At 35.1% G+C, this 144,179-nt stretch overlaps 5 protein-coding genes and 7 non-coding genes across 14 annotated transcripts; 7 read left to right on the top strand and 5 right to left on the bottom strand.

The window, feature by feature from the left end:
• Window positions 1-4,504: 4,504 nt before the first annotated feature.
• Window positions 4,505-16,249, bottom strand: LOC138304737 (serine/threonine-protein kinase pim-3-like). Of its 2 annotated transcripts, none has more exons than XM_069244985.1 (5): window positions 16,128-16,249; window positions 8,213-8,319; window positions 7,617-8,028; window positions 6,391-6,567; window positions 4,505-6,217 (listed from the first exon to the last, which is right to left on the bottom strand). In XM_069244985.1, exons 1-5 carry the CDS (start codon window positions 16,171-16,173, stop codon window positions 6,036-6,038), a joined length of 924 nt encoding a protein of 307 aa, XP_069101086.1. In that variant the 5' UTR covers window positions 16,174-16,249; the 3' UTR covers window positions 4,505-6,035. The 2 variants fall into 2 exon arrangements, with proteins under 2 accessions (XP_069101086.1, XP_069101085.1); XM_069244984.1 differs by lacking the exon at window positions 16,128-16,249 and adding an exon at window positions 8,452-8,635.
• Window positions 16,250-30,881: 14,632 nt separating this feature from the next.
• LOC138304736 (inner nuclear membrane protein Man1-like) lies at window positions 30,882-60,018 on the top strand. Its single transcript, XM_069244983.1, has 14 exons — window positions 30,882-31,432; window positions 35,403-35,443; window positions 36,775-36,859; window positions 37,619-37,716; window positions 38,072-38,151; window positions 39,636-39,775; window positions 40,167-40,268; window positions 41,559-41,661; window positions 46,761-46,881; window positions 48,935-48,971; window positions 49,396-49,486; window positions 50,204-50,309; window positions 56,790-56,868; window positions 59,284-60,018. Exons 1-14 carry the CDS (start codon window positions 31,285-31,287, stop codon window positions 59,433-59,435), a joined length of 1,383 nt encoding a protein of 460 aa, XP_069101084.1. The 5' UTR covers window positions 30,882-31,284; the 3' UTR covers window positions 59,436-60,018.
• Window positions 60,019-65,377: 5,359 nt separating this feature from the next.
• On the bottom strand, window positions 65,378-76,551 carry LOC138304734 (pyruvate dehydrogenase E1 component subunit beta, mitochondrial-like). The gene is made up of 12 exons (XM_069244982.1): window positions 76,491-76,551; window positions 75,586-75,651; window positions 74,924-75,031; window positions 74,056-74,118; window positions 73,786-73,821; window positions 73,371-73,433; window positions 72,425-72,469; window positions 71,169-71,346; window positions 69,396-69,506; window positions 68,831-68,922; window positions 67,853-67,994; window positions 65,378-67,202 (listed from the first exon to the last, which is right to left on the bottom strand). The coding sequence occupies exons 1-12, from the start codon at window positions 76,524-76,526 to the stop codon at window positions 67,054-67,056; spliced, it is 1,089 nt and encodes a 362-aa protein (XP_069101083.1). The 5' UTR covers window positions 76,527-76,551; the 3' UTR covers window positions 65,378-67,053.
• Window positions 76,552-79,003: 2,452 nt separating this feature from the next.
• On the top strand, window positions 79,004-86,727 carry LOC138304733 (solute carrier family 25 member 3-like). Of its 2 annotated transcripts, none has more exons than XM_069244980.1 (7): window positions 79,004-79,080; window positions 79,221-79,298; window positions 80,276-80,577; window positions 80,873-81,054; window positions 81,763-81,935; window positions 84,677-84,787; window positions 85,894-86,727. In XM_069244980.1, exons 2-7 carry the CDS (start codon window positions 79,226-79,228, stop codon window positions 86,052-86,054), a joined length of 1,002 nt encoding a protein of 333 aa, XP_069101081.1. In that variant the 5' UTR covers window positions 79,004-79,080; window positions 79,221-79,225; the 3' UTR covers window positions 86,055-86,727. The 2 variants fall into 2 exon arrangements, with proteins under 2 accessions (XP_069101081.1, XP_069101082.1); XM_069244981.1 differs by lacking the exon at window positions 79,004-79,080 and adding an exon at window positions 79,101-79,125.
• On the top strand, window positions 81,220-81,448 carry LOC138305208 (small nucleolar RNA SNORA53). Its single transcript, XR_011205674.1, has one exon. It is a non-coding gene; the product is annotated as a small nucleolar RNA SNORA53 (small nucleolar RNA).
• LOC138305209 (small nucleolar RNA SNORA53) lies at window positions 85,293-85,525 on the top strand. Its single transcript, XR_011205675.1, has one exon. It is a non-coding gene; the product is annotated as a small nucleolar RNA SNORA53 (small nucleolar RNA).
• A 14,564-nt stretch (window positions 86,728-101,291) lies between the features above and the next one.
• Window positions 101,292-101,365, top strand: Trnan-guu (transfer RNA asparagine (anticodon GUU)). Its single transcript has one exon. It is a non-coding gene; the product is annotated as a tRNA-Asn (tRNA).
• Window positions 101,366-104,179: 2,814 nt separating this feature from the next.
• On the top strand, window positions 104,180-104,253 carry Trnan-guu (transfer RNA asparagine (anticodon GUU)). Its single transcript has one exon. It is a non-coding gene; the product is annotated as a tRNA-Asn (tRNA).
• Window positions 104,254-105,788: 1,535 nt separating this feature from the next.
• Trnan-guu (transfer RNA asparagine (anticodon GUU)) lies at window positions 105,789-105,862 on the bottom strand. Its single transcript has one exon. It is a non-coding gene; the product is annotated as a tRNA-Asn (tRNA).
• Window positions 105,863-107,464: 1,602 nt separating this feature from the next.
• Trnan-guu (transfer RNA asparagine (anticodon GUU)) lies at window positions 107,465-107,538 on the bottom strand. The gene has a single exon. It is a non-coding gene; the product is annotated as a tRNA-Asn (tRNA).
• Window positions 107,539-107,897: 359 nt separating this feature from the next.
• Trnan-guu (transfer RNA asparagine (anticodon GUU)) lies at window positions 107,898-107,971 on the top strand. The gene has a single exon. It is a non-coding gene; the product is annotated as a tRNA-Asn (tRNA).
• A 2,103-nt stretch (window positions 107,972-110,074) lies between these two features.
• LOC138304729 (uncharacterized) lies at window positions 110,075-129,441 on the bottom strand. Its single transcript, XM_069244975.1, has 20 exons — window positions 128,936-129,441; window positions 124,498-128,657; window positions 123,633-123,836; window positions 123,314-123,448; window positions 122,683-122,955; window positions 122,346-122,519; window positions 121,864-122,068; window positions 121,240-121,433; window positions 120,902-121,003; window positions 120,305-120,504; window positions 119,874-120,020; window positions 117,325-117,419; window positions 116,691-116,977; window positions 116,319-116,524; window positions 115,890-116,045; window positions 115,579-115,706; window positions 115,086-115,348; window positions 114,789-114,858; window positions 113,147-113,343; window positions 110,075-112,504 (listed from the first exon to the last, which is right to left on the bottom strand). The coding sequence occupies exons 1-20, from the start codon at window positions 129,364-129,366 to the stop codon at window positions 112,125-112,127; spliced, it is 8,007 nt and encodes a 2,668-aa protein (XP_069101076.1). The 5' UTR covers window positions 129,367-129,441; the 3' UTR covers window positions 110,075-112,124.
• Window positions 129,442-144,179: the final 14,738 nt, after the last annotated feature.

The following is a 144,179-nucleotide window of genomic DNA, read 5'->3' as shown; positions in this document are numbered from 1 at the left end:
GCAATTGAAGAAAAAGAACATTGTTCATGATGATAATTTATGAGACGAAGCCATATACTTTCCTAAAGCAGTATATTATCAATAGCAAATCATGCCATATAAGGTATGACATGTTCTATTTTAAACTCCTCGCGTATTCCGGAGTACCAGGACCGTATCAGATACTCCAATATTTCCCTTAAGTTTGGTGCAAGAATTTGGTATTAATTTTCATCATCATGGCAATAAAAATCAACACAAAAATAATATCACATCGACTGCATTCAGTGAAGGTGCAAACTGGCAATGAAGGTCAAGTGTAACCGTACACCGAGTACGTGTACATTAAGGGGACAGACAAACCACGTGTTTGGCTTCTTCAAATGAATAACAAACTGGTCTGGTGTCGTTTAGTAAACAAATTGTCTTATAAAATCACTAATTTTCCCAATTAATCGGCTTCCTCAATCATCAAAGTATTGGTGATCAATATTTAAGTCGTCTCTTGAAGAAATAGACGTTGTGATTATCCACTTAGCAACAACAGCTGTTGATTTACCAAGAACGTGTCTAGGCGCGGTTTCTTAAATTACAAATAACTACCTGCTATTGTAGATATAAATAGTGCCCTCATATCACTTAAAAGGAAAAATTAACCCAGATATTTCTGAAAATGAGTGAAGAACTGGCTACTGTTTTTCTTCTTGACCTAGTTTCGCGTTATCGCCGGTTTATCTCGGGCACGGTTTGTTTTCAAACAGGGCGTATTCCTTTCGTCTGGGTGAATTCACTCCCAACAGACTAAACCTAATACCCAGCCAAACAATGACTGGTTAGCTTGTGGTCATCGCCGTTCCTCCATAGACCATAACAATCACTTTTTATTTGTTAATACCATATGGCCCAGTTGCTGTCTAAATCCGGATAAAAATAATACGATGAGTTTAAGATGTCGAGTGTTGGTCTGTTTTACTATCTAGAAAGTGGACTAGTTTTCTATTAACCAGCAATAATCCAAAAACCTAGGTATTCATTACTGGCAGTATTACACGACCCCGTATTGTTCGGTAAATACTGAAAAGAAAGGCCGCGAGAAAAATCGTTCGTTTGAGTAGTAACGGAAACCAAGGTTTTGTATCCATTCATAATTATATACTTTTATACTCTAACTGTGGGGTGCGAGTACGAACATAACGGAATGCTTTCTAATTAGTATTTACATTGCAACTTATAGCTAAGACTCAATATTGAGATAAAATAGCGGTTGATTTCAAAACTGAATCATATTTCGTTTTCGTGCTATTTCATTACCTATAAAAGACAAATCATATGTTAGCCCTACATTTAGTCGTTGTGTCCTTGTCGAAACAGAAGCTGTGTCCGCTCTGGGAATCTGCATGTTCTCAATATAATTTGGAAATTGCACTGGACCAATTATAATCATTATCATATTAAGGCTTATTTTCTTGAACAGTATGTCAAGATGATAGTTTAATGACGTCACATAGCCAGTGGGTCTTGTATGTGTCCATTTTTAGGCCCTCTTATCCCTCTCTGCAAACAAATCTTCATACCCGACCTTTTGAAAAGGGAGATTAGGTTACACTAACAGAGAGATCCGGAGTCCGGGCTAATCGTTTTGGTCCTTAACTATCCCCGGTTAAAGCAAACAATACCATTGATATCTGTATAAATGGCACAGTAAATGCTCTTGTATAGATGGCACATAGATGAGTAAACATTACCACCCCTCGATCTCTTATCTCCGTCCATTCACAAAAATATTCTCGTCGGTTTTTCCTCTGGAGGGGCTTGTCGATTACCGCCACACTCCCACGCGCTATCGTTCTACATACCAACTTACTAAAAAGCCCGCGAAAGGGCTTAACTTTACGTAGAGTGTGAAAGTGACGGAGAAAAAAGGGAACAATTATGACAACCCCGGCGTCTTATCGTAGATTAAAGAATTCATTCAAAAGGTCTGTGTCGGAGAAAGGAACAAACGCCCTAAAACACTTCATTTGAAGCCGAAGATGAAACTTGTGGTGTATGTGTCAGCGTTGGCCAAGGTTCAAATAAAGATGTGCGGTCCGCACTATTTGTCTAGTCTTCCAAATTAGCCACCGCCTTTCCAGTCAAAAGTGCACGATCGTGTTGCTTTTGACTCCTTTCCAGGTATACGTGTAGTCTGGATAGGGGAAAAACGAAGTCACGGAATTGCATTTATGTAGCGATTTTTGCCCAATCAGTTGTTTCAATGTGTGGTTTTAATTTATTTAATCTACTGGCTACATAACTTTCACGCTTGTCCCACGATTGACGCACGTGGTCGACTAGGAAAATATCCAGCTGCTGTAGTTGAAATTGGGGTAAACTATGATGACACAATTAAACTTTTCAAATAATAACTTTACTATGTTGACGGGCACCTGCGTAGTAAAAACATTGGTTTCATTCCGATTCTGATAATACCGAATTCACTATTCTCCTCCAAATGCCACTTTGCTGTTTACGAAAACGGTTTTATAAATGTACAGAGGCGTAGTAATTGGACGCGGGAAAATATTCCCATGTAAATTGTTTTTTAACAAGCGCTGGTTTTCCCACGGCCCTTGTAATGGCAGTGCCGCTGCCCTACATCTATCTTCGGGACCCTTCGTCAGTCAGGCAAAGACTGAAAAGTATCTCCATCTTCCACAACTAAATACCGTCATTAGATTAGTTTATGTTGGACACTATCTGATTGCATATTGATTTAAGGTATATTAATTAACATAGTTACGATCACGATATCTGTGGAATTTCGCTGAAAGGTAAAGTTTTTACCGGCAGATTCTGTAGTCTAACTAGTGTTTACACAACACTGATCAAAATGTGTTTGAATAAGGCTTGAATTCTTATTTATTTATTTATTTTTATAAGATATACAAACAAATGTAAATCTATTAGCACGATGAAAAATATTATTGTTTTTATTCGGTGCTAATTTGTTGAACGTGCTACTTGTGTGAAATTATAAAATACTATGGTCCGTGAAAATCGACGTAACCTGCTTCTCACGTCGACCTTCCTATATGTATTAGTTTCGTTATTAAGTAACAGATAATATATACATTTAAAAGTGTTACAGCACCGGGTGTCAGATCCAACTATGTTGAGAATGTTCCGAGTCGTTCAGCCCACATTCAGGCGACCTTCACCTTGGATACACTATATAGTTACATGGTATGTGTATTAGTGCCTCTGTGTATATACTACGATCACGTGAACCGCTAGTGGCTTGGAAGGTGACTCCAGTTCGTACCGCGGACTGGTCATTCTATAAATACAAAGCGCTATATATATACTGCGTAGTTCACTTTTACTATATACTGAATCTAATACTTCGAGAGTCGTGAGTCGACGTTTTATAATTCAGTTATATAGAAAATTCTGTTACGGTATTCTATGTAGAGAGCTTCCCAGTGATTCAATCTGTATGTAATAAATTGTTATATAAGGTTTGTCTCCGATTCTACATACCAACTCAAGCCGTAGTACGATGAGCGTAGTAGCCTAGACGTAATAAATCGATAATATTTTTCTCGCCACTATAACAAATGCGTAGTGCACGCAACACGTTACTGACTTCAACTCCACGTGGCAGCCCGACTTATGTAAATCTCAAAACGATTTGCCATTGTAAGCCAAACAGATGAAAATCTTGAGTTTTAGGTTTTAAAATGAATACTGTAGCCTAAAATAAAGATTTTGATTTCTAAGCGTTTAATTAAATGATTTAACAATAAAATTGATTAAATACCAACGTGTCAATCAGTTACTTACCAACGTGTACATATTTAACGTAGTTTCAAATTACGAATGAAAATCAGTGGAATAGGTAAACGGGTGCTAATTACATATAGACAACGTTATACAATGTTATACGGAGTTATATAGTATACATTGTTTCTGTATCATTTCACTCGGGTCAGTCGGGTGCGAAACGTAAAACTAAATGATACCAGTTAGGTAGTTTGGGAATACTTTGTCTGCCGCTTATTTTTGTTATCGGCTAACCTAACGATAATAAAACAACGGTAAATTTACACGTACTGTAAATACTTTGGACGTTTAGTGTTTCATACTTCCCGGAAAACTAACCAGGATGTTTTGAACAAGACATTCCTGGGGATTATTTTTACATGTCGTTGGATCTCTCCCAATAATCATTTGTAATGTTCAGTTTACTGCGCAGTATTAAACCTTACTAGGCCATTTCTAAATTTTCTATACAGACAACAGATCAAGATGATGATCATAAAAGTTATTTTTTGAAGCAGAAACTTGTCACATCATCTGTTGACCACCTTAATGACTCTTTTATGATATGATAATTTTAAGCCTATTCTGTTCAGTGTCAGGTCAGGTCAGGTCACATCCGGTCATGTCCATTCAGGCTTATTTAATGTTGATCTTGTAATAATCCAGGCATTCTGATCATTTCCATGGTAATCCTCACTTAAATATGACAAAGATACAAATATAAATTTTATATATTTTATTCTGGGATTTTTGTGTTCTTTTGTTTCATATAAAAATAAGTTATTTACAAGCGTACTTGCACACACTCAAAGGAGAAAATTGCTTCTTCTCCTGAATAAATAAATTAATAAATACAATAAGCATTCATATAGGCATTTTTCCATTTATCAAACTCTCACTCTGTCTCAAGTCTTTGGATAGTTTTCCACACGGAAATATCTAACTCCAAAAACCTCCAAGCAACACATTTATATATTTAACATTTTCTCTGTTCACTTTCATTTCAACACATTTTTACTCACAATAAATGCTTGCATACATTTTCAAATTCTTTTCAATCAATATCTGTCGCATCCATTTTTTCAGGACCATTCACTCCAAAAGCACCCATTTTATGTATGCGCTATTCGTCTGTACAAGTATACACAAATAATTCCACACATCACACCATGCTTAATAAATAAATGAGGTTACATATGTACAAATGGCATATATGATGGAAATGAGTTTTTATGGCGGAGAGAAAGGGCAATACATGTATAATATTCAAACCTTTTTTAAAAGATTTAAAATAAAAAATTCACATTACACTGAAAACCATAGCTAATAATTTTGCTTTTTTAAACTTCTAAAATAATAAAAGAAGCAATTTTAAGCAAAACTATTGTCTGATGTGGTTACAAGATTTAGTGGGTTTAGTAGTACACTTGTGCTAGTAGAAACCTTTAAGCCCCTTATCAGTGATAAGAGCCGCGTTTTGAGGTGTCAAAGAGGAATAATAAAGGTCTAGAATTAGTACTCTTGAGTGGTGAATTATATTTATAGTTAGAAATACAGGAAAGGATCTAATTATGACTTCATGTAAAGTCATTTCGTTGTTTTAGGAGGATTTGACGTAAAAACCACAAAATAAATATGTGTATAAAAAAAATTAATAAAAAAAATGGCAATTACCAATTTCTATCAGCACCTTTGTCAAAATTACACCAAAAACAACTAGTCTACTTCTACTACATGTGAAATTACTGATACGGCTAGCTTTGTAGCTTAATAAATAGAAAAGGACATGAAATGAAGAAAAAATTCAACTTTTTGCATTGAAGTGGCAGTGATTATTGTGTTCAAATTCATGGCTGAATGAGAATCACAATATGTATGCAATAAAAAAAAATTTGAGCGTTTCTTCTCTCATACTATCACAATAAGTCCCATATTTGCCACCCTTGGAAAGTCCAACAAATATGGTGTAATCACAACAAGAATTTTAGAGTGGTCTTTGGCAAATGTTCACATCCCTAGCTTTCCTTCATTTGAATGAGCATGTGGGCACATAGAGAGGGGTTTGATCCACTTTCAAATATTTGTATGAAGTTTTTCATAATCCACAGTAGATATAATGTCAATGAATTCATTGCAGCTCCCTGAGTTGTGGAATGGTCTCACAGTTAATATTGCATTGCTGTGTTGCAGCTTATAGTCATTAATAAATATGAACACGTTTTATTAGAACAAATCCTAGCGAGATGCCTTCATCACATGCTTTCCTGACTGCTCATGGAAACCGCGTCCACGATTCCCTGACTGCCGGTGTGGTTGGGCGTTTTTACTGCTGGCTGTACCGTGGAGGCTAGCCATGGATGTGTTAGGATCTCTTCTAATGTTGGTCTGTCGGATGGACGAATAGCTAAGCATTTTTTCACCAAATCTTTCACTTCTGAAAAGGCAAAATTGAAGGAAATATTTAATTTTCATTTCAAAATATCAAAAGGCTTCAAAATACAAAATATCTATTATCTAATACGCAATTAAAATTTCTTTGTCGGATCAATTTACTCAATTTAGAATTAAATTAACAGTATCTTGATTTTTTCTTTAAATGAAACTTACCATGAGACACTCGTCCTCTGAAGGAAACTTCAGCCTTGATAATCTGATCGTCCTGCTCAAATGGAATATCTCCACAAACCAGGTCAAACAGCAGAATTCCCAGAGACCAAACAGCTGCAGAGCGACCATGATACCTGTGGAACTTTATCCATTCTGGGGGACTGTATACTCGTGTACCTGAAGAACATTAAAATTAAAAAATATGAAATTATGAAAATATTTTGAATTAGTTGTAGACATCTAGATTCTAAATCTATATATTCAAATTAATTTTACATTTCATATTTATTATTCATATGCATGGATAACATGTTTATTGAAACTAAAAATCATAAAATTTCAATTACTTTTGTTTTTTTAATTGCAATGACTAATAGTTGCCATTGGCCTGCCCTTGGCGTCCTCTCCTAGGCTACCATTAAATTTATGTACCTGTATCTATAAGGAGTCTCAAGGAATGTATAATTTTCCCATAGATAAAATACACCTAGGTCAATCTTTACGCATGACTACCCACAGGTAATGTAACGCCACAGCACCTGGATACCAACTGAACTTCTAAATTTGTCATATTTATGTTAACTAGATTCCAACAGCCGCATCAACCTTCCCAAATTCAACATCTGTTATTAACACCGTCACAACTAGAGTGAAGTTTTTTTGTATAAGTTTTATTCTAACTCTAAGTGCGCCACTTCTAAATGTGTATATCGCCTTAGACTGGATTACCCGCGCCCGCTATAGTGAATGCCTCGCATACCTCGCCTATTCAGGCAAGTACAGCTGAATTGACTTTAGTAAATGATCGTGACCTCGTTTGCTACCGCTAGGAGCACAGTTGATAGCAACCAGCCCAAACGACCTATCCCTGTACCCAAACACGAGCACCAAGAAATACCCCGTCTATTTCAATAAACTTTACCAAACAGAAATGAAATAAATAGTTTAACAAGAAAAAATATTTAAATCACAACTCCGAACTTTCGTAAGACTACATTAGCTCCCTAACTGACACAGTTCAAGTCGCAGCGCGAGACGACTGTTACGAGATGCTCCCCCAGACTCCCCACCCTTATTTGGCAGGCCTTTGGCAGCAACATAATCTTGTGTAAGCTAAGTATACAGTAGCAGCAAATAGCACACACACACACATGTAACAATTTACTGCTGTATGCTCGCTTTTAGATCCAATATGTTCACACTGATTTATAATCCTTGACACTCACCATCGAATGCGAGATACACTGTGTCTTTTAGGAAAGCACCAGATCCAAAGTCGATCAATTTAAGTTCACCAGTTTTTAAATCTACAAGAATATTTTCGTCTTTGATGTCTCGATGAACAACACCGTTTCTATGAATGTTAATAAGTGTGTCCACAATTTGTCTGAAAAAGTTTTTACTAGTTTCCTCGTCCAAAGCACCTTTTTCTGTTATGTAGTCGAATAAATCTTGCACATGTTCTTGCCTCTCCATCACAATTACATAGTTTGTGTTCAACTCGAACCAGTCCAACATTTTAATAACTCCAGCACAATTGTTCACACGTTTTAACAAACAAATTTCCATTGGCACAGTATGTCCATTTAGCTGTCCCCACTCTGTGACTTTTTCTTTGGTGATGATTTTTATGGCAACCTGAAAGAAAATAATAATACATAGTTATTGATATATTTAAATAATTAAGCCAAAATCAATTCAGTTCAAATTAAAAAAAGACAAAATTGTTTAGTTTGTTATTTCTTTTCTTCTCGTAGAAAAGCAAAAACACGTGGTAAATGACATTTCGCGGCAAACATAAGACAAACTTTTGTAAACTTACAGGAAAATTATCCCTTTTTCGTGTTCCGCTGTAAACTTTTCCAAAACCACCACTGCCTAAATGTTGACCAACTGTGTACATCCTCTGAAATGCATCTTTGTCCTTCACTGTAAAGAGAAAATGATATGACATGTTAAATATGGCTAACTCCACTAAAGGTAGATAGGCGTATCTAACATGAATTTATAAACATTACAGAACTTCAGAAGACATTTCTTTTGATATTTCCGATGAATTACCTTGCTTATCCTTTTCCATATTGGTATTATGGTTATAGGAAAACATTCCCAACTTTCGAGAAAGCATGTTGCTACTGTAAAATCCACATGGAGAATCGTTATACGTAAATAATCCTGAGCACTGAGCCACGTTGTTAGATCGACTGACTGTCGTGTTTTGATCCTGCATTCAAAGCTACGAGTGTATATAGTATGAACGTTGAACCCCCAGTGCGAGAACTGGGTCGCGATTACTCCGCCTATCCAACCCGCCTCTTGGCTCCGAGCCAGAATTTTTATTTTATCTATTTGATATTTTTTCATAAAATTCACATTTAATATACTGTTTTCAGCTTCAAAATGGTATAATATTATGTCAATATGTAAAATTATCGATTTCAAGTTGATGTAGACAGGGGACTATTTCTTTACGGTGAAGGATATCGTCTGGGCCGAATTCATTGAACTTGGCAGCCAGCCAGCTCGACTCATGGCGATAGCTTTTCGCGGTACTCAGTTACAGGCTCGTTGACCAATGAAAATCCTTCCCGCGTTCGGGAAAGGACAAGCCCCCGTAGCATACTCGTACCCAAACAAATACTACGATACCGCGTGGCAACTCGGTGCAAGCATACCATGCGATATGAAAGTACTCATTTGACTCTTGATTGATTTCATGAAAAATTATTAAAACTGTACTTATGAATCAAAATTAATTTATTTTGACGGTACCTAGATTTCTCTAAAAATTGAAAATAAAAATCTTAATCTACCGAAGCGAAACCAAAACAGTGGTATATTTTAAAGTTCCAGTTCTTATAGAAAACTATACTTTAAAATTAAAACAATGATATTTTTTCTGGTCCATTCCAATAGAGTTAATTTTAAATCTAACCTTTTTTTTGTTTATTCAATGAGTAAGCCTACAGCTTGAATTAGTACATCTCAGGAAACAATTTTCCCTAGTGAATGCATGGATTTGTCAGATATACATACAACTTAAGGCTCGACTTGTTTTCACAACTGCTTTTGTGTTTATAAAGAGATAGCAGTTATATGTCTAGAACAACAGTCGGCATTATGAGTGTTTCGATAGACGCCTACCAATTACGTATATTACAGGTGAGTAACTGTAAGGTAGTCGGTTCCCACGGGTACACGGGATGTGTATCGAACACGACAAAGTAAAAATAGATAAAATTCCTCGATATGACAAGACTTGCTCTACAGGTAAATCTACTTAGAAACGGGCCATACAATATTTACAATCGGATATTGTCAGAAACCGCTTTTGATAAATTGATTTTATGTGGTCGAACAAACGATGGGATGCCGACTTGTATATTAACTCATGTAGTGAGAGCTTTCCGTGCGATATTATGCCGCTCATTGATCGACACGTAACGCACTAGTCTACATTCCATTTCTAATACGTAGGCGTAAAATCATCCAACCGTGAATATCAAAACAATCCCGTTCGTAACTGGTCGTGTCGTTCCCATGGGCGTTTTGCACGGATTACGATTATTTATTTTACATCCGATATGGAAATGCTAATGTTTTTATTCCAATGTTTCAAACCATACAGAGATCCATACTACCTCGTCCAAATAAAGAATACGTTGCCCATTTGTGTGAATGTCCAGCTACATCATGAATAACTAATCATCAAAGTGTAATGGATTATCATATACATTGCTGGGATGTCTATCGCACATCACGGATTTAAGCATTAGTCGATCTGCTTTGTTGCGCTTTGACATAGTCAACAGTTCAGTGTTGCCTATGGTCGAAGGGCAGGTAACTCCATACACACACATATAGATGAGTTGAGTAGTCAACGTCTAACGTTATGTTCTGAAGTCTTGACATACACCATTTTTTTGAAAATTAAATATGTATAGCCGAATTAAAGTGGTAATTGACCAAAAAAAGTGCGTGCAAAAACCAGAAATAAGTTAATTTAAATGACTATAATAATAACAATGGATTATATACACTGCTAACAAAGCATTTGCCACTTACGAGTTCTTAGAATATTTAAATAAAAAAAATATAAAGTTGCATTCAAATTCTATTTTTTTTATATTGCATTCGGAAGTATCCGATTGTTAAAATGGAATACATTATCGAAATCAAGTTTTATAAGTGTATTGAAAATCGAATTATGTACTTTATAAATCCGGTAATTCGTCAAAGGTCGAAGAGCTGACATCCAAGTAAAATGATTTGTTAGATATTATTAACTTACGACAGCACTCCCTAAACTATACTTTCATTTTGTTTTAGATCTTTTTAACACGAGCAAATTACTGAGTAAAGATTGAAGTAACAATTCCATAATAGATTTTATATATAATGTATTCATAATTCATTATATATCTTTAAGTTAAAGTAATCTTACCTGTCTCCATTTCGAATAAAAGACTTCGCTATTAATATGTAATCCGGGTTGTTACAATATTGATATGTTTGAGAATAAGGAAGCTAGGCCGGTACCGCACACATATATAGTGATACTGTTTAATTCACACCTGTCCACTAGGGCAGGTATCATGTGTCCCCCGGGGGTCACATCACACCCAAAACATACTCTACCTAAACAGTAAACACGGCGGGCGTTATATATGTCCACACCAGACTGTTAAGATTGGCACATATAACCGATTTGTAGTAATTAATTAAATTACCAATAATTTGTCAATAAGCTCGTTAATATGTAGATTAAAATTAAACAGGCGGTTACGGTAAAATTAAATACCAAGTACAATCATTCCGTCGGACGGCCGTCATTTTACCAAATTTTGAAACATCTAATTACAGCGATGTCTGTCTAAAATTATTATTTATTATAAAAATATGTGTAGACTTACTGATTCTTTTACTGCGGACCATTTCCTCTGAATCGCTGTGAGATCGTTTTCTCTTCATTCTGACCAACTTTGTGCATTGATGACCCATGAGCTGTGGCCTTATAATGTTTTAACCCTATACACTAAAGAGGATCAAGCAGACGAGTTCCTCCGATTTACTCTACTACGACAATTTGAGTCCATATGTTAACTTCCCTCTTGTAAGGTCATTTTCAAATATTGTGTTTTCTTGACATAAAACCATTCTGCCAATGGTTTACTCAAATTTGAAGGTTTGGGTGAATCGCTAGTGTCATTGTAATCACTAATTAACGTTAGAACAACAGTGTTAGACCGTTACCGTTAAATGGCTAACCACATGGCTGACCGTTAGTCGGGATTAATGTTGTTTTAGAATCATAGTGAACATATGTCATGGCCAAAGTTCAAAGGGAATGTCGGTAATCTAGGGACGCTTAAATAAACATATAAAAGTTATGATTTTTCTTGTTATTATTGACAGATTCCAAATTCAACGTTTCAAAATACGGGCGAGTATCCTCATGAAATTGTATTATAACAAATCATTTATTATGAAATTTTATTTTAATATTTTAGAAACATTTAAGACAGTTACGATTATTCATTTCTGTCTGTTGAGCTTATATCAAAATGCATATGGTCAAAGGGAAGCAACTCAAAACTTTTATAGAAAGAACGGCCTATGGGAAGTAACTCACTTGTTCAAGTAATAAAAAATCCTTGTACAACGCACCGGTCGTCTGTCTAAGTGATAATTGGATGTTCTAATTAGTTAATTGGTAGTTAATAGATAGTCTAGACTAAATAATTAGAACAGTTGGTTTATTGAAGTGCTTGTTAATTGGACTAAGGCGGTGTCACAGTGTAAGCACCTCCTGTTGTGGCGATATCCGGCAAACACATTATGACACTTTTATAACTTACCTATAACGGACATATCCGCGTTTTCATCAAACAACTACAGCAACCAATGAAAAACGCCAAACTACATGCGGAGAGTTTGTAAATAAATATATTAGTGATTTATGCGTGTATGTGTTATGTCATTTGTCTTTCCAACTATCAACTACATGTACATTTGTATTACACATTTGTAGATTTTCACATATGAAAATGATGCTTTGATTTTTAACGTAATTTAATTTTATAAAAATAAAGTGATATACGATTAAGGAAAATTTATTACTTTTAAAGTAATTGCGTGTTGCTTATTTATTTATTTTTTTTTTTTAATTTTGGTGATGTTTGAATTACAAAACCTTGAGCGGTGATAAAGGTAGCCTATTGTGTTGTTCTAAGATCAATTACACTACACGTAATGTCAAAACACAATAAACGACTAAATTATGAAAGGCTCAGTAACTTCATTTTCTTAAACAATGTCTACGTTTTTATTACCGTTGAAAGGTCAATTATCCATTAAAAATTTCATACATCTGCATAAAAATGACGTTGTCACCCTAACCCAAACCGATACAGGATCGATATAACTTGAACAGGAACTATAATTGCGAATTTTAGAAAAAAATATCAGGCATTAGCTGATAACAGTAGAATACACAAATTATATTTATATGTTTCCATATCCGTAACAATGTGATTAAAATCAGCTGTTTGATACTCCGATTATTTCGTACTCCACGAAGTAAGCGGAGTATGAAACCGCTGATTTTAATCACATTGTATCCGTTATTACTGCATTTACCAATTTTACAACGTATTATATATTTATATGCCTTTATGTTTTTGAGTTCTACATTAGCTTTTCCGTTGTAAAATTGATTAATGCAGTTATTACGGATATCAAAATATATAAATATAATTAGTGTATTCTACTGTCATCAGCTAATGCCATTTAATTAATTTATTGTTATTTGCGTGTCATTATATAACTAGTCAATGTAAACATAGATAACAATAGGCCTGGACTTTTCATATCAACTAATGATGCCATAACCGCACACCTCTCCATCTTGTTATGGCAAACAGTCGCTGTGATGTTATTTTTTAAAAACCGATGAAAAGTTATTTCATCAAAGTCCAATTTCGTAAGGATGGGCATGTTGACGTACAATAAAATAGAGGCACGAGCGGTCTTACTTTAATTATTTTGACGTTACACAACATGTATTTTGTTTCGTTATCTATGAGTTTCATGGATGTCAAACGCCTTGGTACTGTGGAAGGCTATATTTGGTGGCTTATGTAATGACCCTCCCCAACTACTGTACATCACATGTAGAGCGCGTTACGGACGAAGGGCGATAACTCGAAGACGGATTGCTTCTGCCAATTTGAGATTTTATATTTCTGCCAACATAATACTGTCCAAGTGAAATGGTTATAAATATTCAAATATGAAACGCAAATTCAAATTAACGTTTTAAAATTTAGTTTTCTTTTGATAAAAGCGCTATACATATGTTTTGCAATTCACAGTCAACAAGTGCCATAAAAAAAGAAATAAAACCAATTTGACTAGGCGGAGTTGTCAATCCATGTTTTTTTTTCTGTATACCATTACTGCATCTCACTATCTATAACCTTAACAGTTAGGTTACATAGCTGTAACATTTATTTAGTCACTATGTTTATCTTTAACGGCATTCTATACTCATTTATCCCATCAACCACCACAAGAAACGGGAATCGGCTTCCAGAGGATAAATCAGACTCTACAGATACAAATATTCCGTTACAGACTTTTATACTTTATCAGGTTGGACACATGTAAATTTATTGCTATTATAGCGATATATAGCTATAATAGCTATATATAGCTATACAAAACTAGCGAAAAACAACATTTCTGGAGATAAAATGCTTGCGCTCAAACCGACTTCTGAAACTTGCAGGGAATGTGTATAAGGATAATTTGAACACTATGCAACCACTTTAAACCACCAGCTTAACTATACCTCATCAAAATTGCTTTCAATATATTTGAATGATCGTTATAAACAACCACTGCAAGTTTCAGGAGTCGGTTTTCGGAAGCATTTTTATCTTCAAAAATGTTTACCGTCAGTTTTGTATAGCTATAAATAGTTGCATGTACCCAACCTGTTCATAGTCGGTACATATACAGGACAGAGCTTGCGTGATTGCTTAATCAATTAACGTCACAATTTTTCAATAAAAAAATGAAAGATAGTCCTCTGGTCATTCTCTATTTCTTGCCGCAGTTGAGAAAATCCGAAGTATCCGGATACAAATCAACCACACTAGAGTATTATACCCAAACTGGAGTATGGATCTGTTACTAAAAATAGCCTAAATCGCTGAAATTTCAACTTCTTCAATACTTGATAAAGTACAATTTACACATTCAAATTTGTGCAGTAGAAGCGTTTGTTACTTAGGAACTTTATGCAACTTTTCTCAAAGTATTGCATTTATTTCCAATACTTTCCGACATGCAAGTAAATCTAATTTTTGCATTTGTCTTATGTTTCATAATTAAATAAATCCGATTTGTGAAAATATTTTGAAGATATCACTTTAAAAGTAACAAATCCATACACCAATTACGGTATAATACAGAGATGGTTTCGGCTTCCCGATGTATATGTAAAAAATATCTTATATACCTCTTGAATTATCGAGGAGATTATCGTCTGGAATAAAATTCCACAAATTAATAATTTCATAGGCTTTGCTGTATCTTTAAAAAAATTTGTTTCAGACTAAGCAACCTTTGAAGATTTTTATAATTGTACGCTTTTCGTAATTATTCTCGTGTGCATGTATTGATAATTTCGCGCGCTTTGTCGCATTTTTCGTGTTTTTTTTGTGTGTGTGTGTTTTTTTAAATAACTTTACAACTATTTTCTACGATTATAAAATCCATATCAGAAAATTTTACGCATTTTCCATAGATTTAGACAGGTTGGGCACAACACTGAATATGGGTAACAGTTACCCATTTGAGTAATAGTTACCTGTTTGAGTAATCAATAAGTTACCCAAACGAGGAATTTTGTGTAAGAAAAATGCATGAAGTTGTTTAAACTTTTTTATCAAAAAAGGGCGTAATAATTTTGACATGGCACCATTACTAACATTATTTAGTACATTATTGATCAAAAGGGGACAAACTTCATGGTCTCAAATTTGATAAAAGTCACAAACTAAAGCAGCTCCATTGCTTACTATGGTGCTAAAACTAGAACACAGGTAAAACTCATTCAACCATGACATTTGCACTGAATTTCCCTGATGGCTATACACTGAAGTCAATGGAGAGCACCTAAATTGTCATCTTACAAAAAAGTTAGACAACAGAATTTGATATTTCACCCACAGAAACATAGAGTCTAAGATCAGTTGTAAGGCATTCTAAAAATTATGGCGCCCTTTTTTGATAATGATTTTTAAAACAACATTATGTGTTTTCTTTTCACAGAATTACTCAATTGGGTAACTTATTAATTACCACAAACAGGTAACTGTTACTCAAATGGGTAACTGTTACCCATATGCAGGGTTGTGCCCAACCTGTTAGAGTCTAAATATCGACATATTAAAATTCGTGAAAATATAAACGTGAAATATTACTTTCGAGCAAATAGCACAAAATAACAATTTCAATAATTTTTGTCCGAAAAATAAAAATGATGTTTCTTCGGAAAAAAAAAAAATCCAAGAAAGGGCGCATAATCTATAGTGTCGCACTATTGGCGGGAAATTATCCAGAGTTTTAAATTGAAAATGTCCTCTCAATGTTAGGTCCTAGTCTTCCCAACTTGTGGAATCAGGAAAAAATGTATATCGAATCTTAAGTTCATATAAAATGATACATACCTTTCTGTTCTCGAAAAGACCCAATGTCGTCAAAATTAATATCCATTGTTAGAATGGGGTACTGTATGATGTTTTATAGTTGTCCTGCTCAACCGCCCCGCTCCATATGTCCACAAGCACTGACACAGGACTTCGAGTTCAAAAACGGTCAAATTCTGTATCAACGCCACCTTCCATTTTGTACTTGACCTTCATTCTTTCTCGAGTACGCATGCCCAGAAATTCGTTATTTGTGAGGCCACATTTCCTAAAAGGAAAGAAATAATTTCTTAAAATAAAAACAAAGAGACAATATATAAAGAATGTATGGCAAAGGGATAATTCTATTAGCGCCGTGGTTTGGAAACGTTTCATTTTTTTCTTTCCAAATTTGAATGCATCTGGGTTTTTTTTTATTCACAAAGCTGATTTTCTCTCCGATTTATGTACAGCTGACCCCAATTGGGTCCAAATACTAACAACATAAAAGTATTCACGTGACTTTTCACCTGTAAAATGTACTCATGAAACCTTATATGGAAATTGATCACGTGCCACACGGACTAGAAGAACAACATACAACATGCGTGATTTGTGAACGCGATTGACCATAACACGCACCGAGTGACCCAACCTAAAAAGTGCGAAACAGAAACTATCGTATTCAATATTTTTTGATATCTAGAAATTGCAGAAAAATACGAAAAAGTTTGCACTGAAATAAAACAGCAAACATTTCTTCCGACATCAAGGATTGGTGAATGGTGCCTGGTTAAAGGATTTTCCAAATCATCAATTTAAATTTATCTCTATTTTTTCACCTTGGTTGGAAGGTGGTTGTGGTATTATTTTGTGACATTTATTGCTATTGCTCTATATATACTATACTAAAACAACAAGTCATTTTTACCCAACTTGGACACTGGCATTTGGCTGTTATGATTAACTTTCTTGGTAAAAATTATCGACTATAGATACGGATATATGTTTTTATTGTTTGAAGATTTGAGCAATAATTTTGAAGACACGCACCATATATATTGAAACGCATCATGTATCTTTGCACCATCACCTACAATATGATCACTAGGTCATATCAACGGACTGGATAAGGAGGTTGTGACATTTATAATATAACTCCAGGTATACCGTACCACGTCAGCAGGTTTTCCTCAATGTAAATGATCATACTATATCCCATGCCACAGCCAATTTACTAACTTTATCCAAATCTGTATTATCACGAAACTATACATCATCCACCCGTGTAATCTGCCTACTACACCATCCACAAGATCCGGACACAGACTGTATTATCCACAATTATCTAGTCTACGGTCTACTATCAACATTGTAATACAAATGGGGATAATCCACAAAGCATGATATTCATGTTAACACACAAATTAACCTAATACACAGCATTTTTTTTTTCTATAACCGACGACATCCTTTATCCACAAATTCACAATTACGGTGCTTTATCCACACTTTTACATCTGAATATACAATTCATATAAAAAAAAATCACGTTTCACGACATACAGAATGATCCATAGAGTGTTTGATCCACATCTTATAGGAAGCCAAGACTTTTTATAAATCCACATCGTAATTATTTTACAAGGGAGTCCACAATCTTCGATTCAGATTACTTATATAATATCGAAATAAATAAATATGTAATTAACACCTTAATTAAACTGATTCTTTCAGGAACCGTCAATCTTAATCAAAGGAAATACATCTCTTTATCCTCACAGTCACATAATCCACCATTCCACCTATCTTTAGCCGTAAAATTCAGTATTCCAGTTATATTCCAGTTATCTATAGCCGTATAATCCACTATTCCAGTTATCTATAGCCGTATAATCCAGTATTCCAGTAAACTATAGCCGTATAATCCACTATTCTAGTAATTTATAGCCGTATAATCCAGTATTCCAGTTATCTATAGCCGTATAATCCACTATTCTAGTTATCTATAGCCGTGTAATTCACTATTCCAGTTATCTTTAGCCGTATCATCAAGTATTTCAGTTTTCTATAGCCGTATAATCCACTATTCTAGTTATCTATAGCCGTATAATCCAGTATTCCAGTTATCTATAGCCGTATAATCCACTTTTCCAGTTATTTACAGCCGTATATTCCAGTATTCCAGTTATCAATAGCCGTTTAATCCACTATTCCATTTATCTATATCTACAGCCGTATAATCCAGTACATGTATTCCAGTTATCTGTAGAAGTATAATTCAAATATTTCCAGTATATATAGCCGTATAATCTATTATTCAATTTATCTTAAGCCGTATAATCCACTATTCCAGTCATTTTTAGCCGTATAATCCACAATTCCAGTTATCCATAGCCGTATAATCCAGTATTTAGTAATCTATAGCTGTATAATCCACTATTCTAGTTATCTATAGCCGTATAATCCACAATTCCAGTTATCTATAGACGTATAATCCACTATTCCAGTTATCCATGGCCGTATAATCCACTATTCTAGTAATCTATAGCCGTATAATCCACTATTCTAGTTATCTATAGCCGTATAATCCACTATTCCAATTATCGATAGCCGTATAATCCACTATTCTAGTAATCTATAGCCGTATAATCCACTATTCTAGTTATCTATAGCCGTATAACCCACTATTCCAGTTATCTATAGCCGTATAATCCACTATTCTAGTAATCTATAGCCGTATAATCCACTATTCTAGTTATCTATAGCCGTATAATCCACTATTCTAGTTATCTATGGCCGTATAATCCACTATTCCAGTTATCTATAGCCGTATAATCCACTATTCTAGTAATCTATAGCCGTATAATCCACTATTCTAGTTATCTATAGCCGTATAATCCACTATTCTAGTTATCTATGCCGTATAATCCACTATTCTAGTTATCTATAGCCGTATAATAATTCACTTTTCCATTATTTGTTAATTTTCATTATATAGCCGTATATTCCAGTATTCCTTTGATCAAATGCTTTTTAATCCAGTATTCCGGTTATCTATAGCCGTATAATCCACTATTCTATTTATCTATAGCTGTATAATCCAGTATTCCAGTTATCTATAGCCGTATTATCAATTATTCCACTTATCTATAGCCGTTTAATCCACTATTCCATTTATCTATAGCTGTATAATCCAGTATTCCAGTTATCTATAGCCATATAATCCACTATTCCATTTATCTATAGCCGTATAATCCACTATTCCAGTTATCTATAGCCGTATAGTCCACTATTCCAGTTTTCTATAGCCGTATAATCCAGTATTCCAGTTATTAATAGCCGTATAATCCACTATTCCAGTTATTATAGCCGTATAATCCACTATTCCAGTTATCTTTAGCCGTATAATCCACTATTCCAGTTATCTTTAGCCGTATAATCCAGTATTCCGGTTATCTATAGCAGTATAATCCACTATTCCAGTTATCTTTAGCCGTATAATCCACTATAATAATTCCAGTTATCTTTAGCCGTATAATCAACTTTTCCAGTTATTTATAGCCGTATAATCAAGTATTCCATTAATCAAATGCCGTTTTATCCAGTATACCAGTTATCTATAGCCGTATAATCCACTATTCTAGTTATCTATAGCCGTTTAATCCAGTATTCTAGTTATCTATAGCCGAATAATCCAGTATTCAAGTTTTCTATAGCCGTATAATCCACTTTTCCAGTTATTTATAGCCGTATATTCCAGTATTCCATTTATCAAATGCCATTTTATCCATTATACCAGTTATCTATAGCCATTTTATCCATTATACCAGTTATCTATAGCCGTATGATCCACTATTCCAGTTATTCATAGCCGTGTAACCATGTATTCCATTTATCTATAGCCGTATAATCCAGTGTTCCAGTTATCTATAGCCGTATAATCCAGTTCTCCAGTTATATATAGGCGTATGATCCACTATTCCATTATCTTAGCCGTATAATCCACTAATTATAAGCCGTTTCAGTTTTATCTATAATCGATTATTCCTGTTATGTATATAAGAATAATCCAGTATTCCATTTATCTTTAGCCGTATAATCCATTATTTATCTATAGCTGTATAATCCACTATTCCAGTTATCTATAGCGGTACATTCCAGTATTCCAGTTATCTATAGCCGCATAATCCAGTACTCCAGTTATCTATAGCCGTATAATCGAGTTCTCCAGTTATTTATAGCCGTATGATCCACTATTCTATTTATCTTTAGCCGTATAATCCACTATTTATCTATAGCTGTATAATCCAATATTCCAGTTATCTATAGCGGTATATTCCAGTATTCCAGTTATCTATAGCCGTATAATCCACTGTTCCGGTTTTTTATAGCCGTATATTCCAGTATTACAGTTATTTATAGCCGTATAATCCAGTATTCCAGCAATCTATAGCCGTATAATCCAGTACTCCAGTTATCTATAGCCGTATAATCGAGTTCTCCAGTTATCTTTAGCCGTATGATCCACTATTCCATTTATATTTAGCCATATTATCCACTAATCCAGTTAAATATCGATTATTCCAGTTATCTATAGAAGAATAATCCACTATTCCTGTTATCTTTAGCCGTATAATCCACTATTCCAGTTATATATAGCGGTATAGTATCCAGTTATCTATAGCCGTATATCCACTGTTCCTGTTATCTATAGTATCGGTATATTCCGTATAATCCATACCCAGTTATCTATAGCCGTATGATCCACTGTTCCATTAATCTTTAGCCATATTTTTACCACTAATCCAGTTATCTATCGATTATTCCAGTTATCTATAGAAGAATAATATTCCTGTTATCTATAGCGTATATGTATCCAGTTATCTATAGCGTATATCCAGTATTTCTGTATACTAACAGTTATCCAGTATTCCTGTTATCTATAGCCGTATAATCCAGTATTCCAGTTATTTATAGCCGTATAATCCAGTATTCCATTTATCAAATGCCGTTTAATCAAATGCGTTTAATCCAGTATACCAATTATCTGTAGCCGTATAATCCAGTATTCCAGTTATTTATAGCCGTATATTCCAGTATTCCATTTATCAATGCCGTTTAATCCAGTGTTCCAGTTATCTATAGCCGTATAATCCAGTTCTCCAGTTATATATAGCCATATGATCCACTATTCCATTTATCTTTAGCCATATTATCCACTAATCCAGTTATCTATCGAATATTCCAGTTATATATAGAAGAATAATCCACTATTCCTGTTATCTGTATCCCTATAATCCACTATTCCCGTTATCTATAGCTGTATGATCCAGTATTCCAGGCATCTTTAGCCGTTTAATCCACTATTCCAGTTATCTTTAGCCGTTTAATCCACTATTCCAGTTATCCATCTAGTATTCCATTTATCTTTAGCCGTATAATCCACTGTTTTAGTTATCTATCGCAGTGTAACCAGTACTAAAGTTATCTCTAGCCACATAATCCGATTTAGCCATATACAGTAAAAACCTGTTAACGACCACCTCCTTTTAGAGACCACCTGCTGAATAAGTCCACTTGTCAGGGTCCCAAATGTCGAGTTTATATTCTAGCATTTACTTATCGATTAAAAGGCACGCTGCACAGAAAATGAATATTTTTTGTTTTCTTTTCTTACATTTTACAAACATGGCGATTAGCAAGAAAGTTAACGCTATTTTTTATACATTATAATCTGCCTTAGAGACTACATTTTGAATGACCACCTCCTTCATAAAAACTCTTTCTTCGGTTAAATACAGTTTGACCTTACTATAAAGACAGCTAACCATTTTAGGCGAAACGGCAGGAGTCCTTTTCAAAGATGATGCTGCCAGAAAGAGATACATGATCTGATAAAATCGGCTCGGTTCATCGCGAACGATCGCGCTTATTCCATCCGTGAAAGTGACTTTGATAAAAATTCGCGCAAAAGAGTAATGGCTTACCTATTATTCTATATTAATATTATTATCAATTTATACTAATTGAACTGTTCCCTTTGTTCTCTGTTTTTATGTCGATGTATATTGTATCTCCACATTGAGAATATAAAGTTGAGTGTACACACGAAAAACTAAAGCAATAGTTTGCAAATTAGTTTTCTGATATTAATATGAATGTTTGTAAAATTGACAAAACAAGTTTTTTTCGCGGGTTTTTTTTTTGCTCAGAACAGCTGGACTTTTTACCCCATTGAAATTTTGAAGATGAAAATACCTTGTTTTCTTACTATTTTTGACCGATTCAAATTCAACTTTTCTAAAATTGTGCTATTCAAAAGAAAAAGATGATGTTTCTAAAACCATCATAACATAGGGTGTCGGTATGTTTGATTTTTTTGTCCTGTTACAAAAGTTATTTTTCTGCATTTCTTGCTAAAAATCAAAATCACTTTTCTTCACTAAAATATAAAAACTAAAAACCAATAGGTTATAATTCATCACTTTAAAAATGCTTATCATTTTCATCTCAGTTAACCTAAAAAGGTTTACAAAAATTAACTATAACTAAACATGTTACACCGCTAATAAAACATATTGAAGTGAAAAAAGGTGAAATTTAACCTCTCTACAAAGTGTAACAAATACACTTTTTCAAAATGGCCGTCAAATTTGTCATTTCTTTTATATATATAGAACATTATACAAGCAATAGAAGCTTTTCTGACATATTTCTTATGTGGAAACTTGCTACAAATTGAGACAATTAGTTTCGGAAAGTCACGAAAACTCTTTTATTACTGTTGAAACGAGACTTCAACGAGACTGAAACCTCACCAGAGCAGATTTTATGTGGTCTATACAATAAGATTATGTGATTAATGCGGGTATATAGATATCAACATCTTCGATATTGTGTGATTGGTCAGTTTTTTTCTCCTGAACTGCCTCGTTTTACTATGGGACAGTCCTTTGGTTGATAAAGCGTCAGTGACAGTAGCCTCCGGAATATCGAGGAAGACGATCTAAATATAATCCATGATATAGTTGAAGCGGACTAACAATCTTATATATTTATTAATTTACTTATTTTTAATCTATGTGGATATCGTGTTATTATGTTTAAAATCTGGTTTAGATACAGCAGGAGTGTGTAATAATGATATGTAGTTTTAACTTTCTATTCCTCTTTACAATGAGTCGAATGACGGAGGCGGACTTTGCCGGATCCGTGTTTGATTCTGCGATTGGTTTTGTTGCACTCGATGACCCTTTGAGTTTTACATTGTTTTTCTCACTGGGACTATTTTTCTGTGACGTCACCAGTAAATATGACGTCGTTTGTTTATAGCAACGGGCGTGACGTCATCTACTACATGGCGTTAGAATGGGCACCTGTCGGTATCATATTGCGATCAAAAGATATGGTGACGTTTTCGTGGCCAAAGTTAGCACAAAGTAGGACAGATATTGAGGCACGTATAAAAGGCGAAGTTAAGGGTACTTCGAGTTAGGGCCCTTGCGGGTAGGTATCGATTGTAAAGCCGTTATTTTGTGAGCGTAAGATTCACGTCGTTTTCTCCGAAACGTATGATGATACGCTCGCAAACACATGACGTCAAAATCAAGTGCAGATAACTCTGTGATATGCAAATTCGGAATAGGCTGTTGGGTTATGTTTTTCGTTCTTATACGCTGTTTCTAATTATCCGTACTCCTTCGTACCAAGCTGAAGCTAATTTGTTTTTACATGTATGCTTTTGTAACTTGAAGATGATAATACATGTATATAAAATTAAATTCTATCACATAATGTTGTTTTTTCTGAGCAATTTTTGTATGTTTTATTTCAATAGTTTTCGTAGTTCATTTTAAGAAAATGTTAAGAAAATCTTTATCGGGAGAGACAACCTGGTGATGAAGCAATTATATCAAAGTTTATATTGTTGAATAAAATATCTTCTGCTGTATTCGGATTACACTTTTACTTTCCCCTTTGTATTCGATTCCATATTATAATCTTGTCGTCTAGAAATTTATCGAATTTTAAAATACATGTAGATACCAATATTTACTTAAAATATTATTTATCCCTGCAATGAAATACTTCACAAATTAAAACCGGCCTGAGATGAAACATGTTTTCGCTTGATAGACTCTTGACATGTGAAGTGCATTTTTATTTCGGTATACATGTATTGATTATGGTCCGTTAATATCTGTGGAAATGCTTGTGAGAATGCCTGTCACGGGAGGACACTAATCTAAATATGGTTTTCATATAAAAATATAGCAGAATTGAAAAATGAATAACACTTGTGTTTACCAAACTTTTCCATACATTAAACTAAAGTTTTTTTTTAACTTATGTATTGTTCCATACGTTTTATATTCTTTTAATATATTCTATTTTTTCATTATCGCGTAATATTGTATCATTATCTAACACTGAAAGGACTTGGTAAACTCGGATCATGCTTATAAAAAATAAAATATGTTTAAAAAAAATCTTAGTCTCAATTTTCTGACAATTTTGCTTTATTCTTTTATTCAGTTATTTTTTTTTTTAGGAAGCTGTTTGGCTACACATAAGTTTTGATATTTTATGAATTAAAACGCAGAAAGTTGCGTTACATGTTTACGCTATATTTCTAACCTAAAGATTGTTTCAATCTATCTAGATTAAAAGCTATTAAATCGCCGACCAGTGTCCTCTTAACATCGGAAAGAAATGTTGATTTGGTTTTGCTGCCAAAAATGATGATTATTTCAAAATAAGCAGCAAAGGATATAAATGACTGAGATACAGAGAGAGATCTTCAATACATAAATCACAGAATATGAATATCAAATATCCAATACGTGTTCGTGTATTTGTTTTAAACATAATGTTTTATACACTGTGCTACTTTTTCGATAGATTTTATGTCTATTTTTAATCTTTATCTCAAGTTTTGTTAATTTTGTCTACTTCTGGCTTTTCTTGTTTGGTATTGTACTTATTTGTTTTTACGGCAAATGATAAATAACGGTATTTGTTAAATAAAGATACTTTATGTAATAATTCTATCGGGACAATTTTAATTAGTTACAGCAAATGCTATACACAAATATATCTTATAAGTTACAAAGGAAATATCTAATTCCAATGTTGATAAAATAATGGAATATTCTGTAATATATGTTTTATGTATTGCAATATTTTTGTGAATCTCTTAAAACTATATATTCATACTAGCTTTATCAAGACGCAAAATAAAAAATACGGACAAATGAGAACACGGAAAATATCACGTTTATATTTGTCTTAATTTAAACTTCACATTCCGATATTTCTTTGAGACTCATGTAATTGTAATCAAATTTGATTAAAAAATACATTATTTTAAAGAATATACGTGCATGTCTTTCGAAATATAACTGATGAAACATGTGGATATATTTATGCATCCATATAAAATCGAATGATAATATCCCACCAAGAAAGGGATTATATAATCGCATAAAGCATTACAATTTCCAAAATAAATGCAAATTACATTTTCTCAGTTAATTGTAGTTTGTTTTTGTTTATTCTTTTTTGACCAGTCCAGTTTTTGAATGCTTACCTTTTGGATACATTACCAGTGGTCATTTTGGAAGCGGTCAGTGGTGGTTGATGAAGCCCAGCAATCAAGTGATTGTCCATTCTCCAATTGTATACTGAAGCTAGAAATACAAAAAGAACTATACTAAACGATTTCTTTTGTTATCTTTGATACAATAAAAACCGATATTGAATAAGCTATTAAACCATTATTATCATCTTATTAAAGTTGATAAATTTTAATATACATCATTACACAACTTCCACAGAAAAGTTTTCAGCCAATACCTTTATCAATTCGGTTGTTATCCATTCTGAGAAATTGACGCAGAAATTAATTTCTCGGTGATGTAATCTTTTTATATATAAAAAACCCTCCATGCCTTGTACCTATTGCTAAGTAAGTCCACGCTGACCTGTTTACATAATATATCTACTACTATTACCGGCCCCCATACTACGTAATGCCTTCTAGTTCCATTTCAGCGCAAAAAAAAGTTGCTTGGAATTTGGGTTGTTAGACACCGTTTCCAAACTAATCCATGATCATTTCCGCGTAGATCCACCTCGGATTCATTCTTGGACAACTTAATTCCTCAGAAACATGCACTGTCATCGAATCTATAATCCTTCGTTGATTGTCATCGAATATACAGCATCTCCGCTTGGTTACGTGGTACACTGTTTCTGTGGTATGACTCATGCCAGAGATAATTTCTATAATTTATTTGTAATTCCCAGGTTCCCGGAGTTTCTCCGGAGCACATAGCAGCATGTCTCCAGCGCGAGGGTTGAGGATGACTCATACCTCTTATTTGTAGGTTGTGTACGTTAGTCAAGAGTTAAACGTTACATAGCCATGTTACGTAGTGACAATACAGCCCTCCACGTCGGGCAAACAATAGTCGAGATATATTACTCATTATCGGACATAACGTGAAAGGGGCGCTTTTATAGTAAAGGTTACCAAAAAAGGAAAGCGCGCAATTATCTAAATCAATATCCTTCTATTGGCGCATTTTGTTTAATTAATGACTACGAAGACGAAAAAATTGACATATTCAAAACTTTTAGTAAATACGCTATAAATTAATTTCATTACAGGATGAAGTATTCTAGGTAAAAAAAACAAATATCTAGGAGCGTCATCGGTGTACAGACTGTCTTATGAATTAGTGATTTTCAATAGATTAAGAGCATCAAGTTGAAACTTTGAAAACAAAAATCAAAATAACGTCAATGAGAATTGAAATCAGTCGAAGTTTCTACGCCAAGTTCCTGTATTAGCAACTACAGCCATTTTGAATGATAATTATTTTGATGTTACATACGCTCATCATGATCAACATCATCATCATACATCATCATTATCATCCATATCATAATCATCATCATTATCATCATATCATACCATCATCATTATCATCATCATTCATATCATCATCATTATCATCATATCATATCATCATATCATACATCATCATCATCATCATATCAATCATACCATCATCATTATCATCATATCATACATCATCATTATCATCATATCATACCATCATCATTATCATCATATCATACCATCATCATTATCATCATATCATACCATCATCATTTCATCATCATATCATACCATCATCATTAATCAATCATACATCATCATTATCATCATCATTATCATCATTATCATCCATATCATACATCATATTATCATCATATCATACGATCATCATTATCATCATATCATACGATCATCATTATCATCATATCATACGATCATCATTATCATCATATCATACCATCATCATTATCATCATCATATCATACCATTATCATCATATCATCATATTACATATCATACGATCATCATTATCATCATATCATACCATCATCATTATCATCATATCATACGATCATCATATCATACATACATCATCATTATCATCATCATATCATCATATCATACATCATCATTATCATCATATCATACCATCATCATTATCATCATATCATACCATCATCATTATCATCCTATCATACTATCATCATTATCATCATATCATACCATCATCATTATCATCATAATCATACGATCATCATTATCATCATATCATACCATCATCATTATCATCATATCATCATATCATCATCATTATCATCATATCATACCATCATCATTATCATCATATCATACCTATCATCATTATCATCCTATCATCATACCATCATCATTATCATCATATCATACCATCATCATTATCATCATATCATACCATCATCATTATCATCATATCATACCATCATCATTATCATCATATCATACCATCATCATTATCATCATATCATACCATCATCATTATCATCATATCATAACCATCATCATTATCATCATATCATACGATCATCATTATCATCATATCATACCATCATCATTATCATCATATCATACCATCATCATTATCATCATATCATACCATCATCTATCATATCATCATCATTATCATCATATATCATATCATATCATCATCTCATTATCATCATATCATACCATCATCATTATCATCATATATCATACATCATCATTATCATCATATCATACCATCATCATTATCATCATCATCATACCATCATCATTATCATCATATCATACCATCATCATTATCATCATATCATACGATCATCATTATCATCATATCATACAGATCATCATTATCATCATATCATACCATCATCATTATCATCCTATCATACCATCATCATTATCATCATATCATACGATCATCATTATCATCATATCATACCATCATCATTATCATCCTATCATACCATCATCATCATTATCATCATATCATACGATCATCATTATCATCATATCATACCATCATCATTATCATCATATCATACCATCATCATTATCATCATATCATAACGATCATCATTATCATCATACCATCATCATACGATCATCATTATCATCATATCATACCATCATCATTATCATCATATCATACCATCATCATTATCATCATATCATACCATCATCATTATCATCATATCATACCATCATCATTATCATCATATCATACCATCATCATTATCATCATATCATACCATCATCATTATCATCATATCATACCATCATCATTATCATCATATCATACCATCATCATTATCATCATATCATACCATCATCATTATCATCATATCATACCATCATCATTATTATCATCATATCATACCATATCATCATTATCATCATATCATACCATCATCATTATCATCATATCATACCATCATCATTATCATCATATCATACCATCATCATTATCATCATATCATACCATCATCATTATCATCATATCATACCATCATCATTATCATCATATCATACCATCATCATTATCATCATATCATACATCATCATTATCATCATATCATACCATCATCATTATCATCATATCATACCATCATCATTATCATCATATCATACCATCATCATTATTAATCATATTTGAGATCATCAATAAATGGATTAGGGATCATGTAGAAAATGAATTGATTATTTGAAATAACGATTATTCATAATTGTGGCTTGTAAACCAAACATCATTTTTCGATTTGACTGCGTGTTTCGCCGTTGTGAACTTCTAAGTTGTATTTCATTTTTGATAACATTTACGATTCCACGTATAAAATGTTGCTCCATCGATGTGTGATCTCGTGAATAATTTTGACCAATAAATTATTTTATATCACTTATTGTGTTAATTAGACATACAATATATAAATATGTTAAACGCAAATTATTGTTCAAATGGTGAGTATAAATTTATGTTCTGTTGGCGACAGAGGAACACCTTTAAATACAGACTGACATTAACACGATACACATTAGAAAAAACAGCAAATAAATTGACAAAAATGCGTCCTTGACACTTGACCTTATGGGTTCATATTCCTTCCTCCATGTTTATGATTCCAATATCCTTGTCTAAACGCTAGTAAAAATTAGTTATAGACATTGATATTTTTTTTGTCTGTGATTTGTTTTTGTTTGTTTTTTATTTCCGTTGCACAACTTTATGCGTTACACTTAGATTTTTGAACCGTTTGACTCGTTGATCATGGACATTTTATGATATATTTTGGACCCCTCGTACAACACTCAGTCTACACGTTAAGAAAGAAATAAGGTCCGTAGCTTTTCAGAAATAGAAAATCAAGAGAGTTTAAAAACAACCAAAAATCTAGTGAAAGTGTCTTATTGATTGCCTCCACAATTGTTTAAATAATTCTATATAAGTAGAACCATGTTATAATCTCTTTGCTTTATTTATTAATAAAAACAGATAGACATAGGTATATACATGTTCTGGTAATATAGGGACTATTGGTCTTGCTAGACCTATTGATTCTGCTAAAAATTTTTATAACGCTAGGACGATACTTTTAAAAATTTAGATTAAACTAGATTCTAGTGCTATTTATATTTCATTTTTGATTTTTAAAAATTCCCCTTATATTTTTTTCTTTACATTTAAAAGATGTAAATTGTATCAGATCCCTATATGTATTTTGTATGAATGGGCCTACAGCACTACAGCAGCCTAGATCGAAATCTAAACTTTTTCCCGCGAGATAAGAAGAATTCTCTTTGCGCATGTCTATTGATCTTTTTCCTGTTTCCGGTTACTTACCGCAATCATGGCGGACAAGTTGTCGGATATTGAACTTGTGGAAGAATTGAGGCGATTCGGAGAAGAAGTAAAGCAGCCTATCGATAGAAAGAAGAGGCCTATATTATTTAGAAAAACTAAAACCACCTAAGGTCTATGAGAAAAAATGTCACCAAACAGACAGAAAAATGCATCGAATAAACCTCGAAAAAACCAGAACGTGGAGGTTTTAGCCTCCGCGCGAATATGAAAAGCGCAATTGAAGACGTAGCGGCGCCAAGTGTCTTCAAAACTCGTTTTACCGGATAGAGAGATCTCTAAAAAACACAAAACTTCCGCATACTCCAGTTATTACAGACACCATGGAAGTGTCACCTAGTATCCAGGAAGAACAAATTTAAAAACCCCCGGCGACAGCATGAGCACGCGTGCTAAAGAGACCAACCGCGTGGTAAACAGTAACAGAGGCGAACACTAACCCGGCCATCGTTTTTGACACAGTTTAAAAACCCTGAACTCAGACGTTTTACTGTTACAGACCACAGCAACCAACACTAAAGGAAACGCTTGGAAATACCAAAGAAATACCAAAACGGAGGAAGACTCCCTACGATTACAAAGGTGACATTCTCGATTCAGACCCAGAAGAAAGCATGTATGAGGTAGTTAACAAATCAATGAACACCACGTTTCCTATAGCTGACAGTACTAGCAGGAATGATGATGAAGACGACGATGATGGGAGATGAAGATGATAGTATCCTTAATGACAACAGAGACTTCAATACTAGGTTTTCTAATAGACTTCGTGATCGATATGAAGTTTCTAAAAACAACTTGAGTAAAACAACTACACACCGCAAACGAAAAAGAGTAAAACATCAAATCATGTGAATTCTTTCACAGAAGAAGAAATTAGACAGCATGGTTTCAAAACTCAGGAAGACTCGCCTAAAATGAAACCTCAAGTGGCTAGCTATGTTTCCACGGGATTCTTGTGGTCATGGCAGTGTTCTTCGTCTCCCTGGGAATTTTATATATTTTATATGCGTGGTGATCTCCTCGATGGAGTCAGTAGTGTGTTCACCACAACTGATGGCAATGGTAAGCACAACTGCTCAAATACTGCCTTCCTCTTTAACAGGTTAGGGACCACCCTGGAAAGTTGTGGCAGTCTCGGAAATGCAAGACAATTTTGCTTTACAGAGATGACTTAAAACAGGGATTCCATTTCCATGGTGGTTCCCAACCTGTTTTTGAACATTATACAAGGGTTCCAACTTTGAGATCCCAAAACGATGTGAATCATGTGCTTAAAGCACAAATTACCATCGATTAGTCCTATCTTCAGGTGATTTTGATGCCAACACTTGAGATGAATTTTGTGACGTCATAATCACCGAGCAAGGTGGGACTGATTGACGGCTAAAATTGTACTTTACCCTCTACTTTACCATTCGTACGTTTTGGTATCTCAAAACACCCGTATTTGAAAGTATCTCCAGGTTTTGTGTGCTCAGTGTTCCATAGATAAACCAAAAAAAATGGAGTCACGTCTTGTAATGTATTCTATTGATTTTTATTGAACATTTAAGGAAAAATAAGTAGTGTCTTTTTAAGGTCAACTGAGACGAAGTCCGCCTTTTGTCCGTCGTCGTCCGTTCGTTGCGTCGTCCGTCGTAAGTGTCCGTAAACAATTTTGACATTTTCAACTTCTTCTCCAAAACTGCAGAAGCAATTTCAATGAAATTTTGCACAAACCTTCTAGAGGCATAAAGCGCCCAATCAAAAATTGTGAATTATATGGTCCTCACCGTCCCAAGGGGATCTGTGGGAGGGGCCAAAAATGGGGTGTAAAATTTGAGTACGGGTAAACCTCAAACCTGCCGTGTATTAATTCCGACCGGTCCCGGATAGTTCGAACACAACGACATTTTTTCCAGAACAAAACGGGAATTTTTTCGCTATAGATAATATTCGTAACGACTCGACTAATTATAATCAATCCCTATTTTCGATAAATTCGAACGACGTCAAAATTAAGTGAAACAGAAAAAGTAATATGATTTTGAGCTACAAACTGACGCAATTGGGGTTCCCGCAAAAATGCGAAAATATTTTAGTCAAATGTAGAAAAAACAACAAGTTTTTGATGATTGGAAGAAAGAATGGTATAGTATGTATTCAGTATAATGACGCATTGAACGACAGATAAGAAATGAACATTTTAAGCCATAAATAACAATTATTTTAATGCCCGATATATCGTGACACAAAGCAGCAAGGCCAAATGTTTAATCTTAATTAGGCCCGACAAATGTTATTTAAATTCGCTGTACCTAATGGAGGAACACGTGGAAGAAATCGCCAATGTTTTGTTAAGTCCAATCTAGATACGGATATCAGTTTAAGTCGACATTAAAATATGCAATCAATCTATCTTTAATCAGCCAATCAAGGTGTTAAATTACCTGTAAACACGTGCCTCACGCTGGCTTGGACAGGCCCAGTTACGAGGTGTCACAGCGAGCATCAAAAGCCAGCCGCTGGGTCACAGCAAGTGAGTGTGATTACATATTCAGCTCCAGCCAAAACAATCCACGTGTTGTGGTAATTGAACAATAGATACGTAGCTTTTCATCAGGTTAAAACTAGTTACGTAAATTTAGAAGCAGATTTTACGAAATGAATGTAAACAAATATTTTCAACAGCAGTTTCGTAAATGCAACCGGATTTCCTTTAACTAAAAAAGTAAATAGATTTACGTTTGTTACGAAATATAACAAAGATCTAACTAGATTTTCTGTGGTTTAAATAAAGTTTCTATCTCAGTTAACGGACGTCGATGTAATTAAATTATAGGCCGCGATTGTGAATGGTGCTGTTTGGGGCCTTGTCCACGTGCACATATGCATGCGGCTTCTGCTACGCAATTAATTATAAATTCACCAATGAAATGCTCATGTTTACGAGAAAATGGTTGAATATAATATCTTCAGGAAACTAAATACTTTCCCTATAGATTTTCTGCCTTACATTGCTTATGCCAGGTACATCGGTACAAAACTGGTTTTTACAGATGTCAACTCGGATAGTTCGAACTCACAATTTTTTCCTGAAGCTTAATTTCGGATAATTCGAACTGGTCCATCAATATTTATTTAATTTAGTTCGAACTAATCGAAGGTTTACCGTAAAATTTCAAAAATCTTCTTCTCTACTCACAGATGTGGTAGAATCAAATACTCTTCATAGATAGAAAGGTCTTAAGGTCCTTTACAAAAATTGTGAATTATATGACCCTGGGGTCTCTAGTTTCCCCCTGGGGAGGGGGTTAAGTTTACTATACTTTATATTGAGAAAACACATTTTTGCGCATTATTTGGTCATTTGTAATAGGAAATGAGTCAAATGTTGTCAGAATTATCAGTATGCAGTATGAGATGGCCATTTAATCCTATTAATAAATTTTCTATGACTGACCCCCAGGGGCCTTAGGGGCGGGGTCAAAAGGGGTCAAATAGGCTAAAACTTCAAAAATCTTCTTCTGAAATTCTGGAAATGTAGAATCAAATACTTTTCATAAATAGAAAGGTCTTAAGGTCCTTTACAAAAATTGTGAATTATATGTCGACCCTGGGGTCTCACGTTTCCCCCTAGGGAGGGGGTCAAGTTTACTATAGTTTTATATAGGGAAAACACATTTATGAGCATTTTTTGCTCAATTTTCATTGTAAGCGAGTCAAACTTGGTTAGAATTATTAGCCTGAGATAGCATTTTAATATCATATCCACATTGGTTCTGGCCGACCCCCAGGGGGCAGAGGGGCGGGGCTAAAAAAGGATCAAATAGGCTAAAACTTCAAAAATATCCTTTAAAATTCTGGAAATATGGTATAATCAAATACACTTTATAGATGAAAAGGTCTTAAAGTTTGTTTATAAAAATTGTAAATTATATGACCCTGGGATCTCCTGTTTCCCCTTGGGGAGGGGGTCAAGTTTACTATAGTTTATATAGAAAAAACACATTAATGAACATTTTTTGCTCAATTTTCATAGGAAATGAGTCAACTTGGTTAGAATTATTAGCCTGAGATAGCATTTTAATATCATATCCACATTGGTCCTGGCCGACCCCCTGGGGGCAGAGGGGCGGGACTAAAAAAGGGTCAAATAGGCTAAAACTTCAAAAATCTTCTAAAATTCTGGATATAGTAGAATCAAATAATTATAGATGGAAAGGTCTTCAGGTGTTTTATGAAAAACTGTGAATTATATGACCTTGGGGTCTCACGTTACCCCCTGGGGAGGGGTCAAGTTTACTTTAGTTTATATAGGAAAAACATATTTGTGAACATTATTTGCCCAATTTTCGTAGGAAATTAGTCAAACTTGATTAGAATTATTAGCCTAAGATATAGCATTTTAACATCCATATCCGTCCTCGATGACCCCTGGGGGACCAGAGGGGCAGGACCAAACAGGGTCAAATTGATTAAAATTTCAAAAAATACCTCTAAGTTCACAGGTTTGATGGAAGCAAATACTCTTCATAGTCTAAAAAGGTCAAATTTATAAATCACTGACCAACTTCAAGACCCAGCATATAGTGTTTTTATGTCTTTAATTTGTTTCATTATTTGTTTCATTATATATTCTAACTCAGGTGACCGTTAAGGCCCATGGGCCTCTTGTTAATTTTCTGTGGTGAAGAAAGGATTTTCGAATGGTATAAACTCAAATTTTGATCTCACAGTATAAAATTATGTTGTTCGAATTAATGGAGGGAAAAAACCTATGTTTTAGAGACAATTTTATTGCTGTAGTGTGATTGAACCTTGGAGACTGATCATGCAGCGTCTTGTTCACTCAATCTCATATATAGGAAAGATCCATAAATCTAGCTCTGTCTTAAAACTTGTTCAATTGTGAATCGGTATATACAATTAATGTAAAGGAAATTATTGTGTGAAGTTTTAGATTCTGTTATGAATTTTGTTTTTACCCAATGCATTATATGTATGACTATGAAAAAATAATGACTTTAGTTTATCTTTTTATTTTTGACAGACTTTGTTCATCTACCGATATGCGGAAGTAGTGAAAATGCAGTAAGTAGAAATCAAATCAAAAGTTAAAAATTTATGTCACAAGGAGTAAGACTGATGAGAATTTTTATATCTGTCATATGTTACAATCAAAAATAATTTCTTTGACTTAGAACTAGCTGGAGATAAAATTTCACCACAAAAAATTGAGTAATACAGTCAAACCTCGATGATTCGAACTTCGATGAATCGAATTTCTCACTGTATCGAACTTTTTGTCTGGTCCCGAATTTCTTCACTATATAACATTACTAACTAACCCATGTATGAATCGAAGTTTTATGAATCGAAGTTCTCGATGTATAGAACTTTTTTCATGGACCATTTGTTATAGAGTCATAGGTAACTGACACTCGATGATTCGAATAAAAATTTACCTGTACAGATCAGGTGTTCGCCGATACCCCGCGGCATGCTGTCACACCTAGCTGTCTCGCGACGGCCCTTCGCCGGATAATAGGGATTATGACAGCTTGTGTTGCTAGCTTGATATCATCAAGATAATTAATATCACTAATCAGACCGATACCCGGTGCTTTGTTTTTACAAGCTGCGTTATCAAATCATTAGTACGGCAAAGATACAGTTAGTCGTTTTTGATGTTCGCCGCCGCCATTGGTAGCGGTTTGTAGAATTTTACAGAATGGTAAACAGTGAGCCACATTATTAGTAACTCATACTCAAAACTGTTACATTGCACAACTTTGGCATAAATACTGGAGCAAATCGAACATTCTAAATCGAAGTATTTTGTAGGTGGTGTAGCGCCTTCGGTTCCTCCTTTTTAGTTTCGTTTTTACAACGTGTTTTCGTTTTTATATTCATTCCGTAATATCAACCATCGCTTAAATAGTCACCAAACGAACACTTGTACATGGGTTAGGCCTAGTACACGTAAGTCTTGTTTATAATATACATATGTATTGCTAACGATAGCAATACATGTGATTAATTGCATACTTCGTTTTTATTTTGTTTTGCTTGTGGTAAATACAATGATTATAAAGTTTACGGAACGGAGACGACATGTACACAACTACCACAGTTGGTCATGGTAAAAAAAACCATCGGTCTAATTTCAACCACGAATAATTCGAAGTCTCGATGTTTCGAAGTTTTTCTGACGGTCCCTTGAACTTCGATACATCGAGGTTTGAATGTATTTCACTTTGCACAAATGTTATCAAGCTATCTTAGTTTCAAGTCAAAAATGTGTAAATGTTGATCCATCTGATTCAAATGATCCACCACTTTATTGAGGAAAAAATCCAGGCGTACCATGATGATGAAGTTTAATTTTGATAAATCTTGCAATCACTCACCATATCTTTCAGAATGACAATTGTTACTCGGACGAAGAGGCAGATGTTGCATTGGGACTCGTCACTTCATTGGAATCCTTTATCAAATCAAAGACAGGTTGATAATTGTTTTAGTGTTTGATTTGATCAAATAAGGTCAAAGAATTAATGTTTTAAAGTACATGTACTGTAAACCAACTATCTTTGAAGTTTGGTATGCAAGTTTAAGAGTTACTTTCCTGAGTTTGCAACCGATGTAATTCTGTGAAAGTTTATCTCAGCAAATGAATATCTACTTCTTTTATATAAATAGGAATTTTCATTCAATGTTTTAATCTGTGAACTTGTTTTGAAATGGATTGGAAAAATTAGTAGCCACAAATGAAAGTTGGTTTAGAGTAGTGTATAGTAAACAAGACAAGTCCAGCTATGATATATTTACACAGATCAATCTATATGTGTCAAAATTATTTCCCTTTATTAGTAATGTGCTTACTTTGCTCAAATTATACATTTCTTTGGGTTTTCATATGTGGATAGGAAGGATAGGGATATTCTACCTGAGGGTCATAAAATGTTGTAAAACCTGAGGCTTGCCGAGTTACAACTTCTTGTGATCTCGAGGGTAGAATATCCCTATCCTTCATTACCACATATGAAAGAGTATTTGCATGGATATCCATGCAATACTGCCTCAAGCAACATGAGCGTATTGCCCGAGACCTGTAGGAATGAGAGAACATTTTATATGATAAAAATTGATATGGGATCATTTTAGTTTATTGATACAATTTGTATATAATTGTTGTTTATAGATTATTTGATTCAGCTTTAAAGTTTTTGATCAAGGGACTTTTGATTGTTTCTTCTTTAATAGGAGGAGACACACTTCCCAGTTGTACCGTTACAGAAGCCAGGGAAACTGTTGAGGGAGCTATAGCAGAAATCCTGAAGAGCTTAGAAAAACAAGCGAAGGTCGGATAGGTCTTTTCTTTTTTTTCTTCTTTTTTTTGTTTAAATTTAGAATCTTCCTTCATTGTATTTCTGTTCAACATTTTAAAATAGATTGAGTCCTTAGCATAAATGCATCACTTATATTGTCAAAACAAATCATGATTTATTTGATTTTTATCACACATACTGTGGAGAGACTTTCTTTTAGTGGCTTAGACAAAATAAACAAAACTTAGCAACTTTATTCAGTCACATAAATAGTCTCATCATAGTATCTAATGTTATATTCTCCAGAAATTAACACCATACACTATCTTTGTTCATCATGGAGGATTGGATTACTTGTTTGGTAATTTACTAGTATTTTTCCTTACAGAATGCCAAACTGTACGACAAGGAGAAGCTGTTCAATGGCACATTGATGCTGATCCTCAAAAATCCTAGTTGGAATATAAGGTATGAATTGAAAATTTCTATTTTTATCATATTGATTGAGAAAAAATTTATGTAACTTATATAAATCACTTTTGATAGCCCAAATAATCTGGCAGGTGACCCCTAACCTTTATACGTCGGTGCTGGGGATCAAACCCTAGACGGGTAGGAGAAAGACGAGCAAGAGAAACCACTGCACCACCTGAACATTTAATATAAGATATACAGGTTGTATCCAGGGGTATTCATCATCCTTTGAATATATACAAACTAAAATATATAAAATTCAGACGAAAATGTCTTATGGTTTTAGAAAATTGATACAAGATGATATCATAACTATAACAGACATTTTGGATAACCATGGAAATATAAGCGAACAGATAATACTTGAAAAATTGAAGAAGAAAAAAAAAATATACAAAAAGTTACACTATAGGCATATATAGCAGACAAAGACCGTTTTCGATTATGCAGTTTGACTGGTTGGACCAAGTTTTTTGTTTATGTATAAAAGAAGGACCTGGTAATTTTATATTGTTTTCAGACAAGCCTTGACAAAGCCCTCACAGACCTTTATCAAAAACTGCAGGTCCGTCAGGGTTTATACATGAAATAATGACTTTAACAAATGGTTGAACCGTTTGTTACGAATAAACGAAAACAGACTTACTTTACAGTCTTTAGAAGTTGAAAGGTTACATGGAGGGTCATGTCAGGATCATGTCAGGTTTTCTGTGTCGTTCTGATTTCCTCACCTCTCACTCTGAAGACTCTTACAAATCTGAAATGATTTGTATAAGTTTCACATGCGCTTAACTTTTTTCACATTCCTTATCAAATAGATGAATACATTAACCCCCCCCCCCCCCAATGTTATTTAAAAACATAAACAAATAGTTACTCAACCAAGTAAGGATTCCTCACAAGCTACTTAAACATTATGTGTGATTCTCCTCGGTGCTGGAACACTTCCCCACAATGGTGTTCTTTATATTTTTTGTTGTGAGGCCAAAAAAAAATATATATGTCTGTTTAGGGTCCTCTGACCCTACCTAGATTTTACCCCTCGATCCTAAAATTTTTATTGATAAAAATTGAAAAATCTTGTGATGCATCATTTTCGTTTGCCTCCGTGGCGTATTCCCTCAACTTTTGGGACTTTGCAATCGAACGCACCCACCCGAAAAATGGCGGCCATGACAGGTGAGCCGGCTGGCCAATCTACGCAGGAAGTGATAATAATTAAAATTAAAAGACAATTATTTGTAAAAGAGAAAGAGACAATGTATAGCAGCATGTTAAAGTATGGTGAACAATATAAACTGACTTTTTAATGCAAATTTAAAAATATCATTCAAGTACACAGGTAATAAATGTGTGACATGAAAATTATATAAAATATTAAAAAAAAGAACAACTCTGACCTACCTACCCTATTTTTTTGGCCTCATGTGACCCTAAACAAACTTTTTTTTTGGCCTAATATGTTTATTTGTCTATAGGGTGCTGACTAAAGGGAATGCCCAGGCTACAACTGTCGCTGACATTGATCATCTGGAGGCCGACCCTGATCTATCATTGGTGGCTAGGATCTATGGGGCCTTGTACAAGATTCTCCTGGGACTTTTACTCCTACTCTGTTGTAAGTACATCTAGATTATATACAGATAATATATATAGAGAATCTTAATTTTGTGTTTATTTCATAAAACAAATTTACAAAATGTAATGATGTTTGTTTTTGGAGCCTTAACAAATACAAATGAAGCTTTGAGATATCAAATTTCATAAAATCTCTTTAAATGAACACAAATTTAAGATAATTTTATTACATACTGTATTCAACCCAAATAGCGCCCCCATTCCTAGCAATTTTATGTTAAATGCAGACTGAACATATCAAAATTGTAGAGGTGTCTAATTGATTTCTATTGCAAATTTATTAATGTCTTAATTTTGCAGTAATTTTCTGAAACGCTAGTCAGGTTCTATTAGACGCCCCCTTTGCTAATCATCGGTATGTGTGGTTGTAGGTTTTGTGGTGATGATGATAGGGGTGCTTGTATTGAGACATCGACAGAGATCGAAGGAAGAAGAGAGGAAACAAGTCTTTGAAATGGTGGAGAAGATCATTGGTAGGTTTTTGAAATTTTGGAAAAAAAGCTTTTGTAATTTAATGCTTTCATACAATGACTGATAAAAATATGAAAAAATACCCTCATTCCTTGATGTGACTTTGAGGCTACAGTCTTTAAAAGCCCCTGACAAATGTAACAATCAAGTACATCAATACTTGATGAGGAAAAGAAACATTAAATGACTGATTTCATTCCATATTGTGCAACTTCACTTTTTAAGCTATTTGGTGTTATTCGGGAATTAAAAAAAAAAATGCCTCATTTTGAACTCACTCAGCCAATGTGACTGCTTTTAGAAATAAGTAATACATTTTATGACTTTATTAGCATTGGAAATCTGATGTATGACCTGGTTTTACATTTATTATTATCTGTTAACAACTACCCAGTATTGGTTTTTGTCCTTTGAGGAGTCATATAGTGTTAACCTATACTTGACTATCTATCTTAAGTTTTCCCCAAATTATAGTCCAACTACTTAATCTAATAACTAGTCCATATTAGATATGCAGTCATGGTCGTGGTCCGTATTCCGTCCGTACATTAACAATTCTTGTTATCGCCATTTCTCAGAAAGTACTGAAGAGATCATTCTCAAATTTCGTATGTAGGTTCCCCTATGGCCCTAGTTGTGCATATTGCGTTTTGGGACCTATCGGTCAACAAGATGGCCACCAGGCAGCCATCTTGGATTTTGATAGTTACCCCTTATTCCCAGAAATTACTGAAAGGATCTCTTTCAAATTCCATACGTAGCCTCCCCTTGCGCTCTAGTTGTGCATAATGCCTTTTGGGACTGATCAGTCAACAAAATGGCCAACTGGCTGACATTGTGGATTTCATCATTGAATTTGTTGCCGCAATCTCTTAGAAAGCACTGAAGCGATCTCTCTCAAATTTAGTATATGGTATGTTTGACAAAGTTTGAAAAGCAGAGAAAAGATCCCTCTTTCCATTGTCAGACATAGATCATTCTTTGGAGGGCGCCAAGATCCCTCTGGGATCTCTTGTACTGTAATAGGATGCAATGCAATTGACTACCGCTCTTGTAAATATAGTTTTATTGATATTAATTGGATGGGGAGCCACTAGTTCAATTGGATTAGTTCATAACTATTGGTTCTAGTCTGGCAATAAAATTTGGCATCAGACTACTGCTTAAAGTCGCAGATTGAAATAAACAAAATCTTTATATTGTAAAACGGTACTGAAAAAAATGATATACAATAGTTGTTTCTTAGATATATCCTTGCGTTTAAGAAAACATTTAAATTGCTTTAATTTCAGACATGGTAAAGGAGAATTATGATATGAACGAACCAGATGATCGCCAATCATCCTACCTAGCTATTCAGCATGTTCGTGACCAGCTTCTTCCTCCTTCACAGAGGTAAGTTATAAATTAATTTGTACACTGAAAGCCAACTTATTTATAGACTTACCCTTGGGTGGGATAGAGAATTCTTTTACAAGTAAAATTACAGATATCCCTTTCTGGGGTAAGAGAAAGAAATGCCCCTGCATGTTGTAAAATGTGGATGGGATCTATGGACTAGGTAGTTACAGTCCGATGGACTAGGGAGTTACAGTCCGATTGACTAGGGAGTTACAGTCCAATGGACTAGGGAGTTACAGTCCAATTGACTAGAGAGTTACAGTCTGATGGACTAGAGAGTTACAGTCCGATTGACTAGGGAGTTACAGTCCAATGGACTTACAGACTAGAGAGTTACAGTCCGATTGACGAGGGAGTTACAGTCCAATGGACTAGGGAGTTACAGTCCGATGGACTAGGGAGTTACAGTCCGATGGACTAGGGAGTTACAGTCCAATGGACTAGGGAGTTACAGTCCAATGGACTAGGGAGTTACAGTCCGATGGACTAGGGAGTTACAGTCCAATGGACTAGGGAGTTACAGTCCAATGGACTAGGGAGTTACAGTCCGATGGACTAGGGAGTTACAGTCCAATGGACTAGGGAGTTACAGTCCAATGGACTAGGGAGTTACAGTCCAATGGACTAGGGAGTTACAGTCCGATGGACTAGGGAGTTACAGTCCGATGGACTAGAGAGTTACAGTCCGATGGACTAGGGAGTTACAGTCCAATGGACTAGGGAGTTACAGTCCGATGGACTAGGGAGTTACAGTCCGATTGACTAGGGAGTTACAGTCCAATGGACTAGGGAGTTACAGTCATGGACTAGGGAGTTACAGTCCAATGGACTAGGGAGTTACAGTCCAATGGACTAGGGAGTTACAGTCCAATGGACTAGGGAGTTACAGTCCGATGGACTAGGGAGTTACAGTCCAATGGACTAGGAGTTACAGTCTGAATGGACTAGGAGTTACAGTCCATGATGGACTAGGGAGTTACAGTCCAATGGACTAGGGAGTTACAGTCCGATGGACTAGGGAGTTACAGTCCGATGGACTAGGGAGTTACAGTCATGGACTAGGGAGTTACAGTCCAATGGACTAGGGAGTTACAGTCCAATGGACTAGGAGTTACAGTCCGATGGACTAGGGAGTTACGTCATGACTAGGGAGTTACAGTCCAATGGACTAGGGAGTTACAGTCCAATGGACTAGGGAGTTACAGTCATGGATGGGAGTTACAGTAGGGAGTTACAGTCCGATGGACTAGGGAGTTACAGTCCAATGGACTAGGGAGTTACAGTCCGATGGACTAGGGAGTTACAGTCCGATGGACTAGGGAGTTACAGTCCAATGGACTAGGGAGTTACAGTCCGATGGACTAGGGAGTTACAGTCCATGGACTAGGGAGTTACAGTCCAATGGACTAGGAGTTACAGTCCAATGGACTAGGGAGTTACAGTCCGATGGACTAGGGAGTTACAGTCCGATGGACTAGGGAGTTACAGTCCAATGGACTAGGGAGTTACAGTCCAATGGACTAGGGAGTTACAGTCCGATGGACTAGGGAGTTACAGTCCGATGGACTAGGGAGTTACAGTCCGATGGACTAGGGAGTTACAGTCCGATGGACTAGGGAGTTACAGTCCGATGGACTAGGGAGTTACAGTCCGATGGACTAGGGAGTTACAGTCCAATGGACTAGGGAGTTACAGTCCGATGGACTAGGGAGTTACAGTCCGATGGACTAGGGAGTTACAGTCCGATGGACTAGGGAGTTACAGTCCAATGGACTAGGAGTTACAGTCCAATGGGGAGTTACTAGGACTAGAGAGTTACAGTCCGAATGGACTAGGGAGTTACAGTCCATGGACTAGGGAGTTACAGTCCAATGGACTAGGGAGTTACAGTCCAATGGACTAGAGAGTTACAGTCCAATGGACTAGGGAGTTACAGTCCGATGGACTAGGGAGTTACAGTCCAATGGACTAGGGAGTTACAGTCCAATGGACTAGGGAGTTACAGTCCAATGGACTAGGGAGTTACAGTCCGATGGACTAGGGAGTTACAGTCCGATGGACTAGGGAGTTACAGTCCAATGGACTAGGGAGTTACAGTCCAATGGACTAGGGAGTTACAGTCCGATGGACTAGGGAGTTACAGTCCGATGGACTAGGGAGTTACAGTCCGATGGACTAGGGAGTTACAGTCCGATGGACTAGGGAGTTACAGTCCAATGGACTAGGGAGTTACAGTCCGATGGACTAGGGAGTTACAGTCCGATGGACTAGGGAGTTACAGTCCGATGGACTAGGGAGTTACAGTCCGATGGACTAGGGAGTTACAGTCCGATGGACTAGGGAGTTACAGTCCAATGGACTAGGGAGTTACAGTCCAATGGACTAGGGAGTTACAGTCCAATGGACTAGGGAGTTACAGTCCGATGGACTAGGGAGTTACAGTCCAATGGACTAGGGAGTTACAGTCCAATGGACTAGGGAGTTACAGTCCAATGGACTAGGGAGTTACAGTCCGATGGACTAGGGAGTTACAGTCCGATGGACTAGGGAGTTACAGTCCAATGGACTAGGGAGTTACAGTCCGATGGACTAGGGAGTTACAGTCCGATGGACTAGGGAGTTACAGTCCAATGGACTAGGGAGTTACAGTCCAATGGACTAGGGAGTTACAGTCCGATGGACTAGGGAGTTACAGTCCGATGGACTAGGGAGTTACAGTCCGATGGACTAGGGAGTTACAGTCCGATGGACTAGGGAGTTACAGTCCGATGGACTAGGGAGTTACAGTCCGATGGACTAGGGAGTTACAGTCCGATGGACTAGGGAGTTACAGTCCGATGGACTAGGGAGTTACAGTCCAATGGACTAGGGAGTTACAGTCCGATGGACTAGAGAGTTACAGTCCGATGGACTAGGGAGTTACAGTCCGATGGACTAGGGAGTTACAGTCCGATGGACTAGGGAGTTACAGTCCGATTGACTAGGGAGTTACAGTCCAATGGACTAGGGAGTTACAGTCCGATGGACTAGGGAGTTACAGTCCAATGGACTAGGGAGTTACAGTCCGATGGACTAGGGAGTTACAGTCCGATGGACTAGGGAGTTACAGTCCAATGGACTAGGGAGTTACAGTCCGATGGACTAGGGAGTTACAGTCCAATGGACTAGAGAGTTACAGTCCAATGGACTAGGGAGTTACAGTCCAATGGACTAGGGAGTTACAGTCCGATTGACTAGGGAGTTACAGTCCGATGGACTAGGGAGTTACAGTCCAATGGACTAGAGAGTTACAGTCCGATTGACTAGGGAGTTACAGTCCAATGGACTAGGGAGTTACAGTCCGATGGACTAGGGAGTTACAGTCCAATGGACTAGGGAGTTACAGTCCGATGGACTAGAGAGTTACAGTCCGATGGACTAGGGAGTTACAGTCCAATGGACTAGGGAGTTACAGTCCAATGGACTAGGGAGTTACAGTCCGATGGACTAGGGAGTTACAGTCCGATGGACTAGGGAGTTACAGTCCAATGGACTAGGGAGTTACAGTCCAATGGACTAGGGAGTTACAGTCCGATGGACTAGGGAGTTACAGTCCAATGGACTAGGGAGTTACAGTCCAAGGACTAGGAGATTACAGTCCGATGGACTAGGGAGTTACAGTCCGATGGACTAGGGAGTTACAGTCCAATTGGACTAGGGAGTTACAGTCCAATGGACTAGGGAGTTACAGTCCGATGGACTAGGAGTACAGTCCATGGACTAGGGAGTTACAGTCCAATGGACTAGGGAGTTACAGTCCAATGGACTAGGGAGTTACAGTCCGATGGACTAGGGAGTTACAGTCCGATGGACTAGAGAGTTACAGTTACAGTCCAATGGACTAGGGAGTTACAGTCCAATGGACTAGAGAGTTACAGTCCAATGGACTAGAGAGTTACAGTCCAATGGACTAGGGAGTTACAGTCCAATGACTAGGGAGATTACAGTCAATGGACTAGGGAGTTACAGTCCGATGGACTAGGAGTTACAGTCCAATGGACTAGGGAGTTACAGTCCAATGGACTAGGGAGTTACAGTCCATGGATGGACTAATGGACTGAGTTACAGTCCGATGGACTAGGGAGTTACAGTCCAATGGACTAGGGAGTTACAGTCCAATGGACTAGTTACAGTCGATGGACTAGGGAGTTACAGTCCGATGGACTAGGGAGTTACAGTCCATGGACTAGGGAGTTACAGTCCGATGGACTAGGGAGTTACAGTCCGATGGACTAGGGAGTTACAGTCCAATGGACTAGGGAGTTACAGTCCAATGGACTAGGGAGTTACAGTCCGATGGACTAGGGAGTTACAGTCCGATGGACTAGGGAGTTACAGTCCAATGGACTAGGGAGTTACAGTCCGATGGACTAGGGAGTTACAGTCCAATGGACTAGGGAGTTACAGTCCGATGGACTAGGGAGTTACAGTCCAATGGACTAGAGTACAGTCGTTAGAGTCCATGGACTAGGGAGTTACAGTCCAATGGACTAGGGAGTAGTTACAGTCCGATGGACTAGGGAGTTACAGTCCGATGGACTAGGGAGTTACAGTCCGATGGACTAGGGAGTTACAGTCCAATGGACTAGGGAGTTACAGTCCGATTGACTAGGGAGTTACAGTCCGATGGACTAGGGAGTTACAGTCCGAATGGACTAGGGAGTTACAGTCCAATGGACTAGGGAGTTACGTCGATGGATAGGAGTTACAGTCCGATGGACTAGGGAGTTACAGTCCAATGGACTAGGGAGTTACAGTCCAATGGACTAGAGAGTTACAGTCCGATTGACTAGGGAGTTACAGTCCGATTGACTAGGGAGTTACAGTCCGATGGACTAGGGAGTTACAGTCCGATGGACTAGGGAGTTACAGTCCGATTGACTAGGGAGTTACAGTCCGATGGACTAGGGAGTTACTCCTCATTTCATGGAGGGACATAACAATTATGTATTATTGGACAGCTGACTACCATATGGACCGTGTGCTATTAAAATATGTTGTCTACTTCCTTCATGATTGCATTAGAAGATGATTGTTATATATCTGCTCTTCAGGAGACGAATGGTACCACTATGGGAGAAAGCAGTCAAGTTTATTGAGGCGAATGAGTCGAGGATCCGTGTTGAAACCCAGACCATACAAGGAGAGGACTTCATGGTCTGGCGCTGGCTACCGGTAATTAGTGTCTTCTTAATGATAATGGGACTAATTTATGTACCATGTGATACCCGTTAATGTTTGTGTGGGACTAGTATCGACAGTGGTGATAGAACGCAACTAGTTGTAATTTTCCTGCTGATTGACGTATGCGTTGGATATCATCTTTCAATGTCATTCCATCACTTATCGAAACAATATTCCTACACAAACGCTATCAGATATCACATGGTATGTGTGAATAAATCCCATTGGATACTGGATAGATAATTCAAGATAAGATATGAGGAAGGACAATGATGTAACTAACATTTAAGAGTCAGAAATTATGCAAACATTCTCAGTGTATTCAAATGAAAAAAATTGGGACTTATTATACTTATTATGCTTTAAATGTGAACATTTACGCGAGGTGGAAATTTACGCTAATTATGTGAATGCTTTTTAACGCAAAAATTTCCTCGTCACGTAAAATGTGTCTATATGAAACTATGTTGCAAGAGGTTAACAGTCATATTTATCGCGAAAATTAAAAAATTGACGCAAAATGTTAACACATGTAGATACAAATCGCTAAATTAAACACTCGCGAATATATCATTGTTTACAATATTCAGATTTGTGCATGAAATAAAGATACAGTCTAAATTCGTTATCTCAAAATCGCTTGACTCGAAATTCCGGTTGAGTCGAATTAATTTTGAAGTCCTGTTTTTTTTTCCTTTTTTGTGTATGTATTTTAAGATCGGATGACTCGAAACTCTGGTTGTGTCAAAGTCAATTTCTGGTCCCTAGAACGGATATTCAGTGGAAAAAAATAGTCCCTCTCTCGAATTTAATTTCAGTCAAAATTTCAAATTAAAAAAAATCAATTAGGCCTACGTAAATATACCCGTGGTTTGTCGTAAGACATGATTGGTTTACCTGCACATATCGCGATCGGTATACACAGGCCTACGAGAACATACTACAAAAATGACTGCTAATTAGGAATTGTTTAATAATTCTCTCAAGTCTGGCTTCCTAATTAGTGTCACTTTACAATGGTGACTTACCTTTACATAGACACGACGCGTGTTTACACAATCACACATGATGATGACCGGAAGCGTGTTTGTGTAGGAATCATTAGAAACGAAAGTGTTTTCTTAGATTTCTATGAAATGTCGATAGTGCAAAATAATTTAACAAACCCATAATGTTAAATGTTTAACTAATCGTTGCATATGTACTAGTATCTTAATCAAAAAATGTATTTCTGCGTTGGTATAGAAACTAGCCCGAGATACTCTGGCCCTGACACCAGTCTGGGTTAAGACATCTATCTGTCATAATGTCTATGTCTGGTGTCAGGGCCAGAGTATCTTGGGCTAGTATAGAAACCTACTTTCGTTCCATTTACCGTAAATTACATTAACCAGTAGAGTGAACTTGTGTGTGTGAGAGCCGAAAACGGAGCGAGTAGTCTGCTTACGAAGGTGAAAACTATTGTTTATTTTGCTTTAAATTCTGAAATAAGAAAGATGCTTTTTTATTTGTTCAGGTACTACATTCCATATAAGTTTGTTGTATGAACCACTGAAGTCAGTACACCACCTACGGGAAATCAGGGTGCATGCCTATCATATTATCGTAATTCAAGTTTTTTATGTATTTAAAAAAGATCCAAAAACATCTGAAAACATAGCCAAAATGATTTAATACAAACATAATAAGTTGGAAAATCACGATAATATGCTGATCACGGTAAAAGACATGTACCCAGCCGTAATAGTTATAACATAAGGACCGTTAAAAATACATTCTTATCAAACCTAATGACATTACGTTTGAGTCAAATTCCAGATGAGTCGAATTATTTTCGTTGATCCGTTGAATTTCGAGATAACGAGTTTCGACTGTAGCTTCATTTTATCTAAAATATTCTTTACTTTCCAGAAGAGCTAAGACCATATTTCAGATATTATAAATCAATTTCAAAAATTTTAATTAAATAGCATCATTATTCTAAGCATTAGAAACTTGTGTAATAAAAGAAAGTAATACAGAAATATTGAATTTGTTTATGTAGGCCAATTCCAGCTGTGGAAAAGTTTGGCAAGGACAAGGTAAGTGGATTCTTGATGTTTAATTAAAAAAACTATCGTTATAAAGGTTTTATTTTTAATCATCTCAAGAAGTTAAAGTATGTAGCAAATCCATCTTACAATAAAGTTATTAGTAAAACCTCAAAATTACTTTTGATTAAAGTTACATCTTTATAAATAAACTTTTCCTTGGTATTGAATTGATATGTGTTTGCTTGACCAGTTTCTACTTTTGTAAATTAAAGTATCATTTTTTAAAATAACTTTTTCTATAACATGAAATTGACTTATATTCACCTGACCAATTTCAGATTTTGTAAAATTAATCTAAAAGTTACACCTTTGAAAATAACTTTTTCTGTGATTGAGTGTACATGTGTTAAAGTAGCACCTTTAAAATATCGTTTTCCTTGATATTTAATTGATTTGTATTTGTTTCTTTCAGCTTTTGGAGAGAACAATGTATCGGCAGGAAATACACTACAGTATAGTCCCACTCCTTGTCTGAAGATCCGTAACATGTTTGATGCTGATGTGTAAGTAAAACTGTGAGATGTAATTCTAACCATGACGACAAAAAAGATTGATCAAGACATATAATTCATAAATCTAATAGGTCACATAGGGCTTAAACAATAAGTCGAATAATCAGAGGATATTAGAACTAATCGCTGATAATCGATTAATGATTTTATTAATTGTTAATCGTAACATACATAGCAAGTGCATTGTAAGCTGACTAAACACGTTGACAGATCATGGATTTCTGAGGAAGCCATTATGACTGTAAAGTTTCATCTCTTTATGTACACGTTTTAACTTAATAAAGCATATTATGTGAGATATACTTGTTAAATTAAATATCTGTGGAAGTTAAAGTCATTGACCAATGAAAAATGGATGTGGTGAGAAACCATGCAACAGGCTGCTCACCAATTTTCCATATAGTTACTTCAAGGAGGCCTAATCGCTGCGGGGACACTCGGGAGCGAAAGGAGCAGTAGCCTTGAACATTTTAATTTTACTATAATTGCATGTGCCAATTATTATATAAACCAATTGTTTTTGTTCATATTATAATTGAGGATGAGAGTTTTTGAAAAGTTAAATATAACTTTAGACAGTAGAAGACTAGCAAGTTTGGGCCAGACATCAAAATCAATCTCCATGCTCATTTATTAAGATCAAACAGTTTGTCTTCCCATTTAGATTAAAAATAAAGAAATATAACAATTGAAATCTTTTTTATACAGCGAGACAGCCGAGAACTGGGATGTAAATGTACAGGACGCTTTGTTAGAAAAGTGCAAGGGAATTACAGGAATCCTACATATCCATGTGGACAGGGCATCGAGTCAGGTAAGTACTTATCTACGTGGACAGGGCATCGAGTCAGGTAAGTACATATCTTCGTGGACAGGGTATCGAGTCAGGTAAGTACATATCTACGTGGACAGGGCATCAAGTCATGTAAGTACATATCTACGTGGACAGGGCATCGAGTCAGGTAAGTACATATCTTCGTGGACAGGGCATCGAGTCAGGTAAGTACATATCTACGTGGACAGGGCATCGAGTCAGGTAAGTACATATCTACATGGACAGGGTATCGAGTCAGGTAAATATAATCTACGTGGACAGGGCATCAAGTCATGTAAGTACATATCTATGTGGACAGGGCATCAAGTCATGTAAGTACATATCTATGTGGACAGGGCATCAAGTCAGGTAAATACATATCTACATAGACAGGGTATCGAGTCAGGTAAATATAACTACAAGGACAGGGCATCAAGTCATGTAAGTACATATCTACGTGGACAGGGCATCAAGTCATGTAAGTACATATCTATGTGGACAGGGCATCAAGTCATGTAAGTACATATCTATGTGGACAGGGCATCAAGTCAGGTAAATACATATCTACATAGACAGGGCATCAAGTCAGGTAAATACATATCTACATAGACAGGGCATCAAGTCATGTAAGTACATATCTACGTGGACAGGGCATCAAGTCATGTAAGTACATATCTATGTGGACAGGGCATCAAGTCATGTAAGTACATATCTATGTGGACAGGGCATCAAGTCATGTAAGTACATATCTATGTGGACAGGGCATCAAGTCATGTAAGTACATATCTATGTGGACAGGGCATCAAGTCATGTAAGTACATATCTATGTGGACAGGGCATCAAGTCATGTAAGTACATATCTACGTGGACAGGGCATCAAGTCATGTAAGTACATATCTATGTGGACAGGGCATCAAGTCATGTAAGTACATATCTATGTGGACAGGGCATCAAGTCATGTAAGTACATATCTTCGTGGACAGGGCATCAAGTCATGTAAGTACATATCTATGTGGACAGGGCATCAAGTCATGTAAGTACATATCTATGTGGACAGGGTATCGAGTCATGTAAGTACATATCTTCGTGGACAGGGCATCAAGTCATGTAAGTACATATCTATGTGGACAGGGCATCAAGTCATGTAAGTACATATCTATGTGGACAGGGCATCAAGTCATGTAAGTACATATCTATGTGGACAGGGCATCAAGTCATGTAAGTGCATATCTTGGTGGACAGGGCATCAAGTCATGTAAGTACATATCTTCGTGGACAGGGCATCAAGTCATGTAAGTACATATCTATGTGGACAGGGCATCAAGTCATGTAAGTACATATCTATGTGGACAGGGCATCAAGTCATGTAAGTACATATCTATGTGGACAGGGCATCAAGTCATGTAAGTACATATCTATGTGGACAGGGCATCAAGTCATGTAAGTACATATCTATGTGGACAGGGCATCAAGTCATGTAAGTACATATCTATGTGGACAGGGCATCAAGTCATGTAAGTACATATCTATGTGGACAGGGCATCAAGTCATGTAAGTACATATCTTCGTGGACAGGGCATCAAGTCATGTAAGTACATATCTTCGTGGACAGGGTATCGAGTCATGAAAGTACATATCTATGTGGACAGGGCATCAAGTCATGTAAGTACATATCTACGTGGACAGGGTATCGAGTCGTGTAAGTACATATCTACATGGACAGGGCATCGAGTCAGGTAAGTACTTATCTTCGTGGACAGGGCATCGAGTCATGTAAGTACATATCTATGTGGACAGGGCATCAAGTCATGTAAGTACATATCTATGTGGACAGGGCATCAAGTCAGGTAAATACATATCTACATAGACAGGGTATCGAGTCAGGTAAATATAAACTACAAGGACAGGGCATCAAGTCATGTAAGTAAGGCATCAAGTCATGTAAGTACATATCTATGTGGACAGGGCATCAAGTCATGTAAGTACATATCTATGTGGACAGGGCATCAAGTCATGTAAGTACATATCTATGTGGACAGGGCATCAAGTCATGTAAGTACATATCTATGTGGACAGGGCATCAAGTCATGTAAATACATATCTACATAGACAGGGCATCAAGTCATGTAAGTACATATCTACGTGGACAGGGCATCAAGTCATGTAAGTACATATCTATGTGGACAGGGCATCAAGTCATGTAAGTACATATCTATGTGGACAGGGCATCAAGTCATGTAAGTACATATCTATGTGGACAGGGCATCAAGTCATGTAAGTACATATCTATGTGGACAGGGCATCAAGTCATGTAAGTACATATCTATGTGGACAGGGCATCAAGTCATGTAAGTACATTTCTACGTGGACAGGGCATCAAGTCATGTAAGTACATATCTATGTGGACAGGGCATCAAGTCATGTAAGTACATATCTATGTGGACAGTGGACAGGGCATCAAGTCATGTAAGTACATATCTATGTGGACAGGGCATCAAGTCATGTAAGTACATATCTATGTGGACAGGGCATCAAGTCATGTAAGTACATATCTATGTGGACAGGGCATCAAGTCATGTAAGTACATATCTATGTGGACAGGGCATCAAGTCATGTAAGTACATATCTATGTGGACAGGGCATCAAGTCATGTAAGTACATATCTATGTGGACAGGGCATCAAGTCATGTAAGTACATATCTTCGTGGACAGGGCATCAAGTCATGTAAGTACATATCTATGTGGACAGGGCATCAAGTCATGTAAGTACATATCTATGTGGACAGGGTATCAAGTCATGTAAGTACATATCTATGTGGACAGGGCATCAAGTCATGTAAGTACATATCTATGTGGACAGGGCATCAAGTCATGTAAGTACATATCTATGTGGACAGGGCATCAAGTCATGTAAGTACATATCTATGTGGACAGGGCATCAAGTCATGTAAGTACATATCTATGTGGACAGGGCATCAAGTCATGTAAGTACATATCTATGTGGACAGGGCATCAAGTCATGTAAGTACATATCTATGTGGACAGGGCATCAAGTCATGTAAGTACATATCTATGTGGACAGGGCATCAAGTCATGTAAGTACATATCTACGTGGACAGGGCATCGAGTCATGTAAGTACATATCTATGTGGACAGGGCATCAAGTCATGTAAGTACATATCTATGTGGACAGGGTATCGAGTCATGTAAGTACATATCTATGTGGACAGGGCATCAAGTCATGTAAGTACATATCTATGTGGACAGGGTATCGAGTCATGTAAGTACATATCTATGTGGACAGGGCATCAAGTCATGTAAGTACATATCTATGTGGACAGGGCATCAAGTCATGTAAGTACATATCTATGTGGACAGGGCATCAAGTCATGTAAGTACTTATCTTCGTGGACAGGGCATCGAGTCATGTAAGTACATATCTATGTGGACAGGGCATCAAGTCATGTAAGTACATATCTATGTGGACAGGGCATCAAGTCAGGTAAGTACTTATCGTCGTGGACAGGGCATCGAGTCATGTAAGTACATATCTATGTGGACAGGGCATCAAGTCATGTAAGTACATATCTATGTGGACAGGGCATCAAGTCAGGTAAATACATATCTACATAGACAGGGTATCGAGTCAGGTAAATATAACTACGTGGACAGGGCATCAAGTCATGTAAGTACATATCTACGTGGACAGGGCATCAAGTCATGTAAGTACATATCTATGTGGACAGGGCATCAAGTCATGTAAGTACATATCTATGTGGACAGGGCATCAAGTCAGGTAAATACATATCTACATAGACAGGGCTAGTACATCAAGTCAGGTAAATACATATCTACATAGACAGGGCATCAAGTCATGTAAGTACATATCTACGTGGACAGGGCATCAAGTCATGTAAGTACATATCTATGTGGACAGGGCATCAAGTCATGTAAGTACATATCTATGTGGACAGGGCATCAAGTCATGTAAGTACATATCTATGTGGACAGGGCATCAAGTCATGTAAGTACATATCTATGTGGACAGGGCATCAAGTCAGGTAAGTACTTATCTATCGTGGACAGGGCATCGAGTCATGTAAGTACATATCTATAACGGACTCAGGGCATCAAGTCATGTAAGTACATATCTATGTGGACAGGGCATCAAGTCATGTAAGTACATATCTATGTGGACAGGGTATCGAGTCATGTAAGTACATATCTATGTGGACAGGGCATCAAGTCATGTAAGTACATATCTATGTGGACAGGGCATCAAGTCATGTAAGTACATATCTACGTGGACAGGGCATCAAGTCATGTAAGTACATATCTATGTGGACAGGGCATCAAGTCATGTAAGTACATATCTATGTGGACAGGGCATCAAGTCAGGTAAGTACATATCTTCGTGGACAGGGCATCGAGTCATGTAAGTACATATCTATGTGGACAGGGCATCAAGTCATGTAAGTACATATCTATGTGGACAGGGCATCAAGTCATGTAAGTACATATCTTCGTGGACAGGGCATCAAGTCATGTAAGTACATATCTATGTGGACAGGGCATCAAGTCATGTAAGTACATATCTATGTGGACAGGGCATCAAGTCATGTAAGTACATATCTATGTGGACAGGGCATCAAGTCATGTAAGTACATATCTATGTGGACAGGGCATCAAGTCATGTAAGTACATATCTATGTGGACAGGGCATCAAGTCATGTAAGTACATATCTATGTTGACAGGGCATTGAGTCAGGTAAGTACATATCTACGTGGACAGGGCATCAAGTCATGTAAGTACATATCTATGTGGACAGGGCATCAAGTCATGTAAGTACATATCTATGTGGACAGGGCATCAAGTCATGTAAGTACATATCTATGTGGACAGGGCATCAAGTCATGTAAGTACATATCTATGTGGACAGGTCAGCAAGTACATATCTAGTCATCAGTCAGTAAGTACATATTATCTACAGGCATGGACAGGGCATCAAGTCATGTAAGTACATATCTAGTGGACAGGGCATCAAGTCATGTAAGTACATATCTATGTGGACAGGGCATCAAGTCATGTAAGTACATATCTTGTGGACAGGGCATCAGTCAGGTAAGTACATATCTACGTGGACAGGGCATCGAGTCAGGTAAGTACATATCTACGTGGACAGGGCATCGAGTCAGGTAAGTACATATCTTCGTGGACAGGGCATCGAGTCAGGTAAGTACATATCTATGTGGACAGGGCATCAAGTCATGTAAGTACATATCTATGTGGACAGGGCATCAAGTCATGTAAGTACATATCTATGTGGACAGGGCATCAAGTCATGTAAGTACATATCTACGTGGACAGGGCATCAAGTCATGTAAGTACATATCTATGTGGACAGGGCATCAAGTCATGTAAGTACATATCTATGTGGACAGGGCATCAAGTCATGTAAGTACATATCTTCGTGGACAGGGTATCGAGTCAGGTAAGTACATATCTACGTGGACAGGGCATCGAGTCAGGTAAATACATATCTACATAGACAGGGCATCGAGTCAGGTAAATATAACTACGTGGACAGGGCATCAAGTCATGTAAGTACATATCTATGTGGACAGGGCATCGAGTCAGGTAAGTACATATCTATGTGGATAGGGCATCAAGTCAGTTAAGTACATATCTACGTGGACAGGGCATCAAGTCAGGTAAGTACATACCTATGTGGACAGGGCATCGAGTCAGGTAAGTACATATCAACGTGGACAGGGCATCAAGTCAGGTAAGTACATATCTACATGGACAGGGCATCGAGTCAGGTAGTACATATCTACAGGGACAGGGCATCGAGTCAGGTAGTACATATCTACATGGACAGGGCATCAAGTCAGGTAAGTACATATCTACATGGACAGGGCATCAAGTCAGGTAAGTACATATCTACATGGACAGGGCATCGAGTCAGGTAAGTACATATCTACCTGGATATGGCATCAAGTCAGGTAGGTACATATCTATGTGGACAGGGCATCGAGTCAGGTAAGAACATATCTACGTGGACAGGGCATCAAGTCAGGTAAGTACATATCTACGTGGACAGGGCATCAAGTCTGGTAAGTAATCATGCATTATGCATGTGCCTTTACTGGGCGAAAAATGTTATTTTTCTTCATTAATCCATTGAAAACTATAAGTTTTGATGAATTAATCCGTGAAAATCTTTTAAATGGCTTCAGATGCCTTATATAGGTTAGTTACAACACGGAGATTATGCACTATAAAATTGTTGGTGTGTATACCTTATGTCTGTTTAGAAGGAAACGTACATGCAGAAATCATTTCACAATTACTTATAACCGTATGTACTCACATCACTAAAGATGTAAATTATTAGATTTTAGGCAGTACTGCAATCTAGATTTGAAGTGCTATTGATATATATCTGGTAGATAACTTTATTGCATTGTTGTTTACAGGGTTGTGTGTATATGAAATGTAACAGTTGCGAGACAGCCTACCAAGTTTATCGCTCTCTACATGGCTGGTGGTTTGACGGTAAGTCATCACAGTTTGGTATAAAACTATAACTGAACCATTACTAGTTGTTGTTGGCTATTCATAACATACTGATAATGGGCCATTGCTGCACAATTTAATAAAGATAAATCAAAAGTGAGAGTGATAAAAATATAGCTTTAATCTGTAATATTTCATATTCTGATATCTTGTTAAATTTTTTAGCTCACCATCTGATGATGGTGGGCTATTCAAATTGCTTTTTGTCCGTGGTCAATCCTTCCGTTCGTCCGTCCATCCGTCCATTTGTTAGTTAACAATTCTTGTTATCGCTATTTCTCAGGAGGTACTAGATTTGCATATTGGGTTTTGGGACCGATTGGTCAACAAGATGGCCACCAAGCAGCCATCTTGGATTTTGATAGTTGAAGTTTGTTAACGCTATTTCTCAGAAAGTACTGAGGCGATCCGTCTCAAATTTTATATGTAGTATGTTTGAAAAAGTTTGAAAAGCAGAGAAAAGATCGCTCTTTCAATTGTCAGACAAAGATACTTCATTGGTGGGTGCCAAGATCCCTCTGGGATTTCTTGTTTTATTATTTCACTGTAATTCTCAAAAAGAGCTTTATGGATCTTTCTCAGATTTCATTTGTAGGTTCCACATTTCTGCCTATCTAGATATCCAAATTGCATTAAGGATTAATATGAAAAACCAGATGGCCAACAGTCAGCCATCTTGGATATTGACAATTGAAGCTTTTTATCACTATTTTTTTTAAAGTACTGTAGAAGGGACTTATCACCAAACTTCATATCACTTACAGCGCCGTAACGACTGTAACGCTGTGATGACCAGTCTAGTAGGTGGTTCCATTCAATGGTAGCTAGTCAGTTTGTATGGTAGCTAGTCTGTTAACCAATGACAGTCAGTATAATGTGTATGTGCGGCTCTCATTAGCTGTCGCTTCAATGTAGGGATCGGAAACATTGGCGATTACCAAGAAATGTATAGGCTACTGTACACATGTGATGATCAGCAGCATAAGTAAAAAGATTACATAAATACATTACCTCATGTCTACTATTGTAGCGGAAAAGATATCACCTTCTGACTGACTTTTCTGCTACTGAAAGGTCCAGCTGACCATCGTGTTTTGTCGAAACATATTCCTATCAAACACAGCTTTGACACAGTCCTGAATGTTAGTAGGGGATGTTATTCTAGCTGTAGAAGTTGATTTTTAACTTTGTCACCAGTATTTAATCATATAGATGCATTTGAATCTAATATTGACAATTTCTTGGCTAAAATCGACCGAAATATTGTAAACTACCGCTACGCTTTTGCCCATCTCTGAGAACATTACCTGTGAGGCTCATTGGGGGTCATGCATGTATGAATTAAATGGTGATGCATTCAAACTTGACGTCTACAGCTAGAATAACATCCCCTACTAACATCCAGGTATGTGTCAAAGCCAGGTTTGATTGGAACATGTAATCTATGGTCTGTCGTACCTGATTTGGTTCCCACACCTATAAAGGGACCTTGCAGCGGAAAAGTTAGTCAGAAGGTGATATCTTTTTCCATTACAACAGTAGCTAGATTAGACTGTGACATTACATGTAACATTACAATGAATGGAAGAATAAATAGATCTCAACCCAACACATTTATAAACACGATACAAAATTACCTGGAAGGCTTCCCGAAATTATAATATCAACAACAACAAAAAATCCACAATGTTTCACTTGATCCGTTGGACCATTGGTAAATAAACTACAGTATAAATACTCCCCCTCCCCGAAGTGGAGAGAAATGGTCAATGATTTTTGAACAAAAAATTCTGAAAACATTTGTTTAATAAGTGAAACAAAATGATAACGAAATTTGAATACAGCGATTGATTGTATACATTTCAGCATGATCAAACAAATTGTACAACAGAGTCGGTTTGAACATTAAAGACCTGCTGGCTCTGCCTACTTCTCAATGATGTTGGTGATTTTGTCAGTAGGCGCCAATCAGTCGGGCTGTTGATGCTTTAGCCAATCAGCGCCTTGGTTACATGCCAATTAAAAACTAGTCTACTGCATTAGTTACCAGCCTACTGCATCAGCTACCAGCCATCTTATCTATCAAGTGAATGAATGTTAAGAGGAACGGTGCTGTAAATATACTGATGCATGGCATGTCATTGTGTTGAATTGATTAGAAAACAACATGGCCAGCAGTTGATTGTTTTTGATTTTGATAAATGAAGTTTTTGCCACTTTAATGAATTTTTGTAGTTTCTTAGTTCACTGTGTGTATATAAAATACTCTAAAGGAAGGGAAAAGCAGAGAAAAGATCCTCTTTCCAATGACTACAGGGCCCCAGGATCTAATCCCTCTTGTTAGTGTTACATTATAACCCTGATGACATCACTAATTTTCATTTTTACCCACAGGTCGCCTCGTGACTGTGAAGTATCTTCGTCTGGAGCTTTACCATGATCGGTTTCCAAATTCTAAGAAAAATACGAAGCCTTTGCTGCCTTCAAATAACAGTATGGCTTCCCTTTCTCTCCCGTACCATCGCTCATTGTTGGAGATGACTTAGACTTGATTGTCTTACGTGGTGCTACATCATCTTGTAAATATATCTTTAATATTTGTTTCTACAAAATCAATAATAATTGTGTGCACAAAGAGACTAATGAAGGAGCCCGTGATAAACTGTACATTGTACGTTAGTAGTGCCTTGTATGTAACAGTCAGTGCAGGAGTAAGGTTGTGTCAGCAGTATGTTATCTGTGGGTAGAATCATTTCTAGATATCGGCCGTTTTCGTTTATTTGGAACAACTGTTTGTTAAAGTTATTATTTCAAGTATAAATCATGATGTCTATGAGGGCTTTGTCAAGACAAGTCTGAAAATGATTCAAATCCACGAGATCCGTCTTCAACGAACAACTAGGTCCAGCCAATCAAACCATATAATCGAAAACAGCCTTAGTTGGTTAAACTTTTTTTTAGAATTTGTATTTAATTCCCAAATATTTCAAATTTCCAAATATTTCTTTGGTGTTCTGTATTTTCTAAATATTGTGTTTTTGATGACTATAGCGAGTGGTTCTCTCCGGTATATAATTAGTCATGGCTTTTTACCAGCAAATCAGGCGTGCTGATTCTATGTGAACAAAATGTGAAAAAAAAAATACAGGCGATGGTTTGAAAGAAAAAAAAATCTTATCTGTGATCCACTTTAATCAGCACCCAAAGTTTTAACACACACACCAACATCACTGATGGAATGGCCAATAATACCGTCAAAGACAAGGTAAGCTACTGATGGAATGGCCAATAATACCGTCAAAGATAAGGATACCAGCTACTGATGGAATGGCCAATAATACCGTCAAAGATAATGGCCAATAATACCGTCAAAGATAAGGGTACCAGCTACTGATGGAATGGCCAATAATACCGTCAAAGATAAGGGTACCAGCTACTGATGGAATGGCCAATAATACCGTCAAAGATAAGGGTACCAGCTACTGATGGAATGGCCAATAATACCGTCAAAGATAAGGGTACCAGCTACTGATGGAATGGCCAATAATACCGTCAAAGATAAGGGTACCAGCTAGTTTAAACTGATGGAATGGCCAATAATACCGTCAAAGATAAGGGTACCAGCTACTGATGGAATGGCCAATAATACCGTCAAAGATAAGGGTACCAGCTACTGATGGAATGGCCAATAATACCGTCAAAGATAAGGGTACCAGCTACTGATGGAATGGCCAATAATACCGTCAAAGATAAGGGTACCGGCTACTGATGGAATGGCCAATTATACCGTCAAAGATAAGGGTACCGGCTACTGATGGAATGGCCAATAATACCGTCAAAGATAAGGGTACCAGCTACTGATGGAATGGCCAATAATACCGTCAAAGATAAGGGTACCGGCTACTGATGGAATGGCCAATAATACCGTCAAAGATAAGGGTACCGGCTACTGATGGAATGGCCAATAATACCGTCAAAGATAAGGGTACCAGCTACTGATGGAATGGCCAATAATACGTCAAAGATAAGGGTACCAGCTACTGATGGAATGGCCAATAATAGTCAAAGATAAGGTCCAGCTACTGATGGAATGGCCAATAATACCGTCAAAGATAAGGGTACCGGCTACTGATGGAATGGCCAATAATACCGTCAAAGATAAGGGTACCGGGTACTGATGGAATGGCCAATAATACCGTCAAAGATAAGGGTACCGGCTCTACTGATGGAATGGCCAATAATACCGTCAAAGATAAGGGTACCAGCTACTGATGGAATGGCCAATAATACCGTCAAAGGATATAAGGGTACCAGCTACTGATGGAATGGCCAATAATACCGTCAAAGATAAGGGTACCAGCTACTGATGGAATGGCCAATTATACCGTCAAAGATAAGGGTACCAGCTACTGATGGAATGGCCATAATACCGTCAAAGATAAGGGTCCACTCTACTGTTGTGTTGAGGCAGCAGTTAAGTATTGACTGGTTGTAGGATTGTGTAGATTAACTTCTTAGTTCCAATTGTGATAAACACATTTCTGTTTATTACAAGTATCAACTATCAGTTCTTCAACAAAATGTAGAATTGCTCTGGTCTTACTTTGGCTTTTTCAATTCCACATTACGCTATTTTGAAAGTTTTAATGCTGTATCCAGAATCTGCTCAGAAAACAAAACATGAACATTGCCATCTTAATTTTGCTTATGTATGTTATATTTGCACTGCATAATTATATACAAAACCTTATTAATTTGATTTTGTGAACTGGTATATCAGTTCTAGAATGAGATTGATCCAATACTGAGTTCATTGTGTAATACTAAAGTCATCTCTGCCATAATCCGTTTCATGTTAATGAGGATTTGTTTCCAAAAGTGCTTTTCATTTGCCTGTTTTATTTTCCCCATTGTACTAAATGGTTCAATCTATTTAGTACTAATATTCTCCCCCATTAGAAGACAGGGACTTTAGGACATATAGCTAGTAACCTTCCATACGCCAGTTAATCTAAACTTTCAAATTTCCGTTTTTATGCCCCTGTGATGAAATGAGAAAGGATTTGAGGATACATGTATGTCCATTCTGTTGCATCGTGTGATGCTACATTTTTATTTTGAGACAGGAATGTTTCAAAAAGTTCTATTCTCTACAAGGATAGTAATTTGGTTCTATAATTTTTCGTGGCGTGACTTTGTTTGCCAAAATTCCTCTTAATAAAACCTAGCTATTATTTTAGTACAACATATTAGCAACAATCATAGTTATTAAGAAATAACTTCTTACTGAGGTTTTGAATCTGCAGTACATATTTTGATGTGCAGTCTACTGCATTCCACCAACTTGCATACTGGCGTTCTCCTACAGGTTACAATACAACTGTATGCGCCCTGAGGTAGCATAATTTATATGTACCCTATATTGGCACTGTCTACTAATCGGGGGAAATTTTGGCCAGTAGATTTCATAACCTTGTAGTTGTTTGTGTGTCATATTTAGGTCTTCATGCTTCATTGAATTGCTCCTGTTGAATAATTGAAATGATGTGTATTATTTGTCCTGTTGTTGTATTGTACTGGGAATGACAAAGTTAGGGCATCATCCTTTGTATGTGATTACAGACTTCTTTGTTTTATCTATTATATTGAATACATATATATCTACATATTTTTGTTAGAAAGTTTTGTTAATAGCCATTTGAGATACAAAAAAGACAACAAAAAACGTGTATATATATATATATATATCAATGGCTATATTCAATTTAGGTTGCCTGTGTTTTGAAAATAGGCAATTTATTAAAAAAATTTTTACTTCTTTATCAGAACCTTGATGTCATGTAGTTGTTAAAAAGTAATGTTACAAAGTAGAAATGTAACCTATGGAAATTATAATTTCAGTATTTTTGTAATGAATGTACAGTGGTTAAAAAAATGGTTTGGTTGTTTCCAACCATCATTCTATTCTACTGATAGATAAAGTTCAGTTGGGTGTTTTTTTTCATGTGGAAACATTTGTTTATGTTTAAAACATAAAATATTTGCTTGCTATGCAGTGAAATTTAAGCATCATATTGATTGGACCAAAGCACACTGGTGAATACTCGTGGAGAAACAAAGGTTCTACCTGTATTGTAGATTATTTTTGTATATGGCAGGATAAAATTGTAAACATAAAGATGTGACAAAGTATATCATAATTTGTGTTATAGGCCTTCATCAAGTGAAGGAAGACTAGTGATTGTACAAGGATAAGGAATGTTACTTCTGTTATTTTTGCTAGGACAAAAAGTCTTCTACCAAACTTTATGAAACTTTCATTACAAATACATTGTACATCAAAAGGTGGTTTGAGGTATGCTGCATTAGGTCACTGCAACCTTGATCAACTGTTGGAGATCAACGTGCAAATTTTTTTCAAAAATTTTCTGTAGTAAATTACTTTCAAAGGTCTAATTTTATTGTGCACCAAGTTGTCCAATACTTGTTGATGTGAGAAAAAATGTTATTAGTTTTTGAATGATTTTAAATGAGAGGATCAATGTTAATCACCATTTGTCATGTGTTTGATCAAATTTAATAAGATTATGTCAACTTGACCAGAAAGTGAACACTCCCTTTTGAGTTCAAATTGACCACAAAAAAGGAGATTTTCGTCCAAGTCTTGTTGCCAAGTTGACCGAGAGGGTTAAGGCTTTCTTTCAAGATTTGGAATGTTCTTGATCAGTTAACTTAGTTGAGATTTCAGTACCCAGTATGTCCCGTAAACCTGGTGCATGTGTGTAGGGGTAGGGTTATTACATATCTATCTAGCTGAATAAAAGGAAGTTGCTTGTTTAACAAGTGACTAATAGCGTCCCTATCATACTGAGGCCCCGACCAAAATAAAGGCAATAGATGTGGTGCAATCATTATCATCCGAGCATATCATCAAGTATTGTCATCTCACACTACAGGTGTTGTAATGATAGTGTCAATTTGTCCAAAATAAATGTTACTTTTTGTATGTATATATCCTCAAGGTATACAATAAAAGATATTTTAATCCAAACATTGGTTTTGTTTTGTGTGATGAATTACAAGTCTTCACATGTGAGCTTTATATTCCCCTGTAGTTAATTTGACTTTTGCCATGTCTTATCAAAGAACATGTAGATTTAAATGAAGTTCAAATCCATTAATTTGAACACCTTGGAAGCTCTCAATCAGGCCTTTGGTTTTTGACAAAAAAGTGGTTCAAAATGTATACCTTTTTGACGTATGTAACCTTGAATGAAAATCAAGGTCATTCAAACAAACTCGATAGTCCTTCATCCCAGATGCAATAACATGTTTCTTCAGTTTTTGAGAAGTACTTTAAAGGAAAATTTTACAACCAGTCAGATGGATGATAGATATTGCACCAAAGCATAAGCTTACTTGCCTTTTGAGAGGTAAATAGTGACTGAAGAGACATGGATTTACAGCCAAACCATGGACAGAGATATGATCTACAAAGATGTTGAAATGTTGGTTGACTGAGTCAGCATAATAATCTGATCATGAAATACACTTTACTATATAAGGGACCAGTCCAGGGTATGCCTGTTGTTGGTGTCTACTCTCCACTGCGCTTCAATCCAGACAACAATAGTATTATGACCACAGCCCTAGAGGCGAGAATGTATTCTATGGAAGGTAATCCAGTCCTCTTTTGAGCTGTGTGGCTCTATTGCTGCAAATTGAATGGAATTTGAGATTATGACTTTACCCATACCATATTTGACCTAGATATGTATGGAGGAAGATCTCTAATATATCACCACGAGTCTTCCACCTGAGTCGCAAGTTCAAAGCCCATGTTTAATGACCACTGGTTGACCACGAGTCTTCCACCTCTGCGTCGCAAGTGCAAAGCCCATGTGGTCACATGGGTCATTTACTAGGTACTGACCACTGGTTGGGTTTTCCTCCGAATTGTAAGATCGCCAGCTGTCAATCAAACCCCACGTGATTTTGTATTGTGTATGCTACATTGTTTGCTCCGACATTGAATAGAAACACGTGTTTGTGAGCACGAGGCGTTGCTATATAACACCTGGCGATCGTTCCTTTACCGTGTTAACTTGACACATCCCAAATGACCATGTCTGTTAATAGGAAGATAAACTAATCAAAGAAAATGGATGGTGGGTTTTGTTCATGTAGCAGAGAAAAATAGAATCCTTTACTCCTTCTAAGTGTGAGTTGCCAAACTAGAGGCTTACTTAATACAGGTATGTGATTGATCCAATCAGCAAAAGGAGGAAATATTTTGACTTATAGGAGGAAACCCTTGGTGCTTAAAAAGTTCATTTTAAGATGTTTCAGACTACAACTGACATGATTTCTCATAAATATACTTTAATTAGAGGAAATCCTGAAAAGAGGAAGAATCACATCCCTGTCAATATAAAAGGTAATTTACATTTGATGGTTGAATTGAGAGAAAAAAATAGAACACAAAAGCTCTCTTTCAAAACCTTTTAGTTTCTAAAATATCCATTTGATGATACTGAAAACTTAAAGTGATAAATAACAAAAAATGACTCATAAAACAAATATGTACCTACAACTTCATGCTGTCTGTCTGACACTTAGTATTTTTCCGTTCATTTCATAAGCAGTCGGTATACATTCACTTACATAATATTGTGCAGGGTTATTTTTTATTCTTTGTGATACAAACATATGTATAAGATTTACAGTTTTACCTCGTATATGTACACGCTCATCATCATAAGTTATTTAATACATTATATCTAGAGGCAAAATGCTGACATGTATTTAAGCTATCATATGGTTTATGTGAAGGTCTTCTTTTTACAGATTTCAAAAATTGTAAATTTTCTGTTTACAACGTTTCTGTTTAATAAACATTATCAAAGCCATTTTTATTTAAGATTAATTAAAACAAAGTTTTGTGATAAAGCAATACAATGGATTGTCCTTTGAGTATTCGTAATATGAAATTAATATTGTAGACACGATAGTTTATAAAACCAGTCACAATATTCCTATACACTGAACCAAAGTATATCACACATCTAATTAAAGGGGGAAAACTTACATGACCATACACCAAACATCATCCTCAGTACTCCAGGGATTATTATCACTGACGTTATATCCACCCCTGGGCTATCTTATAGTAAAACTGGAGGCAACAAAAGACGCGGGTAATTTGATCTTTGATGTACATCAATGGAAATGTATAATGGTACACTGTGTTTGACTATGTTGATTGAAAATGGACGTCAGTCTCTCTGAAATCTCCAAAGGAAGGTTGAGGCCTGTGATTGGCAAGCTTTTTCTCCTAAACTGCTTCTTGTTTTACTATGAGATAGTCCAGAGGTGGATGTACGATCAGTGATAGTAACCCATAGAGTATCGTGGATGACCAAATATTTGGATCTGAATAGGATATGTATACTTCATCATCAGATTAACTCATAAATAGACTGTATCAGCAAATATCACACACTACAGCTGTAAACCTAAACAGGAGTATACTTGTGATCTTGTTTGACAATCACCGAGATTCTTCAACAGTTCTGCTAGTTAACATAGAACCAATCAACACGTTACCTTAGCCCTAACATCTAACTTCAGTTGAACAGGTTCACAAACCTTTCAATAAATAGCACAAAAGTCATCTAATACATACATGTGTACTAACTTATATATTTATATAAAGGAAAACAGAAGCTAATAATTAAGGTAAGAACTAAACACATTGGTGAATGTGAAACTGGTGTGATCTGTCAATGAAGACATTAACAACTGATATACAGTAGTCTACTCACAATTCTGATAAAGGGAGTCATATTTTCACACAAAGAAAAGATAAAGCCTGTATATTAACCAATCTGAACAAAAACATCACACTTTCTAAATTGCACTGTGTATTCAATAATTGACATGAAAGACCTTAAAAGGTCTCGAAGAAAAGAATAGAAAAGAATTTACACATTTCCCCTAAACATCTGAACTCCTATTACACTGTAGATTCTGTTAAATAGTTTGAAATATTAGATTAGCACTGTCGAAACAATATGACTTGTATAACATATTTATAATCAGCACTAGTCAATGGAAAACGTCAATGCCTCTTGTAATAGTTTAAAATGTCTAGACCCATGTACGTCAGGGAATATTGAGGGATTTTTTCACACAATTAATTATGTTGGGTGTCTGTGGTAGAGCAGCGGCCTCCAGAGATTGAGCGTAGGGCATAGGTACATCTGCTCCTGTTACTCGGAGGATAGGTGCATCCAGGTAGTTGAAGGCAGGACCTGAAAAATTAATCCCAATTTGAAGAATTTGAGATTTAATGCAGAACTTTGAAGTTTATTTTCAATTTGAAGAATTTGAAACCTTTCATTGAATACATATTTTAAAATTCTGATAAGTTCAAGGCCGTTTTTGTTGATTCGGAACGACAGTTTGTTAAAGTAATTATTTCAAGTATACCGGTAAATCTTAAAGGACCTGCCGTTTGAGGTTTGTCAATAAATAAAACTCGTCTAAACAATATAGAATCACAAGATCCGTCTTTAATTCATAAACGAACAACTTCATCTAACCAGTCAACCGTATAATCGAAAACGGTCCAAGTCTCCTGTCACAATTTATAACATATTATATTTTAATTTTGACAAAACATTTTGTACTGAATCATATATCAAATGATTATTTTATTTCATATAATATTATCTTAATTCAATAATTTCCATTCAATGATATCTAATTTTCAGTAGGAATCATTCCATCTTTGCATATGATGGAGTTATCTCCCTTGTGGATAGAATTAAGTCAACTTTACTTTGTGAGCATAATTTTTTTTGAGACATATTACATTACACCCCTATAAATATATGATGTAACAATTAGTAGCTAACCACAAGGGCAGATAACTCTGTAATAGTAAATAAATCCGACTTACTCTCCACGATCGTGGCACAGATCTCTGAGCCTATACCACACTGTGGCCATCCTCCCTCTACAGTTACGCAGTGGTTCGTCTTCATCACAGATTTAATGATAGCCTGAGTATCCATCGGACGTAGAGTTCTGAGATTGATCACCTGTATACATAGTCAGTACATGTGGTAATAAAGATAAAATCAAATACATACATAGGCATGTATCAATATAGGCTACCTCGAATTACAAGTAAGATACAAAGATTCTATATTAGTAGATTTATATCATTAAGCCTCAAATCATTCTTTGACTTAAAGTGAATAGTCGGGCAAAGAAAACCAGTCTAAATGCGTTCATTGGCCTTCCAAAAGTTCTCACATATTAATACAACGGTCAAGTTCTGCTTACATTTCCCAGTTCTGACCATTGAAATAAAGAAAGTTGAAAGCATTGAAAGCGAGGCTGGGTGGAAATGTAACCACGGAAATAGTCAGCCGGGAGGACGTTTTAGCATACGTATACTTTAAATTAATTTCTACGTACGCAGACAGATTTTGACGAGAGATTTTATTTTTTTATTTCATAAGAAATTATACTGGATACATTCACACCATTTTTACCGACGTTAGCCATCCTTGCCCGACTGTTCACTTTAAGTGTGTAGACAGACAGACGGATTTGACAAGTACATGAATTTAAATAAACAGGTAATGATCAGGGGGTGCTTGATAGGAACAAATTTGGACTTGCCTTTCATAAATTTATTCTACAAAGTAAGCCACCAATCAATTTGCAAAAGAAATCAGTAAGAAAACCAACAAAGTTATCATATTTACAGTTTGCATTTTATTCAAAGTAAGTGAAATTGAAGCCTAAAAATAGGTCAGGGGCACTTATTGGGTCAAATACGGTATATGCCAAAATTTGCTGGTTTACAGTACCGGTATATTGCACGCTTTCCTGATTTATTTGTTCCTATGACGACACCTTGACATACCTCGCACTCGACCCCTTGACCTTCCAGTTCCTTAGCAGCATCAAGACAAAGGCCGACACACTTTGAATGGGTTACCAAGGTTACATGACTACCTGTAAGTGGGAGATTAGCAGTATTATTTTCTGTGATATTAGGTATATTTGTCATGGCTGATTAATAAAAAAACATTTATTATCATTTTTATTAAATAACTGAATACATGTAGTATATCAGGTTCATTCTCTGGCTGATCTAAAGTTCATCTCATTGGAAGTTTGGAATGTACAAATTTAGTCATGTAAGGCAAAAGATTGGTCAGAAGAACAAAGACCAAAGACAGATAAAGAGCGGGGAAAATTGTTAGAAAACAGGAATTTTGCTTTCAAATTTTGTAATTTAAGAGATATTTAGTCATGTAAGGCAAAAGATTGGTCATATATACATACAAAGCAGACTTCAAATTAGCTTGATAAAATTGCTATTACCTTGCTCTATCTTTATATTACAGTGTATCTATTCAAGTGTTGAAACTAATGACTTCTATCACTACAACAAACCACTTGTACAGTGCAGACAGATACGTTACCTTCTCTTTCTATTTTAGCCTTGCCAATGGGAAGTACAAATTCATCGGATAGTGCTTCGTCTGACATTTCAAAAGCGGTACCATATAACAGTTCATTTTCTAGGAAGACAACTGGAAGAAATCACATCAATATAATTGTAAACATTAAGATATTAATATGGATATACAACAGTGAAAAAGCTATACTGGAAACTATGTTAGCAATCTTATTTTATTATTAAATTATTTAAGTTCACTTAGTCACACAAACAGAAAAAAGTTTAAGGTACTTATATTTAAAAAAGATTTAGCAGTATCTATGTCTGGGCCATTGAATAGCCATCAATCTGAATTACAGATCTGGAAAGTTACTGATACAAGTTCAATATAGTCGAGACTGTCTAATGTGACTTTCAAAGGGACCATTACAAAAAGGTCACATAAGACAGGGAGTCACTTAAGACAGTCCAACCGCAACATTACTGTTTGAAAATCTGTAGGTAATTGTCATTAAATACATATCTTGTTTATTAATATATCAATTGACCTGATTTTCTTTTAAATGAATTTAAAATAATAATTATTAATTTTTAGAAAAATAAAACTGATTTGTTTTTTATATAAAAAATCATTTAGCAATACATGTAAATACAAGCAGACACACGTACATTGGTATTTGGGTTTAAACTGTGTTTAAGACAAAAATTATATCTGGAGGGGGTGTAATTTTGGATTAAAAACCCATTTTTCTTCTATTTAAAAAATTATCATGGTTTTAACAGACGCAAGAAAAAAAACACAAAAATCAGACCTGTCCTAAAATGACCTCTACAAAATAATTGCAGATGTTGTGTAAGCTTAGATGAAAAAAAGAGTACTTTTGTAGAGGTAATATTTCAAAGCCTGTGCTTTATTTTGCTGAATTTTACAAATCTACTGTACACCGCTACCAAATGGCGGCCATTACCGAAGCCCAAGTCGTGTAGATTTGTCTTTACAAGACTGACTGGCATTAGGAGAAACATTTCAAGAAAAGATAGGGTTGCTGACTTCAGGATGGCAATTATAATGACTTCTTACTCATATCAAGGAGTGAAATTATGTTTGGTCGTAAATGTCACGTACAAAACGAAAAGAGAGTCACCCACGCCAAGCCATAGATGATACGGTAGGCAAAATAAACCATGCTGATTTATTTAACGTGTATCGTTATTTATTGTCAATGTTTACCATTGTTTATTAAGGAGAAATATCTGGATGGTACCTGACCTATTTTATAGTTTTGAAGCCAAATATTGTGGAAAAAACGATCTTTCATGATCCGTCAAAACTGGTTACAGAGTTATGTACTCTAACAGACAACAGACAATGTTTACTTCGATGTTCACACCTCTTTATCGATCATAATTAAGGCCGCAGGCGAATGAAAAGTCGCTCAAGACAGACCTTTTATAGTTTTGGGGTTGTAAAAACACGGTCGCTTGTCACGTAAGACAGGGAGTCGCTGAAAACAGACCAATTATATAACAAATTACGTTGGGGGGTCCCAAGTAAGGTCACATAAGACAGGGAGTCGTTACATACAGGGGGTCGCTCAGACAGTCTCGACTGTATATATATATATATTTTAGGGCTTTCCTCATATTTTGCACTGAAAAATATTTATTAATTGTGCTATGATTTCTCTATGTCGTCAGTACACGAAGTGTTACTAATAACTAATAAGTGAATTCATCAATACGCTAACTTCTTAAAAATAAATTCTATGTACATGACTAATGAAAAGTTACCTACCTGGATTGGGGTCTCTGATGGAGGCCTTTAACAGTCCTTTACAGTCTTCTGATGAATAAGGGGAGATAACTTTGAGTCCAGGACAACTACTGTACCAGGCACCAAAACATTGTGAATGTTGGGCAGCAACACCTGCAGCAGCTCCGTTAGGTCCACGAAATACGATGGGGACAGGTACCTACAATGGTGTAATTATTTTGTATCAACCCGAAAAATAACAACACTTCGTCGGGACCATGTCAGGATCATTTTACGCAAGTTTATGCCAAATTGCACTGATAGAACTGAAGAAGTTCAAAATATATTTTTAACATGGTGGCTGAGGCGGTCATCTTGGATTCCGGATCGCAAACTTTAGAAGAAGTTCAAATATGTTTTCAAGATGGCGGCTGTGACTACCATCTTGGATTTCGGATCAAGCAAACAAATAACAACACTTTGTTGGGACCATGTCAGAATCATTTCATACAAGTTTCAGCTAAATTACACTGGTGGAACTTGAGTTGTTCAAAATTCAATATTTTAGAATATTTTACCCATGTGACTCTGAAAATAGATCAAGGTAATTCATTTTCACAACTTTGGAAGCCCTTCATCTTAGCATGCTACTGGCTAAATATGAATACCCTGGGCCTTTCAGTAAGTTAGAAGAAGATTTTAGACTATTTGACCCCCGTGACCTTGACTGTAATTCAAGTTCGTGACTTTGAAAGTAGTTCAAGGTCATTCATTTTCATAACTTAAGTAGACCTTCATCCCAGCATGTTACATGCAAAATATGAGTATGTTGGGCCTTTCGGCTAGTTAGAAGAGGTTGTTCAAATATTTTAGTCTATTTGACTCCTGTGACCTTAAAAGTATCTCAAGGTCGTTCAAATATTTTAGTCTAATTTTGGTTGCCCTTCATCCAATCATGCTACAGGCCAAATATGAGTACATTGGGCATTTAGGTGGGTTAGAAGAAGTCATTCAAAGATTTTTGACCCCTGTGCCTTCAAAGTAGGTCAAGGTCATTCATTTTTACAACTTTGGTAGTCCTTCGTCTCAGCATGCTACAGGCCAAATATGAGTACTCATGGCCTTATGGTTATTGCGAAGAAGTTGTTTGATTAAAAAGTATTAGCACGGCGGTCGCTGACGGACGGTGCATGATGATTATAGATCATCCTGACCCTTAGGGTCAGATGACCTAAAATTCATGATACAATGGCATGATAAAATATGAAGTTAGTGGATCTAAAAGGCTTTAAACTTACAGCTCCGGCTGACATATAGAAGGTTTTGGCTGCAGAGTTGATCACCTACAACACACAAATTTGATTTAGTTTAAATGTTTAATGCTGTGAAACTAAGGACAAGCTAAAAGCAAATGTAATGTATCAAAGTATATATGGATGAAATTAAATATGTAGTCTTTTTTTAATACATGTGCATATATATATAAATTTAGGAGATTGAAATATGAAATATCTATTTCTTCTGGTAAATTGAAAATATCAGAACATATTCTTTAACTTGTTTCATATATCCTTTCGACGGCCGGCAGGATTCGAACTTGACTCGATTTTGATAGTAGGTTATTACAAATGCCATCTATGAAAGCAGTTTGCATCTAGATTTCGGTTTGATGCCATTTTCACGATGATAACAAACAGCACACACTACAAACAAGCAAAAACAGTCACCGGAAGTCCCCTAAAGGTCACCACGCACGGGTCATGGGAGGCAGAAACCTGCGCGTGGGACTTTTTTTTTTTTTTGTTTTTTTTTTTTTTTGAAATTGGTGCTATTTTCCCCTTCCTTTTCCCTTTCTCTCTATTTTCTCTTACTTTGATATATCTTCTATCGTTTAAGACCATCTGCATGTCTGTATCTTGATAATTAAGCTCACAACGACAGGTTTCCGGGCACACACTAAAATCCGGATTTCAGACCTCAATTTTTGACTTATTTGGGCATGTTCAAAGGTGATTTATGACGTCACTAATGCAATGACCGAATCGATATTGACATGCTATATAGGGATGAACATCTTCTTTTCAAAAAAACTAGTATTTAGTTTTCAACGGTCTCAGTGGGGCTCCAGAAGGGTGCATGAAATGGGGCAAATGCATAATTACGCATAAATACGTTACGGCCGTCCAAAGGATATAAAACAAATTTGAAAACTATTTATTGTCACCATGTAAAACTACCACTTACCTGGTCAATAGCTTGCATGGAAAAGTTGAATGTCATGAATTCACAAATAGGTTTTAGACCAGCCTGGTATTAAAAAAAAAAAGAAACAAAATTCAATTAGAGATTTAATTCAGACAAAACAATATAAAATGTATATTATGTATATTTAAAATACATGTACAGTTCTTAAATGTCTTTCTGTTGTCTTGGATTGGAATTTATACTACATGTATACACAAATAAGTCTTTGTAAGGATCTACTTTTACTATCTGGAATACATGCAATGATTTCTTCTTTACCTCAAATAAAACATTTCTTCATATATATGACTGTCCAAGAATACACTCCCGTGTATAATTCTTAGATGGTGACAATAGTGCAAATGTCAAAATTGGATATGATAAATCAAAATTAGCTATTTTGTGTAATACGTACCATAGCCGCTCCGACAGCAATACCAGCAAACCCCATCTACAACAGTACAACATCATAACCTTAACTCCTTCATATGAGGATCAAAGTAACATGTGTATCATACGTGTTGTAAACTTTGATTTGATGTCATTGCAGTTTATGTTAAAACTAAACTTAATATGTTCAATCTTATCTGTTGCGAGTAGTATCCCTGTTATTTCCAAGATCGAACCAAGTAATCATGAACTAAAAATTCTTAGCCCTGTGTGTAGTATTTTGTACAGCACAAACCTCAGTAATAGGGGTATCTATCACTCGATCGTCACCATATTTTTTCCAAAGGTTCTTCGTTACCTAAAAGCGAAAAAAAACCAATGAAGTAATATAAGCTCTACACTGTAAATTACTTATATTATTGCATTCATAAAATTGCACTTCATAATAAAACTAGATATTGTCAATATAGAATACAATCTGGGTAACACTTGTTGCAGATAGACCTGTCAAAGCCACAATGCATTCATTTACTTTCAAACTGATGTATTATATAAAAGGCCAGTCATCCCAATGATTGATTGAAGTACCAACACTATATCATCTATGTCATTATTCTCTGTCAAAAGCTTGATTCAGTCATAGTGAATTAATACTTTTTTTGAGATTACTTTTTGAACTACCTAAACTAACAAAGGCATTCTAGATTAACAAGTCATATACATGTATATAGGAGAATGTGGATCAAAACGTTTTCAGATATATACTAGTACTAAACGGATCTGTCTCAGATATCCACGCTCTCCATATTGGCCCTAGTTGTGTTATCAATATTAACCTAATTACAAATACAGAAGATAATTCTTCTAGTTTCTGAAACACCTACTTTGTAAGCTCCATCGTACTGAAACACCTACTTTGTAAGCTCCATCGTACTGAAACACCTACTTTGTAAGCTCCATCGTACTGATACACCTACTTTGTAAGCTCCATCGTACTGAAACACCTACTTTGTAAGCTCCATCGTACTGAAACACCTACTTTGTAAGCTCCATCGTACTGAAACACCTACTTTGTAAGCTCCATCGTACTGAAACACCTACTTTGTAAGCTCCATCGTACTGAAACACCTACTTTGTAAGCTCCATCGTACTGAAACACCTACTTTGTAAGCTCCATCGTACTCTGCTACCTCTTCCCCGAGCACAAACACAGATTCATCTTTCTGAATTTCCTCGTCTATAGCTGAATTCAAGGCATCACGTACCGTCATCTGAAATGGTAAGCTAGGAATAAAAATACTATACAAGAATACAGAAATAATGAATTTCTGATAAACATTTCTTTGATCATTCAAGCATCAATCTTCTTTTAGATCTTTGTATAGATGACCCTTGACCTTCAAAGCAAGTTAAGGTCATTTTTTATGTAATGCCTGCAAAAATAGTAAACTGTATAGCTATTTCTGCTGTGCAAGTTAAGTAATACCTTAAGAAAGAATTCTAATTTTTGGTTTCTTGAATGATCATAACGTTTTTCCCCCCTTCTTTTTGGTTCCAGGACTTTAACGTTACCTTGCAGAGACAGCATTGAAAGTTACAAGTACATATGTACCTACTTAGTGATAGATTCCACTACCCTGTTCCTTTTGATTTTATATCTTAAGAAATTGTTATGTTATACTGTGGACATGCAAGGGAATTAGGCTAAGAGAAGTCATGGTATGGTACAACCTCAGCTCACTTCTGTCTTTAATTTTGAACTTTTCAAACTTGATAATCAGTAATCTGATTATCACAAAAACAAAGAGCCAAATAATTTTCTTGCCTGTGTTCCAGCTCTGACTGCCGTTTTGCTGAAATTCCGACGAAAAATGGAGCTGCAGCCTGATGACTGAAAAGAGAAACGTAAAGGTCATGATAATTTAATTTATGGAATAGATATATTTTAGATTTTAGTTACGGACAGATACCAAACCATGGATTGGATACAGAAATAAATATTTTATGGTAACTTGCTGTTGTAAAATCTTAAGAAAATCATTGAAAGGATACCCTGTACAATAGTGTACATATTATCAATACATTATAAGTAAATTGTTTTAGTAATGGTATAATTATTGCACATAAATTTCATTATCAAGTAAACAACAAAAATAAATCAGGGATTATTATTTAACATGATCCATGTATGAAATATCATGTTCTGAATGCAGTGCGAGTGTTGGAGCGTGTAGCAGGATTGAATCTGTTAAATTTGTGTGCGTCCGTTGACGTTGTGGTCCTGTCCTGATATTATTATAAGTTTATATTGTAGCTCCCCCTGTTTCGACCAGGGTCGTCTAAAATGTTTTTCGGTCCGTCTGTCTGTTCAATGGCTGTTGATAGATCAGAGAACGAGACAAAACACAGTTGCGGTAAATAAATAGAATTAATAGATGGGCGTAATCAATCGAATGCTAAGAATATTGGACTCCTTTAAATTCCATTTCGACATTCCGGTATAAGTCGTAATCGATGCAATACTGAATAGCAACGAAAAGAAGGATAAAATCTCCAGTGCCAGACTGTCAAACGAAGGACAAGACACTACTCTAGTGACATTACTAACTTATTAAGCAATTAAAGTTCTAATGTATTTAAGAAAACTTTAAAATGTCTCTATAAATTAATGAACGGAAATTAAACAACGATTATTCATGATAATAAAAACATCATATAACGATAGAACACCTTCAGAAGCCGGACTGCCATTGCAGAGGTCGCCATGTTGGATCACCTTCACGTGATAGCCTTCGTATTTATTTTGATTGTTTAAAATATTAAATCATTAAGATAAAAAAAATACAAATCATCCTAATTTCGCAAAAGAGTTTTGTCTTAAACTCAGATGCATCGATGACGTAAATTTCTTATCGTCCTTTATATTTTTCCGGTAATATTTTAATAATGTTAGGGCGGGAAATTCAAACTCAAGTAAAAGATGTCTTATGGTCACTTACAACCTGTAACAACAACCTAGGCCGTGCACAGCTTTTGCCAGAGCTGAAAATACAGATAAAATATCAAATACATGTTATAGATCTCCTAGATCAAATAGAATATTATGGCAGATGGCAAAGGCAGCTAGTGCTCAGCTTTAAAAACGTGACGCAACCCAAATTGGTACACTTTCAATATATAAGTAGAATTTTCAGTTCACAATCTAAACTGACAATTTTTGTCCTAAAAAATAAGGTGCTTAATAGTAACTGTGACATTTTTCATATGTCATACTTTTTCCTGTTGCCTATTACTGTACCTCTATTTAAACATGGAAATAATGAAATAGTGAAAAAAAAAATCCGGGAAACGACTCAAGCGACAACACGGTAAGCCTATCTTACTTTACATGATAAATGACTTCGAAAATAAGACTGGGTTGAGAAAATTGGCCGGTCTGAAAATAAGTCTTGGATTCCCTACTAAAAAAATGATATAAGTCGCGGCTTATTATCGAGATTTTAGGGTATAGGTATGGAGAAATGTATACCGGTGACAAGAAGTGACCCAGGTATCAGATGTCGAAAAATAAATGTAAACCAAAAAGTAATCAAGCCACTGAAGGAAAAAGAAAGGCATGACATTCCTACAAAATGATTCGACAGCCTTAAAGGGACACTTCAGTGAGGCTAATTCGTTACATAATCACGAAGCAAAATATAACATAAATGTATTGTTCTACATTCCTTATGAAACATATGTCAAGAAATAGTGACAAATTCCACAACATTGTTAAGTATTTTGATTATTACCATTGAAATTCAAAACGTTGATCAATACGATTAAGCAGGTACATCATGTGCGCTGTACCCTTACCCGAGTCAAAATCACGCACGTTAAACAAATGCAATACATAACCACTGAGGAGTTGATAAAATTATTTTTAGACTAGAATATACATCTAATAATGTTAACAGAAGTGTAAGAGCGGTTTGAGTAGTTCTAGACAAAAAATTCTTTGTTACACAGGCAAGGGTCAGGGTTCGGCATACAAGGCTATGTGTAATGGCGATTGAACATTTCACATGCACTTGATTACAGAGGGCTTTTCTGACATATCACAGTAAAACCAACTAATCTGATTTCCATTAGAACTGGTAAGTTTCCGATACATGTGCATGATCAATTCAGTATGAGTCCAAGATTGCTAAAGAATTCAAATCAGATCCTAAAAGTTTTTGGAAATTTGTGAAATTTAAAACCAAAAGGTGGAATACAAAACCTGGAATTATATGACGGGACTTCAGTAGCAAGCGACAAAGGGGAGGCAGAGGATTTAATGAATTCTTCTCCAGTGTATTTACAAAAGAGAATATCAACTCAGTGCTGAATATTGAAAACATTCTCGATTATGGAATAAATCCTCTTGAGAATATTGACATCACTCCGGAGTCAGTATACCAAATATTATCCAAATTTGTGAACTGACCGTGACGTTAGGCGACGACCGTTTTCCTTTGATATCTGCCGGCGCAGCCTTTGATGTAGCTTGCGGGTGCGAGGGTTACCGTCTTACTTTCTGAAGCGGGGCCGTCATTTCATGAGCTGTCGTACTTTTTAACCTTCTAAATCTTCCGTCCTTAAAGCAAGTAATAAACGTTGTAAAATTTAATAAACTTTACATTGGTGTTTCGTTTGACTTGATAAGACAAGTATTTGTTGAGAAAAACGGTTTTTATTCCCGGTTAATAGGCGTCTCGTGTGGTGTATAGTAGCGTAAAGAGACAGTCACGAATCTTTCTAACTTATAAATCCTTGATGAGGATAATGTAGTTACTTTGATTGAAGAAAAAACATATGTTTTGATTGATGCATCTGAATACATTATTTAAAAAAAACCACAGGTAGACCTATGCATGTACATTTCGTGCTTGCAAATATTACATAAAAATATCTTATTTGAAAGAAAATTTCATATCAAACCATGATAAAATGTTGAAACGTTATATGATCATGCTATCAGAAAAGACTATGAAGGGTACTATGTGAACGAAGGGAGATAATCCAGTTTAATTTTGCTTGGAAATAATGTACGATGCTATCACATTAATTTTGATATCAAATAAATCAATGAATGATATATCTTATCTAACAAATGTAACGAAAATACCAGTGCGAAAACATAAGTTGTTTTGTATGCATGCCTTATTTTTTGTACAAAATTAGAATTATATTTTAAGGTACATTATGACGTCACAGTCAATGTATCCAATGAGCCCTTTAAATTGTCGGTGTCCACGTGATAGTTAGCCGGTGTCTTTTCGCCCGAACACGCCATTCGGTAAGCTGCTTTCATCATTATTTAGATTTTCTTGACCTATTCCATGTGAGTAACAAAACGTATACGAATATATAGATGCATTTGTGCATTTCGTCATTTAATACTTGGCATTGATCTTATTCAAACTGTTCTACTTCCAGCCAAAATGGATCCTAAACGGCCGGTAACGAGTAAATTCGTCAACCCTTTCAAGGCGAACTGTCAGTCATCTTCTCAAGGTAAGTGTATCGACGATGGCCTTTGTTTTCAAAGTTAAATGAAACTTTTTTCAAATTAGCTTTCGTTGTGCGTAGCATATCATTTGCGTGTTGATACATACATTTTTGGCTTCATATTTGTACCGTCTGTAGTTGGAACAAGTTTACAATTTCATGGTCACTCCAAGGGCAATTTGACCCTACTGTTTTACCGTTACTGCGTTACCGTTACTGCGTTAGAGTTCATATTTGTCACCACAGGTCGGATGTAATTTCACTATGTATATCGTTATCGTTTTATTCCATAAATCTTTATTATTGTGAACTCAAGAAATGATAGACAATTATTATTATTTTTTTTTCGTTGTGAACAATTTAAAGTTTCATGTTTTTCACAATTTTTAGTTCAACTTTATATTGGCATCTGTCTAACGGTTACGAATAAAGTTAGCTTGATCTCCAGATAAATACAGTAAATATTTGAATTTTAACATTTTGCTGATCAAGGTCATCATCACATTTTTTGGTAACCATGGCATGCTATAAAGCTGAATGAAAAGAAAGTGTAAGCGAGTAGGGGTTTCATTATCGTTCAGGAGAGGCGGTACAATTGCAATTTCAGGGGGTACTTTTCTATGCCATCTGTATGCTATATAATGTAATTTAACCAAAATCAGGCGGTACCACAGCCAAGTTCAACCGGCAAAAAGTACCGGGTACCGCCTGATATTGAAACCCCTGAGCGAGTGTCCATATTTCACCATATATATGATCAGAGTTATTTTATTTCTAACTATGACGATAGGTGAGCAGCACATCGCCAACAAGAAATGAAATAATCTTTGAATATAAAATTTTGATCAGCAGTCATAATTAATCCGAGAACAAATATACGTACCCGGCCTACCATACCTTTCGGCCGGGTACAAATTGTTCCCTACTCTTAAATGTAAATTCATATTAAAATAATAATTAAATCTCATGATTTTGTTTTTCAGAATACAGCTGTGAATTCGGTTCCAATAAATATTTTATGCTCTGCGGCTTTGGTGGCATCCTTAGCTGTGGTATCACTCATACCGCTGTTGTACCCCTCGATTTGGTAAAATGCAGAATTCAAGTAGATCCAGCAAAGTACAAGAACATTGGAACAGGATTCAAGTTGACCTTAAAAGAGAATGGACCAAGAGGCCTGGCTCTAGGATGGGCACCTACACTTGTTGGCTACTCCATGCAAGGACTTTGTAAATTTGGCTTCTATGAAGTTTTCAAGAATTTGTACAGCAACTTACTTGGAGAGGTTTGTTCTTTTTCTCATGGCTAAAAGTATTTAAGGTTTTATCAGGTAAATGACTTCTTAGGGTTGGTATCAAATGTATATTTCCAATGTTAAATGCTTGTATGAACATGAAAACTGATTTATAAGATTCATGTTAGGAGTATCAGTGCATTATTCATAAGGGTTTGTGGGGACTGTTACTAGCCTTAACTTTTTGATTTAGTAAATTTATAGTGAAGCCTCTTGTGGTTAATAATAATTTCATTTCTAATAATAATATGCAAAAATTCATTGAAGGATATATCTATTATTTCAGGAAAAGACATTCTTGTGGAGAACATCTCTGTATCTTGCCGCTAGTGCATCAGCAGAATTCTTTGCAGACATAGCACTTTGTCCCATGGAGGCTGTGAAAGTGCGTATTCAAACACAGCCTGGATGGTCAACCACTCTCCGAACGGGTGTGCCCAGGATCATGCAGGAGGAAGGCCTGACAGGGTAACTAGTATATCTGATCTACGAGATTCTTTATTATAAAAGGCTTTGAGAATATATCCATCATTGATTTAGTTGAAACTCATTTCTTTTTTATTTCTTTTACCTGCATCTTGATTGTTTACAAAATTACAAACCTCTTGCAAATAGTTGTTTCTATAATAAATCAACACGCTCCTTAGATCCACCCTTGGGACATGTACACAAGACCAGTCCATGTGACAGCACCGTCATGTGGACCCAGTATTGTATTGTCCAGCAACTTTATCGGTTGTATGTCGAGGGTGATTGAGTCATTGGCGTGTAACAGAAATATACCTTAGTCATTGGCCCTACACCTGCCATGCTGTTATTGTAGCACCTGGGCATGGTTAGTTTAGCCTGTGACTTGGACAAATAAGATAATGAAGATGGAGAATTTGACATGCAAAAATTATCATGATATGCCAAAAAATAAAAAAAGTGTTGCGAAGAACTAAAAAAAAAATTGTAAAAAAGAATCAACCAACTCAAGTAAAATATTGTTTCTCTTAAAATATTTCCTTTTTAAAAAATAAAGAGATAAAGTGTTTAGCTTCTAGGAGGTCCAGTCATAACTATGCCAAGCAGCTTTATAATTTTACCCCAAAATACCCTTTTCACATTTAAAACTACCAGTTGATGTTCTATGCAGTTAAAAACATTCAATTAACATCTCAATACTTTCTCCAGCTTCTACAAAGGCCTTGTGCCGCTGTGGTGTCGACAGATCCCCTACACAATGATGAAGTTTGCCTGCTTTGAGAGGACTGTCGAGGCTCTGTACAAATTTGTTGTACCCAAACCCAGAAGTGAATGCAACAAGGGAGAACAATTGCTTGTCACCTTCGTAGCTGGTTACATTGGTAAGAGTTCATGCATTGACATAAGATGCCTGTTATATCGCTTTATAAATTTTTTATGATCACAAAAAAATGCCCCTTTTATTAAACAAAGTTTAATCGAGGATTAATTTCCATAGAAATGCATTACAAAAGTTAAGAAAGGAAAAATGAAATAAGTGCGGTGGTTATTCACCCTTCTGATATTATTGATGTGTCTGTTTTAGCTGGTGTGTTCTGTGCTGTGGTATCTCGCCCAGCTGATTTCATTATAATTTGTCTGTTTTAGCCTGTGTTTTCTGTACTGTGGTATCTTACCCAGCTGATATCATTATAATTTGTCTGTTTTAGCTGGTGTGTTCTGTGCTGTGGTATCTCGCCCAGCTGATATCATTATAATTTGTCTGTTTTAGCTGGTGTTTTCTGTGCTGTGGTATCTCACCCAGCTGATTTCATTATAATTTGTCTGTTTTAGCTGGTGTTTTCTGTGCTGTGGTATCTCACCCAGCTGATATCATTATAATTTGTCTGTTTTAGCCTGTGTTTTCTGTGTTGTGGTATCTTACCCAGCTGATATCATTATAATTTGTCTGTTTTAGCTGGTGTTTTCTGTGTTGTGGTATCTCACCCAGCTGATTTCATTATAATTTGTCTGTTTTAGCTGGTGTTTTCTGTGCTGTGGTATCTCACCCAGCTGATATCATTATAATTTGTCTGGCTTAGTGGTGTTTTCTGTGTTGTGGTAACTCAGCCAGCTGATTTCATTATAATTTGTCTGTTTTAGCTGGTGTTTTCTGTGTTGTGGTATCTCACCCAGCTGATTTCATTATAATTTAGATTTTTCTGTTTTATAGCTGATATTATTGTGTTTTCTGTGTTTGTGTAGTATCTCACCCAGCTGATATCATTATAATTTGTCTGTTTTAGCTGGTGTTTTCTGTGGTGGTATCTCACCCAGCTGATTTCATTATAATTTGTCTGTTTTAGCTGGTGTTTTTTGTGCTGTGGTTTCGCACCCAGCTGATATCAGTTAAATTTTTCTGTTTTAGTGGTGTTTTCTGTGTTGTGGTATCTCACCCAGCTGATTTCATTATAATTTGTCTGTTTTAGCTGGTGTTTTCTGTGTTGTGGTATCTCACCCAGCTGATTTCATTATAATTTGTCTGTTTTAGCTGGTGTTTTCTGTGCTGTGGTATCTCACCCAGCTGATATCATTATAATTTGTCTGTTTTAGCCTGTGTTTTCTGTACTGTGGTATCTTACCCAGCTGATATCATTATAATTTGTCTGTTTTAGCTGGTGTTTTCTGTGTTGTGGTATCTCACCCAGCTGATTTCATTATAATTTGTCTGTTTTAGCTGGTGTTTTCTGTGCTGTGGTATCTCACCCAGCTGATATCAGTTAAATTTGTCTGTTTTAGTTGTGTTTTCTGTGCTGTGGTATCTTACCCAGCTGATATCATTATAATTTTTCTGTTTTAGCTGGTGTTTTCTGTGCTGTGGTATCTCACCCAGCTGATATCATTTAAATTTGTCTGTTTTAATGGTGTTTTCTGTGCTGTGGTATCTCACCCAGCTGATATCAGTTAAATTTGTCTGTTTTAGTGGTGTTTTCTGTGTTGTGGTATCTCACCCAGCTGATATCATATATTTTTGTTTCTGTTTTTAAGCTGGTTTTTCTGTGTCTGTGGTATCTCACCCAGCTGATATCATTTAATTTGTCTGTTTTATGGTGTTTTCTGTGTTTAGTATCTCACCCAGCTGATTTCATTAAATTTGTCTGTTTTAGTGGTGTTTTTTGTGCTGTGGTATCTCACCCAGCTGATATCAGTTAAATTTGTCTGTTTTAGTGGTGTTTTCTGTGTTGTGGTATCTCACCCAGCTGATTTCATTATAATTTGTCTGTTTTAGCTGGTGTTTTCTGTGTTGTGGTATCTCACCCAGCTGATATCCATTTCTAATTTGTCTGTTTTAGCCGGTGTTTTCTGTGCCGTGGTATCTCACCCAGCTGATATCATTATAATTTGTCTGTTTTAGCTGGTGTTTTCTGTGTATGGTATCTCAAGCTGATTGTCTGTTTTAGCTGGTGTTTTCTGTGTTGTGGTATCTCACCCAGCTGATTTCATTATAATTTGTCTGTTTTAGCTGGTGTTTTCTGTGTTGTGGTATCTCACCCAGCTGATTTCATTATAATTTGTCTGTTTTAGCTGGTGTTTTCTGTGCTGTGGTATCTCACCCAGCTGATATCAGTTAAATTTGTCTGTTTTAGTGGTGTTTTCTGTGTTGTTGTGTATCTCACCCAGCTGATTTCATTATAATTTGTCTGTTTTAGCTGGTGTTTTTTGTGACGTGGTATCTCACCCAGCTGATACCATTATAATTTGTCTGTTTTAGCTGGTGTTTTCTGTGCCGTGGTATCTCACCCAGCTGATACCATTCTAATTTGTCTGTTTTAGCTGGTGTTTTCTGTGCTGTGGTATCTCACCCAGCTGATACCATTCTAATTTGTCTGTTTTAGCCGGTGTTTTCTGTGTTTTCTGTTTCGCACCCCGCTGATATCAGTTAAATTTTTCTGTTTTAGTGGTGTTTTCTGTGACGTGGTATCTCACCCAGCTGATACCATTCTAATTTGTCTGTTTTAGCCGGTGTTTTCTGTGCCGTGGTATCTCACCCAGCTGATACCATTCTAATTTGTCTGTTTTAGCTGGTGTTTTCTGTGCTGTGGTATCTCACCCAGCTGATACCATTCTAATTTGTCTGTTTTAGCCGGTGTTTTCTGTGCCGTGGTATCTCACCCAGCTGATACCATTGTGTCCAAACTGAACCAGGACAAGGGAAGCACAGCTGTCCAGGTAGCCAAGAGATTGGGCATGAAAGGTAGGTTGATATGGTGTTTATAAAAGTTTGTAGTATTTCTACATGCATTTTAACCTTGACAATAAATTAAAACTTCATTGAAGTCCCTTATGTATTAAGCATTCTCAATACTCAATGGGCTACTCTCACTGTCATTATATCCACCCCTGGAGTATGTCATAGTAAAACTGGAGACATTTCAGGAGAACAAAACTGAACAATCTCTGACCTCCACATACTTCATTTGAAGATTACACACAGCTATGCCCAACTCCAAAGCCACACACAGTGTAGCTATTTAATGGTCTTTTGATGTACATCAAAGAACTAAACTTCCTCATGTCATGTGGCTCATTTCTCATCTGGTGTTGCACACATAGCCTCAGGTTTAATTATGACATAGTCCAGAGATGGAAATAACCATGGTTACAGTAACCCCTGAATTAGGGATGGTGTATTATCCCATATGATGAAGTCTATGCTAAGTTGAGTACAACAGTCTGTCAAGTGACAACTATTTAATATTGACACGCTCCTTAGATCCACCCTTGGGACATGTACACAAGACCGGTCCATGTGACAGCACCGTCATGTGGACCCAGTATTGTATTGTCCAGCAACTTTGTCGGTTGTATGTCGAGGGTGATTGAGTCATTGGCGTGTAACAGAAATATACCTCATTCTTGGGTCCTACACTGACCGCACCGTCCATTTAATGGACCGTCATGTATGGTTAGTTTGACCCTCGGATTGGACAGTTTAAATGTATTCTCAAATAAAAAGATAAATCTTTCTAAGACCATTCACGGATTTGTCACCAGTTTTAGATGCGAGACATTTTCCTGTCAACCCCTTAGAAATGACAGATTGTACATGCCCACAATATTGCAAACTTTTGGGAAATTCACGAAGGTTCATTTCACGAAGGTCCATTCCAACCCTCGGCAAGCCTTAAAATGAAGCATTCGGTTGGATGAACATAAAAATTACCTCTGGGGTTGTGATGTCGTTGTCACACCTTCATGGGAGAGAATCATTGTTTTTTGTATTTTGTTGTAATTGGCAGTAGTAGATTGTTTAAAACCTTGGACTCCTTCTGAATAATTGTATTTGTTTTTTTTTTACAGGATTATGGATGGGACTTGCACCTAGGATTCTCATGATAGGTACCCTCACCGCACTTCAATGGTTCATCTACGATTCCGTCAAGGTCTACTTCAGACTTCCACGTCCTCCACCACCAGAGATGCCCGAGTCACTCAAGCAGAAGTTGGGCAAGACCAATTAACGTGTTGAGTCATTAGGAAGAACGATGAATTGGCAGTAGGCGTATTAATAGACTCTGAAACAATTTCTGTGATGGCAAGTGGACATGTATACTTTGAAGTGATTGTGTAAATTTTTTATCATCACATTTGGAAACATGGCAAGGCCTTGGCATCATAAAAGGTCACAAGGTCAAGAGTTTTTACTTTCTGACACTGATTCTCTTCTTAGCTTTTCAGAATTGAAAGGTTAACAGAACTGTTTTCTAGATCTTTTTTGTTGTGTTTTGTTGTAATCTAAACAATACAAACCGTTAGGTTTTCTGTTTTGTTAAAACTTACTGAACAATTGCTATGGTGTTTATATATCCTTAAACGCCTTATCTATCTAAACTCTATGAGAAACAGTTGAAATCAAACATTAGATTCATCAGTTTATGAAGCTATGAATTTTGCATGTGAACGATGTAACCGATTTGCAGGTCAATCATTCATTTTGGTCAGTGTGTTAACAGAGTTGGAATATTTATAATAAAGTTTTGGAAAAAACTGATTTGCCATATTTGTTTTTAATCCTGAAGTAAATATGTTATAACCTTTGGGACCTAACTAACACTTAGTGTGGTTTTTTTGTGTACATTTGTGAGACTGACAGAATGGGGAATTGTGCTAGAGTTAATAAATTATCGTGAAGTTTTTACTTTGTTTTTTTCTTATTTAATTCCTAAGTGATGTAAACCTAGAGATTAGCTCCATTTCTGTGACAATTGTGATTGGAGAGACCTCTCCATTTTCAGATAAAAGAAAATGCCTGTTGTATTTGGGAAAAGAGATAATCACAGCTTCACTTGATTTCTTCATATTGACTGATAGAAGTGCTGCATTAGGCATGTATTGGACTCAGATCTTGAAACCCGAGGATATTGTGTTTGTTTCCATTTGTCTGGACATTCCTGACAACAAATTGAGAAAGAATCTATGGATTGTTTTTTTTTATAAAACTTTCATGTTAGGTTATGAGGTAACTTGTTGATAATAATTATAGGCCCATTGCCTTTCCGGAGTAAAAAATATAAAGGTTTCTTAAAAAAACATTTATAACATCAGAAAATATATACCGATGACCTAAAATAAGGTTCAATGAGAGTCATTTCGATGTTTTGTCGTCTGGCGCGGTGATGGTCAACTACCGCGCGGTATTTAGGACGACGGCGGGAAACATAATACGACCCGCGATATGAAAATAAACATTTTATTTATTTTAATCAAATCGTTCAGAAGGTGATGATAAGTGTAGTATTAACGGTAAGTTAATTATTTTTAACATTCTACGAAATTATCTATCTTGTTTTACATTTCCATTTTAAAAATTAAAAGCCGTTCCTGTCATATAAAATTTTGACCCCCCATTAAATATTGACCCGGGTCAATATTTTATGCATAAAATATTGACCCCCCCTATAAAATATTGATCCCCCCTTTATGCACTATAATTATTGATATACTGCACCCTAAATATATACATTGTAGTCCTGAGAAGTAATATCATCAGTACCTATGGGTTTGCTCAGGTATTACACAAGGTGTCAAACTTACCTGTAAGTTTTGGGATGAACCCCTGGGGCTACAAGTGTATACCTATATATAGGCCTGAATCTCTGAACGCCAACATTTTGGATTCACCTGTAGGGTAGTTTGTTGTGACAGTGGTTATAGCCTTTTTCCTAAAAGCAGACCCATTGCCAACAGGTAAATTTACCTGTAAAAGTTACCTGTGTTGATACTTATCTAAATGTATATTGATTAATTTCTATTTCAATAAGTGTTCATATTTAATATCAGATACATATATACATAATATATGTTTCTGTTAATATCTATGAAAATATAACTATAGAATCTATGAATGAAATTAAATTAAATTCACAATAATTTTTGATTTCAAGAATTTTAAAGATTTCCTTGATATATCTAACATCTCTGGTATCAATCTCATTAGATTTTCAATAGATTGATACTAAAATTAAGCAAAATTCTTTGAAACTTATTTCACATCGAATTAACTTTCCATTCAGTAATATCAAAGAAAAAAATCCAAAAAGGAATTATCCTATTTCAACTTAATGTAACACCAATTCGATTAAAAGTTTGAAATAATATAAGCCTTTTGCCTGTTGAAACGTGATACATTTTAACAAGGTCTTCCATATATGTCTGTTAAGTGACCTTATATACATCTATAGTACAATATATTTTGGAAGTTGCATTAGGATGCATCATTTATCATATTTATATAATTTTCCTGCTTTCTTATCATAAGATGGTATTTATATCATTATAGCAAAAGAGCACCCAATAATTAAACTGTTAAATGTGTAAGTAAAATGATATATTTTTGTGAATGTTAGAAATAGCATACAAATTTATTTCCTATGATTGATTTTCGCTCAAACATTGTTACTAGCTACAAATTGGTGTATGTACTATAATCTTTAAACAGAAAAAAATAGAAAACTGTTAATTTGGTATTCTGAGCACTAAAAGTTTGCAACATTTTGAGAACTAAAAGACCTACAACATATGGACTTGAAATAATTTTGCCAGTATTGCAACATTAAAGGGACAATTCACTCAGGCTAATTCTTTTACATATCCAAGAAGCAAAATATGGCATAAATGTATTGTTCTACATTCCTTATGAAATATATAACATAAAATATTGACAAATTCCACGTCCTTTTTTAGTATTTTAATTGATACCATTGTAATTACAAATCGTTGATCAACGATTAAGCAGGTACAATATGTATGCTGTACCCATATCCGAGCCAAAGTCACGCACGTTAAACAAATGAACTACATAACCACTGTGGAGGTGATAAAATAAGTTTTTAGACAAGACAATTTACCTTATATGGTGAACACTCTACTGTCAGAGCGATTTGAACAGTTCTAGACTAAAGTAGCATTACTCTACGAGCAAGGGTCAGGGTTCGGCATACAAGATGTTTGACCACAATGTGTAATGGCGGACAGCGAGCGAGTTTGAACATTTCACACGCATTTCACCATCATGGGCTTTTCTGGCATACCACAGTTAAACCGACTGATCTAATTTCCATTAGAACTGGGTCTTTTCCGATCTATGTACAAATTTTAATGTTCTCTTAGACTGAATTGTCTCTTTAACATCTATAATGTGTATTAAAATAAATATGGTTAAGACCCTAAGTAACAGTCTTCAATCTCATTTCATTTAGTATTTTTTACATTAATAAGTGACTTCTAAAAATATTTTGTATTTAAAAGATATTGTATTACCAATGTTTATAAAACATATGTGTGTTTGTGGCGGCTTCAATAGATTACCAACTTAAACTATAATCAACAGGTCAAAATTTCCGACAATATTAATTCAAACTTTTATGATATTGTTTTTCTCCACTCATTTTCTAGCCAAATACTTGAAGGTGTACGTCTATGCGATAAAAGAAATAATGCGAAACTATGCACGGTCACAAAAAATGAAAGTTGGCTAAGAATGAAGCCCTGGAGAACTCCTATGTCAATACAGAATACTGTTACATTAGAATATACACTGATCAAGAAACCTATTTTTCTGATAACATTGAGATATGATCCACACGTAGTTCCATACTAATTCTTAGCATTTGCAATATTTATGATTTTATGTATATTAAAGCACTGATTATCTTTAATTAATAATTTACATTGTGTATCATACGGAATATATTGAACCTATGATACTGATTGAAATACAGGTAAATCTCAGGTGACTTTACAGGTGAAAATAAAGACAGCTTATATGAAACAGTATATAATTGCCTTCCTATTGTTTCCTAAAACAACACCTACCTATTGTTGATAAATATGTTGGCGTTCAGAGAACACCCCTATAGGCCTACCCCATGTATCATTAAAGGTGACAAGTTAAATGTATGGATTGATTATAAGTATAATCATGGGACTATTAATACATTTTTTGTTGAATTATTATGTTGTTTTTAAAATGAAGTTATTTATATATATACAGTAGATATAATATACAACGCATATACATTTTCTGTATAACTGGGACGTACAGTAAAGGAAAAAACAAAGATTAAATAAAGGTGTTAATTTGTTAAATAAAAACAGACAAAAATAAATGTTAATTCATATAAAACATTATAATTAAATTATGACAAAATGTTAGTTTTTTAACATACATCATGTATACATGTACTACTATACATGTATTTATATGGGGTAGATAAGTACATATATGTAATATTATCTTTATTTCTTCCAAAATTGAAGATTATATATACATATTAAAGAATGACATTAAACATGAAAACAATTAATACAACAGAAATCTGCAAATAGAAACAAGGTACTAATGAGTAGTTATAATCAGTGAGATACTTAATGGTAGGAGATGATAAATTGTTAATAATATTTTAGGTAGAAATTAATAGGTGTAGTCAATATTTCATGGAAGAGATAGGGTATTTCTTGGAGATATAGATAGGGGTAGGTCAATATTTTATTATGGGTAGAAATATAGATAGGGTAGGTCAATTATTTTATGGAAATAGATATTGGAGATATAGATAGAGTGGGTCAATATTTTATGGGTAGAGATATAGGAGATATAGATAGGGTGGGTAAATATTTTTATGGGTAGAGATATAGAGATATATAGAGTGTGTCAATATTTTTATGGGTAGGAGATATAGATAGGGTGGGTCAATATTTTTATGGGTAGAGATATAGGAGATATAGATAGGTGGGTCAATATTTTATAGAGATATAGGATAAAGATAGAGTGTGTCAATATTTTATGGGTTAGAGATATAGATAGGGTGGGTCAATATTTTATGGGTAGTAGATATTGGAGATATAGATAGAGTGGGTCAATATTTTATGGGTAGAGATATAGGAGATATAGATAGTGTCAATATTTTATGGGTAAAGGAGATATAGATAGTGTGGGTCAATATTTTATGGAAATAGATATTGGAGATATAGATAGAGTGGGTCAATATTTTATGGGTAGAGATATAGGAGATATAGATAGGGTGGGTCAATATTTTATGGGTAGAGAAGATATAGATAGGGTTGGGTCAATATTTTATGGAAATAGATATTGGAGATATAGATAGAGTGGGTCAATATTTTATGGGTAGAGAGATATAGGAGATATAGATAGGGTGGGTAAATATGGTCCAATTTTTATGGGTAGAGATATAGGATATAGATAGGGTGGTCAATATTTTATGGGTAGAGATATATATAGGGTGGGTCAATATTTTTATGGATAGAGATATAGGTTAGATATAGATAGGGTGGGGTCAATATTTTATGGGTAGAGATATAGGATAAGATAGAGTGTGTCAATATTTTATGGGTAGAGATATAGATAGGGTGGGTCAATATTTTATGGGTAGAGATATAGGAGATATAGATAGGGTGGGTCAATATTTTATGGGTAGAGATATAGGAGATATAGATAGGGTGGGTCAATATTTTATGGGTAGAGATATAGGAGATATAGATAGGGTGGGTCAATATTTTATGGGTAGAGATATTGGAGATATAGATAGGGTAGGGTCAATATTTTTATTGGGTAGAGATATAGATAAAGGATGGGTCAATAGATAGGGGTGGGTCAAATATTTCATGGATTTCATGGATAGAGATATAGGAGATATAGATAGGGTGGGTCAATATTTTATGGAAATAGAGATATAGATATAGATAGGGGTAGGTCAATATTTCATGGGTAGAGATATAGGAGATATAGATAGGGTGGGTCAATATTTTATTGGGTAGAGATATAGGAGATATAGATAGGGTGGGTCAATATTTTATGGGTAGAGATATAGGATATAGATAGGGTAGGTCAATATTTTATGGGTATAGAGAGATATAGATAGGGTAGGTCAATATTTTATTGGTTAGAGATATAGGAGATATAGATAGGGTGGGTCAATATTTTATGGGTAGAGATATAGGTAGATATAGATAGGGTGGGTCAATATTTTTATGGGTAGAGATAGAGGATGTAGATAGGGTACGTCAATATTTCATGGGTAGTTTATAGAGATATAGGAGATATAGACAGGGTGGGTCAATATTTTATGGTAGGGGATAAAGAAGATATTAGATAGGGTGGGGTCAATATGGTTGTTATATAGGCAGGTGGTAGTTATATTAGATAGGAGGTAGTTATATAGATAGAGGTAGTTATATAGTCAATAGTGAGTAGTTATATAGGACAGGTGGTAGTATATAGACTAGTAGGTAGTTATATTGACAGTAGGTTGTTTATATCAGACAGGTTGTTTTATGGTAGTAGTATATTGACAGTAGGTAGTTATATAGACAGGTGGTAGTCTATATAGACAAAGTGGTAAATACCTATCCATAGACAGGTGGTAGTTATATAGGCAGGAGGTAGTTATATAAGACTGAGGTAGTTTATAGACAGTAGGTAGTTAATATAGACCAGTAGGTAGTTATATAGACAGTAGGCGTAGTTATATAGACAGTCAGGTAGTTTATATAGACTGTAGGTAGTATTATAGTATGACAGGTGGTAGTTATATAGACATAGTGGTAAATAATATAGACAGGTGGTAGTTATTACAGACAGGTGAGTAGTTATTATTAGACGAAGTGGCAAGTTATATCGAAAGGTGGTAGTTATATAGACAGGTGGTAGTTATATAGACAGTGGTAGGTATATAGACAGGTAGGTAATTATATAGACATATGGTAGTTATATAGACAGGAGTTAGTTATATAGACAGTGGTAGTTATATAGACAGTAGATGTATATTAGATATATATAGACAGGATGGTAGTTATATAGACAGGTGGTAGTTATATAGACATGAGGTAGTTATATAGACAGTAGTTATAGTTAGTTATATAGACAGTAGGTAGTTATATAGACAGTAGGTAGTTATATAGACAGTAGGTAGTTATATAGACAGTAGGTAGTTATATAGACAGTAGGTAGTTATATAGACAGGAGGTAGTTAAATACACCTGTCTATGTAACTACCTCCTGTCTATAACTACCACCTGTCTATATACCTACCACCTGTCTATATACCTACCACCTGTCATATACCTACCACCTTGTCTATAACTACTTCCTGTCTATATACCTACCACCTGTCTATATACCTACCACCTGTCTATATACCTACAACCTGTCTATATACCTACCACCTATCTATATACCTACCACCTGTCTATATACCTACCACCTGTCTATATACCTACCACCTGTCTATATACCTAACACCTGTCTATAACTACCACCTGTCTATATACCTACCACCTGTCTATAACTACCACCTGTCTATGTAACCTACCTCCTGTCTATATACCTACCACCTGTCTATATACCTAACACCTGTCTATAACTACCACCTGTCTATAAACCTACCACCTGTCTATAACTACCACCTGTCTATATAATTACCTTCTGTCTGTATAACTACCACGTGTCTATATACCTACCACCTGTCTGTATAACTACAACCTGTCTATAACTACCACCTGTCTATATACCTACCACCTGTCTATATACCTACCACCTGTCATATACCTACCACCTGTCTATAACCACTTCCTGTCTATATACCTACCACCTGTCTATATACCTACCACCTGTCTATATACCTACAACCTGTCTATATACCTACCACACCTATCTATATACCTACCACCTGTCTATATACCTACCACCTGTCTATATACCTACCACCTGTCTATATACCTACCACCTGTCTATGTAACTACCTCCTGTCTATATACCTACCACCTGTCTATATACCTACCACCTGTCTATATACCTACCACCTGTCTATATAACTACCACTTGTCTAAATAACTACCATAAAATATTGACCTACCTATATCTCTACCCATGAAATAATGACCCACTCTATCTATATCTCATATACCTCTACCCATAAAATATTATATTGACCCACCCGATCTATATCTCCTATATCTCTATCCATAAAATATTGATCAACCCTATCTATATCTCCTATATCCCCACCCACAAAATATTGACCCACCCTATCTATATCTCCTATATCTCTACCCATAAAATATTGACCCACCCTTTCTATATCTCCTTTATCCCCACCCATAAAATATAGACCCACCCTATCTATATCTCCTATGTCTCTACCCATAAAATATTGACCCACCCTTTATATATAACCAATATCTCTATCCATAAAATATTGACCCACCCTATCTATATCTCCTATATCTCTATCCATAAAATATTGACCTACTCTATCCATATCTCCTAGATCTCTACCAATAAAATAATGACTTACCCTATCTATATCTCCTATATCTCCATCCATAAAATATTGACCCACCCTATCTATATATCCTATATCAATACCAATAAAATATTGACCCACCCTACCTATATCTCTACCCATAAAATAATGACTTACCTTATCTATATCTCCTATATCGATATCTCTACCGATAAAATATTTACCTACTCTATATATACAATCAAGGCATACAATATCTAATTTTGAAACCTCTTAAACCTGCATGCACAACTTTGAAATGTTGAAGATCACTATACTCAAATGTTTTTCTTAATTCTAATTAATTAAAAATAATTCAGTTATATATAAAATCATCTGAAATTGTATAGTTTTAATGAAATCTAGTTGTTATAGCTGTATAATATGCTTCAATACATGTATCAGTTAACATTTATTTATTTCTTACACTGACTAACAAATTAAAAGCTATAATTAATTCGTACGTGTTTTTTCCTTTTCCTCGATCGTCTTGATGTGATGATTTTATTACATGTCTCACTCAGATATCGTACATGTATATTGCATCATTTATGTACTGTATCTAATATATATTTGATACATTGTATAATAGATATAAGTAACTTTATTTGTAACATTTATAATTTAACAGAAAAAAGGATTAGAAGTTGCATGACTACACTAATAATTAGTCTATACATCTAACCAAGGATTTATAAGTCTTCTTACCTAATTTCTATAAACACTTTTAGACCTTTGTCCTCCAGAGAGAGAAAAGAGATGGTTGTAATGTCCTTGATCTAACTTAATTGTCACCTTTATATAATGGTACATGGGGTAACAGGGGTATCCATGCATGCATATAGATAGGCAGTGTAAAGTCATAAAGGTATATACACATATAGCTAATCATATAGCCCCAGGGGATCGACATCCCCACACTTACAGGTAAATGTGACACCTTGTGTATTACCTGAGCAAACCCATAGGTACTGATGATATTACTTCTCAGGACTACAATGTATATTTAGGGTGCAGTATATCAATAATTACCGTATACTGCATAAAGGGGGGATCAATATTTTATAGGGGGGGGGGGTGTCAATATTTTATGCATTAAATATTCATCCGGGTAAGTATTCTATGGGGATCAAAATTTTAAAGGACACCCGGAAAGGTAGAGAGCCTTTAAGGGTCAAAAGGTCAACAGAAATTTGAATAAAGTTTATCGTTTCTGAAAATATGTTTTATTTGCCAAAATATAACATTAAAAAAGACTGATGGGTTTGGTCAAAATTTGGTGCAACAAATAACCAATGGCTTAAGTTATGTGTGCCCGTAACTGGAGGAACATTTTGACATGCTATGTTTTCTTCAGTAATCTATGGAAACCATAAAATTTGATGAATTTAGCTGAAAATCATTCAAAGGCAAAGTTTAACATTAATTGATTAATGAGTATGAATATTACGGCACATATAACTTTCAAACAGAAATTGATCGACCTTGTTGTCAAAAGGTCTGCTGTGAAGGTCACTTAGTTTTTCATTGATTTTCCTCAAAATTGCACATATTTTTTAATCTTTTTGTTTTTGTTTGTTAGAAAATCGTCGGTATTTTACTGGTTTGGTTATTTGCTTTTCACCATTCCTGTACCTCGGGACCTAGAAAGGATCTGGTATACGTTTGAGTGCTTCAGAAATACTCGTCGGTATGGATGAAAAACTATGAATATCTAACTTCTGGAAAACGGTAGCAGGGAATTACCTGTAAAGAGCCATGGAAGTAAGACTTGAGGTGCTATAAACGGATAATTAGGTTATTTAGCATACAAAAAGACACTTAATATGACTAATTACAAATAAAGGTGCCTACAAACCTGCTGATGAGATTTGTAGTAGAGGGAGAGGGACTACGAAACTTGTTCAAATAAAAAGCCTTGACCATGCAAAATCATAAGAGTAAATCAGCCAGAAATTGAAGATTTGCTTTCAATAAAAGAAGAAAAAAAAATCTTGCGCCAATGCATGCGATGGTAAAGGGCCTAGCTTGAGACTGTCGCTGTGCTCGCTAAATAATACTATCTTGTCTGATGCCAGAAACTTTTTGCAGGAGTTACCTCTCTTCTACTTCTACTTACATATTTTTTTGGGACTAAAAGTTAATGAATCCCTTAAGCTTGGATCCCTTGGGTAAAAGAAATAGTACCTTATTTAATATGGACTTTGACACAGATCCAAATAAGCACATCGATCATAAAAATCTGGCATCTGATACATCTTGTTATTTTGACAATGCTTTTTGGTCATATCTTAGTTGAAGATGGACTTAACTTTTCATTATAACATGCGAACATTAACTTTTTGATATATCTACAATTGTATATAAAATGAGCTGGTCATGAACCATTTATTTGACTAGTGTTACAGAGTTGGTTAAAGAAGTGATTTACTTTACTTTCAATACTTTACCCCCAATGTGCACAAAATGAATTTTCCGTTGTTATGTTTTGGAAGGTTTTTTTTCTATTGTTTACGCAACCACAGTTAAATATTGAGTTCACAATAAGTCTGTTTCCATCTTGTCACGGTTGGGCCTCTATTTTGGGTAATTTCATTGAACTATAAACTCTCATAACGACGAAATAAATAGTTTCATATGGATATCATTAGGTTTTTGTGTTATCATCATCATATCATCATCATCATCATCATCATCATCATCATCATCATCATATCATCATCATCATCATCATATCATCATCATCATCATCTTTGTAAAATGAACTGCCACGTCCTTAAACCTACATGAATGTATATCGATCAAAGCCTGGTATACAATCGGTCTCCGTGGCGTAATCGGTTAGCGCGTTCACCGCGGCTGTTAACCGAAAGCTAAGGTTGATGGTTGAAGCCCACCCGGGGACGCGTAGTTACAATTTTTGTCGGATTATTTTGGTTTATTAAACTAAATATTGATGTTGGTGGCGAGACGATACTCAGAACTCCTACTGTCTACAGCAGAATGCCTCCTGAAATCCTTTTGATTGGATAAAATCCTAATCCGATATGTTAAAGTACCTTTGCATTTGATTAGCTCGCAAAAATACAGTTTATAAATCTCGGCACTCCTATTTAAGTAGTATTTACCTAATCAAAAAGTCTCTTTTTGTATTCAAAACGGTGTTAGCTACTTGCTGGTGAAATCTAAGAAGATTAGTTTTTGTTTCCGTCTGTCTGGACATTTCCAGAGAATCAGTAGACAAAGAATCGATATCATTTGTTTTTTAAAAACTTTATACACATATGGCGATAGCTTATGAAGTAACACAGGCTGGGATTAATTTAGGGTCAAAAGGCCAACAGCACAACAGCAGTTTAAAATAGAGAAGTCATTTTAGCCTCAAAGAACAAAACAAATAAAAGCGTGTTTTCTAGTTTGATTATATAAACAAGCTTACATGAAAAACTTAGTGTTTAATACATTTTATTACAACTGATCTGAAAAAAATAATATCTTATTTACAACTGACTTTGAAACAGATCCAAATGAGCACATTGATCATAAAAAAACTGGCATCTGATACATACTGTCATGCTAATTTTACATTTTAACAATAAAATATTCTGACGTATCTATATAATTGGTTTTTCCCTGTGTATCCATAATTCAAATAAAAGCGAAATTCCAAGACAAGTCAAGTAATTTTTATTTAGTCAAGTAATTTTTATTTAGAGTCGGTACATGTCGTACAACATATTATCACTAAGGGTAACATTTTAACAGGGTAAAAATAATAACAATAAGATACTTAACTATTTACATAATCTGATCACATCTCTTCATTATCATACTGCATGCATTTAACTTACAATATAAAAACAACATATTACTTTATGTTAAGATATGGACATATAATCCTTTAGGTCACTGACATAATTTACAAACAAAATCACAGATAAAAGAGTGGTGACTTTTGAGTAAAATGTTACAGGTAAGTATGTTATAAAAGTTTTTCATTTACACATACATATGTAGGACATTTACAGTTTGCAACATTCCAATTTGAAATAATGTTTTTAAAATCTCTAATAGATCTTGTTGATCTGAAAAAAAATCAGGTAAAGAATTCCATGTTGTAGATGCTAAAAAACTAAAACTGTTGCTACCATATTTAACAGTTCTTGCTCTAGGCACATCTAAAATTTTATTGTATTTAAATAGTAAGAAGACTGTTCATGTATAAAATCTTTTAAAAAACACGGACTAGTTCCGTTTAAAATCTTAAAAGTTTCAACGGCTAAAAGCCTCAGCCTTTTTAAATGTCAAGTAGAATATCCCTCCCCCTCCTATCAAGAAGGGATTCATAGCTTGGTATACACTTCAGTGCTCTAAAATGGATTTTTCAAGCTTCTGGGAGTTTGATTGTGAGCAAAAGTGCCAGACCAGAGTCAAAAAATTAAAATCTGACATCACAAAAGCATGATAGATGGCCTTACGTCCGTACAAGGCCATTTATCTGCCTGGATGTTTTTAGACACAAGTTCCTAATATGTGTGTTAATATTTAGACATGAGTCAATAGTTACTCTCAGAAGCTTGACTGCGTCCTCACAGTGAATAATGATGTCAACAATATAAAACGTATTTTTCCCTTATTTGATTTCTTGCTAATTGCAATTGTCTGAAATTTATCAGGGTCTGCCTTCATTTTTTTCTTTATCCTAGTTGACAAGTAAATGTATTTACTTTCTCTTTCTAGCGTATCCTTGACGACGGACATTTCACCATGGGTACATGACAAAGTATTGTCATCTGCATAATTAAAAAGTTTTGCATCTTTAGTTAAAAAGGGAATATCAATAAATATATTAAAAAAATCGGTCCAAGTATCGAGCCTTACTGATGCTAAAATTACCTATACGTACACATTGTTTCCTATTATTTAGGTAACTACGTATGGGATTTACTGCAGCACCCCCCACCCCATAGGCTCTCAGCTTCTCCAACAGGAGGTACGCCAGGACACACTCAAAGGCTTTAAGATTGCAGCCGCACATTTGTTGCTATCTAAGGCCCTCCTCTATTACGCTGTAATTTCAATGAGGGTGTATTTGCAACTGTAGCCTCGACGGAAAGCCGAAAGCATGGGGTGGAAGACCCTGCAGAAATATTCCTCTAACTGCTGTGATATTGTCCTCTCAAAAACCTTTGATATAGCAAGTAGCAGAATACTGACTGGTCTATAATTAGATTTACAAAGGGGATCATCTTTTTTTTCAAATAGGTGATACCCTAGCACAACTTTAAGTTTTTCTGGTTCAAGCCCACCCGGGGACGTCGCGTTATTCTTGTCAAAGTATTTTGGTCATATAAATTCTGTTATCCTTGTCAAACACATTCTGACTATAAACTTTTAAATATCAGTGTTGATTGAGAATCAATATTTAGAATTGCTGTTGACAAAAACTGGTATTTTGTTAACCTACACATTGGTCATACAAAATGTTCCTGAAAATTCTAAATACTAATCCGATATCTATGTCACGACCTTGGACTTACTTTGCTCACACAATATTGGTGTATTTTCACACGTTCCAAAGCCGTTTAATGATGACGCCGTCTACAACCACGTGATCATGAATCTGAACTTTACCATTTCGATGTTACTGCAAAGCCTAGCTGGGAGGAGTTCCGAACATTGATAATGCTTGTCGTTTTTCCCCCAACAACAACACCCATCACTTAAAACTGGCGTTGTCTTTCCTTGCTTTGATCAGTTTCTAGACTTACCTTTCCAATATCAAGTCTCTTCTTCTCCAAATCATTCTGTTGTTCAAAGTTAAATAGCTTATGCTCTGCCTGTTCATTACCTTTGCTAAAGCCATCCATCGCAGATGAGAGAACGGCCTAAAGTCGCCCCGCCGCACTTTCCTTACCTTTGAAGATTTTTTTCACATTTCTTCGACTTTTCTAGTTCAGCAAGTCTTCTTTGAATCTAATCGGAGGGTACCGTGGTCTGTTTCCTCGCCTTTTTGTCGTTTTCTTCCTAATCCTTTACAATATAATGCCGACTCGATTACCTTCAACAGGGAAGCATTGGTCTGGCTCCGAGAATTTCATCCAGTTCATCGAAGTGCTTGCAACCACGTCTTTGAATCTTTTCTGCGCCTTTTTTCATGTGTAATTTTGATTGACGTTATGATTATTGAATTTGTGGGTTATAACCTTGCACTGTTCAGTGATTTTCTCATATATATCCTTTTTCAGTCAGTTTTGCTGCCTAATTTTTGTATATGTTCCCAATGTTAACTGATAGGCCCTCTATCTGCTGCTATACACTTCTATAGTACTTAGCTTCTTCCCATTCACTCCCTGACCTCTTTTGGTGACCTTTTCCTTGGATGACATTTTTCTTATTGTGTAAAAGTCTGTGCTAACAACTGATTATCTGATATTTACCGAATGTATCACTTTTGATTATGTATTTAGCGATGAAACAAAAATATGCGAGTAATGCTGATTGTTTATGATGAGATTTGCACAATATTTAAGGATTACCTTGAATAGATTTTTTTATGTTATGGAGATATAACACAAAAATCTGACTTTAAATAAACCCCGAAGCGGTTTATGATGAGAGTGCACTCAGATTTTTGAGTTACATCTCCATGTAAACGGGGCCAAACTTTTCTAATGTTTATGTATTCATAAATTCAAGTAATAACAAAGTCATACAAATTCTTATTGACTCTTTTATGTCTTATGAAGCAACATGATTACCAGATAGCAGGTAAGCGATTCAGGCCCATTGGACCCTTTTTAAACAGAATTAATTGCCACGTCACTAAACTAGTACATAGTTTAATACCAACACACCTGTTGAGTTCACATCAGTTCAATCTGCAGTGGTTAAGTGGTCTCCGTGGCGCAATCGGTTAGCGCGTTCGGCTGTTAACCGAAAGGTTGGTGGTTCAAGCCCACCCGGGGACGTTCTAAATTTTTGTCCATTTGTTTTCGTTTATGAAAATTATATGTGCCGTAACTAGGCGAAAATTTTGGCAAGTTAATTTTTCTTCATTAATCTATTGAAAGCCATAAGCTTTGGTGAATTAAGTCGTGAAAGTAATTCCAATGGCTTCTGATGCCTTATAAAAGTTAGTTACAACACAGAAATTGTGTACTGTAAAATTGTTGTTTTTAATGTAAATGTTTTTGTAAAAATGTGAAATGAAATTGTGGACCACAATTTAACCTTATGGTCTAATTTTCAAAAAGTAAGTAGCTTTTTGTGATGAATAACATATTAAAGGCTTATCTTGATTCGTGAGTATGAAAAAACGGCACATATAACTTTAATCCTATGATCCTAAGACAATTAGATAATTTGTACCACTAAATATTGGTGTTGATGGTTTAACTCGCCGACTTAAACTGGTATTTTTCAACCCCTACATTAATACAAAATATTTCATAAAAATCATTGGATTGGATAAATCCCGTAATAAACATATGTTTTCCACTTACGTTTTGATAAACTCACAAACTGTCGATCATTAACGTCCCCACACTTGCCAACGGTGACGTCGTCTATAATCGTGTGACCCTAAATCTGTAATTCATAGTTCACACATACTAGTACTCACAGGTCTTACAACAAAATTCATTTGTTAAATGCGGTGAAATGGCACATTCCCTTTTATAGTAATTATCATTATGGGCTACTTATCACTCTCGCACAATTTGTATCAAACGATAATTCCATTGTTTCATGTCATTCTGTCATCACGTTATATCAATAAGGCTAGATATGCATTTATGTTACTGCAATATTCAGCTATACTATAGTATTCAAATATATTTTTGTCTTGCAATATCATTTAGGCAGCAAAATACAATGGGTATGATAACACTTATCATTTAGGAAAACCAACAAACGAAAATGAACATAACTTTAGTAGTGAATTTACAAGTTCTCTGCATATGAGGTTTCATAGATTTTTTTCCCTTCTTCTTGTCCATTATGTTCCATTGTAATGTATTAGTTCCAGAGTCAAATCAAACAGGTATTAAATGGATTTCTCTTGGAAACATCTTTGGGTAATACGATAGGAACTGTTTGAACATTTTGAAATTGCTGTTCAGAATAGTATTTATTTTAGCCTATAAGATAAACCGTTTCAATACAACTGATCCGGAAGAAATACATTATTTACTATGGACTTTGAACCAGATCCAAATGAGGATATTGGCCATAACAAACTGGTATATACACGTATATCTTAAATTTATATTGTTAAGGGGTTTGGGCATCTTTTAATTGATAAAGGGCTTAGTACGATGGCCGACAAGAGCCTGACAAAAAGATATGAAAAAACTGTAACGCTTTTTATTATGGTACAGTTTTTTCACATCTTTTTGTACCACGATATGGTACAAAAACATGTGAAAGTGCGGTACAGAAAGATTATAAACATCTCGAGAAAATTCAGATTACATTTACATGTTTATGTACCAATAGCCGAAATGAGCCGGCAAAAAGGTGTGAAAGCTAATTTCTTTTCACATGTTTGTGTACCACTGATGGTACAAAAAGATGTGAAAGCGTGGTGCATAAACATGTGAAACGATTTACCTTTCTCATCTTTCTGTACCATCGGTGGTACAAAAAACATGTGAAAGCGTGGTACAAAAACATATGAAAGGGTCCTGAGCTTTTACATCTTTTTGTCCTATCAGTGGTACAAAAACACGCGAAACTGTGGTACACAAAGATGTGAAAGGAGCATTGGAATGTTGTTATCAAACACCATGACCAAAGCTGACCCCGAATAGCAGCGATTTGATAAGGGCGTCACAACAAGCGTAAAATGTCGTTAAGCACATCTGAGGACAAACAGAAACAAAACTACTTGCTATTTTTCGGGTGTAACTTAGGGCCTACGATTGTTAAATAAAACCTGTAAGATGTGGGCATTCCTATTATATAGATAAATAAATGAAACATGGTTTCCAACATTAAAGTATTTGTATAATTGTTTTATGGTATTTTCCCGTGAAGCTGTATACAATCTAACTGTTGACAACTTTAATCGGGAAGTCATTTGTCAAACTCGGTAACCTTTGGAGTCTCTCGCCTTTTACATGTTTCTGTACCATGGCTGTTTTCGGCCGCTGTTTTGTCACAGAAAGATATAAAAGTGACTGCTCACATAAATACTGCTTTTCATATCTTTGTGTACCATGCTTTCATATGTTTTTGTACCATTCATGGTACACAAACATGTGAAAAAACTGTACCATGATAAAAAGCGTTACAGTTTTTTCATATCTTTTTGCCAGGCTCTTGTCGGCCATCGTAGCTTAGTGTTATTTTAGATAAAACATTAAAATTTTGATATATCTACTTAATATATTCATGATCTGTTCATGAAACATTCGTATTCATTCCATATTCAATTTTCATATGATCTAATAATGAAATACTTGACTTCAAAGTTGTGTGCTTAGTTGACAAGAAGGGTCGATTAAGCAATTTACTTTATTTTCATTACCCCCAACGTAAAAAACAAAAACAAAAAACAAAACAAAAGTTATTTTGAAAAACCTTTTGTTCAGTTATTGCTCCTGTAATGTATTCTTGATTCAAACAAAACAAAATTAAGAAATGTAATTTTGTCTCAGTTAGGCCTATACTCTGGGTAATTTCAATGAACTCTAACAGTGCTGTTTATATAGGTATGTTATGCTACGTCACTGATACACACCTGTTATTGTGGCGCCGATTCAATCCGCGATCGCCAACCGGTCTCCGTGGCGCAATCGGTTAGCGCGTTCGGCTGTTAACCGAAAGGTTGGTGGTTCAAGCCCACCCGGGGACGGACGGAATATTTTTTAATTTTTAATTTTACTATTTGTCGTTTGTATTATCTATTTTTGGACAAATCATCAGGATGGAGATAAAATCGACATAGTTATAAAAAATATGGTATGATATTATGTAAGAGTGAAGTGAGCACTGTGTTTTACTTATTTATTAATAAAGAATCCTTTTAAAGATGCTCCACCGCCGACAGAGCATAAATGATATTCATCATTTGAACAATATTTGGTTTTTAATCGTGTATACATATGTCTAATTAGCACAAAAATAATATAACATAACCTATTTTGCCTTTGGTGCATGCGCAATCAGTACTTCATTCCATATAGGATATAGTGTCACGGATTTTTTTCGGGATGCAATTAATTATTTTTCATATTTTTAACTTGAAGTAAAATTAGAAGCTCGAACATTTTAATGGTGGTAATGGTGTAAAGTAAGTAACTTTTGTAACTGAATAAAAATATTAAATCGTCTGCTCCTTTTTTTTGATTGTGAGAAAATACCATTTGTCAGCGGTGGAGCATCTTTAAGTTATGGCATTCACAACGAACTATTACAAATATGTCGTCCTAGATTATTCCTTAATTTGACTTATTCAGTCTAGACATCCGCTCTTCTCCATCACACCTCATATGATACATGGGAATTCAACATAGCACATGTTTAATTTCTTAAAATGATATTACTATCGTTTTAAGTTTTACTTAGGTCGATTACAACTTTTTCGATCCATTTTTGTTTTTGACAGTACTGTCAAAATTCATTTTGAGCTGTTATTAGTCTTTTTTGCATATTGTAACAATTACGGTACTCAATCTTGTGGAGACAATTCTTGTAATAATATACTGAATGCACCTTCGCATACCAAGCGATACCGTCATACGTCGATGAGGAATGTAATGGTTTACTGAATGACGTCTGAGTCAACAAGAAAGTAAGTCATAATGTCAAGACACTGATAGCTATTATGAAAAATAAATCTGTATTGTAGTTACACTATAACGTAATGACATGATAACATAAAGCATTGGAAATGGCGTTCTATCCTAATTGTACATACGTGAGTGACAAGTTACCTATACTCATATTTACTATCAAAGGGAATGTGACTTCCACCGGGTTGACGAAGTAAGTTTTATTTAAGTCTCCAGGGATATGGAAATTATTAAACCAGACAGAAGTTATCATGCTTTTATTATTATTCTGAGTTATTTTCATATACACTGCAGATTTAGGATCACACGACTGCAGATGACGTCGCCTTTAAAGGATTTGGAGCGTGTGGATATTTCAAATAATGAGTGCTGAAATGAAAGTAGGAAATATCAGTTCATTACATAGATATCGGATTAAGATGCATCCAATCAAATTAATTTTAAGAAAATACTTGTATCAATGTATGGGTTGTAAAAATAGATTTTAGTCGACAAAAGTATCGATTCATCTCCAAAATAAAAGTGGCTGGTAAATAAACCAAAATAAAAGTGGCTAGTAAATAAACCAAAATATTTAGACAAAAACATAACTGTACGTCCCCGGGTGGGCTTGAACCACCAACCTTTCGGTTAACAGCCGAACGCGCTAACCGATTGCGCCACGGAGACCACTTACCAGCGGTGGATTGAATCGGCCTGAGATCAACAGGTGTATTTGTATTAACATATGTGTTTGTTATCGAAGTGGCATTTGTATGTAACATATGTGTATGTTAGCGACGTGGCATTTGCATGAATTAAATATAACTAAACGATATAAATACTTGTTCTATATATTATAAAAAAACTGAATTGTGTTTGTAGAAAACGTGGTTATTTCAATTTGCTAAGAATACGTTTTCTTGTACATAAAGCCTGCAAATAAAAAGAAAAATGCTTATTAGACGAACTTTGTCAACTTTTAAGTCAAATTTGGAATAAATTTAAATATATGGAATTTATAAACAGATCATGTATGTTCGCACAATACAGGTATATATAATGAAAACTAAGTCCCTTTATCAATTAAAAGATCATTTAAAGGTGGCCACCGCTGACATATGGTATTTTGTCTTTATCAAAAACAGGAAAAGACGATTTAGGATTTTTCTTCAGTTAAAAAAGTTACTTACTTTACACCATTACCACCATTGAAAAGTTTGAACTTCTAATTTTACTTCAAATTAAAAATATAAAAAATAATCAATTGCATCCCGAAAAAATCCGTTGCACTATATTCTATATGGAATAAAGTATTAATGGCACATGCACCAAAGGCAAAATAGATTATTTATATTATTTTTTGTGTTAATTAGACATATATTTACTCGATTAAACACCAATTATTGTTCAAATATTGAGTATCATTTATGCTCTGTCGTCGGTGGAGCATCTTTAAACTCATTATCCACTGATATATATATATATTAGATATCTGTTTCAAAGTCCAAAGTAAATAAGATAATGCACATATTTCTCCTAGATCATCTGTATAAATAACTAGAAATATTTAATGTATGTACTGTTAGTAGTAGTGGGTTGATACACAGGGGGCCAACTCAATCAAAATGGATGTTGCCAAAAAAAATTGTACATATTTGGTGGATGGACTGATGAGTATATACATGTATGACAGTCATGTGATTTTATTTCCAGAAAATACGAGATTTCAAAAATTATTCTCTGTTTTATAGTGAATATTCCGTTTTTTAATAATTTTTCAAATGACAGAATTATATACACGTAGCGTATTTATTGTTATAAAAAACTTATGTTAAAGGTCCTCTACCTTTCCGAAACGGTTTTTAATTTTCCAAATGATACCCATCACCACCTCCTGAACAATTTTATTAAAAAAACCGTATTTGCCTTTAGGTTAGTGCATATAAACCAGAAAATGTCATAGGTGCCACGACAACTGAGGCATAAAGCACACCTTTAAAGCTTTAATCTAATTAGTTTGCGCGTTCTTCTGTTAACCGAAAAGTTGGAAGTTCATGCCCACCCGGGCAAAGTCAATGTTTATGATTGAGATGAACCAACGATTCAAGTTCGATTGAAGTTGGTCATGACGTTAAACATTGAATCATGTTTTATGAGTATTGATTGATAATTTATCATCAAAATAATTAATTGCATTGTACACGTAATTGATCATATTATCAAATATGTGAATAGAAAGGACATACATTAATTTATGAAATAAAACAACTGAAGTAAAATATAACTAAACGTCCCCGGGTGGGCTTGAACCACCAACCTTTCGGTTAACAGCCGAACGCGCTAACCGATTGCGCCACGGAGACGATATTTACTGAGAGTAACTTCCAGCTACATCCATATGAAAACTCTATGTGCACGTTTGATAAGTCTCGGAGACAGTTGACATTATCTACATTTATCTATTGTATGATCTGATAGCTTGTCACACTTTATATTTATTGTTTATGTCCTTTAAGTGTCATTATAAATTCATGTCGTATACTCACGTCGAATACTCAAATAGATAAAAAGGTCAAAGGTCAAACAAGTATATATATTATTATGTTAATGCACAATGTGAATTTATAATGGGAAAGACTTACTATATGGACTATACATCAACGAATACTCTTATCGTTCCCCTTCGTTTATAAAACAAGCCCTTTAATGACATGATGATATCGTCTCCGTGGCGCAATCGGTTAGCGCGTTCGGCTGTTAACCGAAAGGTTGGTGGTTCAAGCCCACCCGGGGACGCTGTATTTCATTTTGCTTTGATCATACCTAAAGTTGATAAATCATGGTATACAACTGATTTAATTCCAATTTGTTTGACCATCTATAGTATTGGTGTTGGTGGTGAATCAATATTCAGAATTCCTCGCGACAAATAGATGCCACAACTCGTATAACTGATACACCAAATTCACCTCAGTGGATAAATCAATAGAAAAATCCGCGTAGTTCTTGTTAATGTCAACTCTAATCTGGATACTTTTTTTAATTTTCAATGGTAATTAATATTTTCTCCATTTGTCTCAATGTCATCGCCAGAATTTGGGAACACGGATTTTCTGGGTAAGAGTTCCATTTGAACCCCTCTCCTGATTTTCCTGAAAATTCGTGGATAATGTTGTCTGACCATGTTGAGTTGATTTACAAAGACATATATGCGGGAAAATATTGTATAGAGAGAACTATATACTTTTATTTAATTAAAAAAGAAATATTAACCCCAAAAAGACTAAGCCCCAATTTTCCTTGGTACCCCTAAAAAAGAACCCATTTCAGACACTTAACGAAAGCGAGAAAAAAAACATTTTTGGAGAGGGGTTCAAAAGGATTTTTTTCCATTTTCTGTAGAGAATGCAAATTTTTGATGTTGTGTTGGGTACGAGGCGGGAGATAAGACTGAATATGCTATTGGTAAACACCATTCTGTTCCGTGCTGATATTCCACGCTCTCCCACTTAGGGTTTAGAAATGACAGACTGAGGGGGTAAATCAGTATACCAACGACAGGCAAACACCGATATAATCAAAGTCCTTTAAGGTGGCAGTGATTCTACTAAAAAAAAAAAAAAAATCAAGCAAAATATATTTTGTGTATCAATAATACACAAATTGATAATCTAGTAAGTTTCAGTCATAATTCGCAATAGTCGTCAATTCTGCGTCACACTGATACAATAAAACCGCTTTAATTTGGCGGATACTATATCAAATTCTTCTTCAATCTCAACATAATGGCGATCAAGCTCTGTAAAGTATATTGACATTTTGTAATTACGTTTTATATAAGCTCTGTTAAGTATATTGACATTTCGTAATTACTTTTTATACAAGATCTGTTAAGTATATTTACATTTTGTAATTACGTTTTGTATAAGCTCTGTTAAATACATTTACATTTTGTAATTACGTTTTATATAAGCTCTGTTAAGTATATTGACATTTCGTAATTACTTTTTATACAAGATCTGTAAAGTATATTTACATTTTGTAATTACGTTTTGTATAAGCCCTGTTAAATATATTTACATTTTGTGGTTACGTTTTATATAAGCTCTGTTAAGTATATTGACATTTCGTAATTACTTTTTATAAAACTCTGTTGAATATATATTTACATTTCGTAATTACGTTTTATACAAGCTTTGTTAAGTATTTTACAGTTTGTAATTACGTTTTATAAAAGATCTGTTAAGTATATTGACATTTCGTAAATATGTTTTATACAGGATCTGTTAAGTATTTTACAGTTTGTAATTACGTTTTATAAAAGATCTGTTAAGTATATTGACATTTCGTAAATATGTTTTATACAGGATCTGTTAAGTATATTGACATTTTGTAATTACGTTTTATTAAGTTTTATACAAGCTCTGTCCCCAGGCCGAGACACACCAAAGACTATAAAAGTGGTAGTTTCTGTTCCTGCTTAGCGCTCAGCATAACGGAAGTGGGACGACTGGTTCCCCACATGTCAGTATAATGTCACCGGCTGGGGTGAGTTGCTTGGTGTCTTTGGCGGCATGCTTCAGTTACATAGCACTATGAAAAAGGGCAATAGTTCCACTATACAAGAAGACATAACACGAATTTAACGCAGTCTCCCAAAACACGCCCCTCGCACAACATACATGCAACATACCACATAAATGGGAGGCCGTCCTTACATGACCATAGCTGTTAATAGGACGTTAATCAATCAAACAAACAAATAAACAAATTTAAATATATTTACATTTCGTAAATACGTTTTATACAATTATTAGAGAAACCTTTTAATTAAAGTCTCGTGGAAACTATGGGAAATATCAAGTGCTTTACAGTAACGAAAATAACAAACACGGCATATTGGATGGAATTGTTTATTACATGAAGATACAAATGAACACATTGAAATTAAGACATTACCATCGACAATCGGAGTGTGACTGAAAACAATTAAGCTCGCATTAACGATAATCATTAGTGTACATGGTGATACATGTAGGTATTATATTGTTTATCTCCTTATTGACTTTATTAGACAATCATTAATCCGTAACACTAGAATATTATCATATATAATATTACTAAGACAAAACCATTACTTAAAGTAATGCCCAATGTTATTTCAACTTTTTGATAATATGTTAAAGAAAACTCGTAATGTAAAAATAATGTAAAAGAATTAAAGAATTTAGCAAAATATCTCAAAGAAGGTAACGCAAATAATCTTTATTACCCAATTAAAAACTCCGAATAGTACTGTTTACGCTTATGTTTGAATGTTATGATGTATGTGTATGTCTACTGATGAGTCATATGACTCAAATTCAGTCATAAAAAACATGTTGGCAATGATTTACTGTTTCGTACATACGAATATCAAACTCTTTTTATATAGGTAAATATTCACATAAGGTCACTTTAAAGTTTTTTTTACTGTAATAACACTTTCAGTTAAGTTTAAATACACACACCATTACATACCTATGTGTAGACTTTAAGTACATCAGTCTTTCTTCCGAAAGTATTTTGAGACATTGTTATGATAATGATGACAGTGGTCAAATAAGTTATCAATATTAGCTTGTGTGCTGGGGTATAGCTGTCTCTTGTTACATTATCATAATACAAAACAAAAGGATTAGATAGATTAGCACTTCAAATTCTCGTCTCATCTCTCCACTAACAACGATTATAGTTATTCAATAATCTTGAAACATTTAGATATGTATGGGTTTAAAAAAAAAAAAATAACGGTGCAAACATCGTATAAACTTGGTATACCGTAATTGTTTTAATTGGCAAAGGAACATTATTTCCGACCCCGTTATTATGATCGTTAATGTAAGAATTGTACACCAAAATGAGAAAAAAACATGAGTGAACTGTACGTAAAATGATAAAATGTCATCATCTTCAAATTTGTCATTTTACGTATTGCTTAAACCAAAAACAGCTTTAAGTTTGATAGATAATGAGCATATTATTGACATAGTAACATATTCGAAAAATAATTTTAAGTGACAACACGGTCTTTGAACAGAAAAGGCGAGACAAATATAAGCACAACATTAAAAACGAAAGTAGACTATGGGGACCAGCTAGTGAGATTGCTTACAAATATTTCCCTTCTTCCTTTCTGTGATACAAGCAATATCGGCGAGTATAATATACAATGTTTACTACTAAAAGACAACTTTAACAATGAGTTTTATCACATACATTATGAAATTATTGCACAAAGTGCTATTTTACAAGAAATTATACTAAATACTAAAATGGTACCATATTTTATAAAATTATAGTCAACAACTTCATCATATATTAACATTAATAAATAACACTACTGGATGTTTATAATAACAAAATAAACTGCAGTAGCTTAGGTAAGTTAAACGAGACATTTCACAAACAAGTATGCTACGAGACGTTTTTTGTACCGGGTCACCTTAAATATATTGTAACTATGAATGTTTTATATCATCATTAATGAGATAGGGCGATGAGAGATACATTATGCAGGCTAAGGCATTAATTTTAGTTAATGTTAACTGGTTTATAATAACTGCTCACATGTGCCTCATTGTCTTTCCATATATACAATTCAATGGTTTTCCCTATCTGTTAACTGTCTATTGGAGGTATAAGCGATGAAAACAAAGCAATTATGCAAAGGTAGTCTGTAGAAATACTTCTGACATAGTTGGCACAAAAGTCCACGATTGGCACCAATGTCGTTGTTTTATTTCTGCACCTTGTCACATGCTTTCCATGATATTATTTGTTCATTCAAAATAGTTCTTGATTTAATCATTTTTTAAAAGAGTATGAGCAATCCCAAAACTGACCTATTGGCATGTGAAAATTCACACACATATCTACATTACTGCTTCAAATGGTTCAATATTTATTTTCATACTTTTCTGTAATACAGGGACTCGCGTGAATGCTTCGAATACGGAACTGTATATATCGTTTCATAATCATTATTGACGAAACTACTTGTCGTTCGCGTAGAGTCGGACCTTTCACTCCTTCCACCGTAACTGCCGGAGCTCCTTCCGCTGCACGTACTCGGTATCGAGGCTGAGGCTGAGAGAGACCTCATAGCCTTTTCCATCTTTGGATCCTTGCAACAACATACGATAAGCCATTGGTCGCGCACCTGTTTTTTCCGGGCAACAAACAGAACGAAAATAAAGAATCCCTGCAAGGAGTTAAGTATGGTAAAGGCATACTGGAAGACAACACGTGCGTCTGCTATCGCAAGGTAACCCAGTAGCCATGTCAGACCTGGTAAAGGAAATAAAATGTTGTTAGAATTGAAATATATATATACAGGTATCAGGTAATACATTTTATCCAAGTTCAGCACATTGAAAAAAAAATTAAAACTGAGAGTTACTTCCATTCCCTTCCTTTTTTAAGATTTTTAAAACATTTTTTTTAATTCAATATTACATGTTGAATATAATACAGTGTCCCTTCAACAGAAGGCCTCTCTTACTGATTTCTATATTTCGATATGATATTTTACCTCTCTTTCTTCCTTACAACAACTTTCAATATAATTACTTACATATGAATGTAAATCCTTGATAATACGTTCCTTAATTTGAGTTTTTAATTTTGTGTTTATATTTTACAGTGCAGTCTACAATTGGTGCATATATATTGAATTATAAAAAAAGTTAAGTTAAAGACATAGTTATGATATCACTGTAACTAAACTTCCCTTCCTTCATAAATATGTCCTCATATCAAGCAGTTAATGTTTTCAAATTAATATGGACTTAGACATGCGTACCCATGAACACTGTCTCGATTATGAATTTGTTAACTCTTCATTGATACTGTTATAAACGTATGAAAATTAAACATTTAGGTAAATTAAACATTTTAGGTTTGTCCACACGACTGGCCTATAATACCCACCCAGTAGTACAAAGCTAGTGATAGCCGCCTGTAGGTTGGTGATGGCGATCTTCTGTTTTGATTGGTTGCTACGTAGTCCAGTGGGTCGCCGACATATACTGGTGACGGTGAGTATGAAAACGACAAGGTTACACAGGATGATAAGTCCTATAGGGAGGGCGAAGGCGTAGTAGAAAGCCTCTAGGGACATCCAGCAACTGGAACAAAAAGCCAGTCAAGTGAAGATTGCAATTTCATTATCGTTATTTATGTCCATTTTAAAATAAAGTTTTAATCAAAATAAAGTAAAAAATTACTACGTACTAGTAAGTCGATTATTTCTTTATATTACACAATCAAAGTTTTTTTTTGTTGAAAAAAGAAGAACCTATATTTATACACAAAGTTTGTTTTGTTAACTTACAGTTCATTACTCAAAATTGTTATATTCCGCTGTTGAAATTGAATTTGGTATTATTAGCATAATTCTCCTCCACCACGTTCTCTCATTAAATTAATGTGAAGCAATAATCAATATAAAACTTATTGTACACTGTTTTTTCTACCTTTTTGCCATCCATCACCCATGCGATCAATCACTGGTATGTAATCCAGAACCCTTTTTATTGACTATTCATATTGTCATTTCACTTGATCTATGGCAACAGTGATATTACATTCTTCGTCGGAAGTTTAAGGATTTCGTGATTAAGTAAATCAGATGTTTTTTCGAAATGTACTACTCATATGACAAGATCGCGATAGGTTCCTCAACAAGTGACTGTTGTTTATCATTTTTATCAAACTCTCGTTAGTTAATTTTCAAATTTTGAAAAGTCATGAGCTTTAGCGAGTGTCTTTAAAAAATTTGAAAATTAACTAACGAGAGTTTAAATAAACATGATAAGCAACAGTCACGCGTTGGGGAACTAATTATTTATCCCATAACTTTAACTCTATATTTATCCCGTGGTGACCATTTCTTCGTCTTCATTCAAGGAAACTTACGACCATACAATGTGTAGTGATATCTTTCCGCCATAAAATATAGTGCCTAAATAGAGAGCCAATATTCTATTGTTTAATATATTGAATAAGCAACCACCTGTTAATCAGTAAATACAATGATATTTAACAGAAAATGTGCTGTGAAAAGTAGCCCGAAGTTGAGAGCCAATCAGAATCAACAGATCTTGAAGTTGACCAATCATAGGCGCCGTAGGTGTTTACACAGTACACTTGAGTTTGTAAACATACACGATGACCAACTGCTATGGAATTTATCACATGGGATTTCCATTGTGAAACATGCATAGTTATGGGATAAATGTAATTCCCTTCCAACGCAAGATGCTGCTTCTGAAACATGAAATATCAACCTTAGTCCGTAAGTTCGGTATTCAAACTAGGACGAAAAGAAGCAGTTATAAACTATTGTCCTATTGTCATTTAACATGCACGTGAATTGTCGAGATATCGTCAGCTATGTAAATAAGTCCACCACCCTAATCCGTCATCTCTTATGTCCATATGTAGTAAACATCATGCAGATTACGCCCATCATCCATAGACCGTCACCTCTAGTACCAGTACTTGACATACTATAAGATACATAAGATAATACTGTCTGCCACCTCTAGTACCGACACTATAGAATACGTACTATCGGTCACCTCCTCGGTAGAGGTTGGGGTCAAGGCTCAACACAACGATAATAGGTATTAAAGGTAGTCCTGTAACAAAATTTCGTGCATATCATATACAAAGTTTGGACAAATATGGTTGCGAACAATTGCACCATTTCAAATGATTTCAAACGTTTTGATGATGTTCATGACGTTGATAAGACTAAGCAATACAATGTCAATTCTCTTTTGATTACGTTACGCAAAGTTTGAGTTAGATGTGTTTTTGAACTGTTTCTGTTTTTGTAGATTTATAGAAATGAACATAAACGTACCCCAAGCGATAACGACAGTCTTCAGAGTATATCGGGTAACATATGTACCCAGAACCTTGACAAAGGTCAAGTATTGAAGGAACGCTTCCATCAACATCCACATAAACGACGAGAGGATAAAATAGTGGAGGAGGACAGCAACGATAATACAGCCGATGAAATTATGTGTTTGTCTAATACCGGTGAGGAATACTACCCACGAGCACAGCATCGCAAGGGCAAGGTTGAACAAAGTCTGCTGGGCGCGGCCTTGTCGGAGTTTACTGTTAACCAAATCAAAAAATGTTAATAAATAAACATTCGTTAATAAGGAATGAGAAAAAATATTTTGTATTTTATGAGAAAAATAATTTTCAAATGTCTAACATATTTATTAACTGTTCTTATGGTCTTTTAAACATATTTGTTATTCTTAAAGATAAGATATAATCTTCTATTAGGCGTTATAAGATTTATACATTTAAATTAAAATGATAAACTAAAAATAAATTACCGAAAGAAAACATAAGATATGATGGTAAGAGAGAGTCCTAGAATAGACAAACTGAGTCCAATCAGGGAGATAATACTGAGAGAGAAGTCATGATCTGGATCCACAGGTTCGGCCTGTCCATAGAAATCCTACAAAGGCAATATATAAATCGTGTTATGAGAAAATACATTGCTGTTTATTTAGAGTGTGAATATATTTATTTCATTACACAATGACTTCTGATACAGAAACTTCAATAATGAAATTTAAATAATGTATTAATTCGTCTGCATTTAAAAGCAAACTAATTTGTATACAATAGTTCCACTTACAATTAAAACAGCAAAGTTGGTAAGATGGTCACACAAACAAATATCACGTCCATTTGCTTGACCATTATACACACAACCCGCCGTTGACCAACCGCCGAGTTTGTTGTTCAGCTCAAAGTCCCAGAACGCACATTTCCTCTCATCGTTGGCAGGCGACTATATGAGAATAAAAATATTTACAGAAAATTGTAAAATGTGTATGTAGCATAGTCGGATTTAAAGTCGTATTTAAGTCGGGATAAGCAATCAATTTTATGCTTTTGCTAATTATGTACTGTAGTCTGAATATATAATGTGTATACAAGAATCGAATTTTAAGTTGAGTTAAAGTCTAGTTAAGGATGTTGCAAGAAATGTATGAACATTTTTAAGACTGATTATGGAGCATGTCTATATATAAGTTAAAGCCTTGAGGTACAATACCATTACCTGTAGCGGTTTGAAGACCGTTTTGACCTTCTGTTTCAGTCCTTTGATCTGCCGTCCACTGATACTAGCGGATATGATGTAGCTGTTTAGAACACCAAGTCGGAGGTCCCTGGTCACATCGATCTTGTCTCGTCCTTTGGAATTCCCCTGGAACAGCCTGCCATCTCGGTATACCATCATGTACAGTCGGGTATCGTCTTTGACGCCTAGAAAATATAAAGGATAATGTGAAATGAATGCTAAAATTTGTAATACTAACATACTAATCTGTAAGGTTTGATTTAAAAAATGATTTACGTCAAAGCATTTATTTGCATGTTAAGAACATGAAAATATATATTGGTTTCACTCAGAAAGATAAATCATATTTACCTTTTCCATCAATCATTTCTGAGGCGATGAGGTCAGAGGGCAACTCAATGGCGGCGTCGATGTCTCCATAGAGTTCGGACTGGTTGTAGAGTGTAAAGATTCTATCTTCATTAAACACCTCCTCTAACCTGCCTGCCTTGCCTTGGCGGGCTGCCAGTCCTATGATGGGTCTCTTCATTTGGTTCAGATTCCACACTTCCAGGGCAACGTTAGGCTTCACAATACGAAGTTTACCGTCGTCTTCTAGGTAGATGTTCTCTGCGACCTTCTCGAAACTTTTCAGGATTCTGTAAAAGGATGCAAAGCAACATTTCAATCAAAGGAATAAATGCGATGCGTTGCATTGGCTTTGATCTATTTTAAAACAGTCAAACATGTCTAAAAAGGACACCAAAGGGGCATAACAATGGTGTCCTTTTTAGACAGATGTCCTTTATATGGAGGTCAATTGGATAGTAAATTGCATGAAGTAAAGGTGTTGAGTCTGTCCTTTATATAAGGTGTGCTTTATACAGATGTCAATTGTAAAGTAAATTGCATGGCATGAGTTGTAAAGTCTGTTCTTTATGTATAGTTGTCCTTCATAGCAGGTTATACTGTATTTATTTCTACGAGCTATTTGAAGCACCATTACCTTTGACTTGCGTGTGAAACTTCATTAGCCTTTTCGATCTCATCTTCGTCGATACTCATAACTTTGTCCATCGTCTTCAGAACATTCATACCGACCTGTAACAAAATGGAACAATATTCACATGTTTAATTTATCTCTAGTAATCATTCCCATAATTGGAAGGACAACATATCGAGCGTGTTCGTCGTAGTAATTCAAGATTAAACTAGGATCATGTCAGGAAGGTGTTGTACATATGGTTACATTATATGCGTACGATAATCCGCCTGGTATCCAGTGATTTCGCCCGAGGAATATTTTTGCGTATGTCACTAGTGTAATATGACCTGGAGCGATATTCATTGGCTGGAAAATTCATTGTGACGGCAGACAGAAACAATAAAATGACGTTAGGTAAAATGACGCGACGTCAGCTTTAAGAGGACGGCGGGACAAAATAGTGGCTACTGGATTTTCGGAATACATTGAAATTTTTTTGTTATGTATGTATTTGTTGTTATGTGATAAAAAGTATCTTTTAATATGAAATTTTATGAAACTCGTCTCGAAGTTTTAATTTTTGCTCGCCAAAATAAGAACTTCTTAGAGACTCGTTTCATAAAATCTCATATGAAATGAATGTCTTTTTATTGTGGTACAGTACCATTACCTACATATACCATCGCGGGAATGTCCAGTATGTCCTAACCGAGAATATATTATACTAAACATATACCTATATCTAATTCTAATGCATATTGGGTTTTCTTTGCTCAAATCGAAATGATGTAAATATCATTTACGATTGCACGGATTCTTTTGGCCTATTATCAAATGAGTTCTACGATTTATAGATTTTCTTTAGTACAAATCAGTTGGTAGGGAATTATAAAAATAACAATGTGATACTAGTTATAGTGTTGTGATATTTATTTGAATATTTCGTTACAATTTCATTAACTATATTTAAACTGTTCATGACTATAATATCGAATTAGAAAAAAATATATTATCCCTTTAGGCGAACTGTGGATAAAGTAGGTCAAACATTGTTTGGTGTTATGCATCACTAGTGTTACTGTACGGTTCAGTGAACTGAATGATTGATCACTGTACTGGATACTAATAAGTGTCATAATTACACGGACCTCCCTGATATCATATTGCAAGGTATGAACTAGACTTATAGTAAAGTATGACCTAGACTTATAGTAAAGTATGACCTAGACTTATAGTAAAGTATGAACTAGACTTATAGTAAAGTATGAACTAGACTTATAGTAAAGTATGAACTAGACTTATAGTAAAGTATGACCTAGACTTATAGTAAAGAGACCTAGACTTATAGTAAAGTATGAACTAGACTTATAAGTATGACTAACTTATAGTAAAGTATGACTAGACTTATAGTAAAGTATGACCTAGACTTATAGATAAGTATGACCTAGACTTATAGTAAAGTATGAACCTAGACTTATAGTAAAGTATGACCTAGACTTATAGTAAAGTATGACCTAGACTTATAGATAAGTATGAACTAGACTTATAGTAAAGTATGAACTAGACTTATAGATAAGTATGAACTAGACTTATAGTAAAGTATGAACTAGACTTATAGATAAGTATGAACTAGACTTATAGTAAAGTATGAACTAGACTTATAGATAAGTATGAACTAGACTTATAGTAAAGTATGAACTAGACTTATAGTAAAGTATGAACTAGACTTATAGTAAAGTATGACCTAGACTTATAGTAAAGTATGAACTAGACTTACTGTAAAGTATGAACTAGACTTATAGTAAAGTATGACCTAGACTTATAGTAAAGTATGAACTAGCCTTATAGATAAGTATGAACTAGACATATAGTAAAGTATGAACTAGACTTATTGTAAAGTATGAACTAGACTTATTGTAAAGTATGAACTAGACTTATTGTAAAGTATGAACTAGACTTACAGATAGATGCCACATGGACCTTCCTCACACAATATATTAAACTCTGAACTAGACTTACATATATATGATACATGGAAGAATTCCTGGTGAAACACGCTTCGTTGAAAAAGTACTTTTTCAGAAAAAACGGAAACGGTAAAATGAGATCTTATTTGTGAATGGAAATGTAAATATCGAATTTGAGTGTCGGATATTTCTTTGGACAGTCTATGGTATCTTTGGTTGCTATAAAAACCGCATCATTGACTGCCAATCATGGTATATTTTTAATATGTTTGAATATCTTATGAACCTTTTGACCGTTTTGTCCATTAAGCTTATCTCATGGGTAATCTAAAAATATTGACCGTTCTATCCATTAAGCTTGCCTCATGGGTAATCTAAAAATATTGACCGTTCTATCCATTAGGCTTACCTCATGGGTAATCCTATGGACCTTGACCGTTTTTTTCCATTATGCTTACCTCTTTTGGTAATTTAATGAACCTTGGCCGTTTTGTCCATTATGCTTACCTCTTTGGTAATCTTATGGACCTTGACCGTTCTGTCCATTATGCTTAACTATTTGGTGATCTTATGGACCTTGACCGTTTTGTCCATTATGCTTACCTCTTTGGTAATCTTATGGACCTTGACCGTTTTGTCCATGATATCCGCGATGTAGTCTACATCCAGAGCTGTCATCTCCTCCACCTTCTCGACAATGCTAGCTGTCTCCTCCATGATTCCCTCCACATTATCATCCTCCATATCCATCTGTTTAAGTAAGATTCATAATGTAAATAACCTTTTAAATTAACATTTTAATTATAAAAAGATAATTACTATGAAAGTCTATCTTCTAACATGAGTATCATATATATTTTAGCTATGGAAGGCTATCTTCTAAAATGTCCGCCATACTATGTTTTAGCAATGGAAATTTATCAATTCCTCCAAAATGACAATGCTTAGTCATTTATGTTTAGGCATTATCACTTACATATGGACACAGTAATAAACAATGATTTTCGAAAATAATTATAAGTGTATATTTTCACCTCTGCAAGTTCTCTCAGTCTATCCTCTACTGTCATTTTCTCAAATATTCCTTCCTCCTCGTCTTCGTCGTCCTCCTCCTCCGGCTCCTCTGATTGGGTATTACTCTCGTTGTTACAGGTTTTGGTGACTGAGATGTCTGTCCAATAGGCCCCCGTATCGTAATCTCCTTTACAGGAAGCTCGTCCCGCCACAGAGCCCTCTGAAGGTCAAGGACATTCAACGTTTGAAAAATAACAAATATCTGCATAACGACATAACCGAATCCAAACTAATTACCGAAAATCATAAAAAGAATAAACAGGTGTTTCAAAAGTTAGAGGGTATTCACACGACACCTGCCATACCAATGTATGACAAGTACTTGCTGATTAAGCCACAATTCCAAGAAATCCGACATCGAGAGCTTAACCACGTGGCATATTTAAGACCAATAAAACTTAAAGTGTAATAAAGCAAATGTATGCAGTGGATTTTTTTTACAGAAAATGCCCGTAAGAATTTTGACTTGAGACTTTAGCATGTGTGAAAGTTACAATCTTTTTGATCCATTGGAATGATATACTCAGTAGGTTCCGTACAGACCTATGAATACTTACCACACATTTCGATACTGTTGACTTGGGTATCAATGGAAGACCGAGGGAAGGTTGCTACGAGACCTGTCACTTCGTCCTTGAGATGATCTAACGGACAGGCGACTGAAATATAAATGTCCATAATGTATTGAAAGCGCTTTTCGAGGAATTTTGTGAAATTGTTTATCAGATATGTATTATACTACATCTGTCGTTCCCTTTCTAGTGGTCAAGAATATATTAGCTTCCATAATTTTATTTCAGGCCAAATCGTGTCTATAGCTCATTTTGATACAACTAAATATATCAGCATTGTTTTGTTATTATAACAGCTCACCTGTAAATGACCTTTGACCTACCTGTACTGGTGAAGTCGATCGATCGGACAATGTGAATAGGTGTCTTCCCAGGTAGGGTCAGCAGCATTTGTGTGTTCTTCATGACTTCTCGTAACTCCTTACGTAAAACCAAGTACGCCATGTTCTCATCCGCCATGGTGTAGTTGTCAGTAGTCTTCAGGAATGTGTAGTAGCCAAGCTGTAACGGCTCCGCACTAAAAAAAATGGTAAATTTTCATACATTAATTACCTCGCATATCAGAGGTCAAACAACGAAACTTTATTTAGCAAATACACTTATTATTATGACTTATTATTCATTCCAATAATTTCAATAAATTTGATGAAAAAAATCGAAAGCTATTCTTTTGTTACACAAAAATATTTTTTGAATTGAATTTAAAAATGTTTGTTTGAAATAATGTATCATTTAAGAGTCTACTAATTGAGTGCATAGTATTACTATCAGACGTAACACTTCATTTTTTTTTATATATTTTTGTATGTACACGAGTCGACGGTAGTTTAATTGGAATGCAAATAAACTCACGTTGTATATGAATATACGATAACATAATGTATCGATCAGTGTTAATAGAACATTTGCATAAGGCAAAGCAATATAAATTTGGTCAAAACACATACTCTTCTATTTTGCTTCCATACGTCGAGACGCTCTGTACTGTGGGGATGTTCTGCCGTAGGACGGGTAGGATCTTATCGTGGATGTAGTTGATGTCTTTTAAGATGTTGGAGAGTTTATCATTCTGTTGGTTGATCATATTGTGGAGTATAACCCCTTTATGTGACATGTCTGGCATGTCAATAGTCCCACGGAAAGTTATAACATCTGAAAATCATCATCATCATCATCATCATCATCATCATCACCATCATCATCATCTAAGAAATACTCCTACAAAATTAGTTTTAGCAAAGAGAATATTGAGTTAAATATTGCATATTATTTTCAGTAGTGCTATGATTCTTGCTGCTTGATATATACGTTTCTTCTGTAATATGTTCCGAGGTTTTTATAAATCATAGTTACTAATAAGGACATTGTTATGTTACTTACTCAAAACGTAAATATAGAAGTTAAAATCGAGTATAATGCGTATAATTACCGGTGTATTTCACTGAATAAGACTTAGAGCGACGCCGGTTGAATGGATGCATCTCCCACACTTCACACCAGTATTTGCCCTGGAACATTTCATTACTGAGTTTCTGACTGCTTGAATACTCCAGCGTTTTCCTGAACATAGGGCCAAGTTCCAGAGCATTAGACGTCGTTAACGCTGCAAGAAGACAAGTATGGTAAATAAAATAACTGTATTATCACATACTTAGGTGTTAAAGAAATAAGTTTTATTAAAACTGATAGTTTATACTTGTTATTTAAGATTTAAGACTTATTCCGATAAATGTATAAATAGTGAAATATGTTTAAGCATTACTCACCCGGTTCAGGAAGTGGAGTCAGTGGTCTCCCCATCACCCCTAGCAACGATACCAAGCTCGGAGATCTACGTTCCAGTTTAATGTCGACTATTTTGCCATCTTTGAACCAAATTGTTGGTAACTCCTTATTCTTGTTGGTAAGTCCACACTGCAATACGCTATTTTCGGTTTTAGATGAAAAATAAATTCGTTCTGCTTCGTGGATTTCGTCGTCGTCATCATCTATGTCTATTGTATCGTCGTCACCATCATTGTCATCATCGACGGCTTGGCCTGTATTTTCAGACAAAATGGAATTTTACTAAGATTTACTAAGGGACGAAGATCGATTTACATGTTTTACTTTTTTATTATAAAGCGGCATTAAAATGTTTTCCTTTTCCAAAATATTAATATGAGAATGCGGAAGGATCTAAAATAAAATTGTCATCAGTGTAGTAATTATATCAACAAGCTAAATTAGAAACTTAAATCTTCAACCAGCATTTTACCAAACATCGCCAACCTTCAAAATCACAATATATTTAAATCTAACAGTGTCTGTGATTCCCTGATCTTTGATATTACGGTTTCATGTTTTACCTTTAATTGACAGTTTCCTGTCAATTTTTACCTGTAATTAATGATTTACCTTTTATCAAAGTGTCTCTTTCACAGACGACCTCTGCTGGAGTGTTACATGATGTCTCCATGTAGCCATTCACTGTTAGAGCGCGACACTGCACGTTGGATGGTAACCTTTGTACCCAGAAGGTGCTCGTCGGACCTGTAAATTATTAAAGGATGGCAATACTTTTAGAAGATTCCGGAGATAAAACACACAAGAATATTTTGAACATCTCATTTGATTAATATTATTTTTCTTTAACATTCAGAAGTAATTGCGTAACGCCATGTTACTTTAATTTCTTCACATTAACCGTTTTATTAACAAACTCACTGTTACTTACCAACAACAAAGCCTTCTGTTTGTGACTTCAGGATACTCATTAAAACCAAGTCAGCATTGAATTTACTGTTGCCCATAGACGCCAGCCTTCCTCCTTCGTTCTGACAGCGTTCCTGTGCAGCGGCGAACGGCATCCTGGAGACGATCACTTTGTAACATTTCTTAGAGAAGATGTGGCCATACCAACCCGGGGGACAGGAAGATGCTGTTTGGAAAATGTTAGAAACATATAATTATAATAATACTGAATCTATACGGTAAATTACAGGTAAAATATAACGAGCATACCCTCATCATATGACTTCATGCACTGTATAGCTGGGTTTTTTTCTCGAGTGATTTTATTAAGCTGTAGTTTGCTGTTAAGTTGATTTCCGCGAACTAACTTACCAGCGAATAAAATGGAAAAATCTACAAGACAGATAATCTATATAGTTTATTACTGTTTTTATATCTCAGAGTTATCTTCTTAAGTGAATAGATATTGCTTGTTACGTCATGTTTTTGTGAGCGTGATATCACATTTTCACGGATACGACGTAATCTTCGCTCAGAAATTGATGACGTCACAATTAATATATACCAGCAAGGGCAGGTAACCTTATAATATGCAATGGGCGAATTTCACTCATGAAATAGCTAGAGAGTAGTACAAATAAATACTTTTCATCTCTCCACAGAAAATAATATGGAGTTTTGATGTGTTTCATCGTGTACATTTAAATCATTTATATATTATACTTATCTATATATTATTATAAGTTTTGCGTTTACTTAGATACCATAGCCTCGCTATCATTTTTTGTTCAAATCAAACAAAGAATATCTTTGATAATCTATAAAATGAATAAAACATCATCGCTTACCTGTTTCTTCTAGCACGATGGGTGGACTATAGCACACGGAAGGCTTGCGGATCTGACATTGAGACAACTTCATTCCGAGTGTTTTCTTTTGGCTGTATTGTCGATTCGAATGTGCAATGTGTTCTCGTTTGTCAGCAGGAGGGACGAATTCCTCAATTTCTTCAACCGAACCCAGGTGAGGATGGATCCTTAGTTTATTATCTCTGCCAGCAAAGCTACTCCTAAGGTCATAATCGTCGTCTTCGTCCTCTACCAGAAATGTGCGTAGTGTTATCATATCTCCTATAGAAACATCCTCACCGAGCGGAGACAAGCTATCACTGTCTTCTCTGTCATCGATCTTTTCTTCACTCTGTAGTTCAACTTTGTCGTCATCTTCTTGGTCGTCTTTCGTCGGCATTCTTGCTACTAATTCTGTTGGAATAACAACACTGTCTATTTCATTGATATCATCGAATATTTCGCTATTGCCATCGTCAGACATATCATCAGTAATATCATTGCTGTCCTCTAGTTCGAAATTGTCGTTTAAATCATCGCTGTTTTCATTTGATTTATCTGTGTCGTCCGATGTTTCGATACTCATCTCATCGGCCTCTTGTATACTTTCCATCAATTCCAAATCAATCGGTATGGACGCTACTTTGTCGTCGTTCTCGTCGTTAGAATCATCGTCGTCACTATCCGAGTTCTTACTCATCTTACTTCCTTTGCTTACATCATCATCGTCAGGCACAATATCATCATTTAATTTGATACCAATGTCGTCTTCATCAGAAACTTCTTCACGTACTTCACTATCGTCGTCAACACTTTTGTCGTTTGAAACGTCGTCATTCAGTTCATTGTCATCAGATTCAAGACTCTCTAGACTCTTTAGAATATCGTCATCTACAGTGTCATCATTATTGGTACCATCAACATTTCCATCATTCGATGCATCGTCAGTGTCGCCATTGTCATCACTGCCAGTACTATCAATATTTTCATCATCATCATTTGCATCATTCGAAACGTCTTCAGTATCGCCTTTGTCATCTTTTGCGGTACTATCATCATTTGCATCCTCAGACACATCGTCAGTATCTTTGTTGTTGTCACTCGTCTTGCTATCAACGCCTTTATCGTCCAAATTATCGCCAGTATCTTCAATGTCATCATTTGCAGAACTATCAACATTGTCATCTTTCGAAGCATCGTCAGTGTCATCGTTGTTCTCGTCTGTGGTAGTATCGACACTTTCATCGTTCAAACTATCATCTTTATTTTTGTTATTTTCTGGCACACTGTTCAAGGTATCACCATCTTCATCGCCGCTCTCATCTATAGTAGTGTTGTTTAATCCTTTGCTGATTGACACATCATTATCATCTTCTTCTTTGTTCATGCTTTTGTCACTCGAAACGTCATCATTTGATCCATCGTCATTTTTCGAAACATCATCAGAATTTGTGTCATCGTTCGTAATGTTATCATCCGATTGGTTATCATCAACTATTTCGTCGTTTCCATCGATAGATTTATCTTCCGCAGTAGTAGTTTCAGTGTTATCATCACTCGACCGATCGTCGTCACTTTGCTTATTTGAAGTGTTTTCGTCAGTTCCTTCGTTCAACATTTCATCATTATTTCCACTATCAGCAGCTGTGGTACTGTCATTCATTTCATCATCACTTAAACCCTGATTATCACTTTTCTTTTGATCACTTTCTGTATCATCGTTTTCTATATTGCTTTTGTCATCAGTTGATTCATCCTTCGTGTTTTGTTGGTCATCCTTGCTTGTATCTTCGTTTGTTTCTACTAATGTTTTATCGTCACTATCATTGTCGCTGTTATCATCTGTCCCAGAAAGTGTTGTCGACGCTATTCCGATAACGTTTTGTGTAGACTCATCATTTCCATCCGACTCTGTACTACCAACTCTGTCATTACCTTCAATGCTGTTCGGGTCATTGCTTATAGCATCTAATAACTCGTCGTTAATGAAATCATTTATATCAGATGGCTCAACGATTTCACCCCCTTCGTCATTTTCTGGCACATTTTCGAGTTGTTCACCTCCATTTTCGTCGTATGCTGTGGGATCTTCGGGAAAGGTCATATTGACATTCTCGTCGCCAGTTATCTGTGAATTAGTGATATCCGCATTATCATCACTATCGTTTGATCCGCTGTCTTCTGAGTCATCGTTTCCTGAATCTTTGTCGTCACTGCTTGCTGTTGTGAGCTTCATTACAACGGTTGTACTGTCATCACCACTGTCGTCATTTGTAAGGTTGGATGCCGTTCCGCTCCCGTCACTCTCGTTGCTGTCTCGGTATGAGCCTTCGTCATCAGTAATATTTCTATGTTTGCCGCTGTCTATCATTGTTGTGTTCTCAACGTTTTCCAAGCTCTCATTCTCGGCTCCGTTCGATAACTCGTCATAGTTATCATTGTTCTCATCAGTGCTATTTGAATGGTGACTTTTATCATCGCTGACAACTTTTACGTTTTCGTCGTCACCCTTTGACTTATTGCTATTTGAATCTTCTGATTCTTTTTTGTCTTTGCTGTCAGAGTCTGTAGAACTGCCATCATCTGTCGACTCATCCGTGTCGTCTTTAGTAGTTTTCAGGTACTCTGAACTTGATACCGAGGTGGTGTTTGCCGAATCCGTTTTGTTGGAATTGGACTGTATCTGTCCTAATATACCCAGTGTGTTGATGAATGGATCTTGTGATGTGAAATCAAAACTAGGTTCAACCGTTGTTATTTTACTCATGGTTCGTTCTTGATCCTTCCCGTCATCATCTTCATTGTCATTGACAGTTGGAGGACTCCTAATTGGAGCTCGTCTGGAAGTAGGCGCAGTACTTATATCAGGCAAGTCTGGTATGCTTATCTGAGTTGCACCTGTAATCGGCGTAGTGGGGTCTGTAACGGGAAATGTTCTTTTTGTTGTGACATCATCAAATACAGACTTAGTTGTAGGAGCATCATCGTCATTATTCACAGGAGTAACATCATCTGATGTTGGTATAGTCGGGATAAAGGAAAATGTAGGCGCAATGGTATTTGAGACTATTTTGGACTGTGGTATGTCGTCCGACAATGATGATGGAATGGATGGAGCTGTTTGCACCTCGATATCGGCATGGCCCTTCTTAGTTCTTTCTGAAGGCTGTGTAACGGATAAATCTTGTTTATGGTCTTTAAGATCTATTGATGATTCGGTCACGGGAATCGTTCTTAAAATTTCGTCTTGAGTTTCAGGTGTTGGAGGTGCAACCTCAACATCGCGGATTGGTTGAGTATCGTCTGATTTTGACGTCTGTGTAGCAAAAGTTTTGAGCGTCCGGATATCCTGGCCGATTTCGTTGTTGCTGATAGTATTTATTCGAGAGGAAAGAGTGGGGGGTGCTATCGGATCATTATCCCCGTCATCATTTGGTGGAGGGGTAATGTCCTCTGAATTTTTACCAGAATCCTGGGGTCCTGATGTCGGTACAACAGAGGACGAATCAGTGTTCCAATGACCGGGGGCAGGCATCGGTTTGATACCTTCGAAAGGATGTTGCTCTGTATTGCTATCGTGTTTACTTATTTTTGTGACGTGAACTTGTTTTTCATGCCCCGCTTCAGAAAGTACTGGATTTCCGGCAGCTTCTCCATCACCATCGGTTGTAGAGTGCCATTCTGATGCTTGGCCGTACAGGTTGTGCTGTTGTTGTTGCTCTGGTGGTGGTGACGGTGTTCCCTCCTGAGATTGGATATCCTTTAAAAACGCAAGGTCCTGGAAAGGCTTGTTTGTCTCTGAGTTTTCCGAATTCGCTGGTGGATTATCTGTGATTCTGTCGTGACCGTATTGTCTGAATGGCCTTTGAGGCGGACTATCTGTGTTCTGGAACATCGTTTCTGGGCGCTGAGTAAGACTTTCAGTCATCAGTTGGGAAAACGCCATTTCTGGATGAGGATTTTCATCTGTATTTCGCCGCTTTCGGATTTTTTCTAATTCCTGGATATTTCTACGTTTACGTCGACGTCTGAAAATTTCCTCCTCGTTCGGTACTTGAACTTTACTCAGGTCAAGGTCACCACAGACGTCGTTATCATCGGTCGTGTCATCGATATCCCAGTCCCATATTCGGTCATCCTTTAATCGTGACTCCATGAAACTGTTCGATAGAAGTCAATGGGAAAGAATTTACGATAAACTCAAGTAATTTCAGTATTATCAATATTATGATATTTAATTTTCGATATAATTTTTTTATTGTTCTATCACTGACCAACGCACGATGTAGTGCATGGCGTTTATGCTTTGTATGCTGGCCGATCCAATTTTTTTTTGATCAATTAAAGATTTAAATTGAAAGAAGAGTATGGTTACTAATATACTGATTTTTTATTTTTCAGTTAAGATATCCATAATGTCTACTTTGTATTTACTTACTCGTTGTAGGGCCTGACTTTGTGGGGTGCCAGCTCGTCCCAGACTAACGTTCCTTCCTCCTCATGTAAGCCTGTCCATATGTTTATTATCTCCTGTCGACGAAGATATTCTCCAATGCTTTTATAATCCACATATACAGGAGCTTCGGCTTTTAAAAGGAACCCAAAGTCCTGCCGACAGCTATCTTTAGCGTCGTCCCACGATAGTTCCTTATGGTTAACATATATACAAATAGGCACATTGTTCATTTCAGCTAACTTCCAGCCGTCCCTACACACACCCTTGGACCTGACGGCACCCCGTCTCCGACCAGGGAGAGCACTTGCAGGTAAATTGTTCTTTGGAATTGGATTTCTAAAGGAGTCATCGCCGGCGCTATCACCGTCATCTTCATCGTCTCTATTGGGCCTCACGTTACCATTGTTATTCATTAATGGTGGTGAAGCCCCTTGTCTCAGAGGTCTTGCACCATCAGGAAATAGTCCAGCGCTGCCCGGTATTTGACCTTGCAATTGACCTCTGGACAGTAAAAGCAAATCTGAAAAAGACAAATTGAAATATGGTCAAAAGTATAACTCAGTTCGAAAATATCTTATATTCACAAAACGTCATGTTAAAGATGCTCCACCGCCGACCGATGGCATTTTATCTCTATCAAAAACAGGGGTAGACGAGCTAGTATTTTGTTCAGTTACAAATGTTACTTACTTTTACCAACATTGAAAAAATTGAGTTTCTTATTCTAATTCAAGATCAAAATGTTTCAAATAATTAATTGCATTCAGAAAAATATGTATGGCACTATGTTCTATATGGAATTAAGTGCTGATTGTGCATGCACCAAAAGTAAAATGAATTATATAATATTATTTTTGTTTCAATTAGACTAAAATGATTATACACACGTTACTGTGATATAATGAATGGAGCATCATAAGGATTTACAGTAGAAAACGCCTTCATAGTTCAAGGCTTCATTTGGGGGGTTTCCCGCGTGATAAAGCCACATTGACCCCTACATGTTATGTAACTGCCAACATCCTTGATGGCTGTGAAGACTGAGCGTGTAATTTGTCAGATGACTCACATATACTCTGTTATGTTAAACTTTGTAGTGTGTGTAGTGTGTGTTTAGAGGTGTATTGAATGCTATATAAAGAGACGAAGCTCACGCTAGACTTGACATATAATGACATGTAAACATCTTTCTTCTTAGCTACGCATCCTCCCACACACTATTGTACTTTTTGGCATTCCATCATATTGGATTGACAATATGGGCTCAAGTAGTTCCTGGGTTATATTTAAAACATGTATTGCTGTAATCCTTATCATAAACCCTTTTCTATCCTCAAACTTAACCTAGATGCCCCAAACAAGCTAACCTTATATTATTATAGAATCGATGTTAAATACATTAACTTATCTTGTTTTCATATTAAGAATATCGATACAACAGGGACTTGTATCATTTCTAAAACAACGCGGAACTATTTTACTGATTTATAACTGTCATTTAGCTTTTTATATTGGAGTTTTCTTCCATCTTAATCTGAGTTACATTTATTTGTGTCATATCCGATATGGTCTCCACACATTGACCCCCTCCCCCAAATAAAAGGTATGCCGACACATATTTGTTTTAGTCGTAGATGCAACATGACTGCTATAGCTACCCTGATGAACGGAGGAACACTCAGTCGGATTACATTAGAATACAATAAGAATATCTTTCGTCGATATTTTCATAAATATTATCAAATGGTGTAATAATTTCAACTAAGATTCCTGCTTCCATGCATTGATTTCTTTTACAAATAAGACATACCCTTTTCTTTTCGTTAATCAAACATGCTTTTACTTCAATTCATACATTATTAACATTGTTTTAACTTAAGCTACATTAATATATAATCTGCCATTTTTTTATTTTCTGTCATATTGTCGTATTATGTATATAAGACACATGGAAAGTGTTTTATCTCTTTCATACAAGCATAATGATATTTACGACTGTACTACTTTTAGATTATTTTATCTCTCTCTGATATAATATTATGTCTGTTATAGTGATGTTTTGATGCTTTCAATATTGTATGTGTTAGTCGATCACTTGTATAAAGCAGTCTTTCCCTCGATATGTTATCGACATGAAATGAAGTCAATTATTATTGTTATGATAACGAATGTAAGTAAATTAGAAATATTTCAGGGGCAAATACGATAAAATAGATATATGTAGTAATTAATATCAGTCATATTATTTGATACTGTACGTGATAGTGAGGACATTGTTATATTTGTGTGTAATTTGCATTATTATTTGAAATGTTTCTAGTAAGATATGAACTCGTACATTCCTATTCAGACACATCTAGAGACAGTTTCCTCAGAAGTTAGCCTCAAGTTAATATGTTGTGTGACAGTTAACTAATTTAGTATGGTGTCTAGCACAAATTGCCAACACTCTGTGTTATAAGGACGAGGAAGGTCGTGTGCCTACTACTCCGTAAAACGTGGGGACGTCCCCAGGACTGGCAGTAGTAGTACACCCACAATTAATGTTTTAATTAAGATAGAGAGTGAATTATTAGTTTTAAAATTTCTGTAACTGAACTGTTAGTAGTTGTATACCAACAATTAATGTTTTAATTAAGATAAAGAGTGAATTATTAGTTTTGAAATTCCTATAAAAGAACTGTTAGTAGTAGTATACCCTCAATTAATGTTTTAATTAAGATAGCGTGTGAAACACAAGTTTTAAAATTCCTATAAAAGATTTAATAGTAGTAATATAGTCATAAATTATATGGGAAATGGAATATTCAATTGCATTCTCCTAACATAACATAATGTCCTATCAATTTTAATCATAGATAAATGGTGTTTGTTCTATGCATTTCTGCACCTCAACGATAGTTATTTTCTCTTTCGGTTACAGACTGGTGCACCTCACATTATAATCTATTGAAAATGAAAGAATGGTTAGTGTATGAAGTCAAATTGTTAAACCGAAATATTCTTTGAGTAAAAAGGGGGAAGAAAATAAAAGAATAAAAATTTAAAATGCATGATACAGATAGGTGATACCATAAGACAAGAAGAATATTTGATCAGTCAGCATGTTGTTTGTCAACAAAGGTTGTTTACATGTAGGTTATTAGGGGAAATTATGTATTACTCTTATTAATATGCGTTGCTAGAGTCTTGTCTCGCTATCAAAAATTAATTAATAGTTATGCATATATAGAAGTTATTTAGTATGCTACAGTCGTGTGGCGTGGAGAACAAAACCTGGGAATTTGATTGTACGGTGCAGCTTAAATACACTAAAGCGATGTGCATTAATGCATGAGAGATTAGGACCTTAGTACAGAGTTGATTTATGCAAGTGTAAAAGACTGCATGCTGATTCATTTGTACATCTATAAGTATATCCCGCTAGCTATAAAGGCCCTGTCTGCTGACTGAGAGTCCGTGTCTGTAATAAATATATCAGTCTGGACGACGGGTAAAGCTACTCGCCATGTATGGTAGCATATATACAATGTATAAGTTGTCCGGGAAAGATACAAAATTCAAGAAACTATTATAAATAATTTCTAAGATAAATAGTGCAAATGGAGATGAAAAACATGTTCTAGTTTTTAAAAAAAATCCTTAGGCGAATGTCATATACATCTAGACTTAGGAATATATGTATAAGGAAACATTTCTATTCCTTTAAAACAAGAAGTCTTTCCCTTATTCTAAACAGGAAGAATTTTGAATTATTGATTATAATTTGGTACCGTATATAAAATACTATCATAATCGCCAAATAACGAAAGAACCATTTCAAAATTAGTTAAAGTTTTGCATCATCATTTGCAATGTTAAGTTATGCGATATATGGAAATTATCCTATTGCTTTACTTAATACAGCATGTATTTATATAGATATGCCGAATGGCGAGAGAGAGAGATGCCTGTGACTCATTTTGACAATTTACGTTTTCTGCAATGGTTTTATCGATAAGATCCTTACCGCGAGAGTATTTAACAATATTCAATTAACATTGCAGTTCTTAAAACAAATGACTTTGGTTACCATGAAACGATTTATAAAATCAAAATACTACTCATTTATACAGACGGGGTTACCCTATGGAATACTAGTTACAAAGATCACCTGGCGGGTTGATATGTATGCAGGTGTTGCATACTTATTAGGACAATACGTCTCCTCAATCACCATTACCGATCACTGTTCTATCAATAACTCTTGTGGATCCGACGTTTTAAAGGGGCTTTAACACGTTTTGCGGCAGTACACCTATTTAGCTTGGACCTTATACACATACACAGGTCTGCATATAATAACCATTAATGATGTTCCTAGAAAAAAAAAATACATATTCTGCCAAGTGGTTCTGTTGATGGCACGGGCTTTTATATGATATCCGGTCATTCATCATGACATGTCGCCACTTACGATATTGTATATTATTGGTTATTAAACGTACCTCAGGTAGCTTGTGCTATTACTAAGGAATATAAGTAAAGATGTGATAGCAACCCTTTGGGTATCACTACGCATAATTACAAATATAAAGAACTAATCAGTTGACTTCCATTTGGAGCAATGTATATGATTGACTAAAAAATGAAAAAAATATACTCTAACAATTATCGATGTATGGTATTACCATTGTGATTTTCACTGATTGTAATGTATTAGTGACAGAAGCATTGTTTGTTTGTTTGTTTGTTTGATTAACTAACGTCCTATTAACAGCTATGGTCATGTAAAGACGGCCTCCCATGTATGCGGTGTACCGTGTGTATGTTGTGCGAGGTGCATGTTTTGGGAGACTGCGGTATGTTCGTGTTGTGTCTTCTTGTATAGTGGAACTGTTGCCCTTTTTATAGTGCTATGTCACTGAAGCATTGTTGTCATATTAATCACCATCTATTGTTTCATCAGACGATTTTGGGCCGAATTATAAAGAAAACAACATAATAGACAATTGACCTCATTTCTTTGTTTATATTGTACAGACTAGGTAGATAATAGCACTATTGGTCATTTTTTTCTGTGGTAGTTGATCGCCTTACCGACACAATAGGTACGGTCAGCCTACATGTAATGACCATTATGTGTCCAGGCCGGTGCTCTCTGGTCCAGGACATGGACGCTATATTACAACAGTTAATGGCGGACATTTTGACTAACTGATAATAAAAACACACTTACATCGGCATGCAGTGTAGAACGAGCCATGTAAATGAGGAAATGCTTAACTATTATTTACCGTATAATAGAGCCAATGGATGATAGCACTTGTAATAATAAAGGTGTTTCCTTATTGTCTGCAATGTATAGTATCGTCGTTTAGTTGATATAGATTCCACAAAGCTGTTTGCAGTTCTAGAAAACTAGTGTTTTTTTTTACTTAGGACGATCAGATTACTGATAAAAATGTTAAAACGTTATATATAAATAAATTATTTTTTGACTTTACTTTTCCTTTCCTCTGTTTCAAGTTTCATTTCCAACAATTACGTTAACAAAACAAAAAAATAACATCAACAAAACGATAGATATTATATATCATTATACAGATGTAATGGGGTTGCAAGGGCTTAATAAGCTTATACCATTTGTGGTAAGATTTGTAACCAATCTTTGCTGCTTCTCACTTATAATGCTGCTTAGAAATGTAAAATAATTGATCAGTTTGTATGACAACTAAATTCCGGATGCTATAATCACGTCGTTAATGAATGTCTACTTCAACATAAATTTTTTATATGATTGCAGTAAGATAATAACCGCAGGGCTTGACCAGGTTAAAATAAAATGTAAATATCCAAAATGTTTCTATGACATAAAAGTTTATTTCACGTGAGACGTGATGATAATTAATTAATTTAACCATGACCTCGGCCATCATGTTTTAGTAAAATGTCAGGATAACATGTAAGCATGACAGCTTTGAAAACTTCAAACAACGATTACACGGATCTTAGTAATATAATTCACACAGTCAATGTTAACGTTAACACGGAGCTCTTGATATTCATTGATGTTTAACAAACATTGCTAAGACTTTGAATTGGTTCCAGATGTTATCAAATAGGACGTGTAGTTGTTATGATACCGTCGTCTGTCAAACACGTGATGAATTTTACATGAGGTGGAAATGTTGGTGACTTGGACATCAATGGTGTCCAAATGACACTCTGGCCTCTGTCAATGTAGGGCGACTGGTTTACCAGTACACTGTCATACAGGTCGATACAAGTGATAGATGTAAGACATTAAACTTTTTACATCTAATTTTGTCCTTTAATTTAACGTCTGAATGTCATCTCTGTATAGTTCGGACACATAAAATACAATATAACGATATTATATCCATAACCCTTCCACGTCTTAATGTCATTCTCAACTGAAAAACAGTAAACACAATCAATATAATAAGCAATCTATTTTGATACAACCCTTAACCTATTATTATTTAACTGTTAGATATATGTCATATAGGTACATAGCAGCTGCAGTCCTTAACGTATTAGATAGATGTTCAATTAAAAATCATTGTACATTGTAAACAAACAGCTGACCAAGTGATCGTTAAATAAAACATTCTATATATGACATTTTTTAATACTAAAAGACGCATTAATGTTTGATTTGTATTCTTTCTTATATCTTTTGTGAGGGTGCGCGTGAAAAATGAATTAAGCGAAATTGAGATTATGGACTGTCTTACTTTAGTGTTTTTGGTTAATGAACTAAAATGTAAATGAAACAATGACGTGACTGACTCATTCTACTTGGACTGAAGGAAGAAGTTGATATAACATAAACTGTCTAAGACTGCTACATCTGACTAATGACTTTATAAGATAATAAACAAATACAACCATGACAAAGCATCTCCACCAATAAAAGAGATACAATGTACATTGTCTGCCTATTTATCTGCAATCAAGACAATGATGTTTCTGCGTCATCATTATAAGGTGTATCAGTGTCAAACAACGTATTAAACGCTAACGGTCCCATTCGTCACGGTAATATGGTTTTTAGTTCATTATAAGTAATAATGGTTAAATATTAATGAAGATGTCATAATTAGTGATAAGCAGTAATTAGTCTGGTTTTAATTGTGTTAGCTCTATCAATGAGTCTGTTGATAATACAGCTGATTGTTCTAGCCGAAACACAAGGCGGTATTTGTGTGGCAGAGACGGGGCTATACATCTGTATGTTTGTACATGTGAGCATTGTTTTCCTTTTACGCATCGCATTCTTTGTAAGCAATTCATCTTCATACAAAAACATTTTCAATCTATTTAAACAAAAGAAATCTGAATGTATTTGGTTTGTGAAATGCAAGGACAAATAATACACCTAGAATAAGTACATCAACGTTTTGTTCTGTTTTAGTCATATGTATTCAATACTATCGTTCTAGGAAAAGCAAATTTTTGGTTAGAAGGTCTAATATAATCATTCACATGTTTAGGCTGTGTCCCGTTATAGAAAACGGTCAAGTTAGGCGAGAACAAAGTAAATCACAAATAGAAAATATGATTTTCTTTATCAAAGCATACCTAACAATAATAACCCCATAATCATTTTAGTCATAATATATAGTGAACTTCTTGTTTTCAATATTGGTATACCGCCATATTTTTCCTTTCGTTTTGTTCATAAATTATTACCTTATTTTCGTTTATGTTTTGTCAATAAGTTATATAAGCATTTGTTTATCGTGATTACTCTATATAACAAACAAACTATTGCTGCAGGTCCTATGTTCCGTACCGACGGCTTGTTTACTATGTTGTAATACGTACAAGTTCTATTCACGATTTCTATACATAGCGATAGACTAATTAGGCTCTGAACATGGTTTTATTGGGCATTAGGAGAGGAATGTGGCCATTGGCTATGTGGCTCCCTCTGGTAGGATACATATAGGTATAGATATATTCCCTTTCTGTCTAGAACATGCCTAAATGGTATTTACGTGTACAGTAGACAGTCGCATGGGCCAGTAACTACTGTTACATGTCGGAAACGCTCATTAATACCTAACATAAATAACGATATTTACTGCACGTGACGGATTATAAAGATAAAAACCTATAAACACATGTGTTTATAGTAATCATAGTAATTTGCATATATATTTAAACAAATTGAACTAGTCTGTTTTGATAAAAAAGGTCAATGAATAACAATGCCATGACGTGAGAGCGTTTCAACACAAATTAATGACCCATTTCATAAAGATAAACTATGTTCAAAGTGGATGACTTAAGATTTCTAGGAAACTTGAACTTGTTTCAAAAACTGAATATTTCGTCACAGTTTAATCACAGGCAGTTAGAGGACCATCTAATCACTCAACAAGGACGATCACTCTATCTTCAGTCATATAATGTATAGTTTTACAAGGTTTTTTTTTCTGTGTAATCAAAAATGTATGTGTCAATGTTGAGACATTTGTGATGGATATTAACAAATCTCTGTTGATCATGTTCCTGGTATGTGTCCCCAGACCCTCCCAGTGTGGCGAGTTAATGTTCGTGACGGTTTTGTTAATTGATTGTGGTAACAAAACGCTGAAGTTTTTTATAACAACATATATAGCAGTAATAGCCAATCAGACAAAATGTAAAAAAAAAAGAAGCCCAAAACCAATGCGACTATTCACCATAACATACAATCAAATGGCCAGCAAATAGATAGACAGACTTAATGCCAGAATCACAATGTAAATATAATCCAGAATGCAGAGGAAACAACCAACACATTGATATCTATTATAAACAGATAACTCATAGAGAGACACAACCACTGTATTCTGTATTATCTGTGTATAACCTCGTGGGTCTACTTACCAAACAAAAGATAAAGCTGTAATATGTTTTTCACATGGTGCATGAGTCTATGCATTATCCTCCTAGTAGGGGTTTCGTCATGACCTGCACAAAATAGAAAAAACAATATTATTAAATATCGATAGCTATTATCATTACATTCATTTACCACAGTCCAACATTAATTAAGAATGTACAATAGACCGGTGATCATTGTTAAATATGATTAATTTATATGACATTGTAGATTTTGAAAAGTCATAAATCCTTTTAAAACTTCAGATACTAATCCCATTTCACCCTTTCAATATTCGAACTAATTGAAGCTCCTTCGGTGAATTAAACAAAGTCAAATTTGTTTTATTGAGACGCTTTTCATCCACAGAAATATGCAGTTAAAACGTTCAAGGCGGAATGGACATTTCCAGACGTTTTGGAGCTAGCATTAGTTTACATGCATTACTTAAACTTTTTTGTATATAATATACATATCATTTCAGAACTGTATTGTCTTAGTGTCAGAAATGTAAATTAATTTTCAGATTTAAATTTGACACTTTGTTTACATTATAAAAATGTGTAACACTTGATTAACCAAAATAATCTGTGTTTTTTTCTTAATTTAACTCTATAGTATAATGGAATTTAAACTTTATATAGTTTGTGTGTGCGATTTGTCAAGAGCTAAAACACGGCTCAGGAGTATAGTTTGAAATTTACAAAACACAGCATTACTGTATTTAGTTTTTACACAAACCTTCAGCTAATATTGTGTTTGGTAAATTTCAAACTAAACATATGAGCCGGGTTTTAGCTCTGACAACTCGAACACACAAGTAATATATAAAACACTCTGACACCATGGTAGCATTCGTATAATATTCTTTACTCCTAGCCTTCCTCTATGTATTTTCGTTGCCTGACGTAATCGTCGCATAAATATGATAACATCAAGGAGTATGACAGGTTGAGGAAAAGTCAAAGTCGTATATATAAACAGAGAGGACTGGTAGAGCGATAATCTAATAAAAATATAAAATGCACGTCAAAAGTACGTCATTTATCATTGCTTTAAAACAATACATCGTTGTTTGATTATATTGATGGCGAAACAAACACGGTATATGTATATAGGATCAGTTTAATGTTTATCTATACATATATGTTAACATTGTATAAAGTTATTTCTGGAAGTTGTAGATGTTCGCTGGTGGTTATGTATAAGGCTTTTGGTTACTCAATACTTCAAACTAAATGAAATATATGTCTGTCACTTACAAAGTTGTTTATGAGTCTACCTCCATTTTGTATATTAGACAATAAAGAATCCTACTTCACAACTGTCAAAAATCGTTGCATTGTCGTTACATAAAACTGTAGACGTCTCTTTTATGAAGAAAATTGCATTATTTCCTGATTTCTTTATCAAGTAATTAATTAAATTCACGTTACATTTGTTTTTTTATATTAAATGACATAATGAATGTGCGAAATATGAAATAATACGTGGTTTAACGACAATTTAATGACATTGGTCATTTGAAGTGTTTGGTCTTACATGATAAATTAAATGCGATGGATAGTGTTGGAAATGTGTATGTAAATTAGTACACTTTGTGGTGAACTTTGAATCAGAGGACAGTACAGGAAGTTTATCGTGAATTTTATCAGGCGACTTATGAATAATTAATTTACCTTAGTGCAAACAATACAAATAGGCTTTTGTCCAGGTGTAAATACAACCAATTCCTGAATTTATTTAAGTGTGCCCGTTATATTTCTAGCTCAACTCGTAGATCGATGCTTATTAACTGATGTAATATATGTGTGTCAAACTTGTCTTTATTATCCTCTTTTTATTCATCTATTTTAACGACACACTACATTTACTCCATCGACTTCCGTCAAAATTATAACTGAAAATACATGTTAAATAATTTATAGCTTTGCTTAACATATATGACATACTTAAGTTTTCAATGGAGCATGAATATATACATAAAATTCATAAAAAAAACCTGCATTTAAAAAATAATGATACGTCCACAGTAATTTGTTGAAGAACTAAAGAACATTTATTACTAATGTATTGCTGTTAATTCATATGTAAAATACGCCGACAAAACAATACATATCAACAGTATGAGAGTATTTATGGTTTCTCAAAATTAAAATGTTTCCACCCGTTTCATTCTGGCATTTATCTTGATACTGTTGTTTTTATCCCATTTTACCATTTATTGTGTATGACATATTTCGTACTCATTGGTGATCACATAAATATTTCGTTACCATCGTTATGGTTTTTTTTAATAAATTAAAATGTGATTTTGTTTGAAAAAGGTGTGATAGTTTATATTATATAAAACAATAAAAAGAACATATCAAATGTACTTTGTGATATATCAAACGGTTAAATTTATGATGCACATGCAAAAATATTGTATTTATATATACATGTATACATAAATAATCAGAGAAAATAGCAACATGAGCCTAGATCAACAAATATGAAAATGGTGTTTATATTAAAAATCACAAACATGTTTCAGAAAATGTCACAATTTTTAACAACAATGTTATTGTGTGTGAACGATATAATTTGCCTAGCTCCAGAACAAGTGTTTATGTGTCGTTTGGTGATCCTATTTCTTGACAGTTTCTTTATACGTCATTTAGTAACGATATTTAGTAATGATATAAACATACATACACTATATCGTGCATGGCCGAAAGTGACAAAACGTCACCATCGGAACACTTCATCCATCATGCACGTATTTAGTATTCTACACTCTCTGACAGGAAGTTTTGAATTGACAACTCGAACTAATACAGAGGTATTGCAACGTTTAATAATTTCTTTATCAATTATTACTTCAATTTTTTTTGGAATGTAATGATTATACCAAACTATTGATCGCTTAGGTTGGTTATTCATTTGTCCTTAATCATGTAGTTATTATTATCATCACACATGCTTTCTTATATGAGTAAAATTGACAAAATATTGCTGTGACTCGTTCTGTTTCATCCAAAGTCACACAAATACATAGGGTTCATCAAAGATATTATGATTATGAACCGGATAACACTACATAAAAAAATTGGATTAAACATTTCCCAAAGACTTTATAGCAGTTTTAAAAGAATCTGTATTATCATTTATTTGAGAGAATCATATTGAAAAAAATAACGTGGAAAAAATGAGATGATAAAAATCATAGAAGAAATAAGATGATAAAAAAACATGGAAGAAATAAGATAATAAAAAAGCATGGAAGAAATAAGATGATAAAAAATTTGGAAGAGAAAAAAGATGGAAAAAAAGCATGGAAGAAAAAAGATGGAAAAAAGCATGGAAGAAAAACATGATAGAAATCATTGAAGAAATAGGATAATAAAAACATGGTAGAAAAAAGATGATAAAAAACATGCAAGAAATGATTAAATCTTAAAATGGGCACTAATGATTGTATTCTAGTTACATAAAAAAAATATCGTTTAACCATAAAATTGATTACAGTGTATTTGCACAGAAAGATAAAAAAAATACATATTCAGAAAAAAAATTACCACACACATGGACAGATATCACAGTGCAATATACGAAATGGTTTCGTATGCCACAATGTCGGTGACCACACAAAACGACGTACATACCATGATCATATCATACAATAACTGCAATGTTTAAGTCAAACCATATTACAGTGCCAAATATACATGACGGTGAATAACATCAGCGACCAAGGTCAAATAAAACACAAAAAGGGCAATAACTCCGTGGTTAGATACAGGATTAGGATATATCATATATTGTGTTTAAGTTATATATAGCCTAATAAAGAATCTATAAACCAACTTGTGTGTCTGGTCTTTGTACACTGGGGCACAGTGGTGATGAAACCCGTGAAAACATAATAAACTGTCAAGGTCTCAAAACTACCTGCCACTTTAGCAACACACATACAACAAACACGGTCAAATGATATAGAATTTAGAATAGAAAATGTCAGGGGACAAAGAAAACAAACATTATAACCATGGTCTTGAAAACCAAACAATAGTATGCATAGTTTTGCAAAAGCCTCCTAACAGATTTAATATTACAACATAGAGTATCAATAGTTACCTGCTTATTGTTTCGTCCTAGTGGGCGCAAGACCACTAATCGGAGAGCATGTCACACTCATCATTAATACTGATGTACTTGGGTGAACATAGAGATGTCCAGAATCCTCCCACGTGTCTAGTCATAGCCCAGACACATTACATAAGCCGAATGTGGTTCTATTTCTTGGTTGGGGGAGGGGGGACTAACGTCAAACGTGACCGATACCTTCTGAATCATGCTGAATGATTAATAAACGATTTTTTTTAGAAATGACAACTTACAAGATTATCTTTTCAACATGTTACGATCTATTTTCATATTTTCTGAAATCTGCTTACCTTTGGTATTTGTTTCAATAGAAAATATATCATTTTGTATCAATCGGTTATAAATGTCCTATCGTAGCTTAACACTTTGACAGATCAAACATCAAATTTCATATCGGTTTCCTTGTAAGCATTCTAAAGTGCAACGATTTCTGATGTTTTTGATATCATTAATGAGTGATTAGTGGTCATTTTGGGTCTATACAAAGAAAATATTACGCCATAGCTAGTTGATGTCAATCAACACTTTTTTTCCGTAAGATCAGAAACATACGTAATCATCAAATTTTAATATGTATGAAAGCGCAAATCAAATCAAAGGACACAAGTACCTGAAATCTGCTATTCCATTCAGTGTTAAACATCACTTATATTATAAGGCTTTATTTAATGCTATAACATGTTTACATTATCCAGTATTAGGTTATATTATTATTATTATATTTATTTATTTATTTATTTATTTATTTATTTATTTTATTTATTTATTTATTTATTTATTTATCTATGCTTTAATGTAACACTGCGTGAACATTTAACATCTAACTATAAGATATAGTATATCTCTTTTGTAGGTTATATCTTTCTTTGTTTTTCCCGCTTCTCCAACTGGAATAGACATAATGTCCAATTTACCGGCTCAAGCTATAAACACATATATACACATATATATAGTACAAAAATCATGTGTCTCAGACATAGAGATTGTCACGTCCATCAATGGGAGAATTATGGATCGCCATTAATCTTGCGTCATCCATTTGTCCGCTACTTAATGGCCTGCGGCGCATGTGCAGAGGCAATGATCAGGTTTTTTTTATAGATACTTGAGCGTGAGAAGAGCCAATTACTGATCTTCAGTAAAAATAGATTTGAACGTGGTTAGGATTTTGATGGTCCTTTATGTACAGAAAGGTCAAAATTGTTGCCGTAGTTATTATTTTAACTTTTAATATTTTACTATCTGTTCTTACGCAACGAAACTGTGTTAAATGCTATTAACATTACAAATAGGTATAGCTCAACTAGAATTGGAAAGAAAGGGCTTGCTTGTCGGTGACTGATTACAAAATAAAATTAAGACCCTGTTAATTACCTATAGGCCTACAGGGTTACCTATCTATGATACCATTACAGAAGAACGAAGACTATATGCCTTAACATAACAAGTGGGCAATCTTTGTCAAATCGGCTAGTGAGTCATATAACGTCTGGACCTCTCCATTCTTTTGAATCAATCGATTAAATCGTTTTAGGTTACAAAAAGTCACATGTAACATGCTATTAACATTGGATTGTTAACATAAAAACAACAACACCATTTATCAACGACTCCGCTGTTCGAATACAGTAGGCCTACCAGTATCTTAATGTAAATGGATATTAATATACAAATTAATATAAATGGGAACACAAAACGCTCTTAAGTGGATGTACACAGTGCTAAACGTATTAAGAGCTTGTCAGTCAGAATGCTAATTTGCATAATGACGTCGGAACCTAAGAAGCGTGAAAATTGACGAGGTCAGGGTCACCGAGGTATGCATGACCCGCTCCATCAGTGAAGCTGAAAGTGACGGAATCGAACTCTCCCCGGCGGAAATGACCTTTTCAATCTAACGCAATATAGTTTCGAGCGCTATTTTTTCATTTTTTTTACTTGAAAGCTAATTTGTAGGGGAGATAATATTTAATATAAAATGCACAAAGCGTTTTCCCTGACAGAATCTGTCGCCATGCTGACCGTTTGATTGAGTTCATTTTGTGATGAACATTAATTCATCATATCTTGATGACAGATCTGGCAAATTAAAGAACAATTGTACTAATAAAAAATAATACAATAATATGTTTGTATTGACTGGGTTTGTTTCAGATATAGCGTTTAGTATATGTCTTAAAATCGTACAAAACAACAGCG

Source organism: Argopecten irradians, chromosome 12 (genome assembly GCF_041381155.1).
Source record: "Argopecten irradians isolate NY chromosome 12, Ai_NY, whole genome shotgun sequence".
NCBI lineage: Eukaryota > Metazoa > Mollusca > Bivalvia > Pectinida > Pectinidae > Argopecten > Argopecten irradians.
The sequence above is the reverse complement of the archived record's forward strand: the minus strand, read 5'-3'. Positions and strand labels throughout refer to the sequence as shown.

Excerpts from the sequence above, each read along its gene's own strand:
- LOC138304737 (XM_069244984.1), bottom strand. The coding sequence starts at position 8,620 with ATGCAGGATCAAAACACGACAGTCAGTCGATCTAACAACGTGGCTCAG. Across the intron at positions 8,029-8,212 it reads GAAAAAGGGATAATTTTCCT|GTTGCCATAAAAATCATCAC; the intron begins GTAAGTTTACAA and ends ATTTTCTTTCAG. Across the intron at positions 6,218-6,390 it reads CAGAGGACGAGTGTCTCATG|AAGTGAAAGATTTGGTGAAA; the intron begins GTAAGTTTCATT and ends TTGCCTTTTCAG.
- LOC138304736 (XM_069244983.1), top strand. The coding sequence starts at position 31,285 with ATGAAACCTCAAGTGGCTAGCTATGTTTCCACGGGATTCTTGTGGTCA. Across the intron at positions 35,444-36,774 it reads GCGGAAGTAGTGAAAATGCA|AATGACAATTGTTACTCGGA; the intron begins GTAAGTAGAAAT and ends CATATCTTTCAG. Across the intron at positions 36,860-37,618 it reads CTTTATCAAATCAAAGACAG|GAGGAGACACACTTCCCAGT; the intron begins GTTGATAATTGT and ends CTTCTTTAATAG.
- LOC138304734 (XM_069244982.1), bottom strand. The coding sequence starts at position 76,526 with ATGGCGACCTCTGCAATGGCAGTCCGGCTTCTGAAG. Across the intron at positions 71,347-72,424 it reads TCTATATGTCAGCCGGAGCT|GTACCTGTCCCCATCGTATT; the intron begins GTAAGTTTAAAG and ends ACACCATTGTAG. Across the intron at positions 67,995-68,830 it reads GTCAAGGGGTCGAGTGCGAG|GTGATCAATCTCAGAACTCT; the intron begins GTATGTCAAGGT and ends CTATGTATACAG.
- LOC138304733 (XM_069244980.1), top strand. The coding sequence starts at position 79,226 with ATGGATCCTAAACGGCCGGTAACGAGTAAATTCGTCAACCCTTTCAAG. Across the intron at positions 79,299-80,275 it reads CTGTCAGTCATCTTCTCAAG|AATACAGCTGTGAATTCGGT; the intron begins GTAAGTGTATCG and ends TTTGTTTTTCAG. Across the intron at positions 84,788-85,893 it reads CAAGAGATTGGGCATGAAAG|GATTATGGATGGGACTTGCA; the intron begins GTAGGTTGATAT and ends TTTTTTTTACAG.
- LOC138304729 (XM_069244975.1), bottom strand. The coding sequence starts at position 129,366 with ATGAATAACAATGGTAACGTGAGGCCCAATAGAGACGATGAAGATGAC. Across the intron at positions 120,505-120,901 it reads CAACAGTATCGAAATGTGTG|AGGGCTCTGTGGCGGGACGA; the intron begins GTAAGTATTCAT and ends CTTGACCTTCAG. Across the intron at positions 116,978-117,324 it reads GTTTCACACGCAAGTCAAAG|AATCCTGAAAAGTTTCGAGA; the intron begins GTAATGGTGCTT and ends ATCCTTTTACAG.